Source organism: Rosa chinensis, chromosome 6 (assembly GCF_002994745.2).
Source record: "Rosa chinensis cultivar Old Blush chromosome 6, RchiOBHm-V2, whole genome shotgun sequence".
Lineage (NCBI taxonomy): Eukaryota > Viridiplantae > Streptophyta > Magnoliopsida > Rosales > Rosaceae > Rosa > Rosa chinensis.
In genome coordinates this window covers 68601516-68737666 of record NC_037093.1, presented here as the reverse complement: position 1 = coordinate 68737666, position 136151 = coordinate 68601516, and the positions used below count along the sequence as shown (strand labels likewise).

The 136151-nt window shown below is 38.3% G+C and overlaps 14 protein-coding genes, 2 long non-coding RNA genes and 1 pseudogene across 24 annotated transcripts; 7 read left to right on the top strand and 10 right to left on the bottom strand.

Annotated features, from left to right (window-relative positions):
* Window positions 1-578: 578 nt before the first annotated feature.
* Window positions 579-8008, bottom strand: LOC112170335 (LRR receptor-like serine/threonine-protein kinase ERECTA). Of its 2 annotated transcripts, none has more exons than XM_040508192.1 (27): window positions 7386-8008; window positions 6884-7022; window positions 6688-6759; window positions 6492-6563; window positions 6332-6403; window positions 6175-6246; window positions 5991-6062; window positions 5826-5897; window positions 5667-5738; window positions 5509-5577; window positions 5335-5406; window positions 5175-5246; window positions 4708-4779; window positions 4429-4500; window positions 4273-4344; window positions 4122-4193; window positions 3895-3966; window positions 3749-3820; window positions 3597-3668; window positions 3416-3487; window positions 3247-3315; window positions 3064-3135; window positions 2843-2916; window positions 2551-2679; window positions 1815-2165; window positions 1239-1612; window positions 579-1144 (listed from the first exon to the last, which is right to left on the bottom strand). In XM_040508192.1, the coding sequence occupies exons 1-27, from the start codon at window positions 7462-7464 to the stop codon at window positions 770-772; spliced, it is 2955 nt and encodes a 984-aa protein (XP_040364126.1). In that variant the 5' UTR covers window positions 7465-8008; the 3' UTR covers window positions 579-769. The 2 variants fall into 2 exon arrangements, with proteins under 2 accessions (XP_040364126.1, XP_024163358.1); XM_024307590.2 differs by having other exon boundaries at window positions 1815-2162; window positions 7386-8007.
* A 3919-nt stretch (window positions 8009-11927) lies between these two features.
* Window positions 11928-19410, bottom strand: LOC112170336 (copper-transporting ATPase PAA2, chloroplastic). 4 transcript variants are annotated; one of them, XR_005801505.1, is made up of 19 exons: window positions 18619-19410; window positions 18411-18488; window positions 18185-18282; window positions 18013-18066; window positions 17817-17903; window positions 17543-17707; window positions 17212-17322; window positions 16781-16849; window positions 16440-16549; window positions 16135-16240; window positions 15776-15842; window positions 15458-15537; window positions 14879-15330; window positions 14282-14456; window positions 13824-13955; window positions 13587-13737; window positions 13344-13437; window positions 13017-13090; window positions 11928-12629 (listed from the first exon to the last, which is right to left on the bottom strand). XR_005801505.1 is itself a non-coding variant. In XM_040508194.1 (18 exons), the coding sequence occupies exons 1-17, from the start codon at window positions 19268-19270 to the stop codon at window positions 13349-13351; spliced, it is 2676 nt and encodes an 891-aa protein (XP_040364128.1). In that variant the 5' UTR covers window positions 19271-19410; the 3' UTR covers window positions 11928-12629; window positions 13344-13348. The 4 variants fall into 4 exon arrangements, 3 of the variants coding, with proteins under 3 accessions (XP_040364128.1, XP_040364127.1, XP_024163363.1); XM_040508194.1 differs by lacking the exon at window positions 13017-13090; XM_040508193.1 differs by lacking the exon at window positions 11928-12629 and having other exon boundaries at window positions 12948-13150.
* Window positions 19411-21020: 1610 nt separating this feature from the next.
* LOC112173402 (ylmG homolog protein 2, chloroplastic) lies at window positions 21021-22289 on the top strand. Its single transcript, XM_024311016.2, has 3 exons — window positions 21021-21459; window positions 21543-21742; window positions 21877-22289. The coding sequence occupies exons 1-3, from the start codon at window positions 21157-21159 to the stop codon at window positions 22133-22135; spliced, it is 762 nt and encodes a 253-aa protein (XP_024166784.1). The 5' UTR covers window positions 21021-21156; the 3' UTR covers window positions 22136-22289.
* A 210-nt stretch (window positions 22290-22499) lies between these two features.
* LOC112173404 lies at window positions 22500-23394 on the top strand. The gene has a single exon (XM_024311018.2). It carries the CDS (start codon window positions 22926-22928, stop codon window positions 23277-23279), a length of 354 nt encoding a protein of 117 aa, XP_024166786.1. The 5' UTR covers window positions 22500-22925; the 3' UTR covers window positions 23280-23394.
* Window positions 23395-23555: 161 nt separating this feature from the next.
* LOC112173403 lies at window positions 23556-25217 on the bottom strand. 2 transcript variants are annotated; one of them, XM_040508653.1, is made up of 3 exons: window positions 25016-25217; window positions 24535-24654; window positions 23556-24329 (listed from the first exon to the last, which is right to left on the bottom strand). In XM_040508653.1, the coding sequence occupies exons 1-3, from the start codon at window positions 25080-25082 to the stop codon at window positions 23725-23727; spliced, it is 792 nt and encodes a 263-aa protein (XP_040364587.1). In that variant the 5' UTR covers window positions 25083-25217; the 3' UTR covers window positions 23556-23724. The 2 variants fall into 2 exon arrangements, with proteins under 2 accessions (XP_040364587.1, XP_024166785.1); XM_024311017.2 differs by lacking the exon at window positions 24535-24654 and having other exon boundaries at window positions 25016-25212.
* Window positions 25218-28200: 2983 nt separating this feature from the next.
* Window positions 28201-30788, bottom strand: LOC112173158. The gene is made up of 4 exons (XR_002925472.2): window positions 30036-30788; window positions 29874-29959; window positions 29014-29092; window positions 28201-28495 (listed from the first exon to the last, which is right to left on the bottom strand). It is a non-coding gene; the product is annotated as an uncharacterized LOC112173158 (long non-coding RNA).
* Window positions 30789-31783: 995 nt separating this feature from the next.
* LOC121050193 lies at window positions 31784-32945 on the bottom strand. The gene is made up of 2 exons (XR_005802311.1): window positions 32680-32945; window positions 31784-32224 (listed from the first exon to the last, which is right to left on the bottom strand). It is a non-coding gene; the product is annotated as an uncharacterized LOC121050193 (long non-coding RNA).
* A 2267-nt stretch (window positions 32946-35212) lies between these two features.
* Window positions 35213-37151, top strand: LOC112171832 (annotated as a pseudogene).
* Window positions 37152-48284: 11133 nt separating this feature from the next.
* On the top strand, window positions 48285-49631 carry LOC112174143 (transcription factor MYB1). The gene is made up of 3 exons (XM_024311860.2): window positions 48285-48429; window positions 48605-48734; window positions 49065-49631. Exons 1-3 carry the CDS (start codon window positions 48291-48293, stop codon window positions 49444-49446), a joined length of 651 nt encoding a protein of 216 aa, XP_024167628.1. The 5' UTR covers window positions 48285-48290; the 3' UTR covers window positions 49447-49631.
* A 19210-nt stretch (window positions 49632-68841) lies between these two features.
* LOC112169878 lies at window positions 68842-70958 on the top strand. The gene is made up of 7 exons (XM_024306964.2): window positions 68842-69175; window positions 69316-69355; window positions 69476-69546; window positions 69721-69815; window positions 70131-70198; window positions 70419-70529; window positions 70672-70958. The coding sequence occupies exons 1-7, from the start codon at window positions 68983-68985 to the stop codon at window positions 70802-70804; spliced, it is 711 nt and encodes a 236-aa protein (XP_024162732.1). The 5' UTR covers window positions 68842-68982; the 3' UTR covers window positions 70805-70958.
* Window positions 70959-71161: 203 nt separating this feature from the next.
* On the bottom strand, window positions 71162-77949 carry LOC112169877 (F-box/LRR-repeat protein 15). Of its 3 annotated transcripts, XM_024306961.2 has the most exons (18): window positions 77794-77947; window positions 77132-77618; window positions 76237-76495; window positions 75993-76125; window positions 75575-75674; window positions 75296-75493; window positions 74940-75210; window positions 74754-74852; window positions 74581-74669; window positions 74343-74442; window positions 74081-74251; window positions 73751-73903; window positions 73382-73542; window positions 73084-73282; window positions 72163-72617; window positions 71992-72055; window positions 71649-71735; window positions 71162-71555 (listed from the first exon to the last, which is right to left on the bottom strand). In XM_024306961.2, exons 2-18 carry the CDS (start codon window positions 77557-77559, stop codon window positions 71472-71474), a joined length of 3051 nt encoding a protein of 1016 aa, XP_024162729.1. In that variant the 5' UTR covers window positions 77560-77618; window positions 77794-77947; the 3' UTR covers window positions 71162-71471. The 3 variants fall into 3 exon arrangements, with proteins under 3 accessions (XP_024162729.1, XP_024162726.1, XP_024162730.1); XM_024306958.2 differs by having other exon boundaries at window positions 77132-77949; XM_024306962.2 differs by lacking the exon at window positions 71162-71555 and having other exon boundaries at window positions 71723-71844; window positions 77132-77949.
* A 5761-nt stretch (window positions 77950-83710) lies between these two features.
* On the bottom strand, window positions 83711-87455 carry LOC112173217 (cytokinin dehydrogenase 7). Its single transcript, XM_024310801.2, has 4 exons — window positions 86656-87455; window positions 86214-86501; window positions 85066-85328; window positions 83711-84215 (listed from the first exon to the last, which is right to left on the bottom strand). The coding sequence occupies exons 1-4, from the start codon at window positions 87346-87348 to the stop codon at window positions 83897-83899; spliced, it is 1563 nt and encodes a 520-aa protein (XP_024166569.1). The 5' UTR covers window positions 87349-87455; the 3' UTR covers window positions 83711-83896.
* A 16501-nt stretch (window positions 87456-103956) lies between these two features.
* Window positions 103957-105129, top strand: LOC112173673 (transcription factor WER). Its single transcript, XM_024311354.2, has 3 exons — window positions 103957-104261; window positions 104347-104476; window positions 104561-105129. The coding sequence occupies exons 1-3, from the start codon at window positions 104123-104125 to the stop codon at window positions 104958-104960; spliced, it is 669 nt and encodes a 222-aa protein (XP_024167122.1). The 5' UTR covers window positions 103957-104122; the 3' UTR covers window positions 104961-105129.
* On the bottom strand, window positions 105117-107734 carry LOC112173671 (cytochrome P450 CYP72A219). Its single transcript, XM_024311353.2, has 5 exons — window positions 107101-107734; window positions 106799-107019; window positions 106474-106718; window positions 105942-106305; window positions 105117-105728 (listed from the first exon to the last, which is right to left on the bottom strand). The coding sequence occupies exons 1-5, from the start codon at window positions 107378-107380 to the stop codon at window positions 105303-105305; spliced, it is 1536 nt and encodes a 511-aa protein (XP_024167121.1). The 5' UTR covers window positions 107381-107734; the 3' UTR covers window positions 105117-105302.
* Window positions 107735-109281: 1547 nt separating this feature from the next.
* LOC112168781 (trihelix transcription factor GT-2) lies at window positions 109282-111472 on the top strand. Its single transcript, XM_024305699.2, has 2 exons — window positions 109282-109868; window positions 109980-111472. The coding sequence occupies exons 1-2, from the start codon at window positions 109456-109458 to the stop codon at window positions 111256-111258; spliced, it is 1692 nt and encodes a 563-aa protein (XP_024161467.1). The 5' UTR covers window positions 109282-109455; the 3' UTR covers window positions 111259-111472.
* Window positions 111473-111582: 110 nt separating this feature from the next.
* Window positions 111583-113423, bottom strand: LOC112168782 (transcription factor MYB1). Of its 2 annotated transcripts, none has more exons than XM_024305700.2 (3): window positions 113174-113423; window positions 112915-113044; window positions 111583-112569 (listed from the first exon to the last, which is right to left on the bottom strand). In XM_024305700.2, exons 1-3 carry the CDS (start codon window positions 113307-113309, stop codon window positions 112140-112142), a joined length of 696 nt encoding a protein of 231 aa, XP_024161468.1. In that variant the 5' UTR covers window positions 113310-113423; the 3' UTR covers window positions 111583-112139. The 2 variants fall into 2 exon arrangements, with proteins under 2 accessions (XP_024161468.1, XP_024161469.1); XM_024305701.2 differs by having other exon boundaries at window positions 111583-112566; window positions 113174-113415.
* An 11320-nt stretch (window positions 113424-124743) lies between these two features.
* Window positions 124744-126225, bottom strand: LOC112173463 (transcription factor WER). The gene is made up of 3 exons (XM_024311096.2): window positions 125972-126225; window positions 125662-125791; window positions 124744-125481 (listed from the first exon to the last, which is right to left on the bottom strand). The coding sequence occupies exons 1-3, from the start codon at window positions 126102-126104 to the stop codon at window positions 124920-124922; spliced, it is 825 nt and encodes a 274-aa protein (XP_024166864.1). The 5' UTR covers window positions 126105-126225; the 3' UTR covers window positions 124744-124919.
* Window positions 126226-136151: the final 9926 nt, after the last annotated feature.

Here is a 136151-nt window from a genome sequence, read left to right as displayed (position 1 = left end):
TCTACATCAGAAAGAGTCTTCTTCTGATTATTAAATGTGGTTCTGGTTTGGAGGTCATTCTGTCTATCCACCAACGATGTGTGACGATAGAAGAAGCCAAAACGACTATGGGCCTCGTTCCGCCATAAAGAAGAAAAAGGAAAAGGCCTTGGAGGTTATATGATGCAAGCCCAAACGGCATAATGGGCACCGCATACAAGGCACAGAACTGAAATTCAAAAACATAATGGTTTAAATGCAGCCTAGCAAAACCCATTTGCATCAATGATGATGATGGAGAAAAGCAATCTCAATCTCTCCCCTTCAGACTGACACAGAAATGGTCCAGCCATGAAAGGCTCCACAGTGCATTATTGCTTCTTCACAGTGCATTATTGCTGGTCATGCAAATAATGCACTCTCCAGCCTGAACCCTGACTCTGTAGACTGTAACCCCACCAGGACTGTGTACCCAACCCAACAATACAAAAGAAAGTTACTGCATGGTTTAACCCGCACCACGTAAGTGATAAACCATGCGGGTGTCATGTCATATAGTGCTCCGGAGTATTAAAAATTATAATGCCAGAGCGAACTAGTTAAAGCATTTTAGAAATAAATCTATTAGTAAAACTTGTCCATCTTTTTACTTCTTTCCGCCTACATTAATAACTGATGAACCCAGATCTTTTGTACACATTTGCAATAAATTGAACCTTCAGCTCTACCACTACTTACCATATTGAAAAGTCAAATAATCAATAGCATTACTATTCTTCCCAATGATTCTTCACTCACTGTTCTGAGAAATTACCTCTCCAAACTTGAGAAAGAGCTGGGCGTCTGAGGTACTCATAGATGGGCAATTGAGCATGTGTGGGGTTTTGAGGTTTGCATACTCATCCATGTAGCACGGCGCTTTCACAGATGAGAGTGTAGTGGATGGAGGATTGAGGGTTGCTTGTTTCGGCAGTGTAGGTGATGGCACAAGACTACCCAAAACTCGTGTTATTTCATGCATAGTTGGCCGGTCTGTTGGCTGCCTCTTTGTGCATAGGAGTGCAAGCTGAAAAACCTTCTTCACAGCTCCAAGGTCCACGCATGTGGCCATGATCTCTGGATCAACAGTTTCCATCACAGCATTGTTCGCTGTCTTTGATAAGATCTGAGAGACAAATGTGAAGCACTATGTGAGGAACTGGGTGATTCAACATTTGTTTAGCATTGTAAACATTGAAAAGGAACAAATGGAGACTTACCAATTGATGGAGATTGCCTTCATTGTCTACAGCCTTCCTTCCTGTTAGCAACTCCAGCAGGACAATTCCATAACTATAAACGTCCGACTTCTCAGTGAGGCGGGAAGTTCGAGCATACTCAGGGTCTATGTAGCCAATGGTGCCCATTACGCAAGTAGATGTATGGGTCTTTGACGTGCATAAGCTCTTGGCAATACCAAAATCAGTTAAATGAGCCTCGAAATCCTTGTCCAACAGAATGTTAGACGACTTCACATCCCTGTGTATGATACGTGGACTACAATCATGATGGAGATAGGCAAGCCCTTGGGCTGCTCCGAGTGCTATCTGGATACGAGTTTCCCAGTCAAGCTTCTTCTTCTTGGTAGTTGGGCCTAGCAAAATAAATACAAGTAAATCACCTTGTACTGCTAACAGCATTCTGCTATTATATGAATTATGTTCCTGAAGGATACTCCTTAAACATAAGATCGTAGATGTCCTGACTCTAATAACCCAACTAGTAAGACGACACATAGAAAGAGTTGCATGACTAATAATTAAAATAATCGCAATATTAGGAACATATTGACTTACCATGAAGGAGATCCCAGAGACTGCCATTTTCCATGTAATCATAAAAGAGAAGGTTTCCAGAAGAAGACAAGGAGTATCCTTGGAGGCTGACTAGATTTCGATGCTTGATGCTGCCAACTGTTCCAAGTTCTGTCTCAAATTCCTTCAAGCACTGTGGATAATGAGAGTAGAGTCTCTTGATCGCCACTGGCTTACAATTCTTAAGAACACATTTGTATACCGTGCTTGATGCGCCATAACCAATTATATACTTCTCACTCAAGTTTTCAGTCATCCTCATGATATCCTCATACACATGAAGTGCCATATTCATGTTAAGAATCACTAGCTTTGGTGTTGAGTAATTAACTGCTAGTACACAATATGAAAATGATTAGCCAGTCATTTTCCACTAAAGCTAAACTTAAGAAGGCAATGAACAAAAACAGCTATAAACAATAATGTAAGCTAGTAAAAATAATTTAGTCAGACACACCATATGGCTTCTTTACTATTACTTGATTACCAGGAAATTCTAATAGACATAGTAATTAGTCTAATCGCCCTTGTTGTCATTTAGCCAACTTAGTTTTCCTCTCAAAATGTCACATCAATTGGGTGCGTTTCATTTTAAGTCTAGTCAACTTACTAAAATATATTCTTAAACTGAACTTGAATGTTCAACGATACTGTCAGAAATTACCCGGCGTCTAATTTAAGCATCAAGAAGTTGCAGAACAATTATAAAAAAGAGTACCTGGTTTGTCAAGTGTACCGTCAGGAAAAGGAGTTGGATGGTAAGGGCGGCAGGCGGCAATAAGGATCATGAGAAGAATCACAAGGGCACCAAGAGCAATTCCCAGGATAGCTGCTTTAGATAATGCAACTGCAGAGAAGAAATTGACGGGATGACAAATGATAACTCTCCAAGATAAAATATATGTAGTCTGCCTTGTCAAATTATGGCCACCATATTGGTTGCATTTGATACTCGCAGGATAAGCAAAAGATGATGGCAAATAACTGGCTTCATTGATAATTATATTTACCTCTCTCTGTTGGACGGGACTCATGACACGGAGAATTGAGCCAATAGCCACAAAGATCAGGATTTCCAACAAAGCTGCAAACAAAAGGTTTCATTAGCAAAAAAAAAAAAGCATGAAAAAGGAGTTGTGATAACATCTTGTGGACATCAATGAAGTAAGCTGAACCATCAATGTGCAGCTAAATCTTTTAGAAGCTTAGGAAATACATCAGATTCTCTAACCTGTCGGATGAAAACCTTGAGAAGTTATTGGATGTGGGAATATCTCCCGCCAGGTTGTTATAAGACACATTTCTGCAAGGATTCAATTTCATATTAGTGAAATTGAATAATATATGGGCAATCTTACATCAGACTGCGCTACATAAAATATGAAATCAGAATATACTATAAAAATTAACTCACAGCACTGCAAGACTGAGGCAATTGATCAAAGACACCACTTCCCCTGATATATTGTTGTGCTCTAGCCTCCTGTAAAAATTTTCACAAATGATAACAATATCAAAACTGAAAACATCAAGTTTCAGTACTTAAACATCCTAAACTTATGACAACAGACATGGGCACTTACAGTGAGAACAAATTCTGCAGCTGACTGAGCTCCTGAGGAATCATTCCTGTGAGCCGATTATTTGAAAGATCTCTGCAAAACATGTCTACGATTAGGAAAAGAAATAACACACACACGCACAAAAGACAGAAGAAAATAGTATCCATTTAATTCATTAAAAAGAACTATAACAAGCACTTACATGTCCACAACACTCCTTAGATTACCAAACTCTGCTGGAATAAATCCTGTCATATGATTTCTACTCAAATTCCTAGCACAGTAAAGCAGGTGTCAGGAGAACAGAAAAACAACAAAAACCATGGATGTAAAAAATGAAGCAGTTGAACTCACAGCTTAAGAAGATGTTCCAAATCACCAAGCGAAGAAGGTATGGATCCAGTAAACTTGTTATTAGAAAGATCCCTGTGCAAAAACATGAAAACATATACTTAGAGAAAGCAACAGAAGAGGAATAAACTAGAATGATTTATACTTACAAAGTATCCAAATTGCCAATCCGAGATAGCTCAATTGGTATTGAGCCACGAAGATTGTTGGAGGACAGATTTCTGAGAGAAAAAGAATTATTTTTGTTAATGACAGAAACCTTGCTGCCCACTATCTGGCCAATAACATGTCCATGACGAACATAAAAGATGGTAGAAAACAACGTATAATATTTCAACCTTAAACCAATTTTCACAAAGAGATTGGTGAAACTTACAGATAAGTCATACTCTCCAGCCTCTGGAGAGCAGGCGGGATGGTTCCATTCAATTTGTTCCCATGCACATTGCTGATACATACATCAATTAGGCATAACCACCTTGAACTAGGTTTATAAAACAATGTAATAGTTGAGGTTATATGCTTACAGGGTGTTGAGATTTGTACATGAGCTAATATTATCAGGGATGGGCCCTTGAAGATTGTTGTTAGCAACATTTCTGCGAGAATATTAATTAAGCAACTTAAAACTTCAAACACGCAACACCATTCTGAATTTAAAAAATCATGGCAAGAAAACCTACAGGTCAAACAAGTTGGTAAGCTTCCCAAGTTCAGGTGGAATTTGGCCAGTAAGATGGTTATCATTCAACACCCTGCAAACACAGAAGCAAAACTTAGAGAGGTACTGAAAATCAGAAAAAAATTTAATGGTGTACAACAAGTGGCACTATATCCACATCACATGAATAAATCAAAACAAAGATGTTCCAACTTCGAATTTAGATGCATATGTAGTCGTCAAAACATACGAGGGAAAAATTGATTTTGAAAAAGTAAAAGAAAGTGGGAAAGTCTCATACAAATAATGAAGCTGTGCCATTTGTCCGAGCTCTGGGGGAATTGATCCTGTAAGCTTGTTGGCATGCAAGTACCTATACAATCAAGATATTCAGTCTGTATATTGCATACAAAAGCACATTGCATTGTTTAGAAATTTTGTCAAGTTTCCTATCATCATTTCTTTTCAGTTTTAATGAGGACCGAAGCCTAAGCACTAAAAAACAACTAATCTGGTCTGGCCAGGCAAGCCAATTCAGAAGTAAAATGATGATGTTGGATGCTTGATGTAGGTCTCTGATACATGTATAAATTACATATACCTTTAAATAACTTATACTCTCCATACATAATACAAATTATAGTCGCTTTCCGAGGATCTGTTGCAAATTAGATGTATGTCTATGATCGTAGTATTACAAAGCCATGCACTCATATAGTTTATAACTATTTGTAACAAAGTTTATGTTTCCTATACTGTAATACTTACAATTTCTCTGTATAAGTCAAATTCCCCAGAATAGGAGGAATCGGTCCACTTAGCATGTTGCCACTCAAATCTCTGGATTGGAGCCAAGGAATATAAGACACAGAAGAGATGAAACATCGAAAGAGTATGAACTTCAGAAAGATACAATTAAAAGACTTACAATACAGCGAGTGCCTGCATCAGGCCAATAACGGAAGGGATAGGCCCAGAAAGTTGATTACCCTGCAATGATCTTGCAATAAAAAAAGAAGATAATATTTAACAAATCAATAACCTAATATTTATGATGACAAAACAAGATGACGACAATGTCAAAGGAATTGAAAGTACATACAAGGTGGCTACTTGCAGGAACCCAATGTTGAAAGGAATCTCTCCAGTTAGCTGGTTATAGGACAGGTCCCTGCCATTAAAAATATGCAAGACATATGTCAATTATCCTAGCAAGGCATTACTATATATTTCACCTCACAAGTTGGATGAAATACGTACAAGACTTGGAAGGCAGTGCAGTTCCCTATATTTTGAGGAATACTACCGGTCAAACTGTTGTTTCGCACATCACTGGAGCATAGTAGAGAAGATTGTTACACTGGTTGGAGAATGTAAAATTGTTCGAGACATGATTGAAGAGGTTAAAAGTCCACTTACAAATACCATAACCCAGTTAACTGGCACATATCTGGAGAAAGTTTCCCAACTAAATTGTTTCCTCGCAAACCACTACAATGAATAGGAAATGAAATTAAAGTCAAAGATGAAATAACATTAACATGAAGAGTAAGATTTGGAATCGCGAACTATCAGTTTACTCACAGATATTGTAGAACTTCATTCCAGTAAATAAGCCTTGGTATTTCCCCACTGAGATTATTCTGGGCTAGGTCTCTAGAACAAGTAACCATATCAACAGAAATTTGATCAATGGTAAATAAACTTAATTAATTTATTATGTTTATTAAGTTTAAAATTCTGAATGGAGATGAGAAAAAGAACTTACAACATCTTCAGGTTCGGAATCTGGGACAGTGTTGAAGGGAGTGGTCCAATCAACTGATTATTTTTCAACATTCTGGAAGTCCAATTAGAAAGTCAGGCTATTATAAAATATACACGAGTTCTTTTATCTATAAAATTAAGCATCTTCCAGAACTTACATGCTTTCCAGTTGCTTCAACTTGGATATTGAAAATGGGATGTCTCCATATATCTCATTGAAGGACAGGTCCCTGATCACACAGTCATTGATTACTTACATTTCTGTATCTACAAATCATTATAAGCTTAAGCAAATCTTAATCCAGTTAGAGAAATTACAGGTATCTCAGAGACGAACAGTCACCAATCTCATCTGGGATCTGGCCTGAAAGTCGGTTCCCTCTCAAATCACTGATCAAATAAGACACAACAAATATCAATCTTTTACTTAAATACCCGCCACATCTGTTAAAGCTAGAACCTTAATAAACCCAGAAATGAAAAACCATGAAATTGTGGTAAAGAATGTGTTTACATGGACTGGAGGCCCTTGAGATTTCCTATTGCAGGTGAGATTTCTCCATCAAGATTTAGACCTGATAGATTGCTGCACACAACAAACACAAAACAGCAAATCCAAAATGAAACAAAAAGAATCAAATTGTCTCGAAAAATTATAATAATCATAATAATTTAAGTCAACCCCAAATAAGAAACGAAAAGCGGCTTACAGGGCTATGACATTGAAGGTGACATTGTCACATGTGACGCCTCTCCAAACACAATAGTCTAAAGACGGTGAGTCTCTCCAGTCGTATAGAACATTGTCCACATCCCTAAACGACTTCTTTATCTCCAGCAGTGTTGCTCCTTCATATTATAATCAAAATTTCATTTCAGGCTCACAAATCAAAAGCTATAAAACCCCATTAAACAAAACTAAAAACCCATTAAACTACAGAAATTCCATGTTCTAATGAAATAGAAGACCTCTACCAAGTCACTCAAGTTAGTTAAGCTAAAGGTTGAAACTTTACACTCCCTCGGGTTTTCTGGGAACCAAAAACAGAACACAACCCCATTAAATCACAGAAATTTTTTGTTCTATAGAAATAGAAGCCAGGTTCTTATAGTCACTCAAGTTAGTTTGGCTAAAGGTTGAAGATTTATACACCCTCAAGTTTTCTGGATACCAAGAGCAGAGCAAAAACCACCAGAGATTCTGAAACTCACCTTCATCTGAATCCACATTACCAAAGCTCACACCAACGAGCAAACCCAGAAGCAGCAACAAGTCAAACCGAAATGCCATAACTTCCCTCCTATTAAAACCCCATTTCACAAATTAAAAACTCCTTCTTCTTCTTCTTCTTCTTCTTCTTCTTCCACTAGTCTGAAACACAGAGAAAGAAGTACACCCCCAAAAGACAAAGATGCCCTGTTTCTCTCTTCTTACACTGAAACGGTCTCAAGAGTGTGAGAACCCATGTTCGGTTTTTGAAAAAGCTCCTTCCTTTGTCTTTGTTTATTGAAAGCCTTAACTGGGTGTAACTGATATTTATTCGAGCTCCTCTCTAAGTTAAAGCCTGGGCTTGTTCAATCACATCGCTCTGCCACATTGGGCTCTCTAATACAACTGTTAACAACTAGAGAGAGAGAGGCACACTGTCTCACACACACACACACAGAGAGTGGTAAGAGCTAGAGCTAGGCTTTAGAGTGCTAGACATGAGAAATTATTTGGGTGGATAAAGTTAAAAGGCCACATGCCAGAGCTCTGCAATGAAAACCTGCAAAACATTACTACTGCTCAGCTCAGCTCAGCTCTATGGACTTTCTATCTTGTTATATATTTTTTCAGTATTTGGATTTCCCTTTCCCCTCTGTCTAAATGTCCATTGTGATATAAGCGGTCGCTTTCCTTTTCATTTATCTTTGCCAGAGCCAATTTATGTGGGACAAGGCTTCAGTTTTCATATGCTTTGTTTATTTATAATTTTATCTTTTGAAATGTTGATTTTGTAATATGGTCCTCCAATTATTTTGTACGTAATGGTTTGTAATCCTGTTTGGCAATGGTTTGTTATCCTGTTTGGCAATGACTCTGAATCCATGATTACGTGATAATAGATTTTTAGGTAGAGCATGCGTATCACGTGGCAGTACGTTTAGTCGATTAGTGTCTATGTAGGATATATTTTGGATATTTTATTTGAATTAAATATAGATAGTTTCATAATACAATTAAAAAATAAAGAAATATAATTGGGCGGGCGTACCATGTAACTGGTACATTTGTTCTACTTAAGAATTTCTCTTAAGTGATTTGATGGTGTTTGTAACCTAATTGAAGCTAGAAAAGATGTGGAGACTCATCTATATCTCAAAACGAAACCATTCTGATAAAAAAAACCCTAGAGAAGCTCTCGCTCTATATCTCCGTTTTATATGGTTGAGCCTGTCCGGCTGCGCCTCGGCGCTGGCAATGGCCTCTGGCCTAGCCTGTGCACGATGTGTGCAGCCGGATGGATGTTTTGTTCAGTGATCGTTTCTCAGGCTCGGAGGCTGGGTTCTGGAGGGGTACTATTTCTTCTCTTTTGGCTGAAAGCAGTGGCTGCGTCGAGGGTGTGGGATTGGATCGGGGCTGTGCCGGGTTGAAGTGGTGATTGGTGGCATTCAGTGGTCGGCGTGTCGGGTTCGATGGCTTGGTGGCGTGGATCGGAGGCTGTTTGGATGGATCGATGGCTTACTAATGGTGTGCTGCTCGGACGTTCATTTTGGTTTTCGATGCAGAGCTTCCCGTCGTTGGCTGGTGTGGGGTGGAGACCGCGATGGGGTCGTGCTGCTGGAGACCGCGATGGTTGGACGTTCATTTAGGAGTTCACAATTTGTACCTATCAATATGTACATTAGCAAATGATTTAGGTACCTATCAATCAGGAAATAACTCAGGTAAAATTGCATAATTTTGTCTATCATTCAGATGTTAGACATCATATGAGTTTTAACATAAGCAAATGATGTAGATACCTATCATTCAGGGAGTTCATAATTTGTACCTAAATCATTCAGCTAATGACTTAGGCATCTATAATTCCAACTTTTGAATGTGGAGATTACATGAGCTACAACCCATGCATTGATTTAAATTAAGGTTTTGAATGTGGAGATTACATAACCTCCAACCTAGGTATTGATTTTAATTGCTGGAATCAAGAGTTGATTAATTATGGGCGATGTCTTTGCGCAACCGTTTCTAGACTTGCATTTGTAGAAAGTTTGGGGATGGTGGCAGCTTTAGTAATTCTTAACAACAATGGGTTTTAATATTTATCCTATTTAATAGATTTTTTTTTTATAGATAAACCTAATTAATAGGTTTTGGTGTATATTAAAACAATCCTAAAGATGAGTTTAATCTAAAAGGTGTGTGTGAATTTGGGTGTAGAATCAAATTCCCCATGAAAAAAACACTCGTTTTCCTTATCTTATTAGAACAGAATGAAATATGCGTCCGATTATGTGAAAAATGAATGACATAGGATATAAGCTGAATCTGCTCACCATTTTGTTAAAGTTGACATTACTTGATTTTATTATAAGATGAGGTTCCCTATTAGATGGCATAGTGCTAAAAAGTGTTATTCCTGAACGATCAAAGCAAAATAATCCATTGCATCTTCAAATTTTCCTTCAGCTGGTATATATGTATGATTAGAAATAATTGAATGCCCTATACCCTAGATTCCTAAAACTAATTTTGGTGGTTAGGAAAGAGTTAAAACTATGATGGCTTTTGTAATGTTCTCCATCTAATCCAATACATCGAAAATAGTATTAGCAATTGACTAATCCTACACTAAACAAGTGCCCTTCAACCTCCATTTTTGGGGACTTCTCGCAGATTTAGGACCACATTCATACAAACTTCATTGTCAAAAACCAAATCATCAACTTCACCGTATAAACAGAAGAAAGTCATACTCATACGGTCGTACTCGCCATGCAGACACAGTAATTTGAAGTACAAGAAGACGTGTAAAGTAATGTAGGGCCAAAATTCAATTTTTTTTTTTTTCTTTGAGTTATAGAAATATTTATAATTTAATCATAACAATAATTAAAAGATAGTTCTCAGTTCTCACTCACGACCCATATAACAACCTACATCAAAATAAGTGTAGAACAATTAGGTCATAAGAAGCATCACGTATACCTCACTCAGTCAACTTACCAACCAACATATTTATCGACATTTGTTGATGTTTCAATCAAAACCCAAAATTTCGATAAAATCCCTAAACACAACTTTCTTTAATAAATCAAAATCGAATACTCCAAAGAAAACGCAGAAGAGTGGAAATTATTCTATACACCGACGGTGTAAATAACCCAACACTTATAAGATGATCTCAACCCTTGATATTTATAATTAATATTTTTATTAATAACCTAATAGTGTATTTAATATAATCTAACCGTCCATTTATGTCGGTTCAAGTGCACTTCGCTGCACTGAATCCTCCTATCCACAGAAGAGGGGTAAAAACTTTTGGGTAAAAGTAAAACAGAAGCGCGAGGTGCGAGAGAGAGAGAGAGAGACATGCATGCAGAGGAATCAGAAACGAGTGGGGGCCCACAAGTCCCATCGTACTACTGTGAATTTTACTCGAACCAAAGCAAGAAGAAATTTTAACTTTTTTTCACCTCGGGAAGGTCATATATGCATGTCGTCTCCGTCTGACACAGCACGTTGATTCCGGGGTATGGGGGGCCCGAAAGACTGACGGAGCTGACGACAGCCATTGACGGACTCCGTTAACGTCGCTGTCGGAGGCTGGCGCCTCTCCCTCTCACACGTCCTTCTCACTGCTTCTGTCCATTAACGCCTTTGTTTGTATTTTATTAATTGTTTTTTTTTGTTTCGGTAAATTAGAAAGTGATTTGGGAAATAACCAACTTTCAGCTTTACCGTTAATCCGCGAATGTTTCCCGTGTTACGGTATGCTCCTCTTATAGCAACATATCCATCACCAAGAAAATTATAATTACATCACCATTCAGGGGTTGCCACGTGGATTGTCAACCTTCTCCTACAAATTTTACGTCCTGTCCCTAAGTTTATTGAATTAGGTTAAATTGTTACCTCCTTTTGTTTTTGTTTCAAAGAAACTTTGAAGTTGTCCAGTTTTTTTTTTTAGGTCTCATAAGTTGTCCAGTTCAATACAAGGAAATATGTTGGAAAAAAAAAAAAATACGTGCAGCAGGAAAATAGGTACAAAACAACGTATATAATGTATAAAATGTACTCCTCTAACCTAGCAAATTTGAGATAAATCTCATACCTAATGAGGTCGTCAATCATGTAGAGGAACATAATTTATTAAATTTAAGGCAATATTTTAATTTGATATGACACTACTAATAGTTGACCACTCAAAGAATGAGACTAGAAAGTTTGTTCCAAACAAAGTCATTTTAGGCGAATGCTCGGAAATGATCATTGTGGTGCCTCAAGCAAACGATCTAGGAATAGCCAACAAAAATATCACGTTCTAGTCGAGTGGAATTAGTTTGAGACTCGATTAAAAATAAAAATAAACTTGATCGGAAAGCATTATTGTGTATAGTAATATGGAAACTAAGTCAATCGGGGTTATTCAAGGAAAATCCTAGTGAGAAATGAAGTATTAAGTAACATTTTCTACCCCGTAAACTAGAAATTAGCCGAAGAAGATGTGCATGTACATGGAATCATGGCTGAAAAGAAACACAGAAATTAACACTGCTCCCAGGTCTATAACCCAGAAAAGGGAGGAGGATGTTGGGCCCCCAATCACATGCAAAGCGTTATAGCATGAAATCCCCTCGTCTGCAATAGTTCTCTCTCACATGCCCATTAAATGTGTACAATAATGTTTGCAAGGGGGCCATACATATCATTCTCCATTGTTCTCAATACCAGACTTGGCCTCCTGCTGCTGAACCATTTCTCAGATTCTCAGTCTTATATCAGAGAAGATGGATATCAATCATATCATAGAATCATTTTTCCCCGAGAAAGTCGAAGGAAGAAAATCGTATTACCAACCTAATTCGCCTAAGGAGCAATTGTGGCACGAAAATAGTTATTAGTGTTGCGAAATCTCATAGAGGCACTTCGACAAGTAAATAAGCTTGGGAGGAAATGAGGAACCTCCACTAACTCCTTAAAGAGTTAAGACCCACCAAACTCGTTAACTATTGAGGGCGGCAAAAGCACCCTATTTTAGCAAAGCTCTAGACTACAATGAAAAACAAGATGAATAACCCGAACCAGATCCGACCTGGAACACCACTGGTAAGCAAAGAAATGAACCCTGTTGACCACCAAGCATGACTCCGCACTCGGCCATAGACGAAGACACGTGAAGTCACCGTCTTCTAAACCACCAGGCTTAACGATTTCAAATTGACACCGCCAATAGGCTTGAAACCCTAGCGTTTCAAATAGAGAGGCAAAAGTAAATTTTATTGAAAGAAAGCAAAATGATTAAACAAAACATCGAGTGGTGGAACATGAAAGCCAAACTCATATGACGAAAACAGCATGGCAAAGAGCCAAATAGAGAAAGCAACAAAGAAATATCCTCAAAGAAGCCACAGAACTTGGGCACTTATACATCAAAGGTTTAACCTAACGATTTGTGTTCTATTTCTTATGGGGTATCGATCCAGCATGCGAACATGGTGAGGCTTGTTTGTCTTCTATTTCTCATGGGGTATCATACCATAGAAATCACATCATAAGGTATATAGTCAGCAAAAACCTTCATAGTAATTTATTTCTTTGCTGTAGTTTTTGGTTCAAAGAGTTTCACACACCTTGCAGTCTGGTCTGGGGCTCTACTATTAAGTAAGAAATTAAATGAGTGTCGGCTGGTGGTGGGACGTTTGTCCTGCGAGTAACAAGGACGTCCAGATCAATTATATCAGTTCTGGTCTACCTCCATCATAAGCTCCATGCAGAAAAGCAAAGATATATGAAAACACATTCGGTGATTTGGTACAGTAAGTTATTATTATTTGTGAAATATAGACTAATTACATGAGGAAGCAATAACTTCCTTGTTCCAATAATTGTTGACAGAAAATGAATTTAACCGAATTATATAACTCGAAGTCTTGATTAGATGGGTATGTAAGCATTACCGGAGCTAATTCTTCCTAGCACTTTCAGACTTATGAAGCTGTAGAAGCAAAGAGTTGGTTACTACAAATATCGAGCTCAAGGCCATCATCCCACCTGTCCAACCGAATACTGGGTTAATCAAAGAGTTAATCATTCTAGACATGGAATTCCTAGCATCTTGCAGAAACTGAATATCCGTTGTATTCCAATTCCAACCATTCCTAGCAAATACGAAAAAGGAAAGAGGAAATGATTTTACTCACCAGAAAGTGAGGGTGTCATGGCAAAATCGTATTGAGGAAGCAGTACTCCAGCAGCAATGGGGATGGCAATTACGTTGTACGCAACAGCCCAAGATAAATTTTGATACACTTTTCCCATTGTTGCCTGTGCAAGTTCCAGTGCATCTACAACCTGCCAGAAAGAGGTTCCTTGAGTATACAAACATGGAGAAGCTCTCATGATTAGTATTGTTTATGAGGACTGTAGAAATGACATACTTGTGATAATTTGTTTCCAAGTAGTATAATCGACGCAGCATTTGAAGCAGCATTTTCTTGTCCCTCAATCTGAAGAGCAATCCCAACGTCGGCAAGAGCCAAAGAAGGTGCATCATTTATGCCATCACCAACCTGCGAAAAAAAACAATTGTCACAGAAGAGGTATAGCAAAACTTACGATTTATATGATCATGTCATGAGAATGAATTAATGAACAACCACCTTGATGCAAAGAGGAGCTCTAAAAGAGCTATTTGATTGCATCCATGGTCATATGGTTTAAACTATTGGCTATTTACCAAAACCACCAGTTAATCCCATTGCTGAAATGTAGAGTATAAAATGGATATAGTGGAGTGAGGCAGCCACCACACTTGGATTTCAATGTTACAACTGCTTTGGCATAGCTAAAAACATATGAAAAAGCAAAATTTACAGAACAAATTGGAGATGGTTACCATTGCAACATGATGCCCTGCAGCTTTAAGACTAGAAATGGCTCCAGATTTTCCCTGTGGAGTCAATGATGACTTGATAAATTCCTTTTCTATTCCAACTGATTTTGCTATAGTTGCAACTGCCTCTTCCCTGTCCCCAGAAAACAGGACAGTTCTGATACCCTTCTGCTGGAGTCTTCCAGTCAAAGCAAAAACAAGTCAGCACACCATGCAGAAAAAAAATCTTGATAACTTGATAAGGATCGTGTATAGAGGTCCAAAGAATGCAGATTTAGGCTCCAACAAAGGTGTAAAACTAAGACGTGTTTATATCAGAAATCTACAGACCAGATAATCCTTGGTAATTTCAACTTTTCAAATCATCAACTGCCTATTGTATGAATGAAACCACAGCCACACATGAAAAACGCCATCACAAAACCACCATAACAATCTTTTTTATGGTTCCATGAACACAAAACATTGAATGGAAACAAAATGACAAGAGCATTGCTATGGTTGCCATGGTAAAGTTCACCAGAAATACAAATAATAATACAGATAAATCATTGTCATGCACTTTGCACCTCAATGCTTCAAATGTGATAGAGATATTACCTAGTTACAGTAAACTCAGCATCTTCCCGCAGGCTGTCGGATATTGCAATAGCACCGATGATACCTTCCCCTTCACGTCCAACATATACAATTGTTTTTGAATAATTTGAGGGTGTTATGCCTTCTGATGATTGGTGCACAGCATGCTCTAGTTTTGAAATGTCAGATCGATCTGTTCTTCTCTGGAAACGCTCATGAACCCATTCCAAAGAACCCACTGCAACTAAAAGGCCATCTACTTCTGCTAATGTTCCAAAACCCGGTTCGGTTAATTGCCTTTTTGTGACTGGGATACTCAACTCCAATGATTTGGCTTTGTTTAAGATAGCATCAGCAATTGGATGTGATGCTGTACTCTCTACAGCAGCAGCTATTTGAAGAATTTCCGAGTCTTTATACTTGAAAGAAGCAATGCTAGAAACAGCAGGTTTTCCTTCAGTGAGGGTTCCTGTCTGAAGGTTGAAGCTTAGAGTGAGATTGCAGAGATAACTTCACATATGAGCAAGAGTAAGATGATTCATCTCTTCAGAGCCAGTACAATGTGTATGAGTGAGCATGATTGTGTAAATGCAAATCTACCTTGTCTAAAGCAATATGATCTATACTGGCCAAGCGTTCCAATACATCTGCTCCTCTCACAAGGAGTCCTTGCCTTGCTCCTGCTCATTTTTCAGTGTAACAAAAGTAATATTAGAACTCTCCAGAAATACCTTAGTGTTATAACTAGCAAGAATATTAAGCATGCTTGAATATATGATTGAACCTCTCAAACACCAAATTAACAATATTAAGTAAGGTTGACAGAAGTATGACAATTATTTATCCAATACCCAGCACGAGTTTCTCACAGATATACAAAATCAAAGTGAATATAAATGAAGATGGTAGATGGTGTACCAAGAGAAGTGCCAACTAGGATTGCTGTGGGTGTTGCAAGACCCAGTGCACAAGGGCAAGAAACTACCTGCAATAAAACACAAATACTTCATGTTTTGACATGTATGCCTTATATGAGATTTCAATACGAGATCTAATTTTATTATACTTTTCCTTTTGTAATAGTTTGACATGTATGCCTTATAATGAAGAACTATTTCTGGTATTTACATCATTACATAAAAATACTTCATCCCTAAATTAAAACTCTTGCGAATAATGTTTAACTATCATAAACCAGTTCCCCTAAATACAGTCAATCAGTCACAGATTAATAATGATTGGGGGTATCTTTATATTCATTTGTTCACCATACTCACCAAGACATCCACAGCTAGTTTCAAGCTCAACAGCAATGAATCTCCATCTGGCCCAGCAATATCATTGAGCAAAACATCAGGAAAAATATGAGTTCCAATGTAGTACCTGAAATGAATTCAAAGCATAAGCATGCCTAGTTGAAAAGAACCACAAAGCATTTTCTTAAGTAAAAAGAAATCACACATTGCCCTTTAAGTTGATTAGATTTATAACCAATTACAACTATCTAAAACTTCAGGTTCATTTCAGTCTATAATGACATTTTTATAAACATGTATTATGTGAAAGAAAAATCACCACCTACCAAAAAGCAAATGTTGTAGCTGAGAGAGTCATTATAGTGTATACAAAAGGTCCAGCTATTGAATCAGCAAGCCTTTGAATTGGTGCTTCATGGCCTTGAGCATCCTCAACCTGACAAATATGAAATGCATGCACTGTCTAATGAGTAAAAGGTGCTGACTGATTAAGATATCAAACAGAAAACTTCCCTGCATTGCAACCCCCTTCCCATGGAAAATAAACAAAAGAAAGAGATATTCCTTGAACAAGTACATAAATATCCTTAATGAATTAGTGTTTCTGCACAAACGCAAGGTTGCTCAAAACAATTGTCTGTGTCATGAGTAAAAGTAGTTCACTAACCATGCGAACAATCTTGGAAATCATTGAATTGGAGCCAGTTGAAGTTGCTTCAATTCTCAGAGGACCATCCTGAAATATATAAACAATTCCCTTCTGTTTTAACTATGCAAAAACTATATATCAAATGAAATTGTCTTCTTCTTTTCATAATAAAGTCTTCTTTTCTTTTCTTTTTTTAAGTAAAGAAAAAAAAAAAAATATATATATATATATATATATATATATATATATCTACTGAAGGTAACTATATGAAGGAAGTAATAGCTGGAGCTCTTAATCTCATCACTATATTCCCTGTTGATCATGATAATATGGGAACTCTGTCCAACATTAAATGTAATACATGACTGAGAAAGCTCTCAAACTTGAGAAACTACCAAAAATAAGTGCTACATGTGACAACATATCACTCTCCAGTTTAACAATCATACCCAATTTATTGTTCCAGCTGAGACGGTAAGTTCTTTTTCCTTAAATACAGGAAGCGATTCTCCTGTGAGCATGGACTCATCCACAACACTTCTTCCAGCCAGAACTCTTCCCTGTGGAAGCAGTTTATATTCAGCAAACATTCATCAAAAAATAAAAGTATAACAGTTATATATCTAAGCCACCAATACGAGCCTTTGGTCTAAAACAAAGACAACAGCAAACTAATTAAGACATCCAAGGATTCACACCATTTCAGCAGAAACTTTCTAGTTTTTGCTCAAATCTTAATGGGCCATGTCAATCTGATTGAGCAGTGATTAAAATGCTTACATCCACGGGTATAGTTTCTCCTGGCAATACCAAAACAGAATCTCCCACACGAACATCATCAGTTGGGACCTCAATGCAAATTGCATCGGAGCCAAGTACAGTGTCACTGGAGGAATCATTTTCTGAGGATGCAATTATAAGTCTTGATTGAGTGTTTATCAGTGACTGCCAAGCATATTCCAATCAAACATGTGTTGGTTATGCATCCCATATATGATATATTATGTTGAGTTTATATATTTGAATTATAGACATGAGTTACATTCTAACTTACCAAGAGTTCGTTCATATCACTAGATGCCCTGATCCTTGCCCTTTCTTCAAGAGAACGTCCTAGGAGCACAAAACCAAGAAGCATGACCTGCATACTAAAACACAGGAGCTTTACATGAGTTTTTCTCCTGATCAACCAAGGTTTGAAAAAGTTGTAAAGGAAAAACAATGCAGAGATTGAAAGCAAAATCAGTCACCGGCTCATCAAAGAAGGCTGCATCCCATTGAAGTTCAGGGTTAAGAAGAGAGACCTACAAGAGTAAAAAGCTTAAAGTTAAACAAAATCTAAAATAAAAACCAATTGGTACCATCTTGCATTGGACTGAAAAAAGAAAAATGAAAGCTAGTTTTAAGAAGAGAGAGACCAACCGCACTAATTGTAAAAGCAGCCAGGGATCCAAATCCCACGAGAGAATTCATATTGGGTGATCCTTTTTTGAAAGCCCTCAAACCATCAAAAAGCAAGTCTACAATGAATTGATTTCACAATGTCAGGCTCGGCAGGTGCATAAAACTTGTAATTTCACAGAGAGCATCACTGCTTAGAAGATTGTGATCAAAGAACTTTGAATAAAGTGAACGAAGCGAAACCAACCTCGTCCGGGTCCCAACAAAGCTGCCATGGCCAAACCACCCTTCACATACGAATTATGGAGCACATCCATATACGATCCTAAACCAATGAACACAAAACAAATGCAGACTTAAATTTAGTTGTTTTGTTAACACAGAAAGAGAATCGTGCTCAAAACACCAAAGATAAGAAATGAAACTCTACAGCATTACTGGTTTGGAATCATTACCATGAGCAATGTGAATTCCCAGAGAATGCAAAATGTGGGAAGCGTGTGATCCACAGCACAAGGCCACCAGAGTCCAAGCCAAAATGACTCGGTTCCTACTCTTCACCAGCATCTCCTCCTTCTTCTTCGCCATCTCCTTCCACTTCCTCACACTCTCCGTCACTCCCACCCCGGAAGCCCTCCTCCTCGCCGCAAATCCGCACTCCGTCAACCTTCCGGCCAAGCTCTCCGCCACGGCCTGCGCTCCACCTTCAACCTCCGGCCTCAGCTTAATCGCCGCCGTCTCGGTCAACATGTTGACCGCCACGGAGTGGACTCGGTCGTCCGCAGACAGCACCGACTTGACTCGCGACACGCAGCCGCCGCACATCATCCCGGAGACGTCGAGCAGCACCGACGCCTCCTCCTGAATCGGCGCCGCCGCCGTGGCGATATGATTTGGGGCCGCGGCGGCCTGCAGGCAGCTGGAGAGAGTGAAATTAGGGTTAGACTGCTGCCGGAGATGACGGCGATGAGGGAAACGACGGCGTATCGGGAGGTGAGGCTTGAAGTTGAAGGCGAAGCGGTCGACATTGGAGTTGGTGGTGTAGCTGAACAAGAGCTTCGGGTCCGGCGAGAGAGAGGCTCTGATATTGAGAATAGTATTCATCATCGGAAAATAAAGGAAGCTTTGAGAGAGAGATTAGAGAGATCTGATTGTGATTGTGATTGTGATTGTGATAGAGAGAAGAGAGGATCGATGAAGAAGGGGTGAGGAAGGTAGAGGTGGTCGTTGAATTCTGAAAGATTATTTGGCGGTATGAAAGGAGAGGCTTGAATAAACTATGGTTTGACACGTCACCAACTTCACTAACGGGTTTTGTCGGCTAGTGCGCACCTTGTTTAAAATGAGGTCAATTAGCATTAGGACAAATCTGACCAAAGATCATGAATTTTGAGGGATCTTTATCCTATGTTAATCTCAATGTTCAATTTCTCCGCTCTCCTCACTTATCGCTCTGACAATTGCAAAATGGAGTGGCGTAATTGTCTTGCTTAAGTTCCCAATTTCTTCCTATATTTTTCTTGCACACAACCGAGCTACTAACAATCAAGCGAATTATGATATGTTCCATAAATTTTTCTTCACAGGACTTTTCTCCTCCCTCCCTCATCCCCTTCACCCATGCTCCACATAGTCAATGATATTTGGTATTCCCAAACTTCTCGAATTACTTAGTTTGAGGTTTTTTTTTTTTTTTTTAATCGAACTATGTTGCTTTATCTTATTTAGAGTTATATATCAAAATGAAAAAAAAAAAATGAAATTTAGGCATCAAACTAATAGTTTCGAAATTTAAAGTACTCAAATATGGATTGATTTCACTGTCCCCTGACCTATTATACTCTTTAGCTGCCTCTCTCTTCTTGTTAAACCCTAGTCGGCTTCTAGTTTTCCATTCGCTACTCATCCGGCGGTGGCTGGCATTAGTGCCGATCTTTGTCGTGCTGCTGTCGTGTTTGTTGGCGCTAGACGGGTGGTTTCCTATGGCCTGGTTCTCAAGATGGCTTGGTTTTGTGGTTTTCTCAGCGGTCACTGGTTCTCTTGTTCGATGCTTCTGCAGCAAGGAAGTTAGGTGCGTCGAGTTATTGCTTTGGCGTTGAGTGGCGTAGGAGGGGATGCTTCAGGTTCTTATTTTGACATTAAGCAGCAACACAAGACTTCTATGGTGACAACGACTGTAGATCGAGATTACTCTTGACGAATTTGCACAAAAGCATAGTATGTTGGGCATAGGGCTGACTTTCCTTTGGACCTTAGGGCTGCCACTTAGTTAGTTATTTTTACTTTCTAATAATTCCATATTGTTTTTAAGAAGCTATGCACTTGTGTGTTTTGGTGTGCCTATTTACCATGCCGTCGTGTTAACTTAGTTTATAGGCTCGTTTTTTTAAGTGAGCGTGGAGTGTTCAATGAGTGGACCAAATCTATATATCACCGTGTCTATTCATAGATTACAGGGGGAGGGTATGTGATGGCCTATTTTTGGTAATTATGCTTTGTTGTAGTCGAGTTATCTTTCCGGTATGTCACCACTCTGTCATAGCAAATAGAGTAGCTAGTTGTGCACTCTTTGCTAATTGGTGCTTGTTAGAAATACATGTATTTTGTAGAGTATTATGATATTATTTCAGGACGTGCTCTAGATGCTCATTGTATTAAGGGGTTTAGGCTCAATGTCCCACCCTTGTATTCGGCAATTTCATTAATCAAGACTAGAGGGTAGCCGCACCAATCTCTCATTTCAAAAAAAAAAAAAAAAAAAAAAAGGAAAGAATGTTTTAGTACTATTTGAGGTTTTAATTCCATAAATTACATAAAATTGGTACGACTGTATTGAGTAACAACCAGGGAAAAACGAGTGGAGAGCGAACGTCGTCGTATGTAGCACAATGCCCGGGATACATTTTGCGCAAATTATCCAAATCTAGTACCCGTCTCCTGATCCACACTTGTTCTGCTTCTGCTTCTTCTTCTTCTTAGCTCAACTCCAGAAAATGGCTCAGAGCGAGTTGGCCTCCGCCACTGAGTCCCCAAAATCGTTGCCGCCCACCCCACATTTTACTCCATACTTCTCAATGCTACTCTCCCCAACCAATTTCGCACCATTTCTCAGATCATCCTCACCCTCCTCCTCATCTTGTTCCAAGAAGCCCAGTTTTGTTCTTCCCGATATTCAATCTTCCATCGCTTCCGCAACCCACAACTGCCTCGAATTGCTCCACTCACTGGCTTCGCAGAACCCTTTTCTCAACAAACTAATCTCCTTCCATGGCGAATTCCAGAGTTTCTGCCACCAGGTAGGCCGGCGTTCGCTCCGAATTGATTGAATTCTCACTCGAAATGGGGTTTTTCGTAACAGTTGAAGTTTAATTACTTTCAGGTTCAGACTACGAGGTACAGGAAGTTGAAGAGTTTATCTACTCACAATTTCGCCGCGGTTTTACCCGGGGACTCGGTGGCCGGACTTGTCGTTGCAAATGGGGTCTCCAACTTCCTGAACTTATACAACACTCTATTGGTCTGCAGGCTTGTGTTGACCTGGTTCCCAAACTCCCCTCCTGCCATTGTCGGCCCTCTCAGGTATTCTCAACCATTAATTCAACCTACTTACTGGTTCGGCAACATAACATGTCAGATTATCTTGTGAGAGAACATTGCGTTACATATTGATATATAGTAAAGTAGTAACTGATTATGATGTGAATGTGGTGCAGTACAATATGTGACCCTTACTTGAACATATTTCGGGGGCTAATCCCGCCACTCGGAGGCACATTGGATCTCTCTCCCATTCTGGCATTCTTGGTTCTAAATGCCTTTACAAGCACAGCCGCCGCGCTACCGGCCGAGCTTCCAGCATCACCAGCAGCTTCCCAAGAACTCGGTGCTTCTTCTGCTACTGGAATTACTCACCTCACTACGCCGCAGAAGAAATGGATCACAAGGCTTCAGGGCAGCAACACAAAGAGCTGAGACTGAGTCAGTTAGGTTGCCATACTTTCTTGTAATATTCGAGTACATGACACTAAACGTACGGCAATTCCTTTCTTTCTTTGTATTTGGCTGAACTGAAGAATTTTTTGCCTTGCAATATTATAGAGTAGTGATGCTTTCAGTTGCTGCTGTCTATTTTGAAAATGCAAGCATTAAGCATGACTGGATATGCCAAGTTTATAATTTATTTACACACTACTATTACTAGTCTAATGAAGCTGATAGTATAGGCAATCAAGCCCATGTTTTCGTTTATTGGACTTTTTTGATGCCTATGCACCCATGGTGTTCAATGTGCCTAAGAACCTTACCTTTCTTTTAGGGTCCTTTTCTCTCTAGATTAATCCAACTTTATTTGTATTTTCAACCATTTGATTCAATGGTAAGACACTTGAAATTCATAGGAGCTATATAGCATCTGATTCCAGAGAATTATGCAGGAACAGGCAGTATCAATTTTAATTTTCGTTAATGGGGAATATTCTATCCCACTCACTCTGACCAGTGACACCCAAAACTTCTTGATTAAGCCTCTGACTCCTAGTCTCGAAGGGAACATTATCTGTTAGTTTCTAGGTGGATTCCTTCTGGAGGATAAAGCTAAAAATCAGTGTCCTTTTGCTCAAGCTCTCTATGACAACCATTAAATTTGGACATCTTTGCACAAGATAGAGCGTAGAGTATAAGCTTATCATTAGTCATAGTCTCATAGACAGTCCACTGTTCTTAGTTATTTTGGTTCTCAAGTGCTGCATTCTGACACTCTTGAATGGAGCCCGGAGCTACAAGGAGGACGAACCGGTTTTCTTCATATGAGAGGTTGGTCGCCATCGGGTTGGCACTTCTAGCTGTGCTTTCTCCTCTCTATATTGACCGCACAACAGTGGATGATTCAGAACTTGACTTGCAAGAGCCCATCAATTTTGCTGCTTGGCTGCCCCTGCTGCTCGTGGTGTTGATCTTGGCCATCACTTTGTCGCTTTACTTGGACCGAAGCTTTACCAGGTTCGATCCTTACTGGATTTACAGAGTTGGCGGTTCTTCGAGTGGGATTATAATAACTCTCCTGGTTCTGGCGTTGGTTTTGAAGTGTAAAGCTTCTGTTTGGAACCGGGAGGCTTAACTCAACTCCTTTTGCAGTACTATTACGTTTTTCTGCTATGTAACTTGGGTACTGGTTTTAACAGGGCAAAGTTCATGTATCTTTCTATAATAAAAGTAAGCAGTTTCTCGTTGAATTCAAAGTGTTGGGGTTTTTGTTTCCGAACGGAGAATCAGCTGCTTCGGTCATTATAAATGTAAACCAATCCATTTACCTCTAAAAAAGACCATAGGAATTTTCTCTCTATGAACAAACCCGCACACTGAAAAAAGAGGGAAGCTTGGTAGGTCCTAAATAGAAGGGAAAAGCTGAAGAAAATGAATGGCATTAATCTCACAGTAAAACTCTTACATACAATGAAACCGAGAAACACAGAACAAACTACAAAGGCCGTGCCTTTGAATACAACAGAACCGAAAAAAGGGCCCTGAATTTAGTGGAAACGAATCTAGATTCTCATACATCTTCATAATCCAAAGGCAAACCCCATTGCAATCAGAGCTGTCGTGAAACATGCCCACACACTACTACTTCTAGACCAATCATAAGCGCCACTGCACTCGTCATCTGCACCACTAAAGCACCCAGGTCTTGTTATCTTAACCACACCTCCCTCGGCAACAAAGCTGCTGTTAGTTTTGCCGCCGCTGAACAACACACACCAGAAATATGGAGAACCACCATCACTGCCACTCACGGCAGCTCCGACTTCAGTGTGGTTCTTATTGTAGAGAATGTCCAAGCTCTTACTGCTTTCAATCAAGATGTTTGAAAATGCTTCAGCAGCGTGGACATATTTAGTCTCGCAGCCAAGTAAACGACCGGTAATTGGAGAGAGGGTTGAGACTTGGATACCACAGTTTGGAGCAAAAGCTTCAACAAACTCGGAATCAGCTGGCTTCTTGGCATCTGGACCTCCTACAGCACCACAGTCACCTTTGTACGCTTTTATGTACTGCAAGGCAATGCAGGCCAATCCAGGGTTGTCATAGAGGGAAGATGATTTGTGTGCAGTTCTGTTAGCGTTAAGAACAGCCACTAACTCATCCGCAGGGTTATTAGTAACTTTCACTGCAATGTTCATCCACGATCAATCTCATTAATACAAGTCCTATATCTGATCCACATTACGAACACAAAAGACGATGAAGCAAAAAGAAAAACACCATTTGCACTTCATAAGTCAAAATAAGTCCAATGAAGCAACAAAAAAAAAACTTCACCAAAATAGTACAGAAGAAACACCATCCATAAAGCAGAGTGCTTCATTTATTACATTGTCCCAGAGCGCAAGTTTTGGCCTTCACTATTATTTTCTGTACTTGTACTAAATCTTCAAGTTTCAATCTTTTATTCTCATTGTAAATCCAGGTGCCCAATCCAAGATCCAAATTATCTGTCCCCAAACCAAGAATGACTAGAATGACAAATGAGATTAAAAAATCTTAACCAAACAGATCAAGTAACTAAAGCTGATTTCTGATCTTACCCACAAAGATCTAAAGCCAAGGCAAAGCTTGAATCAATAACTCATGCACTAAAAGAGTGCAAATGCAAATGTGGAAAGTGTAGCCACATTTGGAAAATGCATCAAAGACACAAATTCAAAACAAGGAAACAGAATCCCAAATTGTTTTAAGCAGATCCAATCTTCACTGCCCATTTAGATACAAGTTCCAAATCTGAAGTTTGCAGGGTCACATTGTCCTATAAACAATATGCACAAAGAAACAAACTTTGATTTGAAAGAGACTTACTTTGAGTAGCAGCAGAAACAGAGACAACAAGAAGATAAACCAAAAGAACCCATATGACCATTGCCATTGCTACTTTGCTTTGCTTCTGTTGCAACCTCCGAGAGAAAGAAAGAAGGCGAGGTGGGTCGTTTAGTCTCAGAACGGACAGCTATTATTTCCTCTTTTGTTTTTTTTTTATTTATTGCTTATTTCAGAAGTCTCTCCAACAAGAAAGTAGTGGTAGTTAAAGGGTCTTCTGGCTAAGCAAGGCTACATCTGGTTACAATTACTTAAATACCCAACTGTTCAACGCGAGGGTAAATCCAACTGTTTAGCATCAAAGAAATTTCAAGTCGAAGAGTGATTCCAACTTTCCAATTGAGCATCCGAAATACCATTAAAGTGATTACATAATTAGCTGCCCCACATCATTTTTGAACCAAACTTTACTGTAGATGTTTTAACAAATTTAAGACTCATTTATACTATTTGTAAGCTTTCAAATTTGATTTTTATTTTTTTTGAATAAAGAGTTGGAGTGGCTGCCCTCAAGTTTTGATTAATAAAACTGTCAAATACAAAGGGGGAACATTGAGCCTAAACATTTGATTACAAAAAGCACCTAGAGTATTTCTCAAAATAATATCAGAAATATCTACAAAAGACATGTATTCTAACAAGCACAAACTAGCAAAGAGTGATATACTGACTATTCCATTTGCTTTGACATAACGGAAAGATAACTCGATATGTAACCCGATTACAACATAGCATTTTTACTATAAGCACAACTTTTCTGTTATGTTACCACCGGAGAATAGATCCGACGACATTTAGTCTCACCCTGCCACTAGGCGGTAGCGACCATTTGACCAAGCAAGGAACTCGCCTCCTACTTAGAGTAGGCACATTACTGCCACTAAGAAGCTGCGACCATTTGCCAATGCAATAAAGTTGCCACCAACTTAGAGCAGACAAGGCACACAGAGTGCATAGATCGGGACCAACCCACATAACCTTAACCTATAACGGAATGGACTTATTATTGGCATAAAACCACCTAATTGTAAAAGACAAAAACAACTAAAAACAAAAATAAGCCAATTTGGGCCCATGGTTAAAAACCAAGCCATACCCCCATAGAGCCCACCAAGAAGGCTATAAAGAAACCAGCCTCAGAATCCCCATCACCTCAACCTCGTCACTGCCGTCCAACGATCTCCGGCAGGTCCATCTCCAGTCATCATCGGCAGTGTACGCACCATCCAAACCAGGCCAGATTGGAGCCAATTCAAACCTTCACCTTCATTCCAGCCAATCGGGAAACCAACACAGACCTGGATCTACCTTCACCTTCATTCCCTGACGAGGTAGATTGTGGTCGATTAAGAGTCATTGAAGTCGTCAATCCATAACCATCTATGCGACTCGATTGTCGTCGAGACTTTCCACCATCAGCCATCAAGGACCTGATGTCCCTGATAGTCAAGTAGACCGGTCCGACCGCACCCACAACGCGCCAACGAGGTCGAAGATGACACCAATGCTGAAGGACGCCGAACTAGTGCAAAAGCGGCTAGGGTTTTCCTTCTAGGGATCTTTCTGAGAGAGAGTTTTTTGTGAGTATCAATAAAATTTGATTTCTTTGCTTCACAAAGGTTTTTGCTTTGTAATTTTCTTTTGCTTCTATTTTTTTCTATAAAGAAAATATAATAAAATTACTAAATTAGAGATGATCAAAACTATTAAAGTATAATATGATTGACTAATTGCTTCTAATTTGGAGGAAAAAAAAAAACTTTTCTGCACGAACTAAAAAGAAGTATAAAAATAAAAGGGTCCTTGACCCAAAGCACCAAAATTTGACAAAGTTATCCCACTTATCCCAGCAACAAAATTTTATTCTCACTTACCCTGTTTAAAGGAAAATGACAGTTTTGTACACTGCCCCCCCCTCTCTCTCTCTCTCTCTCTCTCTCTCTCTCTCTGCGCCCTGCAAGGCCCCAACACCGCTGGATCGCCCAGGCCGCCGTAGGCCGAAACCCCAACGAACTGGGGTCGGTTTTTGGCCCCGTTGACTGCATTTCTGATTCCGGTTTTGTCCTCCTCTCTCATCACCACGACTTCGCCGACCTTTTCTCCCTTTGCAGCAATGCCGTTTTCCTATCCACGATTCAGCTTCTCGCCTCACTTTCAGGCTGCAATCTGAACCGGTAGGATCACCAGTTGCTTGGGCTTCGCCAGTCACGAAATCAAAATCGGAGATCATCTTTGGCAAGATTTGGCGCTCGACCTCGACCTCGACCTCGACCTCCGGTGCTCGACCCAGGCTCTCCGGCACTCGATACAGGCCGGTAGCAGAGGAGAACGTTGATCTGGTATGTCGGTGGTGAAGGAGAACGGCAATCTGGTACGCCGGTGGTAGAGGAGAACGGCGATTTGGTGCCTAGAGCTTTTCTCTGGGTGCCCAAATCATTTTATTTTATTTTGGGTAAAATGGGGCAGAAGCCCAAAATGAAAAGAAAAAAAAAAATTCTATTGGGGCAATAGACGTTTTAAATGGATGTAATCTCCTCGGTTTTTTCTTTAATCAAAGTTTTATTTGTCTAAATTTAAGAAAATTAGTTCCAATTCCGGCGACCGAAAGTTCTATTGGAGGGTAATAGATGTCTATTTGGGAAATAAACATTTCCAACGACCTCTTTGGGGACCTCTGGTGAGGTTTTCAGAAAAGTCTTGCGAGCGACAACCGGAATCTAGCGGCCGGTGATGGGACTCTGGCGAAGTCTTCTATGATTTCTCTCTCTCTCTCTAAGTAACAAAGAACTGAGGGTAAAATTGTATTAAAAAAAAATCTTAATAGATATTACAGAACACTTCCTTAGAGTGTTTTAGGTAAGAGAGAATTAAAAAAACTTAATGGGATAAGTGGAAAAAAAATCCCTGGAAATGGGGTAAATAGACAAAAATCCAAAATAAAAGCATTCTAATCTACGTACTTCACTTACTCAAAACAATCTAAGAGAGGCCTTGACTGTAACGCCCCGATTTGCACCTCTTCAAACTGAGTACATTACAGTGCCGCGTGCCCTTAGAACCTAAGCTAAGATACTTAAGTCTCAAGAACCCGCAAGGCAACACAAGGAAGTTAAGAATACTTTAGTAAATACATTAGGAAAAATTGAGCACAGAAGCAGTTGTTTAAGTGAGGTGAAAACTATAAAACCATCAGAAATCCTTTAAAGAAAACAAATACAAGTCATTTCAAAACAATTATCGAATGTTCGTCCGGTTCAAGGCCAAAGTCCGAAAAAAATACGAAAAAGGTATTTTACAAATAATCACAACCTCGGTAAACAAGTTACACGGGAGTAAAAGAAATAAGAGAACCTGTCACGCGGATCTAACTCCGTCGATGACCATTTAAAGTACAAGGTAACTAAGCCACAATTAGCATCATCCAACTGTCCCGTCTTCGTACACAATACCTGCATCCACAAACTGTTGTAGGGGTGAGCTTTCGTCCTCACTGCTCAATAAGACTCTACCCCAGCTAGGTGTGAAAGTAATTTAAAATATAGATGCCGGCAAAGTAAGTGAGAAACAATGCATATAGATAAAGATGTTCGAAACCACAAACCGTAGTTCGTTTATAAAAATATAGTAAGGCCCAAAAGAATGAAACAGACCTGATGACCGATCGCTATGCCAACTACAACCTTACCACGATTAATATCGTTTACACCGGCAATGTGTAGCGAGAGTGTCCACTTACGCCGTATCACCTAGAAGCAGTGCCACACCTCAACGGATGTTAGACACTCTTCAGTCCATACAGCCCCTCCGGAGGTTTAGGGGATCGAAGCCCAAGGAAGTCGCTATGCTCCTCTCACTCTCAGGTCATCAAACAATAGCTCATAGAAAATGAAATAAAGACCAAATTCTTTTTCATGCATCATTAATTTCCATAAAATCCATGCATAAAAATTTCTAACTGAGGCGAGTCCAGAATCCCCTACCTGGAATATCGTAGCTTTGATTCCATTCGCTCTTTTAGGCCAACACCACAATCTTTCACGTTCCGGGTAACTGGAGTCCCTAAGTCCGATAACAATTCATTGTTATTTGAATATTTGAAATTGACGACAGTAATATGATCATACCAAATTCACTTTACCAAGATATTCGAATAGTCTAGGTTCCAATGTATCACAGACATGTCCAAATTTGCTATGGACACCCATAATCAAATTAAAATTCGATCAAATTCATGATTAGATACCAACCCAGAAAGGCATCCAAATCAAATATCTTTACAATTGGTTTGGTCCATATATATATATATATATATATATATATATATATATATCAATTAACCTCATACTTCTCTTGGAAAACACTTGATAGTACGTCAAGTTCTTAGCTTTATAATCATTTCTATATATTCAGTGCACTTCCAACATTCACAAATGTCAAGAAACCCAATTCCTTTAATTGTATGTAAACGACATACTTATCAATAAATTAGAGAACTCACAAGCCCATCGCTAGCACAAAGCTTGATCAAGGGCAATTATATCTTGTAATTGTTCAATACAATTTATAATCTATAAGCCCAGATTTCTACTTCTAGCATCTAATCACAAACAACTTGTAATCAATAATTGACTCAAAACTGCAGCCACTTAATGTGCATGGTAACATGAGCTTTGACAATTTCTTTCTTTAATTTCCAACTATCAAACCACAACCGCAGTTTTGCAACTAATAATGCTAATCTCACTGTCCACAATTTATTCCCAGACAAACATCACTTTTCCTCATCAATCACGTTACTACTTTTCTTAAATTTAACTTGTAATACAAACTCCCAACTTACCATGAATACTTTTTCCATTGCAATTGTTGGAGTTCTTAGCCCACCGAGGTTCTGCATCCTTTATACATTTCGCCATCACTCCCGTTCTAAATCCAGAAGACAAGTTTCAAAACCAAACTTAATTAACACAACGCAATAGAACCAATTTGAGTAATTCCTTACCTTCACCGTGGAACTCAAAATGAACTTGGACAGCCCTCGTCCAATTACACAATTCGTCTTTAAAACCTCCGAGTTGAAATCCTATGCTATTAAGAATTGATCGAGGAATACTCGAACCCAATTACCAACTCTGGCAAGCTTCTGAATCTCTCTCCCTTTGCATGTCTATGTCTTGTTCCAGTACGAACAAAACCAGACTTTTCACTATCAAACGTACTTCACAGATTTTCGAACTCTTTGTTCTGCTACCCGACTGTGCTCCACCACACCAATTCTGAATTTCAATGCAACCCACATCTCGCTGCTCGTTCTAGGACCAGAATTATCATCAAAATTGAATCAAAGAACTCTGGAACTCTCTGCCGGAACAGTAGCCTCGACATCAGCCGACGACAGCCAAAACACCAATCCAACAAACTCGATCAATTCCAAAATCCATTCATACCAACATGTAGAGCACGAAGAGAAGATCACGTTTCATACCTCATGCATCAACAATGGTGACCGGAGTCGCCGGAAAATCGCCGGAGTTGCAGCAATTTCTCAACCTCGTTTTGTCGCGTTCCGTCGTCGAATGGACGATCCGTGACAAGGAGGACGCCGAAGTTGAGGAGACGAATAGAAAGGGGGTCGGTTTGCCGCTGTGTCGTGGCCGGAAGATGGAGACGGAATCGGGTTGCCGGCGCAGGTTTCCGGGTCGAGGAAACGGGTCTCGACGTTGAGAGTTCAAGAGTGATCTGGGGCGTTCCATCCATCTTCGGTTCTTTATAGACAAATATTCATTTAAAATGCACGATCCAGATCACACGGTGATTAATTTGGACGGGTGAGATCGCGTCGCTCTATTTTTCTTTTCCATTAAATAATTTCTATAATCCTGAAACTTCGAAAAATCATAATAATTAGCTTGGGTGTCCGAAGAGTCCCCCGAAAATTCTCACGAACTCGTCGCGTCACATACTTTAATATCGAACCTTTAAATTAAAAGATTTCATCTTTTAAAAAATTCAAAAAAAATCTTCCCGAGTGTTCTTAGCAATTACTGAAATTACAGATCAAATCTCGAAGTACTCAACTTTAGCTCCTTAAATATTTCCGGGCCTCACATTGATCCCTTGTCATGGGCTCTTGGCCTTACAACCAAGTACCTATAGATGGGACATGAGATACCAAAATTATCCTTCAGCCATAATTTAATTTTCTTTACGAAAATTAGAGTAACTAATGAACTTATATAATGAAGATTGAATGTGTTATAAGCAATTAGATTGAGGTGGTTGTAATACTTCCCATGTGTGAGGATTTACTGTAGAATTATAATTACTTGTTCAATGTAATTTAAGGAAGACTTCTACTTTGTGCAGCTTGAGACAAACAATAATTTTATGATGTTTTCAGTTTTAGGCTCATAGATATTTATAATTTAAGGACCTTCTAGCTAGGCTTCTATGCCATAGCTTCTGAGTTCTGCTCGGGGTTAGGGGTCATCATGGGCCGGGCTAGAGCCAAACCTACCCTAAATTTTAGGGCTTAGGGTAGGGCCGGGCCGAGTTTTGACCAAGTCAACAAAACTTAAGGCCGAGCCGAGGCTTCAATATGTAAGCCCTTACCCGCCCTTAAGGCCCATTCCGCAAGGGTCGAAAGGGCCGGGCTTACTTGAAATAAACTCAAATTGGAGGGAAAAACAAATTTTCTTCAATATATGCAATTAAATTAGAAGTCCCTTAAAACTTAAGAAAGTAGTCTGCTGTCTAATGATATCAATTTCACCAACTGAAACTGAAATTTTCAATTACTTCTTTAAAAGCAATGAGAAGAATTGAGATATGAAGAGCAGTCTGATGATATCAATTACTTCTTCAAAAACAAAAAATTACAAGATAAATCATTCTAGTGGACTTGAAGATTTCTGCAATTATGTCAATGAACTTCCACCATGCTCTATTGTACTTAGAATTTCCTGCAATTATGAATAAAGGTTCCTAATTGATCAGTACTGAATTCAATTTATATGAGAATATGCAAATTTACATTGATTGAACTCACATGAAACTTCCCTTGTCCGACAGATTCTGGTGATTCATGTCCACAGAGGGAGAACAAGCTACCATATATCCATTGCTCTTCCCTTCCCCCTTACCAACCAGCTGTGGTGGAGACATCAGGCTACAAAATTATCAACTGCAGTGCTGAATGAAAACAAAAATAACCAAATTAACAGATGAAAAATCAATATTCAAACCAAAACATGTTAACAGCACAAAATGACAAATCTACATGAAAATTAAAACCACAGAGCAATATAACCCGACTTTAAGGAATTCTGATGGATTGGACATCATGTATTTTTCTCATCATGATTGGCCCACCAAAATAAATGAGGGCATGAATAAAGGTTTTTTGAGCAGACAAAGTTTCTGCTAAAACAAACAGAAACTTGCAGAAAAACAATTCAATTGTTAACACATAAAAAAGCTCGAGCCACTAGATCTATGATGAAGAAAAAAAGAAAACCCAGCTTGGTCCAGTAGGAACCAAGACTGCAAGTATAATCAATAATACAGACAACATGTAATTGTAAAGAATCTGACCACAAACCACCATAGTCTAATTATCAAGTGTGCGTCGGAAATGAAGTCCTCACCTTTAACGACACGACGATGATCGACAACCTCCTCCTGGTGATGCAAAGCGTCAACACCGTGCTCTTCTCTCTAGGCCTGGACAAGCAAGTCGCTGTCACTACCGCGCTCGTTCCCGCCGTCGGCTGGAGACGAAGCTGTTGAGACAAGCCCTCGCCGACCGAGACGGAGCGGTCCACCAAGTTGTAGCGTTCATTGGGAAGGAAGAGAGGGTTTTCTGAGAGAGGTGGATATGGTCAATTTGCTGTCTGAAGACTTTGATGCTGGCCTCTAGGTTTTGCCCTCTTGGAGACTTAAGTTGGACTTGGATAGTTGGACTCCTGGCGTTAGGCTTCATACCTACTAATAAGTTTGGGCCTTAAAAGGGATAGACTCAATTTGAAAGACATATTCTCTAGTATAACAGATACAAATAATTCTCCATACTTCTATAGTTTTATACACATGTAATAGAAAATAACAAAAATAAAATATAAGTTTTATTGCTGGGTTAGGGCTAGGCCTTAAGGGTAGGCCCGGGCCTAGCCCTTACTGGCTCAATCGGGCATGGCCGTAGGGTAGGGTTTGACTTCATTTGTATGACCCATACCCTACCCTATTTGAGAAAGGGTCGGGCCGGCCGGCCCTAATGGAAGGACCGGGCCGGCCGGGCTTTGGGCCCAAGGGCCATATGATGAGGCCTACCCGGGGTAAATAAGAGTAAATTTCAGAAGCCCAAAGTCACCAAACGGTCAATGCTAATTATTCCTCCTGATGCGGTTGCCTCCTACTTTTTTAGGACCAAGGGGGTTGGACTCCCAGGGGCGTCTTCACGGCCACATGCTCCAAACAGACAATAGTAGCACGTTTGTTTTTTTTTTGCATCTGCGTACCCGTAAGGTTTCGATTTTCGAACAAGTTGGATCTTTCAGGTTTACCTGCATCCACGTTTTGCGTGGTTTGATTGGTTTCCAACGTTACTGGCCCCAACGCAACTGTGGATCGATCGATCGATATCTTCAAATCTGGACATAAATCATTTGGTCCTCCACCCAAGCGTTTCTTTGAAACCGTGAACAATATTTATGAACTTCTTAGAGGAACAAAAATAATTGAGTTTTTGACTCCTTTGTTTGGATGCGGATAGATTATTGTACTTTTTGATTTATTACAGTCTACATTTGTTTTTTTGCTTTTGCTCAAGCATCTGTAGAGCTGTAATTCAAATCTATAATTTAAATTCGAGTACTGAAAATTCAACTAGATCGATGATATATGTCGTTTTGAGAGGCAGACTTTGATAAATGGTTAATTCATCTTAGTCTTTGATTCAAGAAGAGTAATGTATAATACATTAATGTAGGCAACATTTTACATTTCTGACCATGTTGAGCATTACTTCCATTAAGTCCCAACCTGAACAAATAACGAGGTACACTGAGGGTTTTGCTCCTGTGTGTTCTGTTTTTTGTGTGGGAGCATTATGCTTTTCTTCTTAAGCTAGCTAGGCCTCAGAAACTAGCTCGTCATGGAGAAGCAAGCTAATGACAGAAGATTTGTTCAGGGTTTGCTTGAAGGTTCGTTATTTTATTGGGCAAAAGTTCACAATTTTACAATTATAAGGATATGCACGTTATTGATGAGCAGTACCGTACCATGTTCTTTACTTTTCTGAGCCTATAATTTTGTGGGTGATCTAGAAGTTTATTTGTTTTTATTTTTATTTTTATTTTTTTTATATTTTATTTTATTCAAATGTGGACCTAGAAATTGAATAGCCAACTCTGATGTGAAAATGATGTTACTAGCTTGGATCAACGGATCAATTTGTTTTGGAGCCCATGTCCCGGTCAACTTGGCTGTATGGTTCCATAAATGAAGAGGCTTCGATTTCCTTACTGTGTATTTTACTTCTTTTTTTTACCCTAGCCTGTAGGTTTGTACGCACTCCAGAAGTAGAAACATAAAATTAATACTGTACTTGACATTTGATATTTTATCCACGAAATATCTGCTTCATATGACCATGCATGAATTCGGGTTCCAGATAAATATCTTCACCTCCTTACCTCCAATTAGATAACACAACTCTGAGAGACCGACAGATGGATATAGCTAGTAATATTTAGTAACCAATTCATATATATAAATAAAAATATATTTATATATATAGCTAGTAATATTGTGAAGCTCGACTATATTATAGATCGAGCCGCTACACAGAGAGAGAGATGAGTAGGGGCGGATCCATTCACAGACTAAGATGGGCTTGAGCCCGTCCGAGATTTTGAAGCCCAAAAAAAAATTAGATATATGTTTTTTTTTTTTTTTAATTGGGGTTTGTCCAGACGTCGCCCAGTCTCGCTGCAAAACCTCGGTCTCATCGAGACATCGCCCACTCTCTCCCGCGACAGACTCTCACTCATCGAGACTAGGCGACAGACATCGCTACTCAGTCACTCTCTCCACAGACTCTCACTCATCGAGACTAGGCGACGGACATCGCTACTCAGTCACTCTCTCCCGCGACAGACTCTCACTCATCGAGGCTAGGCGATGGACTCTCACTCAGTCACTCTCTCCCGCTACGGACTCTCACTCATCGAGACTAGGCGACGGACTCTCTCGGTCTTCCTCCTCCTCTCGCCACCTGCGGCTCAGCCAGCTCTCCCGACTCCACTAGTCCACTCATCGACTACGGATCTACCGATCTACGGCCTATTCGAAGTTTCACCACTAGACTTCGTCGTCTGACTCGTCTCCAACTCTCCATCTCCGACTACACCAGGTACTCTTTCTTTTTCTCTCACTATCTGATTCTGAATCTAGTTCCTCTTAATCAAACCGATTTGTTATTGATTTGATTCAGTAAAATTGGGGATTTTGTTGAAATTAGGGATTTAGGGCTCTGAAGTCTGAACTGGAAATTGGGGATTGAAGAATGAAGAATGAAGGTTGCAGAATGCAGACTGGAAATGAGGAAATCAGGTAGGCTGTGGGCTGATTCAGGGTTTCTTTGTTTTAATTTGTTGTTCATGTGTGCATCAATGCATCTATGTATGTGATCTTGTGCTGTTGTGGGCTGATTCGGGGTTTCTCTGTTTTAATTTGTTGTTCGTGTGTGCATCGGTGCATCTATGTATGTGATCTTGTGCTGTTGTGCAGGATGGAAGTAAAGTACTTCTGGACAACATTATTACAGTAGCTACAATCTAATGCTTATTGCTTTCCAAGGTACTTGTTTCTTTTTTTGTTTGTTTAAGAAATCCAGCCCGTCCAAGGTTCCAATCCTGGATCCGCCACTGGGGATGAGAAGCAGTACTTACTATGATAAGAATGATGGACTGAAGAAAGGAGCCTGGGCTGCAAGTGAAGACCAGATTGTCAAAGCCTACGTCGAAAAACATGGTCGGAAAATGGGGCAAACTATCCAGGGAAACAGGCAATTCAAGTTTAATTTATTGTTTTCATTCATGTATAGCACTATATATATATATATATATATATATATATATATATATATATATTTGCTTACTTTGACTCGCTGCAATTCATTATAATTTCCATGGATGACGAACCTCTTAATTGTTTCGTTTATGATAAGTGCATGTGTTTGTGGGCAGGTCTGAAGAGATGTGGGAAGAGTGTGAGACTCAGGTGGTTGAACTATCTGAGGCCTGATATTATCAAAGGCAACATTACAGAAGAAGAAGAAGAGCTCATCATCAGGCTCCACAAACTCCTGGGAAACAGGTAAATCCCTTATTTACTTCACTGGGGTATAAAATAAATAAAAAAATAAGCCTCTTTTTTGGGAAAACTGTTGAGGTGCTTGTGGTTATGGCGGTGTAGCCGTGTAGGTGTGATGAAATTGGATCGAAAATGAATGAATCTAGCTTGAACTGAACTTGAGAAGGGAATTGTTATGGAAAAACATCGAACACAACTTTGTCAATATTAATTCTCAGAAAAATTCAGTATAGTTTTTGACTCTTTTCGTGAAAACCCTACTTGACTAATTGTATGAGAGGTAATCAATTAATACGTACGTAATTCTTTCTTAACTTTCGGTTCACCATAAACTTGGTGTAGATGGTCATTGATAGCCGGAAGGATACCAGGGCGAACTGACAATGAAATAAAAAACTACTGGAATTCCACCTTAAAGAGGAAGCTACAACAAGAAAATCACTTAGAAGTGTCCAAAGATGAGGAGATCAAGGAGGACTTGTCATCCTCTGTCGTTGTTGCCGCTGCCACTGATGAGGACGTCTCACGTTTGACCAAAAACAATGTCATTGAAGACGAAGTTAATCATCGTCAGCATCATGATGCTGACGTTGGAGTTGGAGTTGCAGCTGAAGCAACTAACAATAAGGGTACTGGTGATGATGAATATCTGAGGGATGACCTTTGGCGGAACAATTTCATAATGGATTTCAATGATACCCAATTCGACGTATCTGAACTCCAAAACGACATCCCCGAGATTTAGGAATCTGAGGTGATCGAACGTTATCGATCGACATCGGAGATTGTTGCACCAATCAACAGACAAGGCAAGTTCTAAGTTTTTCAAGGCCCTGGGCGAAAAATATATGTACATCAATAAAATGAAATGAAAAAAAGAAGTCTTCAATAATTGAGATCTCTAAAGAGAAGCCAAACATCAGTCTACTAAACTTTGAATGTAAATACTTCAGAATAGAACAATAAGACGTGGAATCAACTTTGGTCCTTCTTGTTTTTCCTTTTCTACTCGAGATCGACTTAGAACTCCAACTTCCAATTGCACCTAATATTGAAAATTGAAAACGAATTAGCAATCAATAGAACCCAGAAATCAAGTAACCCAAAATCAAAATTGAAAAACACCTAATACGTATTTTGATTTGTACCCCAGCCTACAGTGATGGAAACCCGAAGAATTTGTGTGAAACCGTAGAAGAACAAAAGCATAGATAGGAGAAAGAGTATTGGTGATGATAAATGATGAGAAGAAATTGAAGGATTGAACAACCATTAAAACCAATTTAAAGAGAATTTGCTTGATTTCAAGGTTTGTGAGATAATGGCATCGTGTGTGCAGTTAGAAAAGGGTGGGTCTATTTAGACCTCCCAATTTACTATTTGGACCTCTCTTGCCACTGAACTTCCTGATTTATCCATATTTTTATCTATTTACACTTCTGTTATATATGCGATGTTCCAATAATAAAAGAAAAAAAAATTGCACTTCCAAACTCCACTTAGCGTTCATGATCAACTGGGAGCACACCAAAAAAAAAATTTCTTTTAAGATTAACGATTTCTCTGTTTTTGATAATTACGATCGACTAATTTGAACTCTCAATATCAAATCCCATTTTGTGTTCTTCAAACAATTTGGCATTACTTGATGCAGTTGAAGTTAGATTTCCATTGGAGCAATTTAAAGAACCTTATAATTCTTGATTGCCTAGCCAGGTTTGATGATTAATCTTGGTCAATCCTGTGAGCCCCCGAAAATTTTGCTTAATTTTTAGAAGATAATTTTTTGCCAATAAGATTTTCGCAAGGTGATTTAAGTGAAGAAAGTGACTTGGGAGATTAATTTGGTGTCGAGACTACCAATTGGGTTATTCGAACTAAGTTTGGGTCGAAATTCTTTCATTTGGGCCTAGAAGGTCATAGAAGTTTATTGAGGCAATAGCTTGTTGAAGTTTCAAAGACGATAAATTGAGTTGTAGCAAAGTCTTGGATTTTGGGCTTTTACAAAATTGAGTTTTGGACTTAAGGCAAAGTTGAGAATTTAAAAAGGGTGTTGTCGATGAAAGACAAAGAAAAGAAAAGTTACGAGCCCAAAACCTAGCTAGAAGCAATCAACTAGCAAAATTGTGTAACTCGTCGGAAGGGCAAATTCGACATTTCACACACGCGAGTATAAATAGGAACTTAGGAACCCAAAAACCTAAACTCTCTCTTCCTCTCACCCAGCCGCGTCGCACTCTCTCTCCCCCCGACCTCTCTCTTCCCGTCTTCCCTCTGCAAGCGCCGGAGACTCCAGCTCCGGCCACCACCTCTAGTCACCACCACCACCAATCGAATCAGGACCAAATTCCGACCTAAACCCAGCAAGAATCACCGGCATGCACCGCCTCCAGCTACCGCATGCAACCACCACAGTTCTCGCCACCATGCCTAGCTAGAAAGGCTACTTCTGATCACTTTCTGCACTCACAGCCACTACTGCTTGACTCAGTAGACATGGAGGAGGAAAACCCAGAAGTCTAGCCATCCACAAAAGCCGGTCAAGGCTGCACGAGGGTCGACGGAATCTCTCTTTCTGTTGAGATTGATTCACTGTTCTCCGGCCTCGGTTGAGCGACACCACCACCATAAATGGTATCAGCACCTATCCTTTATCCAAATCCCCATGGTCCCAACCTCCGATTCCAACCAGAGCCGCCGTACCCGTTGTACGGGCCGTCGCTGGCGCGTGGACCACCGTAGCTCCGCCGCTCACGGTCGCTGAGCCTTCAGATCATCTCTGTTAGGTAATTTGCGTCGCCCTATTCTTGGTTGAGGTCTCCATTTCGATTTAGATTGAAAACCCTAATTTGTGTTGTTTGATTTGGAATGTGAGGGACTTGAAATCTGTGTTCGGGAGATTTTGGAGGAAATGAGGTCTGTGAAGTTCGGGAATTTGGAGTTTTGGAAGGGAGGAGCTGCTAGGTCAGTTAAGTTGATGTGGAGGAATGGTAAGAAACTCGAGACCTTGTTTTGGATATGGATTGGTTAAAAATGGATTATTGATCTTGTTTTGTCTATTAGAGATCTAAAAGGTTGTTGGTGGTGGGAATGCAGCTACGACGAAATTGGTTTCTGTTTTGGAAAAGAAGAAGCGGTGATTATTGGTCTCTGACAAGCTATGGGATTTGGTGTGGTAATTGTATTTTGAAATGAAATCTAGTATGCTGCTCGAATGGTTAATGCCTATTTGAGTGATCGATTATGTTGGAAATAAGGTGAATGACTAAATCAGTGAATTCTTTAAAGAAGTTGTAAATTGCAAGTTAAAGCATTGTTGTGAAAGAAAATGTTGAGCATGAGTAACTATCAATGTTGGGTGGAAATGGGTAATGAAAATAGTGAGTTTTACGTACTTAGGTTAAAAGGGGATTCTCAGTCAAGGTAATGGACCAAACTATAAATGAAGTGCTCTAAACCTATCATACCCTGAAATGGAATTAAGGAATGAAATTGTTTGGGAATGATAACCACTATTTATTTGCTTAAGGTTTAAAGACTAAGTAAAAATGTCAACTTGGTTGACCCGAATTACATTAAGGAAAGAAGTACGATCACCATATCCCGAATGAGCTTATTATGTTTAGTGGAATGTTCGGGAATGGAAATTGTCTTTTGTTTTCTTAAAGTAAAAAGGGTAAAGAAATAAAGGCCAAATGCTAAGCATGATCACCATATCCCAAACGGTTTAAATGCAATATCATTTAGATTATTTGGGAATGGATAGTAGATTTTTATGTTAAAGGATAATCCGATGAACTTTAAGGAAATTAAATAAATGCTTTGGTTGCTTGGTTGGTTGAGTTATAATGACGCCAAGTTACTCATTGGTTTAATTTTATTATAAAGGACTCGTGCGTGTGCACTTGAATTTGGAAGAAGTATCGAAAGTCGGAAACGAAGCTAAGTTTGGGCGAACACTCCAATTCCAAGTAGGGTGAGTTGTCCCTTCCTTGTTAGAGGCTCTTTGATATACGTGGAATGCTCTAGTATAATAGTATGTTGCCTGCAAGTACGTTTTTTGTTGTTCATTAGTTGATGCCTCGTGATACCTGTGTTTTCATAATTGATAATTGCTGATTGCGAAAATCGAGGTTAGACTTGCATGTTGAGATATTGTACCCATTGTATATTTGTACTTGTGACCTGAAAGTGAATGAGACCTAGAAGCGTTGATTCCTAGGGATCCCACGGTATCGATAACCGTGAACCTCCGGAGGGGGCTGTGCTCCTATGTTCATTGAGGAAATGTGAGTACTGACGGTGAACCAGTCATAGGGCACTCAGGGCCATGAAATGGACACTTTCGCTATTTGTAGTCATATGCACTACAGAGTAGTTGGCCAGTTCTCGAAAGATGACGAACCAGACCGGTCACCGATTGTTTTAGAATAGCCGGCAAGTAAGTATCTCGGAGCTCCAAGTTGTGTGAAGCATGCTGCATGCATATGTTTTATAAAAGAGAACAAATGTTTGCGGTTGCCTCTTTTAAAGTATTTTCGATAAACGTGCACAATATTATTTAGTAGATATTTTCAGGTATATTATTTTTCAAACCTAGCATGGTTGGGTCGGCCCTTACTGGGCATATGAGGACGAAAACTCACCCCTACAACAGTGTGCAGGTTTCGAACATGTGGTCGGGGAGCGTACAGGGGAGGCACATAGCCCGGCTTGGCGTATTTCTCTTTGAATTTACTAAATTAAGGTCTTAGTCCTTTATTGGATTTTGAAGTCCCTTATTTATTTGCTTTCTTACTGATTTGTTTATTTTTTTTCTACTCGCTTATTTACAAAACTTTGAGAGGCCCGTAACCCTGGGGCGCGTCTCTTATACTGGTTGTTACTTAGTGGTTTGTTTTCCAAATTGGGCCCACCACAAATCCTCTTTGGGTTGAGAGAAAAGTCAGTGAAAGTAAGTCATGACCCTGTTTTTGTTTTCCGATTTCAAAGATATATTGACGTTGAAATTGCATAAATTTAAATTCAAAGATTTCAAATATCATCCAATCTATAATTTATAGAATCTAATAATAAACTTGAGATGAAACAATAAAGACGTCTCAAGCTCCTGGAGCCAGTGACAACCAATTAGGAGATTGTTGATGCTCGAGTCCGGCGGTAGCCGACTCTTTGTTTAACGCGGGTCCGATGGGCGGACCACTACTCCGAGGATTAGATGACTTCCGTTTATTGCAACACGAGAGACAGGGTGTTAGAGGGAGACTGCGTTGGGCGGTCTTCACTCCTCTGATGCCTAAGTCAGTCACTGTATATGGGCAGCATAACAATAAATGACTAGTAATTGCGTAATTAATGAGGAGAGAGGAGAGGACCTTTTATAGGTAAGGAAGAGGTTGATCATCTTCTTGTTTCCGATGTGGGACTGATGTGCTTCGATTCCCAGCGTCTGGAGCTTCTGATGCTATCTTGACGCGGCGCGTCAGCGGTGATATGGGGGCTGTCCAGGGCTCGAACGGTAGCCCGCCTGGCCGTGCCTTCGCAGGTCACCTCCTTGGTGGGAGTCGATACCTCTGACGGTACCATGAGGGTGGCTCATTATAGCTAATTATGCTCGTTCTGGCACATGTAGGTACAGAGATGGGTACGAGAAGAGAGAGAGAGAGGGAAATGAGAATAGAGAGAGGATTACAATAGAGAGTTGGAGAGAAAGAGAGATCTCTACTGCTTAGATCATATGATACATGTTTTTCTTTTTCTGTTTTCCAGTTTTGATCAAAACGTATTTCTTCCTCTTCTTAATATTTGATTAGATGGTGATTTCAAATAAATAAGATGGAGTAGTTATTTCAAAGTTTTAATTTTAACTTTCTAAATTTTGTGGATAGGGATAGAATTGGAGAGAGAACTGCAAGATGTAAGAGGGGAGCTGCAGCTCCCATGATGTAGATGCAGGTTTTTTTAATTTTATTTGTAGAAGGGTAAAATTGGTTTTAAAATTGTGTAAAAAATGAAGGAGGTCCAAATAGTAAATTGGGAGGTATGAATAGAACACCCATTGGAAAAAGAAAGAAGCAAAGATGTTGTAATAATTGCGTCTAGAGATCTGCAATTTTTTTTAACGTTCCTTACTTATTTATATATATATATATATATATATATAAAATCTTATTTTAAAAATCTGGTGCCCCCCTCTTTGTTGTGCTCTGTGCGGTCACCAATGCTGCCCAGCAGCAAGGCCGGCCCTATCAACAGGGCATGCTAGATAATATTGCTTGAGCTACTGGACCTTGATTTGTCTATCAATTAATTTCCTAATTATGCACTTGCGTGATGTACGTTAACCCATCCAATTGAAATATTTCATGTAGGAAATTCAATGCAACTTATTTGACTATTTACTCTAATTTTAGATATTTTCCCCCTATTAATTATGTCCATTGTGTTATGCTCCTCCTTTAGTTTATTTATTTTTTTACAGAGTTTTTGTCCATTATCTTAAATCTAGGGATTTTTTTCCCACTTGCACTATTAAGTTTTTTTAATGATCACTTACTCATAAAAAAACTCTAATAAGGTATTCCCTAATACCCAATTAAGTTTTTTTTTATTATTATTATTATTTTTGAGACTATTTTACCCTCACCTCTTTGTTACATAGAGAGAGAGAGAGAGAGAGAGAGAGAACCCATAGGAGACTTCGCTGGAGTCCCGTCACCAGCAGTCAGATTTCGGCCACCGATTGTCGGATTTCGGTCACTATCCGTCATTTACTGGACTTCTCTGAAAACCTCGCCGGAGGTCCCTAAAGAGATCATTGGAGATCTCATAAGTCGCTGGAAATGTTTATTGCCCCAATTAGACCTCTATTGCTCTCCAATAAACCTTTAATGCCCCATAATAGACCTTTATTGAGGGGCAATAGAGGTTTATGAAACCTCACTGGAAGTCCCCAAAGTTGTTGTTGGAGATATCATATGGGGGTCAAAGAGGTTTATTGCCCCCCAATAGACCTTTATTGCATCCCCAATAAACATTTCAATCGCTGGAATGAGAACTAATCTTTCTAAAATTAGAATGATTAAGGAAAAAAATGAAGAGATTACATCAATTCAAAACATTTATTGCCCCCTAATAGACGTTTATTTCTCTCCAATAGAACTTTCTTTCTGAGCCATCTGCCCCCATTTTATAAAAAAAAAAAAAAAATAACATCTTTCAAATAAAGACAAATATCATTGCAAAGCTACTCTAAATCATCGCATTAGTTCTCATTCACGTTGACACCTTTCAAAAAAGACAAAAATCATTGAAATCACATGGCTGGGAAGAATATGGTTTCCACTTGGAAGATCTAGCAACAAGGTTGCAAAGCTGTAAACTACACTTTATTGTGTGACCCTACCAGCCAACCAAAGATAGAGCCACACAATATATCATAATTAGTTTGGATGTAAAAAGCTACTTTACTTTACAGAGTGTACTTGCCCATATGATTACTTTGAATAGTAATATTTATGTACGACATTAGAATATTTTTTGTGTAGACATTTATATCATATATGATGTTTATTAAATATGAGTGAAATGTATTTCTAAAATAAATGCAAATGGTGTTACTTGTAGATTCTAATAAAGTGAAAGATCAAACCTCTTATTGCGACAGTCAAGATGACAGTCGTAATTTTTTTTAATTTACCCCATAAAGTATTTGCGACGGATAAAAAACGTCGCAACCTTGTCGCAAAAGGTTTTTGCGACGCTTGCTTACACGTCGTATTAATAATAACTATTTATGACACAAGTTATTGCGACACTCGAAAATTCGTCGCAGGACCATCACAAAAGGTATTTGCGACGCCACTTTACACGTCGTAAAAAGAAAAAAAGTATTTGCGACTCGATTTATGACGACGCTTCTGTAAGCGTCGCAAAACCGTCGCAAAAATTTATTTACGACGCTTTTTGCTTTTTTTACGACGTTTTTCTTATGTCGCAAAAAACTCATTTTTTTGTAGTGATAATTGCATCATACTGGAATTAATAAAGAGATAAACTCTGCAAGGATAGTTTCTAACTTTCTAACTTTCTATGCATGTCAGCAACCAATGGAATTCAAATTCATGTACGCTCAAAACGTCTCGAAACAAATTTCGATTATCCAACACCCAATTCACTGAAGCCGTCTTCAAATACCCATTAATTTGAGAGAATGCTGGAGTTTGGCATCTCTTCCGAGATGAGAACAAATCATAGACACCTTAACTTCAAACACCCATTTGCAAGAACTAGAATCTGACTTGGAGAAACGGCGCCGTCTAGCAGCTCGGCCTTGGAGACGGGGATGTACTTCTGCCTGGGAAGTGGGAACTGGAATTTTTGAAATTGCCTGATCTTCATCTTAAGCGAATTTTTGGATGTGATGAGTAACGGAGACAATTACGAGTTCTCGAGCCGGTTTCCCGTTCTTGCAAGTCGCAGAAGCCGCCATCATTGAGCACGTAGATCGGTGACATCGTCTGTCCGATTCTGACGAGGAGGGAGCTCCGGAGAGAGGGGGAGAGAGAGAGAGAGAGAGACTGAACAGAGGGAGGAGAGAGATGAGAGAGTGGCACCATGTAATTTCTTAATTAGGTTAAGGGCAAAGTTGTCATTTCTCTTTAATTTGAGTTAGTAAGAATAAAAATATGTTGCTGAAGTAAGTAAGATAATTAGCTAAAACATTGGTGTTTTGGGTCCAGGACCCTTTTTTAAATTATGATGCATCTAAAATGAAAGACTAGTAATGTCCAATTTTATTTCTAGAAAAGAAACGTTCCAATTACTTAGTAATATTTTTTTTCTAGAAAAGAAAAACTAAAGACCCCTTGAAATGAAAGATTTCATTATGTTTGTTCGTTCCTCATCGAAAGAAAAATTGCAACAAGAAAAATAATAATTAAATACATACAATTATATATAGATATGTCCTATATATCAAGCATAGAGGAGGTGAATAGGCTTAGTTAGAAATATAGTTAATTTTAACATGATTAAATTCCTATCCATTCCATCAATGTATGTATAGAGCAGCAAAAGAACAAGAACTCGAGGGGAAGAAATTGACAACATAAGGTTAATTCCGGCATTATGATTTTCTGTTTCTATCTTGCAAATAGGTATTGTTTTATAGTGGAAAATGTTCATCTTTTCTCTTGTTTTCCCTGATAATTATGTGTCTTTTCTTAATAGTGGTGTATTGTATTTAGATTTGTATAGTTTCCTTTTCTTTTTTTTCTCCTTCAAGTTTCAGGCTCACAGGTATGTTTTAATTAAGGACCTCTCCCTCGAAAAAAGAAAAAAAAAGAAGAAGTTTTAAGGACCTTCTATGCCATTGCTTCTGCCTCGGCCGGGGTACATAAGAGTAAAATTCAGAAGTCCAAAGTCACCAAACGGTCAGTGCTGATTAATCCTCCTGAAGCCGGAAGTGGTTGATTCCTGTCCTTTTTTTTATTTTTAGGTTGTTGGACTCTCGGGGGCCATTTCAGACGATGAAGAAGACCTCATCACCATGCTTCACAACATCTTAGGCAACAGGTACTTAATTGCTACCCTTGGTACCTTTAGATGGTGAAAGGCTTAATTCCAACATCCAGTCGTTCTGCTAGGGTTCCATTTCCGAAAGCATCGATCGGTCTTTTCACTCTTTTGGATGTTATGATATATCCAACACGCCATGTTACAGTACTGCCATTTAGGTTCGTCGCCTTTTTGTTTCACGTAACTAATACTAATTAACGGTGAAAATGATGGATCATTTTGTCGGGATCTTTGGTCTATTTCTTTGTCCTGTACCTTTTGATTGGGCGTAAACTGGAATAAGTTCTGCAACTCTATTGAAGATGGCCAGATTTGGTCATAAAATCCAGACCCTGACCCACCCTAGTGTTCGGGGGTGAGGAACGCGCGGGCCTAATCTCCAGGCAAGCATGGTGTCCAACGTTACGTACCGGTCCCAACTCAACAGTGGAACGTGGATTAGTCACACCCAAATTTTCAAAAAAAATAAAAAAATTGTGGAACGTGGACTGACACCTTCAAATTTCGAGATAATTGGTCCTACGTGACTGGTTCTTACTGTTTATTTTAAAACGTGAACAACATTTGTGAATTTTTGAGACGGACAAAAGTAATTGAGTTCGCAAATCTTTTGTTCTTGGATGCGGATGGATTCGTTGTACTTTTTGATTTATGACAATTGAGCTGGCACCTTTAGAGTTGTAAAAAAAAAAAAATCTATTATATATTAAAATTCGAGTACTGAAAATTCAACTAGAGTTTGAGAGAAGACTTTAGAGTTTGGATGATTGAGAAGATGATTGAGAAGACTTTAGAGTTTGGATGTGGTTCAATTTATCTTAGTCTTTGACTTATGGTTGTATGAATTTGTTTTTCCTTATGCCGAACGCTTTCAAGTTTGTAATCAAGGTTCATAAATAAAATTCAAGCACTAAAAAATTCAATTAAATTGATGATTTATGTCATAAGTGATAGGGGACTCTGATATAAACCGGAGATCAAGAAGATTGCAATATACAAATGTAGGCAACACTTTACATTTCTGACGTACCATGTTGAGCATCACTCCCAAGTCCCAACAAGAACAAATAAAGAGATGCAATGAGGGTTTTGCTTCGTGTGCGTTCTGTTCCATTTGTGGTAGTGTTCATGTTTTTCTTCTTAAGCTAAAACTCAGAGACTAGATCGTCACGGAGAAGCAAACTATAGACTTTGCTTAAGCTTTTTATCGCTAGTGAGAGAAGATTTGTTAGTGTAGGGTTATTTTGAAGGTTCGTTTTTTTTTTTTTCGATGAACGTTTGTTAGTTTATTGGACAAAGCCTCAGTGCCTCACAGATTTGAAATTATAAAGACATGCACATTTTGAATGAGCAGTACCGTTCTATGTGAAAAACTGAAAATGATGCGACTTGGACCAATTTATTTTGGAGCTCGTCCAGTCAACTTAGCTGTATGATTCCATAAGGACCTCCTTATTATCTGTGTATTTTAATTTGTTACGTACCTTGTACGTACGCACTCCATCAAGCAGAAACATAAAATTAATATTATACATGACATTTGATATTTTGTTCATGAGAAATCTGCTTGATATGACCATGCATGAATTCGGGTTCCATATATATATATATATATATATATATATATATATATATATATATAGTCCGGCTACGGTGTAGACGGTACAGATTTTCCATTTTTTCCCACTTTCCAATCACATTTTCACATATTAACAATTTAGTTTTTAGGTCCTAATGTATAGAGCACCAATGCAAAATTTCAGCCAATTTGGTAATCGTTAAGGCATTCAAAACTGCAAATTACAACAATATACAAGAAAGGTGCCGGTTAGATAGATTCGGTTCGTTCGTGTAAATTGCAGTTTTGGATGTCCTAACAATCACCAAATTGGCTGAAGTTTTGTAGAGATGATCTATACAGTAGGACCTAAATACTGAACGGTTAAGATCAAAATATGTGATAGGAAAGTGGGTGAAAACAGGAAATCCGTACCGAAATTTCGGTACAGACGTTCGCACCTGAGAAAAATCATATATATATATATATATATATATATATATATATTCACCTCCTTACCTGTAATTAGTAGACACAACTCCTAGAGACCGACAGATCGAGAGAAATGAATTCGGGTTCCAGATATATATCTTCACCTCCTTACCTCCAATTAGAGGACACAACTCTGAGAGACCGACAGATGGAGAGAGAGATTAGTAACTAATTCATATATATGTGTGTGTGTGTATCTAGTAATATTGTGAAGCTCGACTATATCATAGATCGAGCCGCTACAGAGAGAGAGAGATGGGGCGAAGCAGTACTTACTATGATAAGAATGATGGACTGAAGAAAGGAGCCTGGGCAGCAAGTGAAGACCAGATTGTCAAAGCCTACGTCAAAAAACACGGTGTCGGAAAATGGGGCAAACTATCCAGGGAAACAGGCAATTCAAGTTTAATTTCTTGTGTTTCATTCATGTATAGCACTATATATATGTGTGTGTGTGTGTGTATATATATATATATACACCTTTGACTCGCTGCAATTCATTATAATTAATTTCCATGCATGACGAACCTCTTGTTTCGTTTATGATAAGTGCATGTGTTTGTGGGCAGGTCTGAAGAGATGTGGGAAGAGTGTGAGACTCAGGTGGTTGAACTATCTGAGGCCTGATATCATCAAAGGCAACATTACAGAAGATGAAGAAGAGCTCATCATCAGGCTCCACAAACTCCTGGGAAACAGGTAATCCCTTACTTACTTCCCTGGGGTATAAAAAATAAAAATAAAACCTTTTTTTGGGCGAACTGTTGAGGTAGTTGTGGTTATATATGGCGGTGTAGGTGTGATGAAATTGGATCGAAAATGAATGAGTCTAGCTTGAACTGAACTTGAGAAGAGAATTGTTATGGAAAAACACCGCTCACAACTTTGTTAATATCAATTCCCAAAAAAATTCAGTATAGTTTTTGACTCTTTTCGTAAAAACCCTACTTAACTAATTGTATGCGAGGTAATCAATTAGTACGTACGTTATTCTTTCTTAACTTTCTGTTCACTATACACTTGGTGTAGATGGTCATTGATAGCCGGAAGGTTACCAGGGCGAACTGACAATGAAATAAAAAACTACTGGAATTCCACCTTAAAGAGGAAGCTAGAAGAAGAAAATCACTTAGAAGTGTCAAAAGATGAGGAGATCAAGGAGGGCTTCACATCCTCTGCCGCTGATGAGGACGACCCACATTTGACCAAAGACAATGTCATTGAAGACGAAGATCATCATCGTCAGCCTCACGATGTTGACGTTGGAGTTGGAGTTGGAGCAACCAATAATAACGGTACTGGTGATGATGAATATCTGAGGGATGACCTTTGGTGGAACAATTTCATAATGGATTTCAATGCTACCCAACTCGACATATCTGAATTCCAAACCGACTTCCCCGAGATTTGAGAATCTAAGGTAAACGTTATCGACGTCGGAGATTGCTGCACCGATCAACAGGACATGCCAAATAAAATTGCTTGAGCTACTGGACCTTGAATATTCCTCTATCAATTAATTTCTCAGTTATGCATGTGCGTGATGTTAATGCATCCAATTGAAAGTTTTCGTGCAGGAAATTCAATGCAGCTTTATTAATTATATATGCCAATTGTGTTATGCTCTTCCTTTAGTCTATTTAATTCTTTTAAGGGTAAATTCCTTCTATAGTACCATATAAATTGGACACTTTGGTACATAGTTTTTAAAAGAGGATAATTTGATATCTGAAATTAGGCTCCGACACTTTGGTACTTTGTTAATTTTTCAGTTAAATGTAAGGATAAAATTGACATTTAGAATATATGTATAAAAACAAAATAAAAAACATGAGTTTTGTGGTTGATGGCGGTTCTTCATCATTTTATGGGTATGAATTAATACTTATGGGTTATGTTGAAGATGAAATAATTGAATTTTATTTTTAAGAAATATAGTAATCGTGATTTGAACACCCACGAGACTATTCCACCGAACTATGTCTAATCCACTGAAAGTAGCTCGTGAGTGTTCAAATCACGACGACTAAATTTTTTAAACATAAAATTCAATTATGTCATTTTCAACATAACTCAAAAGCATTAATTCATGTTCATTTTCTCCCAAATGATGCAAAAAATGATGAAGACCCAGAAGGCTGATAGTCATTAACCCACAATACTCATGTTTTTTATTTTGTTTTTATACATATATTCTACTATTCTACATGTCAATTTTATCCTTACATTTAACTGAAAAAATTATCAGAAGTACCAAACTATCAGACGGAGCCTAAGTTCATGTATTAAATTATCCTCTTTTGAAGACTAGGTATCAAAGTGTCCAATTGGCCAGACCTCAGATACCATAGAAGGAATATACCCTTCTTTAAATTAGGGTACGTCTAAAATGAAAGACTAGTAATGTCCAATTTTGTTTCTAAAATAGAAAAACTAAAGACTCCTTTTTCCCTCTTGAAATGAAAGATTTCATTACAGTGCGTCTATTCAGACCTTTCTATTTAGTATTTGGATCTCCCTTCAATTTTTAGCTCTTTAAACTTCCTATTTTACCCCATTGTTTCTCTTTACACCTCGTCTACGACTTCGATAAAGACCCCTAGGAGCACTCTCCATATATCTGTCGCCATTTATCTTTTTTTTCTTTTAATTATTATTTCTTACCCAATTTAGTCATTAAGAATCTCATATTCTTAATAAAAAAAAAAAATAAAAAAAATAAAAAACTCGTCTTGCATCTGTGCTCCAAAATCAGATCACTGTTCAACAATGAAAATGGTAAGGAGTGTTGTATGAGACTTGTCAAGTTGTCAGCTTGGTTATTGGGTAAACTCAGCCAGCTCTATTAAGAACAAAGAGGTTGAAATCTAGTTTTTGACTAGAACCTGTCACGCCCCTGATTTTTAACACAAATAAAAATCGATATATAATCTCATAATTACATATGCGTGAACGTTCAGCCATCAATACAAAATACCTGTAAACTTTTTTCCTTTTAAACCAATTACATATTGATGCCCTGAACCCACTGTGACCATATTGACCCGCTCCATAGAGTCATATATTACATAAGCTTACGAATTAAATTGTCAACAAAAAAATAAAACGTAAATGCTGCTCAGAGTTAATTATACAACGGAAGTCCTTATCAATGGTAAAGTCACAAAAATGGCTTCCTACGGTAAAGTTGCAAAAGCGCTACCTCAGCTTCAGCCCCGATTATCCTGACCTGTAAGATTAACCCCTACACAGTTTGAATGGTGCACCGGGTTGTCACACAACAAACCCGGTAAGCTTTTGCAAGCCCGTATGAGTAAACTCAAAATCACAAAGTAAAACACATTTCTTAAGTCACCTCAACCTAAACAACGATATGCACATATCTCACACCTACGGCCATCAATTCCATATCTTTCCATGCATATCGTATTTACGTAAGACTTCCTCAAGCAATGTTTGACGTTATTGTAACGCACTACGGCGAATTCCAAATCACACTCATTCCCTCCCCCTGGGAGCTTTTTGTCATCGACATGACATCAAAGGTGAAAAATCAATGAATCACATTCCTATCCTCACCACAGAGTACAATTCGTCACCACTATGGCTCTTAAGATAAATCAAACCATCAATCAATACAATCAAGAAGAAACAAAGCAATCACAATTCAAAACAAGTAAAACAATTCATGGTAACCCCTGCATATAATTTAGTTCAGGAGGTCACACTAAGTCAAGCAATTCAAATCATAGTAATCAACGTAATCCCACACTCTGACGTCTGTAGGTAGCCCCGACCATCACAGCAGTCTTCTCGATTATTGTTAACTTAATAATAGTTCAGTTCCGTTACGTACCGAGCAGTCGTCACACTGATCATCGCACAGATTCCACCGGTCATCACACATATAGCCATCGTCCTACTGATCATCACATAGATTTCAAGGATCATCACAGAGATAGCAATTGTCCAGCTGATCATCACACAGATTTCGCCGGTCATTACACAGATAGCCATTGTCCTACTGATCATCACATAGATAGCAATTGTCTAGCTGATCATCACACAGATTTCGCCCGTCATCACTCAGATAGTAATCATCACAAAGATTTATCAAACTGATTCCAACAATTCATTACACAAATATTCATACACAAACTTCACATGGCAATCATCACACTGATTCTAACAATTCATTACACAAATATTCCTACACAAACTTCACATGACAATCATCACAAAGATTCATCAATGCATATATATTTCATGTATAAATATATATATATACACACACACATGTAGTCATTCACTCAGGAATACCATTAATACCAACTATAGTCATAGTTAACCTAATAACTCCAAGACAATAGGGTAATTTTGCTCATAACAAATATCGATCATGCTCATAACAAATATCGACTGATGTTTCAATTGATAATGAATATATGGATGTGATGTTCTTGATATGCAAATGCATATGTGATTGATATTCTTGATAATTTTGTTGCTTTCAGTTGAGTATGAAATTTAAAGCTGACAAGAATTGAGTATAAATCTCCGGAATATGGTTTTTTGCAGTCTTGTTGTGTTTTCATATATGCAAAACATGGTTAATAAACCATGAATAATTAGATAAAGGGCTAAATATGAATTACTACCTTGTGGTATAGGTCTAAAATCAATTCGGTCCTTAAACATTCAATTTCATCAAAAACACCCCTGCATTATGATTTATCATCCAATAGGTCCTTCCGTCTTGCTTCCATCAAATGGAGCCATTAAACAGCTGCCATGGCATACCACGTCAACTCTGGTGGGACCCACATGAAAGGTAAAATACCAAAATTATCCCTGGCTCTCTTTAAACCCAGCTCTCACCCAAAACCCTTGTTATGCGGCTTTCTTTCTTAACACAGTCCCAAATCAAAAACTAATACCGGTAGCCTGGGGTTAACAAAAATGCGCCATTAATTCTAAAAAATCCATGATGTAAAAAGCGGTTCCAATCACACTTGGATCAGTACACAAACAAAAAACTTTCAGAACTGAAACTACAGTATGATTACCCAATGCTTGAAGAACGTGTAGCTCCAAAATTAAAAAATTACAACATTCTCAGCTCAGCATATGATCTTGATTTCAATTTCAAACGAGCATCAGGAAGTAAATTACATAGCCGCAAAAATAAGAACAATCGGTGAGAGAGAGAGAGAGAGAACAAAGTTTGATGGGTTAACCTGGAATTCTCTCTCCACAACTTGAGCAGACTGAAGCAACTTCCCCGGCGGCTTCTTTCTCAAAACATAGCATTTCACCAACGCTCCGGATCCTACTTGCATCAGATAAGTCGGATTCGATTGTCCATGCTCGAACTCAAGTTCATTCACAAACAACACAAAATCCGATTCTCAAATTTCAAAAATGCGTGCAGAGATATAAAACATTAGAGAGCCAGAGAGAGGTAGCGAACCTTAGAGAAGGTGAAATTGGACGGCGAGGGAGGAAAGCCGATGACGTTAGTGACTGCGTAGCGGAGCAAAGTGTCGAGGTTGAGCTCGTTAACCATTTCGATTCTCGCCAAAACGAAGACGGTGCTATTTTAGCATATTGAAATCAGAGATTTGGATACAAATTAAGACGGCCCAAATGATGGAATCGAAGTAATAAGACCGGGATTGGATTGTGAAGAAAGAGAGAGGTGAAAGACTTGAACTTTAAGATCAAGAACCAATTTTGGGTTCTGGGTTTTATACAATGTGAGTGATTCGATGGAATTGAAAAAGAATAAATCTTTTGAATTTGATAAGGTGGATGCAATTGAGTCCCTCTTCATTACTCCGAGTCTCTAACCCAGACTTCACCAAAACTGTTAATTCTTCACATGAAAGAAATTCTGGATTTCTCGAAATTTTTTTTGATTTGGGATTGTGTTAAGAAAGAAAGCCGCATAACAAGGGTTTTGGGTGAAAGCTGGGTTTAAAGAGAGCCAGGGTTAATTTTGGTATTTTACCTTTCTTGTGGGTCTCATTAGAGTTGACGTGGCATGCCAAGTCAGCTGTTTAACGGCTCCATTTGACGGAAGCAAGACGGAATGACCTATTGGATGATAAATCATAATGCAGGGGTGTTTTTGATGAAATTGAATGTTTAGGGACTAAATTGATTTTAGACCTATACCACAGGGTAGTAATTTGTATTTAGCCCTTAGATAAAGCACAAAATTATTAATTTTGATTTGTGAATTTCTTATTGTAGTTTTTAATCATGTTGCACAAAGCAATGAATCATTTTTTAGAGAAATTCTTAAAACTGAACAAATTAACACTTGTGTTGCCATTTTTAAAATTACACTTATATTTTGTTCTTCCAAGGAAGATGTTCACTGTGTAATCTTGATTATGGTACAACACCATGTATAAACTCAAATACCTACACTGATTTTTGAGACTTTTCTTATCTAAAGATATGATTGTTTCAACAAATAACTGGTATATGCAGGATATAGCATGGTGATTTAGAATCTTAATAATGTTAAGTTTTATGCCACAAAGGCATTACTTGATATTATTGCAGTTTTTGGGACTATTGTTTGAAGTTGTGTTTCTATGCTTGAGCAATTGATTGTTTTGTTTTGATTGCTTTCTTTTGAACCTTGCATGAAACACATAAAATTTAAATGAAGTTTTAAACACACAAAATGGAACAATGCAGTAGCTTACACTTTTTATTTTTTCTTTTGTCTAGGACCTCTTGTTGTGACCTTAGGTCAGGTTGAGATGCTTAATGGGTGGAACTATAAGAAGTGGAGAAATCCGGTGGAATTTTACTTGTCCATGCATCAAAACATGGATCTTTGCCTAATTGAGGACCAACCTTTTGAACTAGATAATGAAAGTACAAATGAGGATAGGAGGCTTTATAAGGAGTGGTATAGCAGCAACAGGAAAGCCAAAAATGTGATTAGGTGTACTATGTCTGACACAGTGAAAGGGTCTATAGAGGAGTCCGAGTTAGCCATGGACTTTCTGGAGGCAATTGCAGACAAATATAGAGAGTGACAAAGCTGAGGCAGCTAGGTTGTCTAGGAAGTTCAATGAACTGAGTTTTTTTGGGAAGGGCAGTGTGAGGGAGCACATTATGCAGCTAATTGATATTAATTCTAGGCTCAGAGACCTAGACATGGGAGTTAAAGATGAGCAGGTAGTGCATGTGGCACTTCATTCTCTGCCAAACACCTACAGCAACCTGAGAACTTCATATAATGCCCTAGAGACCAAATGGAACCTCAATAAGCTAATCTCTATCTGTGTGGATGAGGAGGAAAGAATTGAGAGAGAATGAGCACCAACTACTACAGTTAACTTGGTTGAGAAGCCAAAGTGGAAAAAGCAGAATAAGCTTAAGCCTAAAAAGACCACCATCACTAAAGTAGCTGGGAAACCTGCAGAAGCTAAAGCTGGAAAAGTCTTTAAGTATAAGTGCTATTTCTGTAAAAAGATAGGGCACATGAAGAGGGATTGCAATGGCTTTAAAGCTTGGATGATCAAAAAGGGTGAGTCATTTCCTAATTCAGTCTTTTCTCTAGAAGTTAATTTAATAAATGTAGATTCACACACTTATTGGTTAGATTCAGGCTCACCTATTCAGATTACCACCTCATTGCACGGTTTAACAAAGAGGAGGGCACCAAGGAAAAGTGAGCAGCAGGTCTGTGTGGGAAATGGAACAAGGGTAGCAGTTAAGGCTATTGGAACTCTGAAGATCGACTTAGGATTAGGAAAACTTATTTTTCAGGACAATGTTTATTATTTTCCTTCTTTAAAAAGGAATCTTATTTCAGTAGGGCTTTTAGTTAGTATTGGATGCAAACTCATTATTGATTTTAGTGGAATAAAATTATTTCAGGGTTCTGAATACATTGGTTGTGGAATGTTTTCAAATAATTAGTTGAGATTGGATTGTTCTATTATTAAGCAGGAAATTCTATTGATTGAGAACCATGAAAACATGAATTTAGATAACAACATTACTGGTATAAAAAGAACTCTGTTCAATAATAAGTCTGCAAAGTTATGGCACAAGAGACTAGGCCATATATCTAAAGAAAGACTTAAAACACTCGAGAAAAATAAAATTTTTCCTGCATTGGATTATACAGACTTGGATGATTGCATTGAATGTTTTAAGGGAAAATTGACAAACTGCAGGAAGTAGAAGACCTTAAGAAGTCAAAATCTCTTAGAACTAATTCATACAGATATATGTGGTCCATTCAAACATAAGATACTCTGTGGAAACTTTTATTTCATCACATTCATAGATGACTTCTCAAGATACTGCTATATCTACTTGTTGTCAAAAAAATCACAAGCTCTTGAGGCATTCAAAGTATATAAAACTGAAGTTGAATTACAGCTTGAAAAGAAAATTAAAGTAGTGAGATCTGATAGAGGAGGTGAGTTCTATGGTAAACATACTGAGGTAGGCCAGCAAAAGGGACCTTTTGCACTTTACTTACAAGAAAATGGCATTAAAGCTCAATATACAACTCCCTATAATCCTCAACAAAATGGAATAGCAGAAAGAAAAAATAGAACCTTGTTAAACATGGTGAAAAAAAAATAGAACCTTGTTAAACATGGTGAGGAGTATGATGTGCACTTCAGGTCTGCCAAAATATTTATGGGGTGAGGCTCTTAAGACTGCAAATTACATTTGCAATAGATCACCTAGTAAATCTGTAGAAAAGACACCTTATGAGATTTGGTGTGGAAAACAACCAAGCTTGCATCACTATCATGTTTGGGGATGCAAAGTTGAGGCTAAAACACATGATGCCTTGACGCAGAAGTTAGATCCAAAAAAGGTGAGTTGCCATTTCATAGGATATTGTGAAAAATCAAAGGGTTATAAATTTTATTCAGCTTATCATACAACCAGGACTTTTGAAACAAATCAAGCAAAATTCTTGAATGAAGTAGTCTGTAATACAAGTTTTGAAGACTTGTCTTTAGAGTTTGAAGAAATTGCAGAAAATGAGACTTTAGAAAAATTTTTACCTTTAATATCTTAAAATGAAATGCAAACTGTTGTTTCAGAAAGTGAAGTTAATAATTGAGATTCAGTAGAGCCAGTAGCCTTAGGTGATGAAGCACCTGATGTAGCCCAAAATGTGCAATTAGAAAATGTTAACCCTCAGCCTAGGAGATCCCAGAGAGAAAGAAGACTAGTTTATGGGGAGAATATATTTTGCTAGTAGAGGCCACTAAATAAACCCATTTGTCCCTATTGACCGTATAGAGGCCACAGAAAGAAGGTCGTGCCCAATAGGGCTGTGCCCATAGGGCATATTTCTAGTAGTGATAGTGATTATGCTGTTTACATGCAAGAAATTGATGTCCTTGCATATGACAGTGATCCATTGAGTTTTAAACAAGCATTAGAAAGCAGTGAAGTTGAAGAATGGCAGAAAGCTATGGAAGCTGAGATTTCATCCATGAGTCAAAACAAAGTGTGGGAGCTAGTTAAACCTGATCCAAACCAGAAAGCCATAGGGTGCAAATAGGTATTTAAGACCAAAAGGGATGCCAATGGTAACATAGAGAGGCATAAAGCTAGGTTGGTAGCCAAGGGTTTCACACAAAAGGAAGACATAGACTATACTGAAACTTTTTCTCCTGTATCCACAAAAGATTCATTCAGAATTATAATGGCTTTAGTGGCACGTTATAACATGGAATTGCACCAAATGGATGTTAAACAATATTTTTAAATGGGGAACTAGATGAAGTCATTTATATGAAACAGCCTGAGGGTTTTGTGAAATCTGGAAAAGAAAACCATGTATGCAGACTAAAGAAATCCATTTATGGACTTAAACAAGCTTCTAGGCAATGGTATAAGAAGTTTGACTCTGTGATTTCATCATTTGGTTTTACAAAAAATATAGTTGATGAATGTGTGTACATGAAAACAGTTGGAAAGAACTTTATTTTTCTCATACTGTATGTGGATGATATTCTTTTAGCTAGCAGCAATATTAAGTTACTTAAAGACACCAAAACTTTTCTGTCAAATAATTTTGACATGAAAGATTTAGGAGAAACCTCTTATGTTCTAGGTATTGAAATCAAGAGAGATAGGGCACATGGTTTATTAGGCTTATCTCAACAAAACTATATTTTAAAAGTTTTAAAGAGATATGGGATGGAAACTTGTGCATCAAGTGAAGCTCCTATGACAAAAGGAGATAAACTGTCAAAGAATAAAAATTCTAAAAATGGGGGGAAGCTGTCTGATATGGATAGCAAACCTTATGCTAGACTAATAGGCAGCCTCATGTATGCACAGGTACAAGACCTGATTTAGATTTTGCAGTTGGAATTTTGTCTAGATTTCAATCAAATCCTACTCAAGAACATTGGACTGCAGGAAAAAAGGTACTTAGATATTTATAGAGGACCAAATCACACATGTTGGTATATAGGAAAGTAAAGCAACTGGAATTAGTAGGCTACACTAATTCAGATTTTACAGGAAATTATCCATATTCAAAGAAGTCCACATCTGGTTATGTGTTCATGCTTGCAGGAGGGGCTGTGGCATGTAAAACTATGAAACAGTCACTGGTCTCTACCTCCACTATGCAGGCTGAATTCATAGCTATTTATGAAGGAATGTGTGAAGGTTTATGGATTAAGAATTTTTTAATGCAGACCAAAGTGTTGAGCTCAATTGTATCAGATGCACTTAAGATTTATTGTGATAATGAAGCTGCATTATTTTTTGGCAAGAACAGTAAGAGGTCAAATAACCTCAAGCATATTGATTTGAAATATTACAGTGTAAGAGAGAGAGTAAAGCATAGTGAAGTTATTGGTTTAAACATTGACACAGAATCCCAGCTTGCAGATCCATTCACCAAGGCCTTGTTAGTTGCAAATTTTAAGAGACATACAGAAAATATGGGGGTATTGTCTAGTTTGGAAGCTTGAGTTCAGTGGGAGTTTAGATTCATTTTTTGAATTTTTATTCATGTGTAACAGTTCCAATTTAGTTTTTGAATTTTCTAATATTTGTATTTTGCATCTGCAAGTTATAAATAAAATTGAGGTATTTCAAAAACTGGTTATTTATTTATGGATGTTGTCATTTTGAGCATTGTGTGTTATTAGGTGAACTGCTATGCTTGCATAGATTTTCAGTTATAGAAAAACAACTACAAGTTCACTGGTGTTTAGAGGTTGTTGTCAAGATTTTGTTTTATCAAAATCATTCTGATAGACTGTGAGCAAAATGGCATTACAGGTAGATATACTTGCCATATAGCTCTCTTGTTATCACTTAAAGCTTCTGTGAACACAGTAGCTGGTGTTAGTAGTTTTTAACCAATGTGTTTGTTCCAAACTTAGTTGGTTCTAAATTCTGCATTAGTTTCTGTGTTTGACCAAGCTGAATGAGATCTGAATTTTTTACATGTTTCAAGTGCACACTTCAGTTGTTGTTTAATACAAGTTATTGGTTCAATTGTTCTGCAAATAGACAATGTTAGTCCAAGTGGGAGAATGTTGGAATAAAGTGGACTTATCATTATCTAAAAGCATTTAAGTAAATGGAACAATTGATTTAGTTGAATAAATAACAAGAAATATGTAGCTGTAAATCTAATACCAGTCACCCATCGAGGTGTATATCTCTTGATGGGAGTAGGACTCTCATTGTTAAAACCTGATTAACATAAACAATTGTGATAAAGCTTAAGTCTTCTATCTGATAAACGTGAAGTAAAACTAGGACTCCTTATGGGATGAGTCCGGGATGAGGTTTTGGCCAATATAAAAGGAGAAGAAAGTCCCTATATTCAACACTACCTTTTGCATACATTATCAGTCCCATTCTGAAGCATAAAGTGTTGAAACATAGAAGACCTTCCTCCATAGTGCAGCTGCTCGTTTCAGATCCTTGAAGATGTCTGCCTTGATGAATGCTCTTGGACAAGCTGTGGCTGCTGGGATTGAAAGTGTATGTGAATCCAGGTGGTTATTCCTAAACCGACTAGGAAAGTTTCTGGTGTGCTGCATAACTTGGTTGATTCTTGTGCAGGTGCTTTTGTTATGTGATTTTGTGATTGATCTTGTGTGATTCATGTTATCTTACATCTTGGCCTCAGGATTAGATTATATACCTATATCTATATACACCCAAACTGAGAGTTTACAACTGGGCACTTCTTCCTTTCTCTTCTCTACTTTTCTTCGGCTTTTTTTTTTTCTTTTAATTTTTAAAGAGGATAAAAGGATTTCACTCCTACTCTCATGGTGACTCAAACCCAGGACCTAGATCTTAGGTAGTGGGTGCTCTAACCATTGTATACCTATATCTATATACACCCAAACTGAGAGTTTACAACTGGGCACTTCTTCCTTTCTCTTCTCTACTTTTCTTCGGCTTTTTTTTTCTTTTAATTTTTAAAGAGGATAAAATGATTTCACTCCTACTCTCATGGTAACTCAAACCCAGGACCTAGATCTTAGGTAGTGGGTGTTCTAACCATTGAGTTAACACCACATCGTCAGCTTTTCTTCGGCTCAATTGTTCAAAAAATGGGATACCTAAGAAAATTTCCACTTTCTATCCCAAGTTCCCCAACTTTAAATATGAAATATTTACCTCTTATTGTACCCATTTAAGTTGGACTTGGATTCTCTGCTAGAAAATATAATGCTCAGATCTGCTTGGATTTTTATGAGAGCCAGCCACATCATCTTAATAAAATCTGATGGCTGAGATGAAAAATTTGCAAGAGCCCAATTTTCACAAAGCAATAGCAGATCCCATCTCTCTTTCTCTCATATCGATCTGGTTTATGATTCTTATCTAGTTATGAAACAACTACCAGCAACTTCCATTATGGGTTTTCATCGAACATGACGAAATTGTTATATCCGTTTTGGAGCTTCAAGAATCCTCTTGAGTAGTCCTTGAAACACTTGCAGAATCCTACATCTATGAAGAATCATCATAATCTCATACGAGATTTGTCATTGTCGATTACTTTCTATTTTCTGGGTTTTTGTACTTATAAATTGATTTCAACTGAGTTTTGTTCATACTGTAAGGTCTTTCATGAATTTGAGGGTATTTTGTGTTTAAAGAAAGAATTGCTATTTTGTGTTTAAAGAAAGATGACTGCAACTCTTTTCATTGAGAAAGTTGTCTGCAACAGTCTCAGTTTTAATTACAGAGAAGGCGAGAGAGAAGGGAAGAAGGAGAAGAGAGGACACGATATGGTGCTTCAAGTCCACCAATGTGATTTTGTAGACTCTTTATTATTAGTCGTTGATTGGCTGATGCTGATGTGGCAGCCTAATAGCAAATTATAGTAGATCATAGGAAAAAGCAATTATAGTAGAGAATCTTAAAGTAGAGTTAGCAGCCGTTTCTCCCTCGAAAAAAAAAACCTAGGGTTAAGGTTACTGTTTCTGTGCAATCTTCATGAGTTTTATTGATAACATGGCCACTTATCTGGCTTCTTCTCTTGTGATTGCTGAGGGGAGGAAGTAGGTGGAAGGGTTTTAGGCAATCTGAGGTTTTCATGGTTGGAAAAATTCTCACTGCAAGGGTGTTCAAGGTCTGTTCCTTTTTGGGTATGTTTCGGAATGCATGGAGGATTAATGGGTTTACTAGTACAAAACGACATTGTTTTTAAAGGAATAAATTATGCTTACTACCTTGTACTTTCAAGGGTTCATCAGTTTAGTCCTTACACTTCTAATTTAATCAGAAAAGGCCTTGCACTCTCCAATTTCATCTAATCGATCCAATCCGTCATTATTCCGCTGTTAAAATGGTGACGTGGGACCTTCTTAAAGGGAAAATTTCCAAACTACGCATCGCTAGGTAGCCCGCCGACGCATTAGTGTTGTGAATGCAGATGGGTAGTTTGGAAATTTTCCCCGAAAATTGACGGAGTGGTGATGGATTGGATAGATTTGACGAAATTGGAGAGTGCAAGGACTTTTCTGATTAAATTAGAAGTGCAGGGACTGAACTGATGAACCCTTGAAAGCACAATGTAGTAAGCAGAATTTAGTCCTTTTTTAAATGTTATTATTCACAAAATGTTATGATATCTAAAAAGTCAACGACTCACCGGAAAGCTACTTTACCTTAGATTGCGATACTCTTGCAATAACCAACTCTACCTCTATTTCCATGAAAGATTAGTGTACTAGTTTATCATTGACCGGAGTAAAGAAAACGCAAATTAGCCAAAGTAATAACGAGATAAGAGATAATGAGTTAACTTGGACCAGACTACATTTTTATAAGCGATGGACAAAACTATTTGCCAATTGCTTGACACACTTTGCTGGTATTTCTTATCTTGATGATGTTTGGTTCTCATCTCTATTATTTCATTATTCTCTTTTAATATATTTATAACTGTACTTGAAGTTCAAACATCACGTTCCGCTCACAGATTAATGAAATTATCAACAATGATAATAATAATTGAGGTGTAGATTGAGAACCCATTTGATGGGGTTCTCACCCCTTATATATATATATATATATATATATATATATATATATATATTGTTGTAGAGAATTGGATAATTGTATTGTATTCATCTCACCTTGAGGTTTATATAGGGTTACATCATGTATACAAAAGGCAATACATAATAGCTATACTAATCAATCGCATATTACAAGTATATCAATCGCATACATTACGAGTTTGTCAATCGCATACATTAAGTAATACATATTGCATGAATAATCATTATTATTTACAACACTCCCCCTTAGATATTCCATGTTAATAGTGTTGCCTCTGCTACGCGCTTCTAAGTTGCCTCATCAAAAACCTTGCCAAGTAATAAAAACTTTGTGGGAAAAAACAACCTTGGTCGAAGGAGAAAAAAAGCACAACGCGCGTGAATGTGAAGTAGTCGACATCCTTCCACACTCCCCCTTATGCCGCTCAAACTCGGTGATGACGTTTGGATCGTTGCCTCACTAAAAACCTTGTCAGGTAACAAAAACCATGTGGGACAAAAATAACTCTGTTCGAAGGGCAAAAAGAGCACAACACGTCCTTCACTCTTCGAGATCGAACATGTAGATATCATACCTCCCCCTGATGTCAAGGTCTCCCCCTGATTTCTACAATTATGGGAATTAGGATAACTTTCTTAATCCGATGCTTTTCACATGTTTCTCGAAGGTGGATTTAGGTAACGACTTGGTAAACAAGTCCGTTACATTATCCTCTGAACGGATTTGATTCACTTCAATATTTAGAAGTGTTTGTTGTTGTTGATTGTAAAAGAACTTAGGCGATATATGCCTGGTGTTGTCGCCCTTGATGAAACCTAACTTCGTTTGCTCAATACAAGCTGCATTATCTTTATAAATGCATGTAGGTTCATCTGTGGTAGACTTCAAACCATAAGTTTCTCAAATGTGTCTAACTACAGACCTTAGCCATATGCATTCTCACACGGCTTCATGTAGAGCGATAATCTCTGCATGATTTGAGGAAGTAGCAACAAGGGTCTGCTTTGTAGAACTCTAAGATATCGCAGTGCTTTCCATGGTAAAGACATTACCCGTTTGGGAGCGACCTTTGTGAGGGTCAGAGAGATAACTTGCATCGGCAAAACCCATCAAGACATCGTTGTCATTTTGATGGAAGGGAGGAAGAGCACAGAAGGTGGTGTTTTGCCTTGTGGAGTTCGATCCCACACTTCCGTTATTTCTTCTCTCTGTAGGGATAGAACAAGCCCATATCAATCGTACCTCTCAAGTATCGAAAGATTGTCTTTATGCCAATCCAATGGCGGTGTGTTGGCGCAGAACTGTGTCGAGCTAACAAGTTCACTGCGAATGAGATGTCTGGTCTTGTGCATTGAGCTAAGTACAATAATGCGCCTATTGCACTTAGATAGGGCACTTCAGCCTCTAATAAGTCTTCGTCCTCATCCGTTGGACGAAACGGATCTTTTTCATGCTCAAGACTATGACCGATCATGAGAGTACTCACAGGCTTTGCTTTATCTTCATTAAAGCGCCTTAATAATTTTTGAGTATATGTTGACTGATGGATCATAATCCCATCACTACGGTGCTCGAGTTCTAGTCCGAAGTAAAACCGTGTTTTCCCAATATTTTTTTATCTCAAATTCGGAATTTTAGTACTTAGCAGTTTCCTTTAACTCATCTAGAGTTTCAATTAGGTTCATGTCATCGACATAAACTGCTACAATTGCAGATCCGGAACTTGTCCTCTTTATAAACACACATGGATATATTTCATTGTTGACATATCCCTTCCTAATCAAGTAGTCACTTAGATAGTTATACCACATCCGTCCGGATTGTTTCAATCCATATAGTGAGCGTCTCAATTTTATTGAAAACGTGCTCCGTGGTTTAGAGCCACTTGACTTAGGTAATTGAAGTCCATCTGGAACCTTCATATATATCTCTGAATCTAGATTCCCATAGAGATATGTTGTAACCACATCCATAAGTTGCATGTCAAGTTTTTTAACATCCATTATGGGAGAATATGTCTCCTCGTAGTCGAGTCAAGGGTGTTGTGAGAAACCTTGCGCCATAAGGCGGGCTTTGTATCTAACAACCTCATTTTTCTCATTACGCTTTCTAACAAAGACCCATTTATGACCAACAGACTTTATATTTGGGGGTGTTAGCGTTATAGGCCCAAATACCTGTCTCTTTGTTAGTGAATCCAATTCAACCTGGATCGCATCTTTCTATTTAGGCCAGTCTGCTCTTCGTTGACATTCCTCAACGAAGCGAGGTTCGATATCATCGTGTTCTATAATTCCTTGAGCAAGGATAATAGAATCTTGATTCAACGTCTCATATACACTAGTGTAATTCATGGAGATCTCCCTATTCCCTGGAATTGGTTCTAACATTGGAGCGTCCCCCAATGATGTCTCTTGGACATAACCATAATCCAGAATATCTTCATGAAACGGGTTATTTATGTCGATGATTAATGGATCTTTCTGTGCCAAACTCTCTTTCTTTCTCAGGCGAGAATCCATCGAACCTTTGGGCCTCCCACGTTTCCTTGCTGGGAGCCCGGCCTGAGCCACATTGCAATCACTATTAGTAGTGGAGGCGCCATACCCAATACCCTTAGGGGTGGTGCCATGTCCATGATTTTTAGGGACATCAATCCTTGCAGGCACGTTTGCAGCAGGTATATGTGATCTTGTCACTTTAGCCATGCCCAATACCCTTAGGGGTGGTGTCATGTTCATGATTTTTAGGGACATCAATCCTTGCAGGTACGTTTGCAGCAGGTATATGTGATCTTGTCACTTTAGCGATATCAGAAAACGCATCAGGCATAGCGTCTGCTACATTCTGAAGAACGAGAATTCTCCGCACTTCAATTTCAGACTGTACGGTTTGGGGATTAAGATGAGACAAAGTGGGGACAGACCACAAGAATTCCTGTCGTGCCTGTTGAACATTATTGTTCCTATCTCCCCCTAACGACGAGAATACTGTCTCATCAAAGTGACAATCAGCAAATCTAGCGGTAAATAGATCGCCTGTCAAGGGTTCTAAGTAGCGGATAATGGTTGGAGAGTCATATCCAACATAAATGCCTAATTGTCTTTGAGGACCCATTTTGGTGCGATGTGGCAGCGCAATTGACACATAAACTGTACACCCAAATATGTGTAAGTGTGAGGCATCAAGCTCATATCCAGTAACCATCTGGGACGTAGAAAAGGGGTGAGTGGCAGTCGGCCTCAGACGAATAAGCACTGTTGCATGCAATATTGCATAGCTCCAAGCAGAAACAGGGAGATTGGTGCGCATAACCAATGCTTTAGTGACCATTTGAAGTCTTTTAATGGCAGCTTCTGCGAGACCATTTGAGGTGTGAACATGAGGAACAAGGTGTTCAACCTCAATCCCAATGGACATGCAATAATCATCAAACATTTTTGATGTAAACTCTCCAGCATTGTCAAAACGAATTGACTTAATGGGATGATCAGGGTGGTAAGCCCTTAATTTAATGATTTGTGCTAGGAGTTTAGCAAATGCAGCATTTCTTGTGGACAATAGCATGACATGTGACCATCGTGTCGATGCATCAACCAACACCATAAAATATCTAAATGGTCCGCAAGTTGGTTGAATAGGTCCCTAAACCCTAAACCATCCTTGTGCACTTCATCATCAGCTTTGAAGTCTTCTATGGTGAGATGGATGTCTCCACCATTTTCTTCTTCTTCTGCAAGGTACACTTCTTGCTCCCTCAGGTCCCTGTATGCCCTGTATCTTGAAGCTAGTTGCTCCCTTGCCTTGCCTTGCCTTGCATTGCTTGAACCAATGCTCACTTGATCCACATCGATGACACATGTCATTGTGGTTGCCTCCTTTCAATGACTAAAGTTAATAAATTTATGATTAAGATGCAGCAGACAAGTAATGCATTCTCATACAACTAACTACGAAGGATAAGAACCTGCAAATCTGCAATGCCTCCCTTGCAAACTGTCTCCCGACATTGGCACGAACTGATACCCACATCCCAACATACCCACGAACTAAACTGAAAACTCTGAACAGAAAGCTCCTAAGAGAAACTCAAACAGTCAAACATCACTTTAGACATTTTGGGGGTCATTTTTCATAGTATGCATAATTAGATTCAGCACTAATCGATCATAAAGCCACAAACTTTGGGTCTATGTTTAACCACACAATAAGCAAATGAATCATAGAAAGCCAAAACATACCGGCGCCAAGGATGTCTTCGGCAGATTCTAGGGCTGGTCTTGCCACCCAACACAGCGAGCAAATATGCAACGATCACCTTCATCTCTGTTTTCACGAAATACAAAACTGTTAATATCAACTAGAATCAAACAGAAAGAGAAAGATCTATAGAGATCTGCAAATACAGAGAGAAATAGAAAGAGTACTTGAGAAAGAGGCTCTGGATCTGCGGATTATGAAGAAGAGATGAGTGTAGACAGAGCAGCGGCCCTTGGCAATCTTGAATTCTCAATGACGAAGAGAAAACTAAGAGGATTGATGAAGAGAAGAAAGAGAGAGTGAGAGGCCAGAGAAGAAAGAGAAAAACTGAATTAGAGAGGCGAGAAACGAGAATGAGAGAAGTCGTGGAACCACTTAGGGTTTCTGACTTAAAAGTCAAAACATAGACAAAACGACGTCGTTTTTGACCAGTTCAGTTTTTTCGGTTCAGTTCGGTTTTTGACATATTAAAACCGAAAACCGAACCGAACCGGCTTCGGTTAGGCTTTCGGCTCGGTTTTTTTCGGTTTTCGGTTTCCCGAACCCACCCCTAGCCCATGCCCAGTAGCCCACAGGCCCATTGACGTCAGCAGCCCTGCCACGTAAGCTCCGACAACTTTTCAGGCCATTTCCGGTGACTTTTTCTTGCCAAATTTTCCGCCGACCTATTTCAATGTATTTTTTTACTAAAAGTTCCCCTTTTTTTTATAAATTCAATTTCTCTTCTTTTTCTCGAGGGCTTGCAAACTCTCTTCTTCTACCCCCCCCCCCCCTTTCTTAATTATAGGGGAGACATAATTAAGCCAAACTGTGGGGGTTCGTGCTCACTCCAAGCTTGGAGCTTGTAGAGTCCTCCAAACTTAGAGTTTGTTGAGAAGAAACAAACGACCACAAACATCATTATTTCGATATAATCCAAGCCCTCTTGGAATTGAATTTCTTGGAAGCGATTACGCTCAGAAATTTTATATGTTTTCGTGGTAGTTTTTTCCGCTCCGAAACTAACCATTTTTCTTGTTCTCTTTCAGGATGAGGAACCTGAAAAAATTGGACTTTGCTCCATTAGGAACAACTGACTCTGGATATCACAGGTGGGTTCGTGATGTCGGCCATCATATCACAGGTGACTTCCAACTCCAATCGTGGTCAGCTTTCTTCTACAGATGCAACAAAGCCAGGAGTAAGCCGAGAAGAGCTGGAAAAGTCGCCGGCATCGAGGAACCGCGACGAAGCTGAGAATTCCCAAAAACGAAAATCATTAGAACATAATCGAATTCAGAAAATAATCACACAGCCATGTAGACCATGACGAGAAGATGAGGTTTCATACAACATGCAAGCCAATCGGTGGCCGGAGTCACCGGAATTCGCTGAAACTAGCCGGAGCAGTCGGACCTTCTCACCGTTTTGATTCTTCTTCGTCGTCCGGTGCATGGACAATCAACGGCCACATACGTGACGGGTATGATGAGACGAAGAGGATGGTGCCCGTGCGCCGTCGTGGGGTGGTCGGAGATGAAAGTTCCGGTCAGGCTTCTCTTCCGGGTCGGTGGCCTTCTGACTCCAAGCTCCCTCTCTCTCTCTCTCGAGCTTTCTAGGCCAATTCCTTTCCTTTTTAAAGCCAAATCAACGGACCAGATTGGATGGTGGAGGAAATTGACGGCTCAGATCGCGCCACTTGATTTCTATTTCCTTGAATAAATTTTCAAAACCCCAGAACTTCGGAAAGTCACGATATATAAGTAACATCATTTTAACATTATGTCCTTTTTGGTCATTTTCTAAACTTACAGCACTTTTATACTAAAGTTTACCAAACACTTAAACACTGCTTTTGTACTCACAGCACTTTTAAAAGCACAGTTTACCAAACACTCAGCTACTTAATTTCACAACTGATTATTCTCACAGCACAGCTAAAGCCGATTTTAAATTAATCACCTCGGGGCCAAACTCGCCCTAAGCCTCAATTAATTTGGAAACTTGCGGTCGTATGAACGTCACTGTCTTTGCAAGTAGGAATGGATACCAAATCCCTCAATTACCTGAGGGTGGATAAGTAATTTCCCCATAAGTAAACGGATAAGTCCCAGCTTCGCCTCGATGCTATCCGAGTTGGGCAATGGCTAGTGCTACACTGAGCGCCACTGCGCACGTTAGCACGAACCCCTTCACTTCCTCAACCGTCTCTACCAGAGCAAACAAGTTCCGGCCAGTGAGGTGCGCACTGTCACCCCAAAATTGGCGGGAAAGCAGGCGATTGGTCTCCATCTCCCTCTCTCTCGCTCTCTCACATTTGCTCTTCTCCCCTGACCGTACGCCTCTCTAATCCCCATAACTCTGTTTGGTATTTTTCTTTTTTCTTTTTTGAATAAATCTGTTTGGTAATTGGTAACAAATCAAATAAGTTTTTTTTTTTTAATCTATTGCATGAATAAAAATTTACTTGGGGCAGATGCTGTTGCTGGAGGCGTGTTCGATAAGTACGTGAAAAGGTAACGAATTTGATCAGTCTTGAGCTTTTGTCACTTAATACATTATGTGACCAACTAATATTCCAAATTTGACGAATCAGGAAACAGCTTATTTAGTGACCAACAAATTTTATGAATCAGGAAGAAGCTTGACCCGCTCGAGGCTTATGTATCACCGGTTATATTGACCCAGTTACAAATCAAGGACTTGGGTAATTTACCTTTTCCTTCTGTTCTATTGCTTGGCCAATGATTTATTGTCCTTGTCATGGTTGATGATTCATTATGTACTTTGGAAGGAATATATATATATGTATTTACAACATTGTGATATAGAGTGATTATTGATGAAGTTTTGTGCTTGTATGATCTTTCCATACGTGTAGAGAAAACTCTGGAAGATGATCAGCCGCAGTTTGCTACCTGTCGGTCTCTACTGCGCTCCGGCCCTGCAGCGTCTCTTCGTGTTAATATTAGAGCTGTAAGTTTAGGATTCCTAGAGATTTTTTGTTGATGCTTTACTCTTTCAATTTTGATGCATTGTATTCCTACATGTCAAAAGATAAGAGTAGCTCTGTGCTGTGTGATTACTTGCAAGATTCAACTGAATGGCTATAAGCCTTAGCCTCGTGCCTTAGCTCGTACATGTGTATGGAAGAAAAATCTGGCTAACTTTTCCAACAAACACTAGGAGGAAAATGCAGAGACTTTTGAAGCTTATTTCGCAGTTGCTTTATGGCAGTTTTTTATATGCATGAATTCATAAGAGCTTAGGAAATTTTCTTCGGAACTGTAGGTGGCACAATATGCTTCAGACAGTGGCGATGGGAAAACTGCATCTACCAGTGTCGATCAATGTCTCAGGTACTATCACTTTGTTGAACATAGTTGGATTTCAACGCAGAGTCTTCCTTTTGTTCTCTGATGAATACAATGATGGTTTGTGAGAGCTACCTAACTTGGAATACTTCCTCTTTTAAACTTCTGAAGGGGTCGAGTATTTTGAAATGTGACCACAAGAACAGCAACAAGTTTATGGTTGATTTCCACTCACTTTTAATACCTGTGAAATTTCATTTTGAAGGGCCTTGGAGGAACTAGATAACTTGCTTTTACGCGCCACAAGAAATGACCCAGGAGCTTCAGTCAATTCAATGAAGACACAGACCAATACTGCCCTCAATGCATTGGACAGGTGAATCTTTACAGTATTGCCTTACTCTTCCTCTATTTTGTTGCCTGAAACATCATACATCATCATCCCGTTCTTCCATGCTCTAATTTCTTGCATACACCACAAAGCTACAGTTTCTGAAAACTGACCATACTTTCTGCAGCCTCCTCAAAACTGTGCCTTCAGATGTGCTAGACAAGGGGAAAGTCGCGGCCAATTCTTATAGGAGGTCATTAGAGAATGCAGATGTTGATATTTCAGACCCAGAACTGAAGGAATTGCAATCCATATTATGATTGGATGCATTGTAAACTTCCATTTTTTTTTCTTTTTTCATCAACACATACAATCAAGTATCTAGTACAAGAGTTGCCTTCCAAACCCAACGAGTAGAGGAATGGAGTGTTCATGTTATATCTCTCGGTTCATTTCATTACGTCTACAACTGTAAATATTCTCCTCTCTCATTGAAGAGGAAATCATTTTACAACTACTATCATAAACGGGGATATAGTTTTTTGGCTTTAGCTGAAAGGCGTTAGTTCGCCGGCACGGGCAGAAACGTCCGCACCTCCTTCTGCCGCCATTCACGGGCATATATAGTTTTGAACAGAGGTGAATAGATAAATAGAAACGGAAAATTTGAATCATAATTTGGAATATAAGAAACAAATATAATTTATTGTATCATCACATACAGACACAAATGTAGTACCCTATACAAACACAGAATTCAGCTTGTTTTGAATTTCGCCAAATCTGAAAAATTGAATTAAAAGAAAGAAACAATCATACAACATTACAACCCAGGTAAACTTATTGTATCATTGTATGGCAAGATAAGACGCCCACGTCTGCTACCTATATTCTCAAAGCAAGTGCAACCGAAATAGATGAAACCATTTACATAGAAGTTCATTGATTGATGACCAAATCGTTTGCTGACCAGAAAGATGCATTTGCTCATGACTGTGGTGACAGGCTGCTAAAGATGCGCTTCAAACTTGGGCACGCAGCACGTAATCTTCCCATGCTTAATGGACATATCTGTCACCAGCAACAAAAATCAATATTGGGTTCCATTAAAAGGAAAGGTTTTCCTCATTATTAGCGCACACAGGAATTGAAGTTTGTACTGACCTTGGGACAAAAACGGACATCAAGAGTCTCCAGCATGCTACATTTTGATATTGCAGCTTCCACTGCTGCTTCATTCATGTTGCAAGACTAAAAATTCCCAGAGAGAATGAAATTAAGGAACAAAAAAGCAATAAATGGAAGTCCTTCAAAATAATGGAAGGTGAAAAACCATGGCCAAACAAAAGAAAATGCGCACCTGAATATATAAACCAGATAAAAAAAAAAGTGCTGAATTTCCAGTGTAGTGAGTATCGCAAATGAAATAAAAAAAAACTAAAAAGAAAGGTAAAAGAAAAAAACATAGTCAACCTAAAGTGACTTGCATAAGAGGCAAAATACATACCTGAAGAAAGAGACTAGTCAATTTTGGACAGTCAAGCTTCAGAACTTCCAAAGAATAACAATTGCTGAATAAGAGACACAAAGGTTAGTGAGATGAGGAGAGCATAAAGAAAAAATTACGGACCAACCATGCAAAGAGAACTTTCGAAAGAGAGAAAAAAAAAAAACTTACCTCAGGTTAAGAAAGCATAGGTTGAAACAAGCAACTTCTACGTCCTTCAAATTTGCAGACAGAGAAAGGTTCAATGAAGTCAAATGGAAACAACCTGCTGCTACTGGAATGTGAACTTTCCTGATATTTGGACAACCCACACAGTTGAGATTCTGCAGTAGCCGGTTTCCATACTCAACTGGCTCATGGACATATTCAAGTGATGGGACAGAGATACTAGACTTTACAAGAGGCTGCCCACCACTGCTACCCCAGTTCAGGTCATGCATGTTCACACAGCCATTCAAGCTCACATGAGTTAACTGTGTACAGAAAGAAAGAAGCTCTTCAATAGCAGACTGACAGAGGGTTCCATAAGACAAATCCAATTCCTGGAGAGCTGGAAGAGCCCCTTCCTTGTAAAGAGGCTCCAGGGATGAATCAGATAGATACTTGCATGCTTGTAATTTTAAAACCTGAAGAAGGAAAAAAAAATAAGGTAAGAGGATCTGCCCAATATACACATTATCTAGTTTCAAATAAAGATACATGGTGACACATAAGACTCCATCTACATATGACAGTAATTACTGACTGAAGTACAATTTTGGTCCTAATTGTTTGGGTCATGTCACTTTCGATCCTGCAAATTCAATATGGAGAATGTACACCCTGTAGCTTGCTGTCTTTAGAGTTCTGTTCCAAAATTAACACCATCAATTTTAAAAACAAGAATAAAATGCAAAACTCAAATCAATCAATTCCAGCACCCTCTCCTTGTCTCAACTCAAAAATAAAAGTTAACATTAGATTCAGTTAGTTTTATTGAAAGTGTTAACAAATTACAGAGTTAGCACAACCAAAATTACAAAAATTGTAACCGAGGAACTAAAAGGAAAATCTATACTCCAATTATTATTAGTATGAGGTTGTATAAATTACCTTTAGCTTAATGCAAGACTCGAATACTGGCTTCAAGCTCATTAAGAAAGTGTATGACAAATCAAGTACAATCAAATTTGGAAGCCAATGCAGAGAATAGAGTCCATCAGAACCAACTGAGGGGCATGACATTAGAATTAAAGACTCAATCAGTGGACATGAAGCGGCAGTTGCAGACAAGCAATTGTCCCTAAGCTGGCTGCATTGTACAAAATAAATTAAAGCTTTAGTTTGGACTTCACAAAGGGAAGAGTGGAAGGTTAGGGTTAGAGAAGTATAATATGATAAAGAACATAACCTGCAAAAGGAAGCGTCCAGAGACGTTAAGAGTGGACAATTAATTGATGCTTCAGACAATACACCACATCCCTTCAACTCAAGCAGCACCATGTTTGGAGCGTCGATACTGAGGGCGTTCAGTTTGGGACATATTCCCAAATTTAGTGACCTAAGACCAACCTGAAGAAAGGGATGAGAAAAGAATTCAGTTCTCTATTCGCTGCTCAATGGAAGAATTAACATACAGTAGAAAGAGTGCAATAAAAAAATTATATTTCATAAAAGAAATATTATATTCATGTAAGAGCAATATATTGTAGAACTCAAACATTGTAGAAAATTGAAAACTTCTTAAACGTTGTATTACACCACAATCATTATCACTTACCGGAAAAAATGCTGCACTTTCAAGATGATCACAACCATCCAAAGAAACTTGTTCAAGATACGGGCATGTCAGTTCAAGAGAAGTGATTCCCCGACAACCAACAAGTGAAAGACTGACTAAAGACGTGCTGCAGAATCGAACCGCTGTTAAGCTCTGAAAGAAATAAAACCATTATGTGAGCTAAAGAAGAATGTATTACAGCCAAAACAAAACTCAAAAACAACCAATGCAGTAAACAAGGAAGATTCAACCCTCTCTATTTGACTATCCTAGCAAAACCTATGGTCAACAGTATTTAAGCAGCTAATAAGAAAAGAAACGTCTACAAACCTCACAGTTTTCGAGAACTAAAGTTTTAAGCATAGGGCACCCACCACCATCACTGAAAACATTGCATATAGAATTTGTTAGAGATTCACAATCTGTGAGATCCACTTCTTGTAAACTTGGGCATTGCAGTGCCAATGTAGTTAAGCTCTCTTGCTTCTGCAATGATAGTTTCTGCAAATCCAAAAGACCATTCAGGTTTCGTGTGGCTGACAAATGAGTAAGACATTAAACAAGAACCTGATTGTTTCAACAAAAGACATACTTCAAGTGAATTTGAAGTGATGCTGATACGGTGGAGCACAGGGCAATTAGACACCATTATAGACGACAGCATGAGAGTTCGTAGATTCAGGTCGGCAAATCTGTAGAAGTACGTATTTAAATGTTATATGAGAAAACGAACAGATGAGAGAGAGAGAGAGAGAGAGAGAGGGGGGGAGAGAGATGTTTTTTTTTTTCACGAGGAGGGGAGGCCAGATGAAACAGAAGAAAAAGCTTACTTGCGACAATGTACTAGTCTAATATTCTGCAAGCGTGGAAGATCCAAGATCACAGACGTAAGAAGGCTGCAATTGTCAAGCTCCAAAACCTGCAACAGGTCAGATTAAATTGTGTTTGCAGCATTTGGTGAAACAGCAATAACAAAGACCAATATTTGGCACAAGATACAAACCTCCAGCATGTAACTATTTGATATTGCAACCATGGAAGCAGAAGTGATGCCCTCACAACTGTGTAGCTTGAGAACTGTCAACATTGGCAGTCTTACAGACTTCAAAGAAAAGCAAAGGAGCAAGTCAGATAACAAATCATCCATATATTGCTAAAAGAAAGACAATGGCAACCTCTAAAATCTAACCTCTAGGGATACATTAGGACAGTATGATGCATTGAGAACATGGAGATTTGCACAAGTAAGAGCTATCTCACGTAGTGTTTCATCACTAACACATGAACAATTTGACATATCTAGTGACTCCAATTGGGGACAAGAAGTTGCTGCTGAACGAATTGCAGCATCGGAAAGCTTGTGGCAAGAGCCTAAATCAAGATCGCGCAAAAGAGGGCTATTGAGAACAGCCTGGGCCATATTACTGCGCTTCATTGACAGCGTCTCCAGTTGTGGACACCTGTAAAAGGTTGCATTTAGCACATAATTTTAACAAAATTGACAACCTGAGAAGGTTGAGTTAAGAATCTTCTAACTTTTTTCACCTGATAGATATGCGCATAACACGACATTTTGTCAGTTCAAGATGACGCAGTCTATCGTGGTTTATAGGTATCTCCTGAATACCAGTACCAAGAGTAGCATCATTGACTATCAAACTTTTCAACATCAGACAATCTGCCAAGGAATGAAAAAAAAGATCTCCTATTGTCCCTTTGCCTAGAGTTAAAACTTCAAGATTCCTGAGATACGTGAACGAAAAAATATATAAGCAACAATCATCACAAGGTTACCCCCAAAAAATAAAAAAGGAAACAATTTACCTCAATGATGTGATCGCTGTCATCACAAGCAACGGAATAGCAGGGGTACCAGAAATATTCAATTCTGTGGCATTCGGATACCGCCAACATATATCCTCAACTGCAATTGCAGTAACTAATTAGCACCTAATTTAAAAATCTTACATAGAAAAAACTATACTGACCCAAGAAATAATAATAATAATGTTGAACAAAGAATAGATGCACTATTACTAAGATTCACACATTTTCAAAATGCAAACTAAATTTGACAGATCCACAGTGACATATAAACTTCACTAATACATTAACAATACCCGATAAACATGTCATAACAGAAGTATCACAAGCTATTTAGCACAGATGCATCTCAAATATGTCAGACTTGAGTAGAAAGACTTGGCACTAAACGGCGGAAAAAATATAAGCTAATACTCACATTGCTCTACAGATATGTTCCGATTCTCAAAATTCAAGCACCTCCAGAAATCTTCATGAGCACTAGCAGCTCGCCATTGCCTGCAGACTATTGCAGCTCGGCAAAGATTGATGTGGTCCAAGAAAGAGAAAACCTAACAAGGACAATACAAAATGATGGTCATAAGAGGAATCAAATTAAAGCCAAAAATAGATAAGAGCTCCTTAAATACTACAAATGTGTATATACGGGAGACAATGGTTACCATGTGTAATAGATCATCTGTAAGATCCATACGAACTTCAAAATCTTCAGTTGTTGAAGTGTCACCCTTATCTCTTTCATCATCTTTCCCACTGCCAGAGTCATAGGGATTCTCCTCACCACCAATGTTTGGTGTAAAACTATGGAAAAAAGTTTCGCTCTTATACAGAACATTAGAGCCTTGAGTTCTGCTGTAGTCTCTGTCAGAGGAACTAGAATTTCCAGCACCTGAAGACATTGCCATTGCACAATGGAAATCACTGCACGAAAGTCAACACCAACCATAAGTATAGCAGACAGTGTAGCACCCATGCCAAGTCAAACAAACAAGTTCTGAAGCCTTCTAATAATTTTGCAAGTGCATCATCAGTCTAAATAAAATATATAACACTACCAGTTAAGCAGCTGTGTCTCGTATTTCTCCTAACAGGCAAACCATTTAAACAAAGTGACTGAATATGGCTAGTCAGAATTTGACTTCAAATTAATAACCCAATAATGCAGAATTGTCGCCACTGCAAAACTGGTTCAACAATTCTAATGCACTTGTACCGTCCATCTTAACCCATATCATCTGTATCCCCAATGCAGATTTAATGGATTGCTGATGTTAGAGAACCGATATATCATGGACCAAATTATTTCATTGCAGCATTGAACATAAAAGCACCAAACATGTTAATGGTAAACTCAATAGGATCATGTTGAACGTCCCCAGTTGAAAGTCACACTATTGCAGACTAAACGAACTAAACCACGGCCCCAATTAAACATCTAGTAGCTACTAAAGGTCGCAATTCTAGTACCCTAAAAGCAAAGAACCTAAAATTAACAACCAAGCAAAATCAGGAGGCCACAAAAATTAGAAAAAGAGAGATAGGAAGCGAGAAACTCACTGAGAAAAGGAGTGAACTTTAGCTCGCTTATGATGCGAATCGTGATCGCCGTCCTCCTCCTCGGAGGCAGCCGCCACAGGAGCCGAGCTAGTCTCGCCCTCCGACCACCGAGGAGACCTAATCGCGGCCCTCAACGTGTCGAGAGCGCCAACACACACCGACTCGTCCCAGTGGGTCCCGCTCCGCATTGCCTGGACCATCCCTTCAAACATTCTCAGGTGATCGTCACGTTCACGGTCACGGCCACCGCCGTCACTGACAGCGAGCTCCAATCGCGGCGCCTCCTCCTCCTCCTCGTCCACCTCATTCGCCATAACCCCCTCGGAATTCACCTTATTTACGAAATCGCCCTCCTTCATGGCCTCCTTACGCTCCTCCTCTTGCGGTTCGTCTTCTACGGTGAAGCACGGGCAGCACCAAATCTTCATACATTCGGAGCAAGAAGCCCTAGGTCACGATCCGATACATCCCCGCCCGAATTAAAACCCTAATTGCCGCAGAAAACGAGGGGGGGGGGGGGGGAGAAGAAATTAAGAAACCCTAGAAATGAGAGAGGGGGGCGATTTGATTGATGGGAAACAAAGAAAGAGAGGAATTGATGGACATGCAGAGATTGAAATTGAAATTGAAATTGAAGAAGAATCAGAGAGAAAGAGAGAGACACTTATTAGTGGGATCTGAAGGGAAACAAGGGGATCCTGAGAGCTGATTCGCCGACGATGCTTTTATTCTTCAACCTTGCCTCTCTTTCTCTCTCTCTCTCTCATTTCTCTACTTACAACGGCAACTGCAATACACCCCCTCTCTCGCTCCCTCTGCCTCTTAAAAATGACTAAATTTCCCTATATGAGTCAACAGATGCGACGTCGTTTGGGTGTTGCATCAGTATGCTATCAAATTCGGGAAACTATCATTTTCGGGAAAAAAAAAAAAAAAAAAAAAAGAGAGAGAGAGAGGAAATTATGCTTTACACAAAGTCGCAAAATAGTAACTCTTTTATTTACCTTAACCTACATTTTTATTTTCTTTTTATTGTACTACCGTAATTTTCACAGCTTATGTATGAAGATAGATACAACTTCTCAAATATATACATACACACATGCGCGCCAACATAGATAATTATGAAAAAGAAAATACAACTTCACAGAGAGTATCTTCAAAATTCAAATATTAAGTCAACATACTTACAATTTTATGTAAAATAAAAACTACAAAATATGTGGTGTTTTTCAAAAATGTCATTGATTAAAACCACATCAACACTCTAACTTTTTATTTTGAAACAGTTAACCCTTGCTGCTCGAGTGCGTAATAATTTCCAAACAAGTCAGGCTTTGGGTACCCAATTAACTGGATGCCCTAAGCAATTGCAGTTGGGCCTAGGTTTATACTCTGAGTTCGGGCTGGATCAATTGGTTGTGATTCTTAGGCCCAATCACTCTTGAGCTAGTATTTGGGATCCCCGGGTAGCCCCCTCTGTGCAAGGCGATCCCATATACTTTTGGAATATGTTAGGACAGGGCTTCTTCTACACCCCTAACATGTCTTGATTACTTTGGTTATTAGCGCCTATTACTAGGTTGTTGTATGGTAGTCTAGCATGGCTTAATATTGACGTGGCCCTTGTGGACAAGTCATAATTTGTAATTACCTACTTTTGGTTGATTAATTGCTTGACATTCTCCTTTAAAACATCACTATAAACAATAAATATTTGCTCTTTAAACCAAAAAATACGAACATTTATAAGATTTTTTGGTAGGTGTATGTATGCATGTGTATTCATGAAGATATTTTATTTGCAACAAATGAATAGTGGATTAGTAATTAAGATATTATCTATAAGTAGAAAAAATATCATTTGATTAAAAAAAATTAAAAATCACTCCACTAAAATTGTTCTAAAAGATTCCATGCAACTAGTTCTATTGCCAGAAGACTTTCTCCTGTGAGCGGAGGGTGGTGAGTAATTATTTTTGTAAATATTAGATAGTAGTATAGTACACAATAAATGAAATAAATGCACAAATTATTCACTTTATAACATAATTTTTTTGAATCAAGCCCTCAGGGCGAAATAGTATAATCAACACAAGCCAGAATAGGCAGTTACATACCCTTCCGCTGTCATTTAAGGACATAGACAGACAAGAAGATAGTGGTAGACCCACAGTGGTACATAGAAATAGATTTACTCATTATACATTTCAGATCGTAGAGATAGCGGAGATCCTCCATTGGTACTACACCGGAAGCGCTAGAGATCTAGGTTCTTAATACAAGGAAATTATTAAATTTAGATAAAACTAAAAACATAGAGTTGGGCCAAGAGCCTAAACCCTAGCCCAAATTGAATCTACTGGACTAGGGTATGACCGCCATGGTTCTAAAAATAGGTCTGGGCGCCCGCCTAGGTGCTGGGCGCTGAGTGACTGCCCCGATTTTGGGCTAGGCGACAGGGGAGATCGGGTTGCGTTTCGACGGGCGCCTAGGCGGGCTAGGCAGGAGCTGGGCGTTGGGCTAGGCGCTGGGCGGGCTGCTCGGATGCATATGTTCTCCTCTCTCTTACGGTTTCTCTCTCCTCGACGACACGACGGCTCGATTCTCTCTCTAGTCTCTCCTCATGTCGTCCATCAATCTGTAGTCCCAACATCACTACGTCTCTCTCGATCATCTCCTCAAATCTGTCCCTTTCTCCTTCCTCTTTAAACTAATTTACTGCAAACCAAACCATGCCATACAGAAAGATTGAAGCTTTGAGTTGGGTTTCAAACTTTCAACTGAAAAAGCAGAAGAACCCAAATGGGATTGTCACCCAAACTTTTGGGTCACAAGAAATTTGGAAAGAATTGATTTTATGAGGATCAGATTTAGAGCAGGGAAGAAATTGGATAATCAAAATGGATGCAGCCATTTTTTTCTTTTATTTGCTGAGGAGAGAAAGAGAAGAGAGGGAGGGGGACACTGAAGTGAAGAAGACGGCAATGATAATTGATGTGGGGAGTGAATTAGGGGGATTCTGAGCCGTTGGATGTGGGGAGTGAATGAGTGATGGCAAGGATTTGTTCCTACAAAGAGGTATTTTAGGCTTGTATTGATATACGGACTAACTGCTACTTGTTTTGTTTTGGGCTTTAATTTCTTTGGATTAACATGTTAAGCATGTTTTCCACCTCAACTAATAGGCACAGTTTGGTTTTGTTCTTTTATTCCCACATTTGAGATTGCTAATAATAAGTATGATGGTTTAATTCATAAACATTTTATTTTCCTTATTTTTTTTACTTTCAATTAATTGTAGGACTTCTAATATTATTATTAATTTTATGTCATCAAAATAATTAAAAGATTAAAAAAATAAAAACCGCCTAGTCCCCGCCTAGGCCCATAGGCGCTAGTCCCCAAGCCACCGCCCGACTAGCGCCTAGCGTTTTTTAAAACCTTGATGACCGCAACCCAGAAACTTAAAGCCCAAATAGAGGACAACCACCAAACAAAGGCCCACCCAAGGCCCATCACCCGGTCCGGTCCAAGGCCACCTTCTCCAACCTTCCTGTCGTACGAACCAGCCAAGCCACGCCTCTCCCCATCCGCCGCACGCCGCCGTGACCTGAACCCGCAAGATCTGCGCCCCCACGATCACCCCGCCAGCGACCCAAGCCGCACAAGCCATGTCGATCTAGGCCCTTGCACCCCACACCTTCACTTTATAACATAATGATAATATTGATAAAGATGAAAGAGACATACTCCAACAACTTATTTTCACGTTTTCCTCACCTTGACTTACACTAATTCTCTGTTTTGAAAAATTATACCCGGTCAAATTATTTGCCTTCATTTTCTTATATTTCATCCAAATCTTTCATCAAACTAACTCACATGCTTATAGTGTCAGGATGGGGTTGTGGGACTCAAAATAAATATTAATAAATAAATAGTGCATCTCGTATAGTTGGTGAACCTCTCTCTTCAACAATTTATTTACGGCATTTCAAATTTTGTTAAATGTCCCAAAATTGCACATTTTTTAAAGTAAAAATTAGATATCTGGAGTATTTTTAAATTTTATTGTAATATAATAAGACAAGAGACATAACCTCGCACTCATATTATTATCTAAAAAATGCGCACATCGAGTTGAGTTTAAAATAATGTCCCACCATGGCTACTATGTAAAACTACATGTTTGCGGGGAAATGAGAAAATGGTCAAATAAAAATACAAGATTAACTACGAAGAGTTAAGTGTTTTGTATTAGCTGTGCTAAGCAAGAATAATTTGGTCTGGGTAAAGATAATTAGGAATGATTAGGGTTTGGCCATGGGGAACCTTGGACAATAGACAGAGTCATCGACCCCCAAATAGGGGAACATAAAGGCCCCACCGACATAATCAATGGTGACAAAAAGATGTTGATAAATACGCAAAATCTTCCTAAAGCAAGCAAAGCTTCTTCTATACTACACTTCTACTTCTGCTACTACTACTTCGTAGTCAAGTCAACACTCTCTGACTGGGATGCCTCAAACTTAACTGGGCTGAAAATAGAAAGCCTCTTGGGCATCAGGACCAAACTTCACAACAGGCCCATCATCGAAAGCTTTCCGCCTTCTTTAAGAGCTATAATGTCATCCATCAGCTCGAGATTGTATAATTAGGCCCATCGCATCACATCTCGTGTAAATGCTCTCTTGGGTACGGGCTTGAGGCTACTCAGGCAAGGAATGCCAAGGATTACAAAGTAGGGTTGGAAGTCTCACTCATTAGCAATTTAGCATGGACTATTGGCTTCCAATGCCGCATCGTTGGTGTCGGATCGGCTTAGTTGCCGGTACGGAGAGGTAAAGCTGATGGTGAGCTGCAGAAACTGAGGTCCGTCGCATCCCCCTTCTCCTTTCCATTCCATTTATTGAGTTTCTAATCTATTTCTCTTCATTTCTAGTATGCGACTTATTTTCCACAAAATCTCTATACAGTTTGTAACGTCGGGTGCATCTTTGCTGTGGTCTACACCACTTGGTACCGGTTAACTGACGTATCAATTTTGGTGATTATGCAAAAAAATTTACAATCAAGACGACCAGTCCCGATTTCGTCAAGTATAACCGTAACTTCTTCATCCCATTTATCTTCGTACGTAGTTGACTATATATGTTAACCTAACGACATGAACCATTATTCATACGTACCTTACTGGCTTAATTTTCATCTCAGTGTATTACTAAGGTAATAATTTTTTTGTCAATACTAAGAAGTGGATTACTAAACGTATTACGATCTACATAATGTTCACATATATTTGCCTAAAAGAAAGCTGAGCGGGGCACTATGGTTTAGTTTATAAAGCATTAATTCCGATATCTGAAACGAATCTTAATTCAAACTAAGACTGACATCACGTGCGTAGCTAGAGGTAACTGCATGGTTCAAGTGTTCCTAGCTTTGTACGTACAAGCTCATGGGAGGAACCCTAAAACACAAATACCGAGGTTCAGAGAGAGAGAGAGAGAGAGATTAGCCTTCAGCCATTGCCTCTGTTTTTTCGCAGCCTTCCAACACAGAAGAATACATATGCCTCCAAAAAGCAGAGATACGTTAACTTTTATTTGCGACTATATAATTTGCATGACACGTTAAAGAACGTATGCGATTCTTAATTAATCTGCATGGGATTAAACCATAGATCGAGGCCATGAAACACCCCCTGCTTACTTTTACCTTCTTCTTATTCACTTGTTTAATCCCATGGCTTGGCTTTGGTGCACCTTACAAGAAATCATGATCTTATTATTGCCTTCTAAAGCCAAGTACATTCCTCCACTATACTTCAACTTTTCTCTACTTTTCATAACAGAAAAAGAAGGGATAAAAAGAAAAATAAAGAAGTTCGCTATAGCTAAGTTTGAAACGAAAAAGCAAGATGAAAGATAATAAAGAAACCCAGTCGGAGATTTGATTTCCCTTGAAACCAAACAAACACAGCCAAAGCAAAGCTCGAGGCTGTAAAAAACAAGTGGGATAAAAGAGAAAGCGAGCCTTTTATGCATGGCATTTCACTTTAATGCATGCATCGGTTTTAAATCTTTCGCATGAAAACAGAGAATCTGATGCTTAATTAGGAACACTTTTTTTCATGTTGAAAAGAGAACTAGTCCACCAAGTTGAAGTCATATCATCTCGAACTACTGGAACATCAAAGCTACATAGCTCAGCCCGTTAAGATTCACCATCATATATATACGATAAACTAAGAGTCTAAGATAAGATCCTATCAGAATTTTGAGCGGTCCAAAACTAAATAATTCAACCTAAACATATGAAAAGCGTCAAAGGAAAAAAGCAGTGTAAAGATTGGAAAAGATAGATGGGGTTGGTCAATTATTATCCTGAGAAAGACACGCACAACATCAATGTCATGTATAATTGAATCAGAACAATGATGATCTTGGCCACATTTCAATATATGAACATGGTAGTCATATCATTGACTACTTGTGCGATAATTTTTATTTCGAGTTCTGTTCTTTGGATTTAGTTAGTTTTCGTCATTAATTAGTGGAAAATGAAAGGAACTAATAGAAAAGATCGATATCTTTTTGCTCACACTAGTTCCTTTACATTAATTTGCTGCCAACAGCTAGCTTCTTTGTCGAAATGTTCGATTGACAACAACAAACTGCCCCACCAGCATAATACAAAAGAGGAGAAAATTACACCGAATAAACCTGAAATGACAGTGACTATATGTTATATAGCTAGCTAGGGTTTAGGAATAATTCTCGGGAAAATTTTCTGTCCAGGAGAGAGGATAGCCGTCGGATCAAAACAAGTTTTTCGCTCGACAAATCTGCTCCACTGATTCCCGAAATGCCGCTTCCATTCCTCCTGCGATCGGTAGTGCGGGAGATACAACTTGAAGTCGAAACCCTTCTTTGTGCAGTACTGTACAATCTCCTGGTTTTGAGCCACCAGGCTTTCAAAAGAGGGGCCTTTCGGGTACGCCGGAGTGAACCGCAGCAACGCCACTATGTAGAAGATCTCACTATCCGGTAACACCACAGACGTACGAGCATCCCACCTAGTAACATAATCAATATTATTGGTTAGTTTAAGCCAACAATACGAAAGCCTTTGCTACAGAAGGGTATTTTCGTACATTACAAAAATTAGAGCCAGACAAATTAAATATGGTGTCATTATTAAGCGATAAATCCCACTAGAGAATAAAAGATGCTTGTCGTCCCTCAAATGGCACAAGGAGTTAGAGACGAAGGGTTCTCAAATGGCAGAATCCACATCGTAGACTCTAATTTACTAAAATGACCTTTGTCTCTCCTGTTTTTGTATTAGTATAATGACAAAATCTCCTGACCTAATTTTTCACGTTAACAGGCGAAAAGCACTATTTAAATAAATAAATATTAAAAACTATTCTACTATGCGGGACCCCCACCGTATCTTTGTCCTTCAAGTCCTTCCTACGCTTGCTTATACTCTAACCAACCCACCAAACTACCTAACGTACGTGACGTAAATGGTAACACCAGGTCTCTGATCCCCTACGGTGGGGTGCAGGTTTTGTAAGATATAACCCTCCCATCAGCACCACAGCGTGGGTTCGACTCTCTCACATTCGGAACATGCATCACGTGGCACCGCATCAAAGCGCTCGAAATGGCCATATATATCTCACATGCATAAATCTCTGGCCCTTCTTATGTGATAATAACTGTTACCATGACACGACGTCGGTCCGTGACAAATTGGAAATGACCGTAACTTCGGACCCCACTAGAAAAAACTGACACGTGGAAAATTCGGACTGGCAAGAGCAGTGAACCTCGTCATCCAAGGTTATCCAATTTCCACGTCTGGTCAATGTAGTCATGATTACCAAAGAAGAAGAGCGAGGGAGAGGGAGGACTTACTTGCTACGCAGCAGTGGGTAAACCAGCATGGGCCCACCAATTCCGTCCTTGAGGATCTTCTTAAAGACCACACGATCGAAATCGGCTATGTCTGATTTCGACACGAATAGGTTTAGCCAGGGGTGAGGAGAGTCCCAAATGCCGCTGGCCTTGGCGTGCTCCTCTGCCTGCTTCACACGCAATAGAAACTCCTCGTATCCCAGGTCCACTTGGAACTCCAATCCCTCCACGAATGCTAGGCCGTCGAGCAGCCTTGTCACGCCCTAAACAAGAGAAAAGGAAAGGAAAAAAAAAAAATTAGCGTCATCAGAGGAGGGCATTTCCGTCAGTGCAGCCCCCACAAGGGACATGGCATTCATGATTCACAGATTCCAGAAAATGATGGCCTTTTTGGCCATTTGTGGATCCTTGGGGACCACGGTGTCAGCAAAATCTCAATCAACGACGTCTACTGACGCACTTTTACTATTTTCTCCCCGGAACAGAGTGTCATACTCGTAATAAATACGATACGGCATGGGCGGTACAGTGTCAGAAAATCCAACGGAAGATAGTAAGATACGCTATAAGGCGTATTGTCAGTTTCAAGTTGAAGCAAGCGACCAACCAATAAGAATTCCCATACAGGAAATTAAATAGATACAAAAAGCGTTTTTTGAAGGAAATAAAAAAAAAAAACTGAACCGATTGGTTAATTAGCTAAGTAGTAAGTACACAGTCCACAGTCCACAGTCCACAGTGAAACAGATGATGATGGTGAAGGAGAAAGGGAAAGGGAAATGGGAATAAAGGCCGTCCTAAAACGACGAGCGACTTACACGTGTGAGTGAGTTCAGAGTGTTTTGACTTTTTCACGGTCTGGCGGGACAATTTTGCGCGGGACTCACTTAACCCAATCAAGGTCAAATTCTTAACGAGTCCGCGGGCCCCACTTAGCAACCATCTAGGTCAAAACTAAGTCCTCCCTGGGGGCCCGCACAACTGTACTTTGGCCCGTAATGCAGAGCCATGACGCAAACTATAGCCGGAAAAAAAAAAAAAAAAAATTCCGACGGCTACGAATATACGGTGCAGAGGGGATACTGTAGTCCCCGGTGTAGGAGATAAATAAAAAAGAAATGGAAGCGTTTCGGGTTTTTGGAACTTACCATATCAACAATTGAGGGGTGGTCAGAGTTCCGGTAGTGACGAGCCAGTTCGAGACAGTAGAGGACTGATCCAGCTTCCTCAGGAAGTCGGGTCGGGTCGAATATCTGGTCCGGGTGTAGAGGAACCGAGGGCAACCCGTCCGCCGGGTTATCGCTGTTCATAAACGCAAAGCCTTCCACGTAGTCGAAGGAGTCGTCGTCACTACTCTCGTGGCAGCGAGTGACGAGCGACTCTGCGTCGCGAGTGAAGGCATCGAACTCGGTGTATACCAGCCTTATCCATCTCACCTAATCACCATTAATAAAAGAAAAAGAAACCGGGATTACGTACCGTAAACGTGTTGCTCATGCACTCAAATTAATCGGAGGCTTTAAATTTTGTGTTAGTAAAAGACAAATGCGGAGGAAGGGGAGGCTAATTTGGAAATTAAGTAATACCAACCATGTCCGGGGCTTGCTGGAGCAAGACTCTAGCTCTGGTGATGATGCCGAACTGGCCCAGCCCGCCAAGAACCGAAAAGAAGAGCTCCGAGTTTTCTGCTTTGGAGCAGACGAAAGTTTCGCCTTTCCCCGTAACCACCTCCAATTCCGTTACGTTCGAGGTCTGCGGGCCGTAACGGAAAGCCTGACCGCTGACGCCAGCGTTGGATAAAGTGCCGCCCACGGTTAAGCTGAGGTAGTCGGTCCACGACCTCGGCGCCATCCGGTAGTCCCGAACGCACCGTTTCAACACATCTTCCCATAATGCCCCTCCCGACACGTCAGCGTAGCCGGAGTCATTGCTCGTCCTCACCACTCGGAAATGGTCCTCCATGGCCGGCATGTCCAGGACCAGCCCTCGAACCGCCATGGCCTGCCCGTTGATGGAGTGCCCGTTGCCGCGCGCCGCCGCCGTCAGATTCAGATTCGCCGCTACTCTCACCACGCTTGCCACGTCGCCGGTGCCGGCGGGGCGGACGAAGGCGAGGGGAGCGAGGGAGTTCATTCCGCCGAAGTCCTTGGCGGCTTGTTTGGCGCCGTCGCCGCAGTCGATGGTGCCTTCGAGGTCGAGAGCGCCGCCGAGGCCGGAGACGACGTCGTAGGGCTGGGATTCGGTGTCGTTTTCTTGGACGAAACACTCCAGGTAAGCTATCATCTTGGCCGGTGAAGAAAGATTTCGGTGGCGGTTAAATTTCCGGCGTGGTTGGATTCTCTCTCTAAAGCTAGAAGCTTTATCGTAGGCTCTCTCTCTAAAAGATTGAAGCTTTATAACTTGGTTGGTTACGGTTTGGAGTTTAGGCTTAAATAGCGGCTGAGTTTGGTTAGCCCCGGATTATGAAATTTAATTAATTTTATTTTGACGTCATCCTACCTTCAATACTCTGTTGACGTTGTGATCCTATCGAAATCCTCTGTCTGCCACTTCCACGATTTTTATTTCTTTTATCTGAGAACAAAACAATGGAATTTTCAAATTTGGTTTTATGTTCAAGCTTGTGTTGATTACTGGATGACCTCCTCTTTCATGCCCTAGCTTTAGAAATAAATGAATGGGATCGTTCTTCTGCTGTAAAAATATTTGTTGGTTTTCAATGATATATACATGCATGTCCCATGCAAGTTTTAATTACTTGTGTAAGATGAGAATCTATTATGTATTTTAATTAGTTGCATGTCCCGAGCAATTCTAACAGTTTTCTCATATTTTGATTTTTTTCTACTTTAAGGAAAAATAAGTCTCTTTTGCTCCAACAGATTCCCTATAACTATCCCTATTTTAGAGAAAGTGAGGAAAGAGAAAATCAAATTCTCTATATTTACAGCAATCTCTAAAAATTTAAGGAAGAATATGGAGATTTTAGAGATTGCTGTAAAATAGGGAATCTGTTGGAGTTAGAGAAGAAAAATATGTTAAAACTTTGACTTTTGCTTCCCTATTATACAAAAATTATAGGGAAGCTGTTGGAGTTGCTCAAGTCATTACATGAAAATTTTTGTGGTGGATAGGATTAGCATAGCATTAGACGACAAAATCAATAAATCAAAAAAAGTTTGAACCCATATCACATAAACTTACAATCGCTTTCATCATAGAATAACTTTAAATTATGATGAAAACATACATAACCAACCTAAGCATTGGTTCCAATAAATTCACTGCATTAAAGGCCAAAAACATTTTAAATATTGTGAGTCAGATTTGAAAATGCTCTTGTCATTTACGACACAACTCCGCGTTATAGCAAATTATCAATAACTTCATATATATAAACTCACAAAAACTTAGTTTGATGATGATTGTCAAAAACAATTTGGCATATCGCAACAAAATTCTTCTACTTGGCAAGAGCCAAATTTAGAGAATGAAATTTTAGTAACCGAGGAAGAAACAAAAAAAGAGGGTCATGGGTACTTGAAAATGGCTAGCAACACAATGTTGGAGGATGAAATTGAACTTGATATTGTAATTTTCTATCACTGGCAAAACGGAAAACAAAATTACATAAAATGTAAAGCCAGACCCAAAAATGTCAACTATTTTCATGTTCATAACACTAAATATATTTGACTTCGCCTCTTTAACTATGCCAAAGGATGCAGATCCTGATAGAGTAACTGCTATTTTCAGAGGAACTCGATCCACGATTTTCTTGCATCAGGCAGCTACTAAGAGTCATCAATTAGCCAATAAATTTAAGTAATCAAGGAACTCCACGAACGCAATTATTTAAGTAATCTCTGTTTGAGAATTCTTATTTAAATTGCTTAGACATTGTTCCTTCCTCTCACATGTTGACATTGGAATTATTTATATGAACATTTCACTTGTCAACAATACTATCACGCCCCTCCTTAATGCTTGTACACCATGACTGCTTTAGCTAAGAAGAATAGATTAATGAAAGTTTGGTCGAATGAAGATTTTTGAGTTTCCATTTGTTATTTTATTGAGAAATTAAAAGTAAACCTAATTCATCGAGAATATTAAAACGAAGGTTGTTGAAATGGATTTTCACATGACTTTTTAATTTGCAGAGAAGAAAGATTCAGGTGGCCATGACTTACTCTTTTCATTCTTATATTCCATTTCCAGAGGCTACATTTGGAACAAATGCCTAGCCGGGCCATCTGTTGTGATCAGGTTTTGTAAGATTTCTTCTTCTTTTTTGGTCCGGAGGTTTTGTGAGACTACAAATTAAGCTAGCTACAAATAACTTGATAGTTTGGCGAATGTTTGATTAAGTCAGCAAGATACACGCATGCACCTACTTAATTTTTGGTGGCAGTATTAATCTTAATAAAATCATTACGGACCAATTGATAAAAATTTCACTATGTTTCGGAATATAGTTAACTACTCAAAATCTCAAAAAAAAATCACGTGTTTCAAAACATAATAGTAATTGAAAATATTTTGAGGTTGATAAAATTAGTGAAATAAGAGCACATATATATACAGATCCTATCCAGAGCGAAGCTCCGCTTTGAAATTAACGTATGAAGTTCGAGTTTTGGGTCACTTTTCGGTCGCATATTTATATCTCGACCATTCAGTTTTTAGGTGCTAGTGTATAGATTATCTCTGCAAATTTTCAGCCAAATTGATGATCGTTAAGGTATCTAACTCGCTTAAACCAATGGACGGACTGAATCTGTCAACCTGAACCATACTAGCTTTAAGGCAATTATCAATACCTTAACGATCATCATTTTTGCTGAAAATTTGCAGAGACGATCTATACACTAGTACCTAAAAACTGAACGGTCAAGATGTAGATATGCGACTTAAAAGTGACCAAAAACTAGAACTTCACACGTTAATTTTCAAAGCGGAGCTCCGCTCTTGATAAGATCTACATATATATATATATAATTTTTTTTTTATCAGATTGTCTATGGATTGAGAAATATTTAAAACATCTCTCACTCGGTTTATACTTTAGGGTTTGAAAATATAATTAATTTTTTGAACTATTAGGGAGGTCGCTTCTCTCCTCTCCCACATCATTCAACCCAAAAGAAAAACATGGAAATATCAGTCACAAAAAGCGGGTAGGACGGAGGTTAAAGAAGTTGTGCAGATAGTAATTAGGCACGCGCATGCTCTGAAATTGAATGTAATTAAATTAATTAGTGAGAAGCAAGCTAGGTCTCTCTCTCTCTGTCTCTCGACTCTTCCATCTTTATTTGACTAGTTCTCGATCTGTAGTTCTGTACCTTCAATAAACGACTAGGAATTTTGTATGCATATTGCATAGAACCGGTTTGTACTTCTAGTAGCTAAAGTCAATCAAATTTAAGATAGATATATATATATATATATATATATATATATATATATATATATATATTACACCAATTTTTGAGTGATTATGAAATCCTAACTGAAAATGCAGTAGACTTTGACACATATTTATCGTAATTAAAACAAATTCACAAAACCCTTTAAGGTCAAATATTTGTTATATATGTCAGAGGTCAAACCGACCTGTATATTGTAGTTAATTATAAGGGAATGGATTGCTAACAAGTGTGGGTGTTCATAGTGCACTCATACTAAACTATATACTCACGTTGTAACTAACGGGATTGGATATATATTGGTTTCTAAATCCATTGCTCTCTTATCTTTAATTCTTTATGATGGTATAACCCCGAGCTAGCATTTTATAAATATTGGAGTTCTACATGGCTCGATCACTGAAATTCATTTCCTTATAAAAAAAAAATTAAGTCAATCACTTAAGTCACGCAAAGAGTATTTTTTATAATTTTTTTTTATGAAAAAAATTAATAAAGTGACTTAAGTGATTGAAAGTGTAATAGTTGAGTGACCAAAGTGATATATTTGAAATTTAAGTGGCCAAAGTGTTGAATGAGTCATAGTTGAGTGACAATTTGTGAAATTTTTCCTTTCGATAAAACAATCCATCTTTTGGGGTCCATATGATGCTGGGGATCTCTATCAATCTGGTCTTTTATGTCACCCTATGATGATCTCTATTCCTCTGGGTTTGGCCCTTAATGGACTAGACAAAAAACCCTGACAATCCAAACCCCCAATCCTACACCATTTAAACCCCTCTTCTGGTATATAGAAAAAACCATATATTTGTATAGGTGACCCCAAAAAAATATGGAAAAATGAGAATCCGAGGCACAAATAACAGAAGCAGAAAAACGAAACCCACTTTGTTTTGCCATAATAAAGTAAAGGAAAGACAATAGTTGTTTACAACTTAAGTTAAGGGAAATGTTAATGCGATTAGTTAAGTGTTAAAATCCAAAAATTATGATGTCCCACTTAGTATTTATACATGTAATTGTTGTCGTTTATTTCCCCTCCTTTTTATAAAAATGGGCCATGGATGGTGAGCTTTTAGTTTAATTAAGACCTCTACTTCGTTTGCAAAATCTTCATTGACAAGTAAAATTCAAGTTCAAAAGTGAATGTAAAAGTAAAGGAATAAAGACCAATCATTATAAAGGGTCAACCTCAGTTTCTACAAATAACTCGTAGGAAAGGTGAGCAGTTGCAAAATAACAAAATAAAATTATCTCTCGCTCGATTATTGATATTGTATTTTCATCATTTCAGTTTTTATTTAATTTTATTAGTACCCGTATAGTTTTATGAGACTTGTCTTAAGAGGTGACAACGGAGGAGGAAGAGAGGAGGGCCGGGAATGAGACTCTTATTTATCTAGTGTTCTCTCAGCCTCTCATATATGAAAAATGAAATAAAACTTTAACTAGTTCCTTTTTCTTTGGACAAAAAGGCTTTAGGGTTGTTTTGGTGGAACCAACCTTTTTTGTCCTCTTAGGACTAGTGTGTGTTTATAGCAATCTGTTTGTCTTTTGTTCACTCTATGATTAAAGTGCGCGTGACTAATTTATATGGCAAGTTGTTGTTCTCGTTTTGGACGGAACTTGAACATGAACCAATTATGCAAATGGGAAGATGGGAGAACTTTCTCATCTTTAGCTTAGCTTGTTACCTGGTTTATCACATTTACATGCATGCACCGTACATGTTCGGCTGATTCGAGTATGAAGCCAGAATTTTATTATAATGAGACCGTAATAGAGAAAACTTTGATGCTAAACTCGTAATTGTTGGAGAATATCTCATATCAAAAAATATAAGTTTAGTGAAATAATTATATAAAAGTGTGTTGAGTTTGATAGTTTGACTAGCTAAAAAATATGAGTAATTTTGTTTTTATGACCTTCACTATTACCAATTCCATAATCAATTGTTTGCGAGCATAACAGAGACTATAAATATCATATTTAAAAAAAAAAATCTGAACTTCCTCAAAACTCAAAGGTATTTGGAGAAAAAAAAATTAACATGTTAAAGTCAATAATTCCACATACGTCTAGAGGAACACCATCAAAGTTGAATTTGGCATTAGATTTACAGAATCTTGAATTGCCTAATCAGAGATCTCAACGAAAATTAAACAAACCAAAACGTATAACCGGCCGAACTGCATGATAATTGATTACCAAAGGAAAATCTCTTATATATGACCAATGAGACAATAACCTAATGAGAGCTATGTTATAAACCATATACATGCTCACAATATATGTACACAATCATAAAAGGGATTAAGGCTTACCTTCAGCAATCACTGGCATGGATTCCATCTTATGCTGCAAACACGAACACTGAATATGGCCTTCTGTTACTTACCAACTTGCTTCTCAATGGACAGAACAATATGCAAAACGTCGGTAGTAATCAGGGACCAATTCATCTGTATATATAGGTGACTTAAACCTCAAGAAGCTTCCCATTAAAGCTATCCATATCGGTTTAGGTTTCCTAGTTAGATTCTTAATGTATCACAACTTGTAGCCTTCCTTGTAGACTAAGCAATAGATTACTATCCTTAATGAATTGATACACTATTCATTAAGTCACTAGTATTGATTTACTGTTTGTATCCATGTTAAACTAGGATTGATATTAAGCTAATCATCAATTACTTTATGATGATATGTGTTATGTCCATATTTGATCTTACAATCTCCCCCTTGGACTCACACATATCATGCTCGATGATTTGCACCAGAGAACATCAAAACCTACTTAACTTACTGAAGTGCGCGCCAGATAACAAACTTAAATCGAAAATCCATTCCAACATGGTCAGATCACAGTTACTTATGCAGAGCAAGAAACAGTATACATTTTAACAAAAATGCAGAGTTTCAAAACCACAAACACAAGCTCCTGCAATCCACATATGTCAAACCAGAAGTGATACAATATATGTTAATGTGTATCAACAAGTAAACATATATTAGGTCCTACTTTATGTTTCTAAAACCAAAAACTCAAGCAAATTTACTGAACACTGATGGCTTAAAGATATTGCTTGAACCTTAACATCATGCTTCACATGATTTAAGCCATCTGATAGCAAGTATAACTTTAAACACAAAATCGATAATTTTCAGAACATTCAACAAAAACTGCAGTAATAACCAAAATCTGAAAATACCTCAAAATTTATTAATAATAAAATCTGTCATTACAAACAAGTTGTGATAAACAAAATAAAAGATCACAACTAAAACACAAGAACTCAAAAAACCTTAGAATTTTAAATGCTCCAACTGGACTAACTCTCTACTGAACCTAAGCATCTAAATTAGCTAAAATTCCAATGCTTGCTGTATGTTTCTGGAATGCTGCTACTGACAATGCCTTAGTGAAAGGATCTGCTAGCTGTGAATTTGTGTCAATACTCAAAACAGCTATTTCACCATGCTTTACTCTTTCTCTAACACTGTAATACTTTAGATCAATATGCTTGGAATTATTTGACCTTTTACTGTTCTTGCTAAAGAAAACTGCAGCCTCATTGTCACAATAAATCACAAGTGTGCCAGCCACAATGTGACTCAATACTTTGGTCTGCATGAGAAAATTCCTAATCCAAAGTCCTTCACACACAGTTTCATATACTGCAATAAATTCGGCTTGCATAGTAGAAGTTGAAACAAGTGTTTGTTTCATGGTTTTCCAAGCAATAGCACCTCCTGCAAGCAAGAACACATATCCACAAGTGGACTTCTTGGAGTCTGGATAATTCCCTGCAAAATCCGAGTCTGAGAATCCAATGAGTTTCAGATCCTCCACTTGCCTATAAACTAGCATGTGGTTTTTAGTTCTCTGCAGGTATCTCAACACTTTCTTCCCAGCTACCCAATGTTCATGGCCTGGATTAGATTGGAATCTTGACAAAATCCCTACTGCAAAAGACAAATCCGGCCTAGTGCAGACTTGTGCATACATGAGACTTCCTACAAGTCTGGCATAAGGCTTTGACTCCATATTTTCTTTCTCAACATCACTATTGGGACTTTGCTTCTTGGTTAACTTATCTCCTTTGGACATGGGAACTTCTCCAGCTGCACACTTCTCCATACCAAATCTCTTTAAAATTTTGGTAACATAATTCTGTTGAGACAAACCAAGTAGTCTCTGTGCCCTATCTCTTTTAATCTCAATACCTAGTACATAGGATGCTTCTCCTAAGTCTTTCATGTCAAAATTCCTTGATAGAAAACTCTTGGTATCTTTAAGCAATTTAATGTTACTGCTAGCCAAAAGTATATCATCCACATAGAGTACCAGAAAAATAAAATTGTTCCCAACAGTCTTCAAATAAACACACTCATCAACAAGATTTTCTGTAAATCCAAAAGTAGAAATCACAGAATCAAATTTCTTGTACCACTGTCTAGAAGCTTGTTTTAGGCCATAAATTGATTTTCTTAACTTACACACTAAGTTTTCACTTCCAGCTCGCACAAACCCTTCTGGTTGCCTCATATAAATTACTTCATCTAGTTCACCATTCAAGAAAGCTGTTTTAACATCCATCTGGTGCAGCTCCATATCAAAATGAGCCACTAAAGCCATGATTATCCTAAACGAGTCTTTTGTAGAAACTGGAGAAAAAGTCTCAGTAAAATCAATGCCCTCCTTCTGTGTAAAACCCTTGGCAACTAATCTCGCTTTATGTCTCTCTACATTGCCATTTGCATCTCTTTTGGTTTTGAAAACCCATTTACAACCTATAGGCTTCTGGTTGGGGTCAGGTTCAACTAATTCCCAAACTGCATTTTGACTCATGGAATTAATTTCTGCTTCCATTGCTAGCTGCCATTGATGAGATTCACTACTTTCAATGGCCTGATTAAATGTAGTTGGATCATTGTCCTCTGCACAGTCCATTTCAATTTCTGCTTCTTGTAGATAAACAATGTAGTCACTCTCTTCCCCCCATAAGTTGGTTTTCTTGCTCTCTGTGATCTTCTAGGTTGAGCTACTGGAGGATTTTGAGGTTCAGTTACTTGACCAGTTACGTGGTCAGTTACTTGGTCAGTGACATGGGCAGTGACTTGACCAGGTACAGTTACTTGGGTAGTTACATGGTCAGTGACATGGGCAGTGACATGGGCAGTGACTTGATCAGGTACAGTTACATGGTCAGTGACTTGGTCAGTTACTTGACCAGTTACTCGACCAGGGACAGTTACTTGGTCAGTGACATAGTCAGTTACGTGACCAGTGACATGATCAGTTACATCTTGTTCTAAAGGCAATGCTACACTTAAATTCTCATCTGACACAATTTCCTCAAAAACTGAGGTTAAATCCTCAAGGTTTGTATTGTGAACTTTTTCACTTAGAAACTTTACTTGATGTGTTTCAAAAATTCTAGGTGAATGATGAGCAGAATATAACTTATAGCCTTTAGATTTATCTGGATAACCTACAAAATAGCAACTAACAGTTTTGGGGTCAAGTTTATTCAAGCTTGGATTATAAATCCTAGCTTCTGCATGACATCCCCAAACATGACAGTGATGAAGACTAGGTTTCCTGCCACACCAAAGCTCAAAAGCAGTATTTTCTATGGCTTTGCTAGGTGTTCTATTGCAAATATAATTTGCAGTTTTTAAAGCCTCACCCCACAGAAATTTAGGCAAACCAGTTGTACACATCATGCATCTAACCATGTTCAAAAGAGTCCTATTCTTTCTCTCTGCAACACCATTCTGTTGTGGATTATAGGGTGTTGTGTATTGAGCTTTAATTCCATTGTCTTGCAAAAACAAGGCAAATGGACCCTTTTGTTGGCCGGATTCAGTGTACTTTCCATAGAACTCTCCCCCTCTATCTGACCTTACTGTTTTGATTTTCTTTTCTAGTTGATTTTCTACCTCAGACTTAAAGATTTGAAAGGCTTTCAATGCTTGTGCCTTTTCTGAAAGTAGATAAATATAACTGTATCTAGAAAAGTCATCAATGAATGTGATAAAATACACATTCCCACAGATAGTTTGATGCCTAAATGGTCCACATATATCAGTGTGTATGAGTTCTAATAAATTTTGGCTTCTATATGCAGTCTTCTTTCTAGTATTAGTTATTTTTCCCTTAAAGCATTCAACACAGTCTGTTAGATCAGAAAAATCAAGTTCATTTAGGATGTTGTTTTTCACCAAAATTTTCAGTCTCTCTTTTGGTAAAATCTGGCCGAGTCTTCTATGCCATAAAAATGCAGACTTTTCATTTAGCTTGGTTCTCTTAACACCTGTTAAAGTGCTAGTACTGTTTGTGTTATCTTCAACAAGTAAAATTTCTTGTTGAGCCATTGAACAACTTAACTTTAAATAATCATTCGAGATAACACCAGAACCAATTTGAACAGAATTTTTAGAAATAAGAATTCCATTACTATCAATAACAAGTCTACAACCAGATTTTACTAAAAGAGAAACTGAAACCAAATTCCTTCTCATGGAAGGTACATAAAAAACAGTGTCCAAAACTAACAATTTTCCTAATCCTAAATCGAGCTTTAAGGTTCCAATAGCCTTGACTGCCACTCTCATGCCATTGCCTACACACAGGTTCACTTCATCACTTTTTGGGATTCTCCTCCTTATGAATCCCTGCAAAGAATTAGTAATATGAATAGGTGAGCCTGAATCTATCCACCAAGACTGTGGTTCAACATTTATAAGATTAATTTCTAAAGAAAAAACTGTATTAGAAAAAATCTTACCCTTTTTTGGCTAACCAATTTTTATAGCCAGTGCAGTCCTTTTTCATGTGTCCTACTCTTTTGCAAAAGTAGCACTTGAACCTAAATGGCCTATTTTCCTTGGCCACTGCAGCTGTTGAACTCTTAGTTATGGCTTTAATAGGCTTGAGCTTATTTTGGGGCTTTTTCCTTTTAGGCTTCTCAATGAGGTTAATGGTTGTAGCAGGTTCCTTTTCTTCCTTGATCCTAGATTCTTCATCCACACAGATGGATATAAGTTCATCTAGAGTCCAGTTTCCCTTTTGAGAGTTGTAACTGGTCCTAAGATGACTAAAACTGTTAGGCAAGGAATGTAGTGCATAATGCACTACCTGCTCATCCCTAACCCCCATCAAGAGCTCCCTGAGTCTGCCATTTATATTGATCATCTTCATAATATGCTCTCTAACTCCCCCTGAACCCATGTACTTCAAATCATGAAACTCCTTGGTTAGCCTAGCAGCTTCTGCCTTTTCACTTTCTTTAAACTTAGCACCTATGAGTTCCAAAAAATCTAATGCTAGCTCAGGTTCTTCTATACTTCCTCTGACAGTCTTGGACATAGAGGTACGAATGAGGTTCTTAGCCATTCTATTGGATCTATGCCACTTCTTGTAAAGATCAGTTTCCTTCTTAGTGCTCTTTTCAGTTAACTCTTCAGGTTTGTCCTCAGTGAAGCAATAGTCTATGTTCTCATGCATTCCCATATAGTTCTCTACAGAATCTAGCCAAGCTCTATAGTTGGTTCCAGTTAGCATCAAGACACTGTTCAAGTTCATGTAAGAGTTACCTAAGGAGCAAAACAAAAATTCGTGTGAGTTCTCAATTTGTAAAGAAAATAACTTTAAGTTTTCTGTGTTTTATTTAGCTTTAAGCAACCAAAACAAGAACATACAGAAAACCTAAACAATCCATACTTGCATTCATATCAGTCCATAACCAAAAATAATGTTAAGCAAAACTTTTGAGCAGAAGCATAACATCCTGGAGTTCTTTATCAATATACCATGTTCAATGAAAACAAGTTATCCAAAGAAATTTATCCACATCTTTAGACAGAAGAAAAATTTCTAAGTATCCGTATTTATTTTCATCAAGCACGCATATTGCTGTTTTGTATTCTAAAACCATACTTGACCACTTCTTTGGAAGATAAAACTGAAGCATAGTTTTAAAACACAAAACACAATTTCAGTTTTGTTATTCGATCAGTTACTTGATTAGTTACCTGACCAGTTACTTGGTCAGTGACCTGGCCAGTTACGTGACCTGGCCAGTTACATGGTCAGTGACCTGGCCAGTTACATGGTCAGTGACCTGGCCAGTTACATGGTCAGTGACCTGGCCAGTTACATGGTCAGTGACCTGGCCAGTTACATGGTCAGTGACCTGACCAGTTACATGGTCAGTGACCTGACCAGTTACTTGGTCAGTGACCCGACCAGTTACATGGTCAGTGACCTGACTAGTTGGTCAGTTACCTGATCATCGTTTTCTGCCAACATCAATGAAGAATGCTTTGTGCATCATAATCACTTATGCCAACAGAAAACCACAAAACCCATGAGCTTTTAACTTTATATTCTACCCAGATTCATCCTTGTAAGAAAATTAAGCTCTCATATCTGTCAATTTTAATAATGTGTAAAAAATTCTGGGAGATTTTTGTTCTTCATGCAATTTTTACACAATCACAGATACAATACCATATCATCAATCAATTCATCATGCATATTCAAGCACAATCAAAATTGTTTCGATTCCAAGAAACCACAGAACAATCAAGAAATTGTAAATTTCATCCGGTCACCATCTACTCTAACCTAACGCACGCCGGGAATGCAACTAGTGTTCTTGAGCACAATCAAAATTCAATTATCATGCTATGAATCGAAATCAATTTCCATAGAAAAACCTGTTTTTGCTTTTTCCCCAATTTGCTGCTAAAAATCACAGCGGAAGCGTGAATTTGATAATTAACCAGATGCAGCAATCGACTTAAGTAACTTACTTTGATCAGTTACATGACCAGTTACATGGTCAGTGACTTGGTCAGTTACTTCACCCGTAAAGCAAAAACCTTTTTTTTATTTTTATTTTTATTTTTTATTTTTTTTTATTTGTTTTGCAAAAACCCTAAAACGATTTTGATATATGTGAGCCTATGCTCTGATACCAATTGTTATAAACCATATACATGCTCACAATATATGTACACAATCATAAAAGGGATTAAGGCTTACCTTCAGCAATCACTGGCATGGATTCCATCTTATGCTGCAAACACGAACACTGAATATGGCCTTCTGTTACTTACCAACTTGCTTCTCAATGGACAGAACAATATGCAAAACGTCGGTAGTAATCAGGGACCAATTCATCTGTATATATAGGTGACTTAAACCTCAAGAAGCTTCCCATTAAAGCTATCCATATCGGTTTAGGTTTCCTAGTTAGATTCTTAATGTATCACAACTTGTAGCCTTCCTTGTAGACTAAGCAATAGATTACTATCCTTAATGAATTGATACACTATTCATTAAGTCACTAGTATTGATTTACTGTTTGTATCCATGTTAAACTAGGATTGATATTAAGCTAATCATCAATTACTTTATGATGATATGTGTTATGTCCATATTTGATCTTACAAGCTAGGTTTAGCTAAGTTAGTAATGCGTAATGACAAAGATAAATACTCTTCCTACGAAGCTGGAAGGTCAAGTAACATAATTAATTAAACTAGTAACGGTCATAAACTGTCATATCTCCCTTGGTCTTTCTTTTATTAATTCAATGCAAAATCTTAACCCTTGATTTTCTTTCGCAGTATATATTTCTTACGTCTAAACTTGTCAGTTTCTCTTTGCATCAATCTCATCCCAGATCTTGCTGTGGATTCTGGGCTAGCTTATGTCACTTGGATTAGTCCAACTCCAACAATGTTGTGATTTACTTAGTACTCTTTGTCACATTTCCATTCTAATAATTAATACCTAGTTATCTTTGCCTTGTAAAAATGATTGAGACTCATTCAAAGGCGGCAGTATTCTATTTCTTTCTAACCTATCCAAACACCAAGTTTCTTTGTCTGATGCAGACTTGTTCGATCAAAACAATTTAAGGGTTTTAGTTTATTGAGGTGGAGTTGAACAGGCTTATTGGACTAGTATACTACTGTTCAGTAACTGTCTAGTTTGCTTCATTGCATGTCTATCCTACACGCGTATTGTTCAATGAAATAATTGCTTGTAGAAAATTATGCAAGATTCTGCTGAGACTTGTATCTTTAATTGTTAATAGATTTATCAAGGTCTGGAACAAGTTCTATTCTCTTTTCTCCCAACATCGATCGCTTGGTTAGAAAAGAAAGATTATAGCTGCATGTATACGTCCGCTTAATTTGTTTGTCAATTACTTTGAATAAGTCGAAGAAGTTTGTCATGTAATACGTTCAAAGATACTGTGATGCAAACGTTGGATATACTACATCAGTAGTTTGATTAACAGATATGACCAATAATCCTGCGGGAAAATCTGTTATTCTAATCCAAAGATTGGAAATAATGGTTACTATATCTATACAAACAAGTTTTTTTCGTGGTAATCTTACATTTTACTTAGAATATTATTACAAGTTGCCAATTAGTTCTCCTGTACGTCCAATATATATTTTGCCTGCAGACTGCAGATAGATAGAAATCTTGGGATGAGATCTTTGAGAATTGGAATGAATCAATGGTTTACTTTGACTGTCATGTTAACAATAGATTTCCTCGGATATCGTCCAACGATTTGATGTTTTTGCAGTCATTGTACTGCCGATTTGAGCGTATCTTCTTGCAGTTGAAATACGGCTAAGAATCTTTGCAATGTCAAATTCGATCATCCTCGGTCTTCATCAAAAACAGATTTTGCTTCCATAAGCAAATAACTAAGATTTTGTTTTAATAGTTGATGATGTTTACAACATATATAACAACTTGTTCTTCAAAAATTCTACTATGGACCAAGGTCCAGGTAGACCATAGGCAAAATGAGGGGCAAAATGGGGCATTTGAGTGCAAAAAATGCTGATTTTTTGCCTTGGTGCAGGTGGACAGTAACAATTACCTGGAATCTAGGTTAAATGATTCGATGGCTAAAAGCCTGTTGGGTTTGAGCGCTGCCGAAAGCCCGAAAGTGATTGGTCAGAGGAGAATAGGAAACCATGGCATTGTTGCAACTTTGTAGTTTATAGCCCAATAATAGCTTAAGGCGTCGAATATGCTGTCTACTAATTTATGGCCCATATATAGAATAAGCAGGCCCAAATAGAAGGTGACATCTTGGGTGATCTTGCCATTCAATTTGCACATCACTCGAAGTTTATAATGAATTTACAGTCAAGGTTAGTTAGAAATCTTTGTTCTTTTTCAGACCAAAAAAAAAAAAAAATTATCTTTGTTCTTTTGAGTTTTGATCATGGTAACAAGGAGGATATTAGGGCAATTAGTCTTTGAAAAAATTCAAAACATGACTTGAATTTTACACGATAATAGTCTAATAAGGTAAAGATTTAATCAAACACATATACATCTTGTAGGACTACGAAAAAAAAAGATTATGTATTACTATGCCTATCGATTAACCTAGACTAACCACAACTCCATTCGAATGATGCAAGTAGAAACCTTTGCAACATCCATACTTCATTTGTAGGAGCTCTATTTACTAATTACATAGATTTAGGAATGAGCGTTTGAAATCTCAACTAAAATTATTGGGGCATTTGGGGTGCCGTACAAATAAACATGGCCATATAATTGATAGTTTGCCTCACTTTGCCTTTTCACATGCCCTAAATGATGGTACTTGTATGTTTGGGGCGAACTTCAACTATTTTGGTTATAATAACTCTCTTTCTAATAATTCTGCCTGTTAAATTGGTAATTACTGCTCCCACGTGTTGAGGGGGTCAACAAACTCAATGATGATGATGACTAGCTTGTTGATGGTTTAACGAGAGCATTGTGTAATGCAAACACCATCCTTGGTTCCAGACTTCCAATGATGACCAACTCAAAAATAGGGTGTTCGATAGTATGAGAGAGAGAGAGAGAGATTTTCGAATTGAGAGTGATTATATTATTGGGAGTTCCACGACAAACAGTTATTAATCCAACAATTTCTGACTCTGAGTTTCACAATGGAACTTTCACTAAAAAACTACTTCATTTATTGGTGATTTCAGAACTTGAATTATGGCGAGTAATATTCAAATCGGCCCCCTTTCTTTCGAGATTGCGGGTGGGTGCCAGTCATCCCAAATCGGCTGTCGCAGATGAACTAATATCGTCTAATCCTCTATTTAATTTTTTTAAAATAAAAATAAATTATAGTGAGTAGGGTTTAGGTGTTCATAAGGATAATCTTAAAATTTGTAAACTATTTGCAGTAGTTAATACTGATTATTATCTAGAGTTCCATTCATGAAGATCCAACTGACCATACTCTTCCAATTCAAGTAAATCCACCACTACTTCTGTGCTTTTGATTCCCGCTTTTTACCGAACCCTCAATCAAAAGCAACATCAATCAGACTCCAGTTTAAGTTTATTATAATGACGATCCCTGCAGGCACTTGAGAAAGAGGAGAGCCTTTTTCAAGCGGCGGCAATAATAATAACAATGTAATTCATTATAATACTAAACTAAGGAAACCTCTGTCAGAATTTGCAAATACTCAAATACATAATCTATGAAATCATATGCTTCCACATGCTTTCATTCACGTTCAAATTCTGCAGATGTAATTCTACACATGTTCGTTGCCGGATGTGATTGTTTCCGAATATGTAGATGTATGGTATTCTTGTAGATTTTTATTTACTAATATGTCTATCTTTGAATCATAAATAAACAAGAATGATCTCAACAGAATAATCTCTTCCCAAATTGGTTAAAATACGAAATGGGATCCTCCGCTTGATTTGTGCATTGTGGAATCACAATTCACAAGTGGTCTATGAGTCCTTCAGTCAGTAACTAGTATTCAGCCTCAGCTAAGAAGACGTGGGTTAGCTAGGTCTTATAATATGCTCTTGCTAGAGAGCAGACAACAAAAACAGAATACAAAAGCATGATGAGGGCACAGAATTCTGTGACTATAAAACATGGCTGATCATGTGGGTGGTGTAAGGACTTGCAAGGACATACAAATCATCCAAATTCTCTCTCTGTGGAAAAGAAGAATCTAATCAATCCCTGCAAAGAATATGTGTCTCCCTCCTCTGGGTTTTACTAATTTATAATTGTTGTTGCTATTCTCCCCATGCTTATCTTATTGACTAGTTTTCATACTTCTTATGATGTATTTGACTCTTGTGTTTTTGAATCACTTGACTAATTTGTTGTCCTGATGGAAAGGGTAATTTACTTTTCACTGCTGTCAAACTTTGTCATCATTGCCTTCATAGAACACATCACATGCATCATACAATTATTTAGAAATCAGGGGTAGATATGATTGGACAATGTGGGCCATCTGATCTGCATTTTTCACATTTTTACTTACTGCCAAAGTGCCAAGTCATGTGTACTGTACATTCATATGAGAGCAATCATTAAATACATGCACATTGTCTGTTTGTCCTCGGAATTTCTATATAGAGTTAGCTGGGGTCGAAACTTTTCCAATGAAAGGTAGCTGGTAATTTAGCTTAGATAGAACCAACATTGCCACATCTCTTCACTGCCATAAATATATAAACCTTCTCAAGCTTCAACCCTACTACTTTCAGCAAGAAATCACTGAGGAATAGGGAAGTGGCAATGGTGCCATTAAGCACTAGAAGTTACAAGAACAAGGAAGTAAACAGAGGGTCTTGGACAGCAGAAGAAGATCAGAGACTGGCTCAAGTTATTGAAGTCCATGGCCCAAGAAAGTGGAAGTCTGTTGCAACCAAAGCAGGTTTAGTATTCATCTCTCTCTCTCTTTCTTCTCAAGATATGATGATGAATGTTGAAGGTTTTAATTTTGTTGTTTGTGATTGCAGGTCTAAACCGATGTGGGAAGAGTTGCAGACTGAGATGGATGAACTATCTTAGACCAAATATCAAGAGAGGCAATATATCAGACCAAGAAGAGGACTTGATACTCAGGCTTCATAAACTCCTTGGAAACAGGTGATCTACTTCTTTCACTTCAGACACTACTTTTTGTTATTGGGGTTTCACAATTGGATTGAGTCGGATTCTGTTCCAATTTAGGTGGTCATTGATTGCCGGAAGACTGCCTGGTCGAACAGACAACGAGATTAAGAATTACTGGAACTCTCATTTGAGCAAGAAGATCAGGCATAACGAGAGATCACAAAAACAAAACAGACTACTTTGTGCATCATCAAATCCAGCAGCACAAGAGTTGTCCTCCTCGTCCGAGCCTCAGAATGTTGAGTTAATGGAGAACAATGCTGTACCAATTGGAATGGAAGATGACAGCACGAAACGCGAGGAGAACTACTTCTTCAAGTCCATGAGCTTTAATGGATCATCTGGAGATGAGTTCTTGTTTGATGGCTCAACTGCTGACGAGGGGCCTCTGAATTTGGAGTGGATGAATAGATTTCTAGAAATGGATGAGAGTTGGTTTACTCTGCATGACATTTGAGCCTCGTTTCAGTTTGTAGTTAAAGCACTTTCGACAAGGCCTTTTGCTAATTCTAGGAAAAATCCCACTCTAGATTTTCTCCATGTATTCTTCACTGAGATTTTTCCTTGCATTAACAAATTTATGTTGGTCTTCTTTTAAAGCAAAGTTTCAAGCTTGATGCCAGTAACTGGTTTTAATGTTTTATTATAAGAACTGAATGGATGTGACCCAAGTGACAATTACACCTTATTATTGGCAGCACTTTCATAAATCAAGTGTGATGCCAACAATAGTCTTATCATAAGTACTAAATGGATGTGAACAACATCAGAATCCCGGCTAAAAATTTCATCTGGTATCTTAAATTCTATGGAGGATAACTGGGGCTCCATGTTGAGGCTGAACGGTAATGCCTATAACAGGAGCATGAGTGTATGAGCTCGAGAGCTCGAACCAAAAACGTTGAAGAATCATAGCCAGGGCCATCTTTGCTTCTATCACAGCAAATGTTTGGCCTAGACATATTCTTGGTCCCCAACCAAATGGATAGAACGCCATTTGATCCTTTGATGCTTTTGCAACTCCTTCGGCAAATCTCTCCGGGTTGAATTCCCCAACGATTTCACCCCAGTATTTGGGGTCATGTTGAAGAAACAGAGTGAGCAACACAAATTCAACCCCAGCTGGGACTGAAATGCCTCCTATGTTGGTTTTCTGGTTGGTGTGCCTATAGAGTGCACTCACTGTTGAATATAGCCTCAGAACTTCGTTTAATATCATTGATACCTGCATAACATTTCAGAAAAAAATTAACAACCTCTAACAGCAGTTGAGTTAGGCATTTGTTTGAACATCTTGTGCTCACAGTAGGAAAATAAATAAGGTTCATAAACACATTCTACGTTGTTAGACTCTTATTTTGAACTATGGATTTGAAAACGAGATTATCCTTCATCAATTGTTCATATGTCTAGTCTAACAACATAGCATGTCACTTACGATCTTGAGGTGATTTAAGGCATCCAAATCGGGAGTTTCGTTTCCACAGACACGCAGGACCTCTTCTCTTGCTTTTCCTTGCCAGCTTGGATGCATAGACAAGACGATCATAGTCCAAGTCAGCCAATTGGCCGTGGTCTCTTGGCCAGCAAAGTAGAACAGCTTGCATTCCTCTATCACATCCTCAATTGTCATACTATTCTGCTCTTGTTTTGTGCATTGTAACAGTAAACCCAGAAGATCATTGCCACCCACTTCTCCATTCTCAATGGCTTGCTCTTTCCTTCTGATCATGTCCCTCAATATGCGTTTAATTTCATTGTCCAAGTTATACCTCCTCCTGTTCTTTTTAGTGGGGAAGAATCTGCGGTACATAGATAGAAATCAACACGCCATTTTCTAATGAATCACAATTTTTTACACCCCACATTACGTGACAGCATACTTGTCATAGTCACGTAGTTGCTAAATTTTATTCAATCTTGAATTGTTGATAGTATGAAAGATATAGCATCATATTCATTTTCAGTACCTTAAACCTGGGAAGTAGAAACCGTAATAGGCTTCAAGCACTAAAACAACTTGCTGTTTCTGAAGTTCAAATATCTTCTTTCCCTCTTCATAGCTACTTCCAAAGGCTGTTCGAGCTATGACATCGCCGGCGAGGTTTTGAAACTCAGGCGCCACATCTACTTCACAATACCCTTCACCAGCAACTAGTTTATCCCATCGACTGATCAGGCCACAACAACTGGTTTCAAATGCAGGTACCATTCCCTACTTTCCCGCAATTAATTTTCAATCCATGCAGGCAAGGTGTTCTAATCTAATGCCTGAAAGAGAGAGTTGGTGTGTACCTTTAATTTCTCGAGGTGGAAGGCGGGGCTAATGAGCCTTCTGCGCTTGGCCCATTGCTCTCCCTCCAAGGTTGTAACTCCGAGTTGCAGAAGATTGACAAGTGGATTCAGTGGTGGCTTTATAATATGTCCATTCTTGTCTGCTAATATCGACTTGATCATCTCCGGGTCAGCTATTACTAGCCTTGGCCTTGTTCCAATCCAACACAGACTCACTTTCCCTAATTAAGAAAATCACAATATCATTATTCAGATTTCAGAATGAGATTCAGCAAAGTACTCATTTTGTTTAAATTAGTTACCATAGTTTTGAACCATTTGATAGAAGAATGGGAAGACACGTGGGGCAATCTGGTGGTTGAGGGACATGGGTTTGGACCAAGCTTCCATGTTGGAGCTACTGATCTCTTTCATGTCATCCTGGAAAAGCCTGTAAGATCTTCCTCTGATCCCTTGCTTTCTTAACTGCTTCTCTAAGCTTCTGGGTCTCCACCAATACACGTTGATGACTCTCAGAGCAGAATAAACAATCAGTGAAACCAAAGAGAAGATCAAAGTGTTAAAAGTATGATAGTCTTCCATTGTTTCTCTTTGCTGATTGCTTATTATGTTTCGAAACTGAGATCCAGTACTGGTGGATTTATAGCTAAAATAGTCAACATTTAGGCAGTGTTTGGGTAAGGTACTTTGGGCAGGGAGAAGAGGACTAGAGAGATTAAAAAAAAACAAAAAAAACAGAGAGGAACTTAAATTATTTGGGGTTTTGAGAGAGGATTATTAGATATATGAGACATATAATGAGGCAAATTCTTCCACTGAGTTCCGCATGAAGAGGTGTAATTCTGAAATTCCAAAGAACCCGAAGAACTACGACTACGCAACGGTCAACCATCTCGATTTCTAGGTTCGTTCTTTCTTCGATCTTGTTACATCACCTCAAAATCTCATCATCTTCGAGTTCTTTGGAACCTTTAAATATCCTACCCAAACACTGCCTTAGGGACTTCTTTCTCATTATTAGTGTGATAAATCTTTTCCTTGACGACCAAGTTTCAACGAACGACAAGAGGCTCTTTCATTTTCAAGTAAAAAAAATCAGAGATGGACGGAGGACCATGGAATGATCTTGCAGATGCCGTGCTCGCCAAGACGGCTGGCGTGTCGTATCTGTAATGATTTCAGATTCTCGTCGACTGGGCTAGGACTTGCTGGTTTTGCTCAATATCAGTTGGGTTGGGCCTTGGGACAATCCCTGGTTTTTAACTTTGGGCTTTGGATAATTCGATCTTCCAAGATCAAACTTCTCAACTTGGAGTCAATCAAAACTGTTCCAATGCTCTATAGTGCATGGGATTCCAAATTATCACTTCTATTCCTCAATTTTATGTTCCGTTCTTCACTTTCGGTACATTAGGTCACTTTTAGTCACATTCTCTACTATGAGTAATACTGATTTTAGTTGAAGCCACATCAAGGGTGTTTTGTCAAACGATTTGGCGGTAGGAACCAAAGTGATATCAAATTGAAGGACCAAACTGACAGAGAGTTTGGAAAATTCGAAACCTAGCAAACAAATTGTAGAAGAAGAACCAAACGAAGTAAATGAGGAATCGCTTTCGAAATTTGGAAGGGTCGGGAGAGAGAGAGAGAGTCGTGTGATGGCGCAGAGCCGTACAGCAATAATTGTAAAATTGTCAAATACAGGGAGTGGCCGTTGGATGAGAGCTCCATATGCGGGGAGAGTACAGACAGAGAATTAATGGTGGAGACAAGTCGAGCAGACCAAAACAACCGAGACAAGAGGACAACCTCTCTCTCTCTCTCTCGAATCTTCACGTGCATGAATAAAACCCAACCCATGCCGTACTCAGACTCCCCACTCTTTTGCAGTTTGAGGACAATTTCTTCAACACGTGTAGCTGTGGATGTACTCTTCAACATGTTTTTTTTTTTTTTTCAAAAAAATGTGTAGTTAACTAGATATAGTCTAAGCAACAAAAATGAAAAATAGCGATGGAAAAAATCGATGCTATTCATATGGAATGAGATGCACAAATTTTTTTTTATCGGGGAGCAGTAAAGCAGAATAAAGTTGTTATAGTAAAAGTGTTATCTCATCTATCTTTTTGAAGAAACACATTATACTTTGTGAGAGTCAAAATGACTTGGTTAATTTATATCTCCCGATATTTATATTATATAAGTAAAATAATGAAACTGTGAGCTATGATTGAATTGAGTTTGTACGGTTGATACAGAGTCAATTCAATTAGATTTTAATAAGTAACCGACTGATTCAAATCAGATTTTGATTAAATTTTTAATAATTCTATGATATTTATGTGTTTGATTTCAAAAGCTCATATGTAGGTTTTTTTTTTTTTTTTGGGGGTCAAATTGTAGGTTTTGGTTAAAACCTATATAGAAATTAGGGTTTTATTTCATACCAATAAAAAAAAAAAAATACGGACTGCAATCTTATCCTTCCCTTCTCATAGTACTCTGCGGAGGTTCAGTCGGTTATATGTTTAAGCCTTGAAACTTGAAAAGATCTTTCTGTTGGGATTTGTTCCCAAAAAAAGAAGAAGAAGAAGAAAGAAAGAAGCTTTGCATTGTGCCCCCAACACATTCACATATCTTAGACGAGGAAGATAAATATGCAGTCTAATTTTGAAATAGCAGACCTCCCTTCTCAGCAACACTTCATGGACACCAACTCTTCCTCACCTGTTTTGCCCATTTTCTTTACTCCCCAAAATCAAAACCACCCCAGTTTCCACCGACAACTTGAGCACCAACAGTTGGGTCATCACCACCTTGTTCATCCCACTCCCATTACCCATGAGTTGTTTCAAGGATTACACCCACAACCAGAACAAGAGCAATCTGGAACACTGCATTGGCAGATGAGTCCTATAAATTTCAAGCTGGGTCTGAATGAGAACAGTGCCAGTGGTGAGGTTGCTCTGCTTGATGAAAACAGCCCTCTATTTCTTCAGAGCCGCCCACAAAATTTGGGTTTCAAAAGTTGGCAACCCCAGGAATTTTGCACTAGAAAAGAACCCTTTTGGTAATTGGATTGGATTCACACGTACATGTTTTTGTTTCGTTTGTTTGTCTCTGTTTTTTCCATGTTGCTGTAAATTTTGAACGCCATGTGTTTGTGAAAATGCGTCTGCAGGAAGCCACATGAAACACAAGGCATGAAGCAGAAGCAAGCAACTGAAGGAGAGATATGCAAGGAATTGGAGAGCAAATACAGGCTTTATGGTGAGCTTGAAGCAATTTATAGTCTTGGAAAGATTGGTGAGGTTAATAATAAGCAAACTGGTTCTGGGTCAGCTCTGACTAATGAAAACTCCCCCAAGAATGTGGACCTTGTTCCTGTGCCTTTTGGTGGTTCTCATGGCCTCAATGGTGGCCCAGCAGCTACAGCTGGAGTTGATGATGGGTCAGAAGCCTCCATTGACGAAGAAGTTTCGTATAGGAAGGTTCAGAAGAGGAAGAGAAAGAGGAGGATGAAGGAGCAATTGAGTTCATCAACGACTCGATTTTTCGAGGGTTTAGTGAAGCGTGTGATGGATCACCAAGAGAGTCTGCACCACAAGTACTTGGCATTGATTGAGAAAATGGACAGAGAGAGGAGGGAGAGAGAAGCGGCGTGGAGACTTCAAGAGGCTGAGAAGCATAAGAGAAAAGCCATTGCCCAACTCCATGAACAGGCTCTAGCTTCAAAGAGAGAGTCGCTCATTGTTTCATACATTGAGAAAATCACAGGCCAAAAGGTCAACATTCCTTCTAGGGAAACCCCATCATTGTTGCAATGTGATTATTCAAATGGAGCTATGGAGGAGGAGTTGACGCCAGTCAAAGTTGATCAGACAAATAGCAGATGGCCTCAAAGTGAAGTTGAGGCTTTGATTCTAGTGAGAAGTAATATAGAATCCAAGTTTCAGGAGCCAGGGCTTAAAGGGCCTCTTTGGGAACAGGTGAGTGCTTCAATGGATTCATTGGGTTATCAGAGGAGTGCCAAGAGGTGCAAAGAGAAGTGGGAGAACATCAACAAGTACTTCAGGAAAACCAAAGACAGCCCGAAAAAACGTCCTCAGCAGTCCAAAACTTGCTCTTATTTTAATAAGTTGGATCAGCTGTACTCTAGAACACCAGTCACCAATCCCTCATCATCTTCGTATTGTTCTAGCAACCCTGTAGTTAGCATCGAAAGGCAAGGTTACTCGGAGCTTTTACAAGCGGTTCTTGATGGGAGTGAAACTCAAAACCTGTCTAGTGGGAACTTTGAAATACTCTCTGAAATAGGGTCCAATAGGTTGGATTTTGATGGCATTACTAATGGTAAGGTAGAGCATTTGCGAGAAGATCATGGGAAGGAGAAGGAAAACCATGAGGATGATGGAAGCATGGAAGAAGAAGACATTGATGGTAATGATTCTGATGAGTAGGGTAGAGCATGACCATCAGATAGAATAGAAAGGTACGCCGGTCTATCACAGCCTGTAGTGTAGTTGTTTTTTGAACCTAGGAACTTTGAGTGTTTTGAGATCCAATGCCATTGATTAATTTGTGCTATTTGCTTGGGCTTTAGGCTTTCTTTTTTGTAGTTTTTATGCTTGCAGCGACAGACTTTGAGTTAAATTAAATTCTTCTTTCACAGTATATTGGTATTGGAAAATGTATCTACCCTATGAGGCTGTTGGTTAAGTCTACCAACTCATTATACATCAGTTACTTGTACTACGAAACCAACTTCCATCCACCCAGATGCTAAAAAAACTACTCAATTAATTCCAGTTCATGATTAAGCGCCCGCTCAAAAGCGAAAGCCATCGATTTGATAAACAAACCTGGCAGGACTAACAAACAAACCAGACATTATCCTCTGTCCCGAAAGATAATCCATCATTTTCGTATTAGTTTTAGTTAGGTAGAACAAAACGACCAGGAACCGAAGCAAAATCCCTTTTTACGAATATTGGTAGTATTGTAAACACGGCATTTTGGTTAAAATTGAAAACACCTCAGAAATCAGAAATGGAAGCTTAATAAGTCCGAGAAGGGGGTGGAGTTGGATTGCTTTGTAAACAGAACCATGAAAGCGTAGCAACTTTTACTCTTTGTGAGACCAAACACCAATGGAAGTTGCAAATACAGAAAAAAAAATATATATCTTTTTGTTGAAGGATTTATAATTAGCAGAGGAATAGAAGAATCAAGGACCCAAAGCTGCTTCAAGAAGACAACTGTCCATACCTGCCCAATTATTTAGCAACTGTTGCAAGTACAAAGAAGCTTCAGCAACAATTTTCATGAATAGAAACGACTTTCATAACTCTAAATGACCGATGTCGGCACCATTCGTGCAGTCGGCGACCATGGTATTCAATTCACAAAGCTTAGAGAAGTCGGTATGAAGAAACTCAGATATGCTAAGTTGCCCTGCATTTAGATCCATTATGAAGTTCCATGCCATACCACTTTCACCAGTGGTCTGCAAGAATCCGTCACCAGAATCTGGTTCTGCCTTAATATTCCTTTCAACTCCAGAGAGAAATGGTTGTTCTGCTAATTCATTTCTGGTGCTGCTTGTTGGTCTGATTTCATTGTTGGTCAAATAAGGGTCCTTGATGGTTTTCCTCTCGTTTCTAGACCGTCTTGAGCTGTTTTCCTGTTTCTTCCTTATGGTAGAATTCCAATAGTTCTTTATCTCATTGTCTGTTCGCCCTGGAAGCCTTCCAGCTATCAATGACCATCTACTAGTACCAGAAAGTAAAAAAAAAAACAAATAATTCAACACTAGTACTGAATACTGATTGAAACTTATAAAGTTTAAAGTTTAAACACTCGTTGTAACATTAAATTAAAGATTAATAAGTTAACAAAATTCTTAGCGGTTGCTTGCAATGCCTATAGCTATATATTCTCAATGGGTACTACTGTCGTAGCGTATTTACTCGGTGGTTGGTAGTTATTACAACGAGGAGTTCTTCTGCCATCTATAGCCTAGTAATTAGAGGGAATTTGCTTTCGGTATGCCATATTGATCAGAATTGTAGAATTATCGTTATTGAAGTGAGTCAAGGGACAAAGGCGGTAAGTACCTGTTGCCTAAGAGTTTGTGAAGCCTGATGATGAGCTCTTCTTCATCTTCAGTAATGTTCCCTCTCTTGATATCAGGCCTCAGATAATTCAACCACCTAAGCCTGCAACTCTTTCCACATCTCTTCAGACCTGCACCCAACAATGTAATGATGTATTACATTTTTACATGAATAATCGATCCTCAACTATCTTCTGCCATTTTCATAAAACATCAATATTGAGAAAGTTGTATTCATAGTACTGAAAGCAATTACTCACCTGTTTCCCTCGACATTTTCCCCCATTTCCCTTCACCGTACTCTTTGACATAATCTCTCAGAACCTGATCTTCATGAGCAGTCCAGGCTCCTTTGTTCGCTCCCTCCTTATCACAACGAGAGCTGCTTCTTCCCATCTCTCACTCCTGTTTCTGGTTTCTGTCTCTCTTTTTTCTCTCCCTTTCTTCCAGAATTGCACGTTGTTGTGCCAGTGTTTCGGAGTGACTCGTTTTATAGATGTTTTCTGGTATTCAACCTAATCCTTTATTATAAGACTACCTAGAAATCTGTGAATTAATCTTTTCATCTCTTTAACAACGTGGTTGGAATCGAAATAAAGAAACCGACTAAGTGCCAAGGTTGTGGCCTACTATTTTGGTACTTCATGTGTAATATTACTAACTTTTTCATGTTCATCAGCAGTACGTGTCCAACTGGTCTATATAAGAAAGAAAAAATACTACGATTCTCTGCATAATATTGATCTTTCCTCGTTAAAATGAGGCATATAAAATCAAAACTTATGACATGTTTTTGTAAAGTTTCATCAGATGTATATGCTTTCATATCAGAGAAAGTAAAAACCAGAAGTCTAGAAGTATAAATTATTTGGTCAAACATAGAATCTAGATTCGAGAATATAAGTGTGACGTTACCCTAGTTTTTTGCTTATTCCAAAACCATAAGGGTAAAAAATAAAAATAGTATCCAAATTATGGTCGACTCCGAATTTCTGTACCCAAGTTTCTAAAACTATCACTTTGGTACCTGAAGTTCGGACCCTGACCCAACTTTAGTACCTAGAACACTGTTGGCCGTTACGGAGTTAGTCAATTGTCAAACTTTGAGGGGCATTCTCGTCCTTTCACCAGGTTTCTTCTTCTTCCTGAAACTCTCTTCATTTTCTTCTTCCTCCCAACTCTCCCATCATCTTGGGCACGAGTGGGCTGCGCAGGCGCGGGGCCCTGGGTGGGTTGCGCAAGCGTGGGACGTAGGTACATATGTTGGGTCGGGCTAGATAACCTGGGTACCATTATGATAGTTTTTTAAAATTTGGGTACAGAAATTCAGAGTCGGTCATAGGTTAGGTACTATTTGTATTTTTTCCCTTGGAGGTAAAGACAGAGGGTCAGTTTTACCCCTAAGAAAATGCCACGTGGCATGATAGTTAACACCGTCCATGACGGCAGGTACGAATGTTGGGTCGGGTGGGATATTTGGGGTACCATTGTGATAGTTTCGGAAGCTTGGGTATAGAAATTCGGAGTGGCCCATAAGTTGGGTACTGTTTGTAATTTTTTCCCAAACCATTAATCAAAGTATAGTAATACGCTAATGCCATTTGATTTCGTAATATTTGATCTGATGAGAAAAAACTCGGAGTACCCAGCAAAATGGGCCTCTTTTCATAGTATTTAATCTACTTAATCGTGATTATTTTTTAGTACATCGGAACAAATCAAACCTCTGACTTACTATATACTTTTGTGATTTATTATTTTTATTATTTATTAAACCTACTTGACTTACATTTTTATTTTATTTTTGAATCAGGAGAAAAATATATTCATCACAAGTGAGAATATGCTGTTATATACCATTCCGCTGTTATTTAAGGCCATAGACAGACAAGAAGATAGTGATAGTAACCACAAGTGGTACGTACAAATAGTCCTACTCATTAGACATTCAAATACGTAAAGGTAGCGGAGACCCTCTTTTGGTACCACTCTAGAGACGCTAGAGAGATTTAGAGTGCACATCAGTGCATAGCTTCCTAATACATAGAATTTATTGTAATTAGACAAAACTAAAAACATAGGATAGGCCTAGGGCAAAAACATGGCAGCCCAAGAGCATCCAAATGGAGTAGTCCAGCTCCAGAGTCCATCAAGCAGGCTTTGTCCTGGCCCATCACCCTGACGACATGTCGTATGTCACAAGCCCAGCACTTTTGCCCGACCCGCTTTGCCACGACCTGTGCCGCCCCGATCTACACCGCCACAACCACTCGACGCTTCGACCTAAACCGCCGCACACCACGAAAAAACCAATCCCGAATCCCGCCAGTCCAACCTCCCATCGTCTGCACCACCATCGATTCAGAACCATGTCGCTGAACAGGGATGATGCCAGAAGACCTAAGTCGAAATCATTTGAACCACCTCGAGAGCAACCATCCATAGAGCACCCTTGAAACAGATCGGATCGACTACCCGTCCGGCAGTAGATCCCCAGAGCCAAGTATTCAATCAACAGGTCTTGGGTGCCACCGGACGAGCTCGAGTATTCAATCGGAAAGGAACCGGTCTTGGGTGTTAGACCTACTTGACTTACATTATGATACCATAGTATTTAAAAATTAAAAATTTAAATTTAAATTTAAAAATACATTTGAAAATTAGTTTTCTTACTTAAACGAAAACACTATTGTTTTTTTTTTTTTAATAGAAATTGATATCATTAGGATCAATTGCTTGTTATTGCAAAAAGACAAAAAACATAAAGAATATTCTCATGATGCTCTCTTCTCTCACGAGAAAAACCCTATGGTCGCAACCGGCCTTGAGTGGCGGCGGCGGCGGCACTGCAAATTTCCTTACTCTCGACAGAGAGGTTTCTCAGCCACGTTGTGGCTCTGCATCTTGGATTTGGAAGGGCGGCGACGTCTCTCCTTCTTCTCCCTTCCTTGGTGATGGCGGTGCTTGGCTTCGACGTCCCTTTAATCTATGTTTGGATCAGTTTGTCTTCTAAATGGATCAGATATTCTAAAGGCAGCCATCTTGGCTGAGATGGCGCGAGTTTCATTGCCTTTAACCTCTTCGGCAGTAGGCAGTGCAGGGCTATTCGCTGCCGTTGTATTTGGGTTAGGTGATGTGGAACAGGGACTCGGTGATGATTGGGTTGTTCAGGCTGGCTTGGGTTTAGATCCGATCAGATGGGATTGGTTGATTTTTATGGTGGCTAAGACGTGATCGGTGGTGACCCGAGTTCCCCTTTGGCGGCAAGGATTGCAGCTAGGCTGCAGTTAGATTGTGACGGTGATGATGGTCATCTTTCTCCTATGCTGGACGGCGCTGAAGGGAAAGTATATGGTGGCAGTGGTGGTGGTGGTCCTGCTGAGGGTGGCGGCTGTTTGGTAGCTAGGAATGCTAGGGTTTGTTTATAGGCTCTAAGACTGTTGGGCCTGGAGTGGACTTCTGCTCATGGTTGGAGTCTTTGGGCTTGCTTTTGGACAGTGGACTTCCTGTGTGCTGTATGGGTCTCTTGTTGGGCTATGTTTGATTGAGGATTCTCAATTTGGGCTGCTCTGATGAATGAAGATGGAGTGGATGATGATACGTCATCCTCTACTCCTAATTTTATTTAATTTTTGATCTTGGTCGCAGAAACCAGTAGCTCTGAGGGTTTTTTATTCCTGCTTCGGAGTTTCTAGGTTTTTGTTTGAAATAATGGCGCGTGGACTTTCTAAAAGGTGGGTGTACTGGGTGTATACTGGGTTCTTATTCTTGTTTAGAATAGGAGTCTTAAGGTGCTCTGAGGAACCATTCTTTCTGTCGACCCCATAGGGGTGTTTCATTTTTGTACTGCTTGCTGAATCTATATAATGGGCTGACCTCTTTTGATCCAAAAAAAAAAATGCTTGTTATTGCTGAAGCAGACCCATTGAGCAGTGGTTGCTAACTTACTATATATTAAGTTTAATTTTTGGCTAATGACCCACTGAGCAGTGGTTACTAACTTACTATATATTAAGTTTATGATTAATTTCAGTTTACCCCCCTGAGGTTTGGGGGTGTCATCATTTCACCTCCTCTACTTTCAATTTTGATTTTTTACCCCCCAAACTTTCCAATTTCAATCAGTCGTGTCCAATTTCTCCTATTCCGTCCAAATTGGACGTTATCTCTGACCTTGAGAGCTAAAATGGTCATTTCAAGATAAAAAATAAATAAAAAATAAAAAAAATCTTCTTTTTTTTTTTTTTTTTTTTTTCCTGTTTCTTCGTTTTTTTTTTAATTTATTTTGATTTATTTAATTTTGTTTTCAACCTATACACCACAAGTTATAATAGGTTTATAAAAACAAAAAAAAATATTCTAGGTGGTTAAAAGCCGCTCGCTGGTCTACGATATTTGTAATATATCTCCGATAAAGTGAAGAATTTTAGGATATATCCCCAATAAAGTGAAGAAATATCTGTAAAAAATAATTTTACACTTTATATGTAAATAATTATCTGTAAAAAATGATTTTACACACTCGCTGGTCTACAATATTTGTGATATATCTCTGATAAAGTGAAGAATTTTAGGATATATCCCCAATAAAATGAAGAAATATCTGTAAAAAATAATTTTACACTTTATCTATAAATAAATATCTGTAAAAAATGATTTTACACAGATATTTCTTCATTTTATTGGGGATATGCAGATATTTACAGATAAAGTGTAAAATCATTTTTTACAGATATTTCTTCACTTTATTGGGGATATATATTCTTCACTTTATTGGAGATATATCACAAATATCGTAGACCAAAAATGATTTTACACATATATTCTTCACTTTATTGGGGATATACAGATATTTATTTACAGATGAAGTGTAAAATTATTTTTTACAGATATTTCTTCACTTTATCGGAGATATATCACAAATATCGTAGACCAGCGAGCGGCTTTCAACCACCTAGAGTATTTTTTTTGTTTTTATAAACCTATTATAACTTGCGGTGTATAGGTTGAAGACAAAATAAAAAAAAAATTATAAAAAAAAAACAGAAAAAAAATATATTTTATTTTATTTTATTGGTCTTGAAATGACCATTTTAGCCATCAAAGGTCAGAGTTAACGTCCAATTTGGACGGAATAGGAGAAATTGGACACGGCTGATTGAAATTGGAAAGTTTGGGGGGTAAAAAATCAAAATTGAAAGTAAAGGGGGTGAAATGATGACACCCCCAAACCTCAGGGGGATAAACTGAAATTAACCCTTAAGTTTAATTTTTGGCTGATTAGTGATGTCATAGATTTAAAAAGTTTGATTAAGAAGTAGCTTAATTGTTGTCACTTACTTCCTAACTTGTCAAGTTTTTAGGTATCTTTTATATATAAAACAAAGAACAGGTCGTGCTTGATGCTTTGGCATAATTGAAAATGCTTTTGAAATGTGATTGGAGGGCAAAGTAAAACTGGATAAATTAACATTTAAACTATATATATATATATATATATATATATATAGATTTTATCCAGAGCGGAGCTCCGCTTTGAAAATTAACTTGTGAAGTTAGAGTTTTGGGTCACTTTTCAGTCACATATCCACATCTCGACCGTTCAGTTTTTAGGTACTAGTGTATAGATCATCTCTGCAAATTTTCAGCCAAATTGATGATCGTTAAGGTATCTAACTCGCTTAAACTAATGGACGGACTAAATCTATCAACCTGAACCGTACTAAATTTAAGGCAATTATCAATGTCTTAACGATCATCATTTTGGCTGAAAATTTGCAGAGACGATCTATACACTAGTACCTAAAACATGAACGGTCAAGATGTGGATATGCGACCGAAAAGTGACCCAGAACTCAAACTTCACACGTTAATTTTCAAAGCGGAGCTCCGCTCTGGATAGGATCTGTGTGTGTGTGTCTGTGTGTGTGTATATATTTAAAGACGTATCCATTTCCTACTTGCAAAGGCATGTTCAAACGACAGCAAGTTTCCAAAGACAGCGGTGGAGATCGAGCTAGGAAATTGCAAATTCTTCTTCTAGCATGCGAGTAGGATTTAGTGGGAGGTTTTAGATCATCCAAGTCCAACAGACTTGTTAATGTTAATTGTTTGATGTTTTGTTGTATTTGAGATCAAAATCCGAACGTAGTCTAGGACTCTGGTCTTTTTTTATTATATTATAGTAGAGGGGTAAGAACCCCATTAAGCGGGTTTTCAATCTACACTCATATTATTATTATTGATAATTTGATTATATTGTGAAAGGGATGTGATGTCAGTTTGAACCTCAACTATAATTATAAACATTCTAAATAATAGAATGTATCTTATTTAATCATACTTCATCAATATAAGAAAGACTAGTAAAGTGTGTCAAGCAATTGGTAAATAGTTTTGTCCATCGCTCATAATATGTGTTCTAGTTTTAGTTAATTTAATATCTCTTATTTCCTTATTACTCGGGTTAATTCCCATAATTTGCTTTTCTTTTTTTTCTTCTTTCAGAAATAGATAACTTCATTACTTGTCAATGATCAGAAGGCATGTACATCATAAGTTGCCTCATACCAAAAGTTATAGATGACACAAACCACCGAACAAATGACAAATAACCCTCATTGTAAACAAATGCGCACAATTAGACAAGCGACAAACAAGACAAAATCGCAACCTAGTGGAAGATACATGACTCGAATCAATTGAACAATAAGTAAGTTTGCCTAGAGACCTCAATTGGTGTACGAAAATACTAGTAGATTGCAAAAAGCCTCCCACAAATGTAAGATCCAGCAGGTCACGAGATATGGTTTGTTGAAAACAAGTCCAAGCCATTAGTCCATTGTCCTGAGCCTGCACTTGAGTAAGCCACCACATTCAAACTAAGGCCCAAACAACCCAAACTCGATCCTCTCCTCCTCGCCCTTGAATATGACTAGAGACTACTCTCCCAGTGGCGGAACACCACCAAAATTCGGCAAAAATAGAAGGGCATATTGTAAATTCCTGGGTCCCAAACCTAGATCTTCCAGAGATCTCGTGAGTACCCCATAACACTGATCTGGACACCCAAGAACAAGGCACCCAGACTCAGTGCTTGACCAATGCCGTCGCCGCCGTCGATCTGCATCCACAACAGCCACATATCATGACCTTCCACCAAAGCAAGACTCCGGCTCCATTCAGCAATGACTCTGCTACCATTCCTGTGCCTCCATCGAAGATCTTCCAATCCCTATAAGAAGGGAGATGCCGCTCGAACCCGATCTCGGGTCTTCTCCCCCAACCAAGGAGCCATCCCGGCCGAAAGCTAAGCCAATTCAAACAGCATACAATTCACCCTTCCGCAAAACAAGGAAAGAGCTGATCAACAGCTTGGTGCAATCGACGAGTATGTGGAGGCGGCAAAGGCCTCCCTAGAAGCTGCACCAAGAGGGCGACGCTAGGGTTTGTCGAGGAAAGACTCTCGACTCTCATTCTTTTCTCTATATCGAGGATTCCAGATGTTCCATGAAAGAATTTGGTGAAATTCTTGTATAATTCCCATACTTTGCTAATTTGCATTTTCTTTACTCTAGTCAACTATATACTACTTCACTAATCTTTCATGAAAATAGAGGTAGAGTTGGTTACCGAAAGATCTACATGCAATAGCTTTTGGCAAAAAATAACTTTTTGGTGAGTCGGTGGCCTTTTAAATATCATAAGATTTTGTGAATAATAACATTTGGAAAGACAATGTCATTTTCTACTTGTAAACTGACAGATACCCAACAAATTAGAAGAGAAAGAGCAAAACAAATGCATGCGCTAATCTGAGATCAATGTTGCTTGCTATAGAGAGCGAATATAACCAAAAAGTGAGTGTTTGTTTTGACCAGTTATTCAATTAACCTTAACTTCAATATCCTGGGTCTAATAAGAGGTATATATTTCAGATTCAGGTAGGGGAACTTGGGACAGAAAGTGTCTAGGTCTCTTATTATTATTATTTTCATTTTCTCATCACAATTTTTGTTTCGATGGGGAGAAAACAGAATGAAATGAAGAGGAAAATTGAAGTCCATTTCAGACAATTTCATGCCTGAAAACTTTTAATTCGAATTAGCAACATTACTGACATGCATGATTAAGTCGATCATTAACAAAATGATCAAAGTCCAATCAGTGAGCTTTGATTTGTTGGTAAGTGAGTTATGATCTGTTGATAAGTTTTAATTCCAACATTATAAAGGTTATGAGTTCGAATGTTCGATTCTTACTTACATAGTTACATATGTAAGAGTGTGGTGGGCTAAAGTTTTTTTAAAATTTTTTTTTTTTTAAAAAGGTCCAATCGGTGGACTAATTATTTGCCACGTCATGATGATCGGTGCTTGCAAAATGTAATTCTTGAAAAAGAGTTACCTAAATGTATTGTCTTGCATCTCGAAGGTGTTAGCAAATTGTCCGAGGTCGTCCGATCTTTTGCTACTACTCAATTGTAAGGAAAATTCTAGTATACGTTGACGTATCAAATACATCAATTTTTTAAAATATTTTAGACCGTTAGATATAATTAAAATATTAATATATCTGACGGACGGTCTAGAATATTTAATAGTGGTAACCTGCTTAGCCGTTAGCCTGTATAATTTTTTTTTTTTTCAAAATTCTCAATTACATATCTACTATCAAATTTAGAAAACCCTAAATTGAAAAAGAGAAGAGAAGACGAAGAAAAGAGGAAGAAACTCGGTCCAAGTTTTGTTCTTGTACAAAACGAGAAAACAAAACTCATTAGCCTGTGTAGTTGTCACTATTCAAGTAAAAACCACAACGAGCGAGGTATAGAAAGAGAATTGATTGTCCTCTCCTTTCTGTTTCATATTAATTGGATGATGTGGTTCAGGGATTGATGTTTTGTGTGATTTGAATTGGATGATGATGTGCGATATTGACTAGGAGTGAAGAGGCGCCACAGGGAACAAAGTGAAGAGGAGAAAAGGAGAAGAAGGAGGAAGAGCGCTCGTAATTTTTTAATTGTGTCAACCAGCAATTTGATGAACTTCAAGATCAAGAAAATGCTGAAAACACTCTGCATTGGATTGGTGAATTGGCGTTGACAGTGGACATCTTGTGTATTCTCACTTTCTGATGAGGTATCTGTATCTCCGAACATGACTGAAGGTTGGACAACATGGATTTGAACTTGTGAAGTTGCTGCCTTCGAAATAGATCTTGTGAACGATGTACAATAATAATCAAATCTCATCATCTTTGGACTCTGCAATCAGCGGAATGAAGAATCCATTTTTTTATATAAACATCACAAGAATGACTGGTTTCCGAAAATGGATGCTCATGCTTCAATTTACACAAAGCAGAATTTAACAGAGGAATAGAGACAATCATTGGCATGAGATACCATTATTGCAGTCGCTGCTGCATCCATGGTGTTCCTGATAAACAGAACGAGCTTGCATATATATTCTAAGCTTCTTATATACAAGTAGCAGTAAAGTAGACCCTTGATAAGCTCATAGTTTTGTTACTCAGCTAGACATGATACATAAACTTAACTACTTCAATAGCCTCAAATTCTTATTAGTAGATAGCTAACAAAGCAGCAGTGAGATTTTTGGCCGTACATAGGGCCACTCATGGTTAGTACAATTACAATATGCTGATCAGATCGTAGCTGGTGTTCTTATTTACAAGGAAGAAACAAAGGAATTGTTGAGGCTCCATGTTCTTATTACCACTTCTAATATTTTGCTTACTAAGCATCAGAAAAATAGAGCAACACACGAAGTTAGACTCTAACCATAAAATCATACTCACAGTTTCCGCTTAATTACAAATAAACACACAAGGATTAAGTTAACTAACATCAAAGGTGGAGAATTCAAATTACAATAGTTATAACATAAACCAAGCAGCATTTGAATGCAGTTAGCAATTCCCTCTTCAATTCTGCTTCTTAGTTTTTCAGGCCTAGAGTCTTCATGCCCCAATGATTCACTATAATCATTCATCTACAGAAACTAGAGTTTCATCGATGATATCATATACGGTTGCACGAAAATAAAATGCCAGGTTTGGCACCTTAGGTTGTACCTTCTCAAGCGTATACCTTCCACTGCGCCGGCTGCAAAAGCTCCCACGGTAACAGAATCCTCGCCCCCTTTGACTCCTGTACATGACTCACACCATTGCTGCTACCGTTTGCTCAATTCTCAGTTGACCCATTTCAGAAAAAAAAAATTTTAATTAATTAAACATATTCTCATTTTATTTTACGATAATAGAGGTCAAAGGTAGTAATTCAGTTGTAATTTTGATAATGCTTCGATATTCCAAGCCTAAGTCTTAAAATTGATGACATAATGAATTATTGTAAAAAGTTGTAATTAGTGTTAATATTTCACTATAACAAGTTTGAGAACCGGTTTTACCAATAAAACAACAAATTATGGTAAAAAGTGGTAATCTAGTTGTAGTAAGTGTTAATGTTTCACTATTACAAGTTTTCAGAACCACTTTACTAATAAAACAACTAATGTGTTGCTATAATAGTAAAACTTCATATATTTAAGTAAATTTGCGGCGAGTCCTTTATGGTGTAATAAGGTTGTTTATTTTATAACAATTGTCCTTTAGGAGTTATTTACTTATTTAACAATATTTTTTCTAGATTTTATGGCAATTGAGGTCCAAAGTAGTAGGCAAGGTTGTATTTGTGGTAATTATTCAATATGACAAGTTTGAGAACCATTTGACCGATGAAACGAATTGTTGTAGAAGTAGTAATCAAGCTCTTGTTTGTGGTAATTTTTTATATTACAAGTCTGAGAACCATTTTACCATTGTGACAACGAATTGCTGTCAAAGTGGTAAAACTTTATGTATAAATAGTAAATGAGGTGCGAGTCCTTAATTGTGTATTAAAGTTTTATATTTTGTAATTCATACTTTTTTTGGTGTAAATCTCATCATCCATGAGATAATTACTCCTCTGACAATACATTTTACTGTAAATTACAACAATTGAGGTATAAAGTGGTAATCATGGTCATTTTTATGATAATTACTTGAAATATGATTCTATTTACAAAAAAAAACGATTACTTTACCAATGCTACAACAAATGTTTTGTTTGTATGGTAAATAATCATATTAGACCTAAAACTTTTCAAGTCCTTATTCTTATAATCCAGTTGTTCTTTTTGTAACTACAATCCTTTCTTTTGTAAATTATATTATCAATGGGATACTGTACAACAAACCACCACATTTGACGTATTTAGTGATAATTATAGTTGTAATCAAAGTAATTACTATATTTAGGATCTTCCTTACAAGTTTTTGAACGATTTACGTATAAAACAATTAATGAGTACTTATTATGGTAATTTATTTATTTTTTAAGTACACATGTCAAATTATAAATGGATAACCTATTGACCTGTACAACAGGTTTCATCAACTAATTTAATTTAATATATATTTATTAAAAAGTTGATGTATGACAAACATCAACACGACTTCCCCCAATTGTAAAGCCATGACATATGGTTTTGGCCCTCTCCTGTTCTTCATTTGGTTTCTTTAAAAGAGCAGTAGTGTTCTTGCATCTGTTCTTTTGCTTTTGCTATTTCATTATACATTTATGTCTTATTTTCTTCGTTTGTTTCACGGATCTCCTCAAGAAAGCTCTTGCATCTCTTTCTCAGATGCACAAATAGAATGACATATTAGCAAGTTGCAATTAACTCATGAGTTGGAACTGCTGCGTATTGCAAATAATATATATATATATAGCTACTTTTTTTTTTTCCTAGCCAGAGAATTAGCTACTAATTTGTTGACCGTTTTATTAGTCAAATGACATATATTGAGACATCACTGACGTGCCTTATATAGTTATATGTGAATTATTAAGATCGAAAGTTCGAAACTAAAAGATGAAGAACAATTTCAAAAAATTAAGCAGACATCCGGAAGATAACTCTTGGGTGCGGGGACCTAGCTGCGGCCGCCTGCCCAATTATTTGGCAGCTCATGATTGGTGCTGCAACCTCCAACTTCTACCTTCATGGGACTCTCCGATTCACAAAGCTTTGAAAAGTCTGTTTGGAGAAATTCAGATATGTCTAACTGACCTTCATTTAGATCCATTATGAAATCATTCCACGTCACATCATTGCTCAAGTCGTCTCCAGCTAGCTCTATATCATTCTTGTTTGCTTCGGCTTCAACGGTGGCACCAGAGAAAAATGTTGTTTTATTTGTAGTAGTTGTGGTGGTACTTTCAAGATGATAACGCTGATGATCTTCTTTCTTTTCATTGTGATTGGTGAAGCAGTAAGAGCTTGTTGGTTCCACCATCCCTCCTCCAACCCCTCCATTATTTTTGGTCGAATGTGGGTCGTCCTCGTCGGCGCCGCTGCCGCTGGGGGATGAGGAGTTCTCCTTGATCTCATTTAAGTGATTTTCTTGTTGTAGCTTCCTCCTTAGAGTGGAATTCCAGTAGTTTTTAATCTCATTGTCAGTTCGGCCAGGTATTCTTCCGGCTATCAATGACCATCTATATATACACAGCAAGTTCTTTATATCAAAGTCAATCACTATAAGTCTATAATTATATTTAAGTACGATTAACTGAACAAAAATGACGATGTAGATTATTAATTATAAGGAAAATATAAATTGATAATCATAAATGTGTGTAGGTAAGAGGAGCCAGGAGGGGAGTGTTGAGTTCCACCTGTTGCCCAAAAGTCTGTGGAGCCTGATGATGAGCTCCTCTTCATCATCTGCAATGTTGCCTCTCTTAATATCAGGCCTCAAATAATTCAACCATCTAAGTCTCACACTCTTCCCACATCTTTTCAGGCCTGCAGAAAACCGCTCAGAATAGAATCCATCAATACTCAACCACTAATATTCATCTCTAATTCTGACATGCATGCATGCATGCACTTGTCAGGATTAAACTTATTAGTTGAGGAAAATGGTAGAATTAATTTAAAGCACTTACTAAGATTCTGCACAAAAAAAAAAAAAAAAAAACTTGCCTGTTTCTTTTGAAATTTTTCCCCATTTGCCTTCACCGTGCTTTTTGACGTAGTCTATCAGAATCTGGTCTTCTCGGGCGGTCCACGCTCCTTTCTTCATTCCCACCTTTTCGAAGCGAGAGCTTCTTCCCATTTCTCGAATCTCGACCACTGTCTTCCTCTATCTGATTATCTGATATGTCGGCTTCTCTCCGTGATCTCACTCTCTCTCTCTCTCTCTCTCTCTCTCTCTGCGGCGAGTAGTGAAGCGACTATTATATATATGTATACATAGGTGCTTTTTTTTATATAGGAATATATAGCCAGCTAATTTTCTTCATATTGTGTGGTTGCAATAATGAACAGTCTTTTCTTTTTTTGGCTGAGGAATTATAATATTAGCACTGTGATATATGGATGACATGAGTTCAATTGGAAGCAGTGGCGGAAGCAAACAGAAGAGCTGCCCAGCTTAGACAATATTTTGGTCTAAAAACCCCCAAGTGTGTGTGTGTATTTATTTACCTTCAGCCCATACTAGCCTAAAAAAAAAAAAAAAAAATTATCTATAGGAAGTCGCGTACTCCCACATCAGCTCACTACTCAGTAGGTCAGTGGCTGCTTGATTAGTTGAAGTGAGTTGAACGATTGAATACTCCCACAAACCGCCGTCAGAAATCGCCGCGAACCCAATCCGATTTGGGGATCCCTACTTCACAGGTACAAATACTCTATCTTTCTTCTTCAATTCTTGCCGATACAGGGAAATCCCATGAATCTACTCTAAATTTCGATTTGTGCGTTTCGATGGAGGTCAATAGCTGACTTGTCGGCAGTTGTTGGCTTGCTGCTGCGTGGGATTGTTTGATTTGGAGAATTGGAGTTGCTGCCGCTGTGATTCTGGGTACTGAGTTTCTCGACTTTCTTGATTCTTGCTGACGGAAAATTCTACAATGTGTTAAAGTATGACATACATACAATTGCCTTAAAAGTGGTAAAATAAGTCCTCAAAATAGTAATATTAGTCCTCAAAGTAGTAACATGAGTCCTTAAAGTGGTAAATTTTCTTAGTTACCACATGAGTCCTCAAAATAGTAATATTAGTTCTCAAAGTGGTAACATGAGTCCTTAAAGTGGTAAATTTTCTTAGTTTACCATATGAGTCCTGAAAATAGTAATATTAATTCTCAAAGTGATAACATGAGTCCTTAGAGGGGTAAAAATAGTTGATGTATGAGAAATGTTAACATACCATAGCTTTACCCCTTGCTGACTTGACCACTTATGTTTTGAATTCCTTTGTATATCTCTGTGGCTTTGTGCTCTTCTTATTTCTCTATTATTGTCTGTACATTAATTAAGCTAAGCAGTAAGCACTTCCCCTAGGTCTTGAAATTAAATTATGAAAGCCCTGTACTTTGGACCCTGGACATGTAATTTACAGAGAGCAGTGTAAAGCCAAGCTACCACCAGCTGTTCTTTTTCAATTTTTTATATGCCTTGCTGCTCGAGTAACCGACTTCACTCTTCCTCTCTAAGCAAGACGGGAGAAGACAGCTCCGACCAATAATGTCTCCTTCAATGCTCCCAATAATAATATAATATACGGTAGACTCAAAGTAGTGTCCTAGACGACATCATCCTAAGTAGTTGTTGACTGCATAAACATAAGAATAAAATGAAAGAGAACAACTTTTTAACAAACTTACCTCTAATGACTCTGCTTATGGTACTATTTTTTGCGTAACTAACATGTTAGGTCATCAATAAAAATATAAGCTCAGTTTATAAAAAATATATATATATATATATATATATATATAAAATTAGTGTATTTCTAATTAACCTAGATAAGTTTCGGATCCTCGATCCGCCGAATAATTTGGAAGGTCGTTGGTTAACTCTCTCTCTCTAAATGTAATGCCCACTTATTTCTACAGTTCAGGAAGCTAGCCATGAGTAATTTTAAATTGCTGTAAGTAGGTTTTGGAGGCTAGGGGACTATTTTGGTGCAACTAGCAATCATGCTACTGGCTTGGTGGTCCAGAAGAAATTAATGAATTCCAAGAGGTATCGTTTTCAGAGATTTAATATACACCCACCCATTCCTGGCCACGTACATCTATACTACTTTCTGAATACTACTCTTTCTCCGACACATACTGCAGAATAGAAAATTTTATAATACATATCTGTATCTCACCCACACATTTATAAATGTAACAACGAATTTGTTGTCAGAGTAGAAATGTTAAGTCATATTTTGTGTAATTTTAGTTCTAATAATGGTAATTACACCACCTACGACTTTGTTATGAGTTTTTGAACAAATTTGTTGTTAATATTGTAATTTTTGTTTAATTATATGTAAATAGTGTAAATGAATATGGTAATTTTGTTCTTAATACTATAATTTTAATTCAAACAATTATAATTTTTGTTCAAATATATGTAAAATAAGTGTATGATAAACATCATAGTACCATAGTTTGTCACCTGCATAACACTGTCCATCAAAACTTGTATATCAAACCATCATCAATTTTGATTTCCTAACTAGAAGATTGTCAAGTTTTGTTGCTGTCGATGGATGACCAAACTACCGGTGAGAAAAGGGGAGAGGATTCATAACACCGACGTACACTTGCACCAACATAAATACATTTTATGGTTATTAAAAAAAATGTTGACTATAAATATCAATAACTAAGATTACTTATCAAGTGTTAAGTCATTTGCACCGCCGGTGCATAGAAGAATTTGACCATAAATATCTAAAGCCTTTAGTGCATGTTTTGCAGGTCGAGTTCCTTGCTGTGCTAGAGGCTTACATATTTTTAAGGGAAAATGATCATTTACCCAATTTTGTGGTTAATTAACCCCACTTACCCAAACACTATAAGAGATTGCCTGCTTACCCAAACACTCTAAGAGATCATTTCCCTAATACCCAATTAAGTATTTTTTTTATTCTTTTCTATTTATTTTTGGGACAATTTTGCCCTCTCCTTCTTTGTCAATTAGAGAGAGAAGTGATCGGAGACCTTGCCGGCCGAGGACTCAGGTGACAGGAATCAGGAATCGGGCTACCGGACCGGTAACTGGATTCTGGCGTCTTATTTTATTACCTCCCAATAATACCCAGTAATCATATTATTGCCCCCCCTCCCCCAATAATCATATTATTGTCTCCGAATAAACATATTATTGCTTCCCAATAATAAGTTTATTGGGATCAATAATTAGTGAAAAATGAAGATGTTTTAAATTTTGAAAGTTTTTGGAGGTTTATCCAAATAAATAATTTTACTATTGCCCTTCAGTAATCTTATTATTGTGTTTCAATAATCTTATTATTGCCAACCAAATCACAATAAATAAAAAAGCAATCACTACTGGCAAAATTTCCTTCCATTCTCAGAGTTCACAGTTACCACAAAAAATAAAATTTGACCACTCATAAAATGTTGTGGGTAGCAAAAAAAAAAAAAAAAGCTAGAAATTGATTTGGGCACCCAATCACCATCTTCGCCGCTCTCTTACATCAGAAACACTTCCTCCCAAGTACAACAACACCTGCAAGGAGATCTTCAAGGGCTGGAATTGCATTTCCAATAACAAATCCAATGGTTGCGAACTCGTCAAGTGGAGGTGGAAGCCTAAGCATTGTGATCTGGCGAATCTCCAGCCCTAACAACCAGGGGACTGGGGTTGTGTGGTCGGAGGCGGCTCGGGGGTGCCATGGTCGTGGCGGCGCGGTTGGCTCTGCTTGGACTAACCCAATCTGGGTTGGTTTTCTTAGATCCGATTTGGAGAAGGCGTTGTTTGGCTGGGGTGGTGATCCATAGCGCGACGGTGGCGAAAGGATGATGAAGGTGATCTGGCGAAACCGGTGGGGCGATGCAGTTGGCCGGAGGTGGAGAGAGAGAGAGATGGATGAGTTTCAATTTAATTAATAAATGCAAAAATGTCAATAGATGTTAGATTGGGTAAATGGGGTTAAAAAAACTCTTAGTGGAGTAAGTGGACAGTTTTTAAAATGAAATTGGGTAAGTGGTTATAGCCCCTATTTTTAACAGCAACACCATCTTAATTCTATAACAGTTGAAGCGGCCACTAATTAAGATACTATGATAGTGTTTGAAAGGGGACGGAATAATCAAATATAGCTAGACACATTCGGCAGTGTCCCTTTTTATGCAGCTATGCAAAACTATGACGTCGATGAGATAATTGTCTGTTGAATTCGTAGGTTCGATTATTTTGATGCAACTGCGTCCCAAACCAGAGACAACCCCACATGCACTTTTTTAGTGCTTTTATCTAGAGAGATGATTCAGAGCACCGACGTACATTTACACCAACATGAATGTGTGGTTGGATTACATCAAATACACTTTTAGTTATTAAAAAAAAAAGTTGATTATAAATATCAAGAGTTGAGATCATCTTATAAATGTTGGGTCACTTATACTGTCGATGCATTAAAGAATTTTCATTTTATCTACTCTCTCTACTTAATTTCCTTTGGGTCATTAGAACTCTACCGGTACTTTTCTGGTGTTTTTGTCTCTGCCTCATATTCCTGCGTATTGGCTGGTACTCTTTGCTTACCAATTTGTTGAACAAGTTGCATCACACCGTTGTTTATTTAACTACTGAAAAGTCTAGCTATTTTTATTGGTAACTGTTGACCAAAAAGTATCGAACCAGTTGGTCCCTTTTTTTTTCTTTTTTCTTTGTGATATGGTCGTACACATTATATTTACAGAAAAGCGATGCCACAAATATGAAATATCAACGTGTTTAAAACCATCAATAATTTTTACTCAAAAAAAAAAAAAAGGCATCAATAATTTCGCAACCCAGTAGGTTTTTGGCATGTTCGCAAATCGAACCAAGAAGTCAACGGATGGACCCAAATTACAAAACCCACGTTTTGTAGATGCCCTCACGTGCTTACTCCCTCGAGAAAGTGAGTAAACCTTTCTTTTTTTCCTTTTCCGTCCTTCTTCTCCCTCAGAAAGTTCTTGCATACATCAATCGTAACGCACGTGGTGGTGCGGGTATTTTGAGTATTTCACCTTTATAAATAGGGGTAATTTTGAAATAAGGGAAAAAATTTCTGATGCCTGACCATACCCAAGAATTTCTCCGCTTCTACATTCTGAGGCGCTTATGTGATTAGATTGGTTCATTAATTGTGCTGCGAGCCTGCGACTGTTTGAGCTCAAAAGTATATATTTTGGCTGAAAAAGGGCTACAGGTTCACAAATCTGAACTATATATATATAGTTTCTTCTGTAATCTTCGTTCTTTTTTTTTTCTTCTTTCTGTGGGTGAACTGACGTGGTCTGCCTCCCGATAGAGGAAGGAGGGATTGGCCTCAGGGGAGTTCACGATTGGACCTCTCGACACGTTTTGAGAACATGAAGATGTTAAATTGGCAGATTTCTATGCTAATAGAGCAGAGACCTAGCTGCTGAGACCTACAAAGAAACAAAACGCAGCCAAGTTCTTTAAACTCGAGAGAAGGCTGTCTTCCTCAGTTGTATGACTATATCTTGACCGTTGATTTCAACCACCATTCAAAATACGGTGTATATTCTTCTGATATTTCTGGCACTCGGCTACCTAATAGTATACATAGTCTTTTGAAGCTTGAATGTTCATTGGTTGTTTACAACTGCTTCTTTATGTTTTAACATCAAGTGTTTCGTCTTCTCTCTGTCTCGGCTAGAATTAAACTGTTTTCGACCAAGCAGAAGTACTAAAGGAATAAGAGCCATCATCATAGAATACATGCATATAGTGCCCTACCAACAATTCGTAAGAAATGAGAATACATATAGTCCCCTACCAACAATTATTGAGAAATGAGAAGTTCAATGTTAGAATCTACTCGAATTTGTGGTCAACTGTCACGCCTCATTTCAATCAAAAATTCTTTTATGCACCGACGGTATAAATGACTCAATAATTATAAGATGATCTCATGATCGTATAAAAAAATCTTATATATAATAAGTTAATAACTTGACCAGAGCGTTGGATAGGAAAAAAAAAAGGAATTTAGGTTAAGTATGCTTGCAGCAATTAAACCAAGAGAAATAAATTTTAAAAGAAACCTAACTATTCATTCTCATGTGAACCATCGATTTACCAACCCTCAAAATTGACAAATGATATGGATCGATCCACATTTTAACAGGTCAATAACTATTGTAATGGAAAAAATATAATGCTTCTTTCCCATAAACACACACTGTATATTTCTCATATCTCCTTAATACCTATAAAAAGAATGAAATAAATTCTTTAAAGAATTACATTAAAAATTAGGAAATTCCAAATTTGGTGAATTCATGACGATGAAATTGTATCTTTGATGGGTTGTTTGTATATGACTTATTTTTTCATGGACAAAATTCCAATTGGTATAAATTCCAATTTCACATAGAAACTTTTTAAACTCTCTAATTTCACCAAATTGGTCATTGCCGTCAAAAACCTCGATTATCTTGCTAACGTGATATTCCTTTCACACTAAAATGACTATTATACTATCACTTACTCTTTTTTATATTATTTATTATTATTTTTTTCTCTCTTTTCTTTTTACCTCTTCTTCTTCTCCTCTCTCTCATCTCCATCCTCATGTTCACTGCAACCTTTGCGGCGTCGCCACCTTCCTCACTCCGTCTCTGCCATTGTCATCCTCCCTTCCCTCATTCGATTCTCCACTGCCTCCCTTCCCTCCTTCGATTCTCCACTGCCTCCCTTCCCTCCTTCGATTCTCCACTGCCTCCCTTCCCTCAGTCCGAAACGATCTCGCAGAATTGGGCGGGAGCTTCAAGACCGGCATCTCGTTTCTCTCCATCACCGGAATCCCCAAATTGGCTTCGAACTTGATGTAGGTTCGGAACGGCAAAATATTATGCAGCAATTCAAAATATCCAAATTGTATCGATGAGAAGAGCGGGGATTGGAGAGGAGGTATCGGAGATCAAGAACACAGCGTAGATGCGGCCTGATATTCAACGATTTGGTGTACTCATCAGCATGCGCCGTCTCTTCCTCCTCCGCAGCTGCTACTACTGCTTTTCTCAGCTTCATCTTACGAATCTCCTCCCTCTTTCTCTCCACACCATCTCCAACAATCTCTTCCTCATCTCCTTCACCACCACTGCCGCTGGTTCATCCTCAAGCAAGGCAAGCTCTTCTGGTTCAAGGACTCCCATGTCATCCCCTCCTCCACCACACTCGGCGTCATCCTCGTTGGCACCTGCCTCATTGTCAAAGGCGTCGAGGACGTCCTCCACAAGCCTTGAGCCTTTGAGCTCTCCACCACCACCCACGACTCCATGTACTTAATCGAGGATACTGAGAATGAGAAGAAGGAGTGGATCAACTCCATCAGACGCTCGTTAGTCCAGCACTTCAGATCCCTCACCGATTATGAGGTCGTCGATTACGATAACTGTCGGTGATGCTTTTCCCAAACTCTCATATGGTACACTACGACTGTATTTAAGTGTTTTTACTTTTTTTGAGAACTTGGAGCTCTTCTCTATGGAATTTGATAAATTTAGGCTGGCTTTTGTTCGTTTGTGGCTTCTTTGTTTATGTTTTGTGTAATTGAGAGGGCGATTTATATAGTTTCTGTGATTTTGCAAGAGTTTGAACTTTAATGGTGTGCTTGTGCTAAACTGAGATGATTTGTTCTGCTGGCTAATTGAGGTTGGCAAGTGGAATAAGTGTTTTAGATGATACGGGAATATGTATAATTGTGTTCATAGTTCACTTGATGTTGTGGGAAATGTTTTGGGATTGTAAAGAGTTCAGTTTTAGATTGAAGCTAGCTTATTAATTGGTCAAATTTGGTGGAAGAAAAAGAGGCCAGAGAGGAGGAAGATAGGGCTGAAGTGCAAAGACATGGGAATGACTACCTCGTCAGCAAGACAACGGAGCTTCTGAAGGAGGCTTGACGGCAATGACCAATTGAGTGAAATTAAAGTGTTTAGAGAGGTTTTTAGATAAAATTAAAACATTAGAGACTAAAATGTTGAGACCCCTATATATTTATGAGTAAACAGTATTTTATCATTCTTTCATTAAATAAGGTGGGTAACGGTTTTCGACGTAGGACTCTAGGAGAGAACATATTGAGACTCATCTTTCTCCTTTGAATTGTAGTTCAGTCTCAACAATAAATTTATTTTGTTTTCGACCCAAAAAACAAAGGAATAATTTTGTGTTTCTTTCTGTGTCCAAACCATATATTTTTAAAGAATTAAAGGCAACATGTGATGGCTCCGTAAGTCCGTATGATTTCAGCAGTAGTACCATTACCCTAGTACGCACCACATGTGGCCCATTGAACGCCTAGCCTAGCTAGCTATTAAACCCTTGTGATTTGACAAAATCAATGTCGGCGATGTAACCGCCCGACGACGTTTTGATGTGATTGGATAGTACCTCATCAATTCATTATTTCGTTCATATAATCATATATATTGATGACATTATTAATACGAAATTGGCATCTTATGAAGGGGATATGCTTCTCAGGTGGAGTCAGGGTGCTAATTTCATAATTAAACCCTTTAAAAGTTTGTTTGTGTTTTTGTTAATTTTTTTTATTTACAAAAATCTTCATATCATGACTGTGAACATGGCCGTAGGTAAACTACACTTTCTTATATCAAATTACGCAAAATTGGGGGAGGGGGACACATTGATCGAATAATGCCAAGGAGAAATATAAATGTCAATCCTCCCATTGAAAAATGTGTATCAAATTATGGCAAATTATGCTAAATAAGAGGTGCACATTAAATAATGCTAAGAAGAAATATAATTGTCAATAAACAACTTATAAATCACAACTACTTCTAAGAGAAATTACTTAGTGCACCAATGTGTACTTCTATCAACAAGAATTAACAGCTAGATAATATAAAATATATTTTCTGTTATTAAAAAATTATTGTCTATAAATGTCTACGGCTGAGATATAGCATATCTCATGGTATAAATGTCAATTTTTCTATTGAATAATGTATATTAAATTGTGTCAATCGGAGGTACACATTGAATAATGCTGAGGAGGAATTAATAAACAACTTATAATAAAATCACAACTAAAAATGTGAGCAGTTAGTTTGTAAGTCGAACTCATAACTTTTCATCTACAAAGTAAAATAAACTACTTAGATGACCAAATGATATTGGACGCTAATTTACTTTAATGTGGTATAAAAAAATATGTCTAATATTGCTCCTCATAGTGATTAGCAGATGTGTTCCTTGTTCGCGGTCAATCTTTACAATATCATATATAAAAATTCTCTCATTGCCTTTTCACCATGAATTCCGAAACCGAAAGCATGTGGCTAGTTAGCTCAGTCGACTAAATCGTGCACACACACACACACACACACACATATATATATATATATATATATATATATCCAGAGTACATACAAACAATGTTGCTTTTACCAGTTGTGGTGGTTTTGCATCAGTGGGCCTACACAATTAACTTGTTTACAAACCCACTCTGAAAGATAAGATAGATAAGATAACTCTTCTTTTTTTCTAACATGACATTAACACGACTCCCATTCAGAGATAGTACCAATAAAAAGAGATGAATCGTTGATACTTGATAGCGCTTAGACGTCAACTGGAGAATGTCTGGCGGCTCTGTCCGTATCCTCACCTCTGCAGACCACCCTTGGTTACCAGCCCCGGAGTCGAATCTACTATGGCGGCTGCAAGTTGGAGATGAAGAAGAAGCTCTGATTAGGATTTGGATTTTTTGGGCTGCTTTGGCCTTTATGTTTTCAGCTGTTTCTTTCATGTATGTTGATTTCTCTAGTCTTGCTTGTTCTGGCAGATGACCACGTGAATCATGATTTGCAGAATTTGTCTGTATTCAGCCGTGTCCCTTGTTATTATGTTGTTTGGCTTTGAGCCTTGTTAATTGATGCTACCTTTTGACCCAAAAAAGAAAAGAAAAAGATAGCGCTTAGACGTTGCCGAAAGCTGCCTCCACCACCGTGTATGCCGTGTGTACGTTTGGACCACAGCCATGAGCCATGAGCCATGAGCCATCCGTAGCAATTTGTGCCGTGGGACTCAATAATCAAGCTGTCATTGTACGCACATCAATTTCCAACCACATAATAGGAAATAA

What these genes read in the sequence shown, in the direction of transcription:
- LOC112170335 (XM_040508192.1), bottom strand. Translation starts at nt 7,464, where the DNA reads ATGGCATTTCGGTTTGACTTGTTGCTGCTTCTGGGTTTGCTCGTTGGT. An exon ending in ACCTTCAATGTCATAGCCCT is followed by an intron (nt 6,760 to 6,883) that starts GTAAGCCGCTTT and finishes TGTTGTGTGCAG; the next exon opens with CAATCTATCAGGTCTAAATC. An exon ending in ATGGCACAGCTTCATTATTT is followed by an intron (nt 4,501 to 4,707) that starts GTATGAGACTTT and finishes CTGTGTTTGCAG; the next exon opens with GGTGTTGAATGATAACCATC.
- LOC112170336 (XM_040508194.1), bottom strand. Translation starts at nt 19,270, where the DNA reads ATGATGAATACTATTCTCAATATCAGAGCCTCTCTCTCGCCGGACCCG. An exon ending in GGGAATTCACATTGCTCATG is followed by an intron (nt 18,489 to 18,618) that starts GTAATGATTCCA and finishes TCATTGGTTTAG; the next exon opens with GATCGTATATGGATGTGCTC. An exon ending in AACTAGCTGTGGATGTCTTG is followed by an intron (nt 15,843 to 16,134) that starts GTGAGTATGGTG and finishes GTTTTATTGCAG; the next exon opens with GTAGTTTCTTGCCCTTGTGC.
- LOC112173402 (XM_024311016.2), top strand. Translation starts at nt 21,157, where the DNA reads ATGGCTCAGAGCGAGTTGGCCTCCGCCACTGAGTCCCCAAAATCGTTG. An exon ending in TCCAGAGTTTCTGCCACCAG is followed by an intron (nt 21,460 to 21,542) that starts GTAGGCCGGCGT and finishes AATTACTTTCAG; the next exon opens with GTTCAGACTACGAGGTACAG. An exon ending in GCCATTGTCGGCCCTCTCAG is followed by an intron (nt 21,743 to 21,876) that starts GTATTCTCAACC and finishes AATGTGGTGCAG; the next exon opens with TACAATATGTGACCCTTACT.
- LOC112173404 (XM_024311018.2), top strand. Translation starts at nt 22,926, where the DNA reads ATGGAGCCCGGAGCTACAAGGAGGACGAACCGGTTTTCTTCATATGAG.
- LOC112173403 (XM_040508653.1), bottom strand. Translation starts at nt 25,082, where the DNA reads ATGGCAATGGTCATATGGGTTCTTTTGGTTTATCTTCTTGTTGTCTCT. An exon ending in TGTTTCTGCTGCTACTCAAA is followed by an intron (nt 24,655 to 25,015) that starts GTAAGTCTCTTT and finishes GTTTGGGGACAG; the next exon opens with ATAATTTGGATCTTGGATTG. An exon ending in AACTTGCGCTCTGGGACAAT is followed by an intron (nt 24,330 to 24,534) that starts GTAATAAATGAA and finishes TGAACATTGCAG; the next exon opens with TGAAAGTTACTAATAACCCT.
- LOC112174143 (XM_024311860.2), top strand. Translation starts at nt 48,291, where the DNA reads ATGGGGCGAAGCAGTACTTACTATGATAAGAATGATGGACTGAAGAAA. An exon ending in CAAACTATCCAGGGAAACAG is followed by an intron (nt 48,430 to 48,604) that starts GCAATTCAAGTT and finishes GTTTGTGGGCAG; the next exon opens with GTCTGAAGAGATGTGGGAAG. An exon ending in CACAAACTCCTGGGAAACAG is followed by an intron (nt 48,735 to 49,064) that starts GTAATCCCTTAC and finishes CACTTGGTGTAG; the next exon opens with ATGGTCATTGATAGCCGGAA.
- LOC112169878 (XM_024306964.2), top strand. Translation starts at nt 68,983, where the DNA reads ATGGCTAGTGCTACACTGAGCGCCACTGCGCACGTTAGCACGAACCCC. An exon ending in TTTGCTCTTCTCCCCTGACC is followed by an intron (nt 69,176 to 69,315) that starts GTACGCCTCTCT and finishes TACTTGGGGCAG; the next exon opens with ATGCTGTTGCTGGAGGCGTG. An exon ending in GTTACAAATCAAGGACTTGG is followed by an intron (nt 69,547 to 69,720) that starts GTAATTTACCTT and finishes CCATACGTGTAG; the next exon opens with AGAAAACTCTGGAAGATGAT.
- LOC112169877 (XM_024306958.2), bottom strand. Translation starts at nt 77,559, where the DNA reads ATGAAGATTTGGTGCTGCCCGTGCTTCACCGTAGAAGACGAACCGCAA. An exon ending in AAAGTTCACTCCTTTTCTCA is followed by an intron (nt 76,496 to 77,131) that starts GTGAGTTTCTCG and finishes ACTTTCGTGCAG; the next exon opens with TGATTTCCATTGTGCAATGG. An exon ending in TAGTTCTCGAAAACTGTGAG is followed by an intron (nt 73,904 to 74,080) that starts GTTTGTAGACGT and finishes TATTTCTTTCAG; the next exon opens with AGCTTAACAGCGGTTCGATT.
- LOC112173217 (XM_024310801.2), bottom strand. Translation starts at nt 87,348, where the DNA reads ATGATAGCTTACCTGGAGTGTTTCGTCCAAGAAAACGACACCGAATCC. An exon ending in TCCAGCAAGCCCCGGACATG is followed by an intron (nt 86,502 to 86,655) that starts GTTGGTATTACT and finishes AATGGTGATTAG; the next exon opens with GTGAGATGGATAAGGCTGGT. An exon ending in TACCCACTGCTGCGTAGCAA is followed by an intron (nt 84,216 to 85,065) that starts GTAAGTCCTCCC and finishes TTATGTTACTAG; the next exon opens with GTGGGATGCTCGTACGTCTG.
- LOC112173673 (XM_024311354.2), top strand. Translation starts at nt 104,123, where the DNA reads ATGGTGCCATTAAGCACTAGAAGTTACAAGAACAAGGAAGTAAACAGA. An exon ending in GTCTGTTGCAACCAAAGCAG is followed by an intron (nt 104,262 to 104,346) that starts GTTTAGTATTCA and finishes TTGTGATTGCAG; the next exon opens with GTCTAAACCGATGTGGGAAG. An exon ending in CATAAACTCCTTGGAAACAG is followed by an intron (nt 104,477 to 104,560) that starts GTGATCTACTTC and finishes GTTCCAATTTAG; the next exon opens with GTGGTCATTGATTGCCGGAA.
- LOC112173671 (XM_024311353.2), bottom strand. Translation starts at nt 107,380, where the DNA reads ATGGAAGACTATCATACTTTTAACACTTTGATCTTCTCTTTGGTTTCA. An exon ending in TCAAATGGTTCAAAACTATG is followed by an intron (nt 107,020 to 107,100) that starts GTAACTAATTTA and finishes TTTCTTAATTAG; the next exon opens with GGAAAGTGAGTCTGTGTTGG. An exon ending in TTCTACTTCCCAGGTTTAAG is followed by an intron (nt 106,306 to 106,473) that starts GTACTGAAAATG and finishes TATGTACCGCAG; the next exon opens with ATTCTTCCCCACTAAAAAGA.
- LOC112168781 (XM_024305699.2), top strand. Translation starts at nt 109,456, where the DNA reads ATGCAGTCTAATTTTGAAATAGCAGACCTCCCTTCTCAGCAACACTTC. An exon ending in ACTAGAAAAGAACCCTTTTG is followed by an intron (nt 109,869 to 109,979) that starts GTAATTGGATTG and finishes ATGCGTCTGCAG; the next exon opens with GAAGCCACATGAAACACAAG.
- LOC112168782 (XM_024305700.2), bottom strand. Translation starts at nt 113,309, where the DNA reads ATGGGAAGAAGCAGCTCTCGTTGTGATAAGGAGGGAGCGAACAAAGGA. An exon ending in GAAAATGTCGAGGGAAACAG is followed by an intron (nt 113,045 to 113,173) that starts GTGAGTAATTGC and finishes TGTTGGGTGCAG; the next exon opens with GTCTGAAGAGATGTGGAAAG. An exon ending in CACAAACTCTTAGGCAACAG is followed by an intron (nt 112,570 to 112,914) that starts GTACTTACCGCC and finishes TTCTGGTACTAG; the next exon opens with TAGATGGTCATTGATAGCTG.
- LOC112173463 (XM_024311096.2), bottom strand. Translation starts at nt 126,104, where the DNA reads ATGGGAAGAAGCTCTCGCTTCGAAAAGGTGGGAATGAAGAAAGGAGCG. An exon ending in AAAAATTTCAAAAGAAACAG is followed by an intron (nt 125,792 to 125,971) that starts GCAAGTTTTTTT and finishes GGTTTTCTGCAG; the next exon opens with GCCTGAAAAGATGTGGGAAG. An exon ending in CACAGACTTTTGGGCAACAG is followed by an intron (nt 125,482 to 125,661) that starts GTGGAACTCAAC and finishes GTGTATATATAG; the next exon opens with ATGGTCATTGATAGCCGGAA.